This window comes from Solanum verrucosum, unplaced genomic scaffold (assembly GCF_900185275.1).
Source record: "Solanum verrucosum unplaced genomic scaffold, falcon-dt-bn FXZP01000284.1, whole genome shotgun sequence".
Taxonomy (NCBI): Eukaryota; Viridiplantae; Streptophyta; class Magnoliopsida; order Solanales; family Solanaceae; genus Solanum; species Solanum verrucosum.
In genome coordinates this window covers 1,485,175-1,603,139 of record NW_026019936.1, presented here as the reverse complement: position 1 = coordinate 1,603,139, position 117,965 = coordinate 1,485,175, and the positions used below count along the sequence as shown (strand labels likewise).

The following is a 117,965-nucleotide window of genomic DNA, read 5'->3' as shown; positions in this document are numbered from 1 at the left end:
AAAAGAAAATTACGACAACTAAAAAAGAACGGAAGGAGTTGAATTTAGTGTAATCACTTGGTGAAACCAAGTATATTTAAATATTTGATTTTTTTTAATGTTTCGACTAATCTAAATTCATGTTGCACCGTAAAAAGAGTATTGTGAGGATTGATGAAGATTAATTGAAGGGTGAGAAGAAAGTGAATATACCAAAAAGGTTATAAGAATGTTTCTTTTTTAAAAAAAAATACTATAAATAAAAAAATTATTTTCAAAATTTGAACTCGAATAGTGTAATTTTTTTCACCTAAGACACTTCCTAACTAAAGCGACATTGTAACAGGGCTCGAATATGAGATCGATATTTAAGAATGAAATAATATTTATCACTTCATTGCCATCGCTTTTTGATAGTTTAAAATTATATTGGACTTGCATATTTAGGTGAGATGTCATTTCCCCTTACCCCACCCCACCCTCCACCCCAAAAAAAAATTGTCGAGAAAAATAAAAAAGGAAAGACAAAATAAAGAGAGCAAAAGTAAAACTTAATAAAAGGAATAATGAACTAAAAAACATCTTTTTCTCAAACTAATGAAACTATAATGATGACAATAATGGAGAATGATTATTGAAGTTGACCCATTAAACTTTGATAGAAAGTACATAAAATATGGGAAATTATTGAAATTTAATTCAACTTATGAAAATTAAAATCGAAAAGTAATTAAAGGGAAATAGAAAGGTACTTTTGTTAAATCTTAAAGATACAATATAATAATTGTTTTTTGTTTGATAAATACATTAAATCATACATATATAATAAAGTTAAGCAGCAAATTAAAATAAAATTATGTCATTAATTACGTACAATTAAGAAATAAATATTATATAGAAAACACACATAGTGAATTTATCACTTACGTTATACATCGTGTAGATAAATAATTATTATTTCCACATTAGAATATAAATCTTTTCTTTATATTCGATTAACATATTTGCGGTGAGAAAATCGCTAATTTGTTATGAATGTTCCGTTGGAATTTGACTTGTTCATAAATTTATTTTTATGAATTTCATAGAGAAAACAACGATCCTCGGCTATAATTGAATGTGAAATATTATCTATATAAAACTTTTTATGATAATATTTTATAATATAGATAATATTTGTCAATAGTCACGCGATCATTAACCACCATATCTGGAACCTTCATAGGGTTCGGTGATATGGACTTAATTTTTGGATCTTCAACCAAACATCTGAGTTTGAGTCATGAAAATGAAGAAGCGTTTATGTTAAATTAAGTCGCAAGTGGTGCAATGAAATAATAAAGTATATAAAAATGTATATTTAATTGATTAAACTTAAAGGGTCAATGATACTTTAATTTAAATTTTATTTAAATATAATATAAACCAAATGGAATTCCAGGTAGGAAATTTTGGAATATTTTATATTCAAGTCCTTTAGTATCCCATAACTACTTTTTTTGGATAGAATATTTGTACTTTATTGAAATAAAACTTTTTAAATCAACCACTCCACCCCCCTAAAAGTTGTGAGTTTGTCAACCTCCACATGCTATAAAGTTTGGATCTTACTCTTTTATCTCAATATTTTTTATCAACAAATTGACTATGTTAATGAGGATTGTGGTGAACTAATAAATACTTTTTCATCGTTAACAAGGACTATAAACTTTGCCTTAGTATCTAAATGGACACTTATATTTACATGACTATCTATTTTGGACCTCCAACTCTACAAAATTACAAATTTTCAACCATAAATTTGAATTTATATAAATTAATTCCTTGTTTTAAATGCCTTTAATCATTGATCGAGCTGATGTGATGTATATAAGACTGATTAATGTTGTGTGAAGGAAATACAACATAATATTAAAAAGGTTAATTAACTTTTAGGTATGGAGTATTTTTCGCATGTACACAATGTACGAGAATTAGCAAATCGATTGCACCATTTAAATTCGTGACTTATAAATTATACAAAAAATAATAATTTTATCCTTGCTCCAAAAGTAATAATCATGACATAATAGTACACTATGGAATAAGGTTCAATTAATGTGCATGTGTATATTTGTTACTACTTATTATTTTGCATGTTTGACAATGACTTAAGCAAAAAAGGATTATCACTTTGCAGTAAACTTTTTCTATATGAAAAGAAAATACACTTTTTTACTTCTAAAGATTCAAAATGGAAAAAAAAGCAAACTTTTTTTTTTTTACTTCTAGAGATTCAAAATAAAGCAAACACTTTTGCTTTTAGAAAGAAAAAAATAAATCATACTTTTGACCCTAATTTTATGATAGAACTTGTCAATCTAAATCCTAAAAGCAAATTTTGAGTCTTAGGATCCTAGACTTTTTTAGAAAGGAGAAAATTAAAGGATCAATAAATACAAGATAAATTGAAAATATAATAATAATAATAATAATAAATATATAAATAAATAAATATTTGAACATGTGATGAGATAAACACAATCTTTTTACGAGATTGCAAATTCGAGTTAAGAATAGAAAAATGATAGAATTATGCACCCCTTATGAATGAAACTTATACAATATGAAGTTGAATTATATATAGTCGAGCTCGTAGATTTCAGATACTAGATGATTTTTATAAAAGACAAAAAGTCTTGAACTTCCTAAAAGCAAAGAGAATATAGAATTAGCCAAAAAAAAAAGTTCATGAAAACCTATAAAATTATAGCTAATGATCATGATCTGCCTACTAATTTTGGTCTGCAGAGTGCATTATTTGCCTATGGTTTTTTTTATTTAAACATGATTTTCTAATCATTCATTCATGTGAAAACATTAATAATCATTAAAACATATATTTAATCTCCTTCCAATTTTCAGAATTCAAAACATACCTAAAACCATTTCTTTTGAAGAACTTTTATATGTCACTTTTATAATTCAGAAATATTAAGGGTTCAAAATTCCGCCTATCTCAGCTCGATCTACTCGTTGGCTCTGATTATGATCATTAGAAAATGAAAAATAACGAGTCTTACCCATTTTTCGGACCGACTTCGTGATTTTATGCTGAGATTCGCGCTCAAAAAGTGTAAATCTATCCCTTTCAATGGTCACTTTATTTCCAAAGCTAAAATCCGAAAACTCTAATCATACTCAAAATAAATATCTCTGATTAAGAATGAAAGAACATATCAATAATAAATACTCTACTACTTTCACTATCAAGACATATAAAAATAAAAAAAGCATTAACTCTAAAAAAATAAAAAAAATTATTATTGTATACCACAAATAACTGCCACGTGGACTCACCAGAAGGTTTGTCTAATCATCAAGGCATTTTTTGTGTTCTGCTTTCTGGCAGAAAATGATACACGACCTTCAATGCTTTGGGTCTCTAACATGTGTGCACGTGACATGCTTTCATTAGTCACGTGCACTTCACTACTATTTTTTCCGCTTTCGACTCGATGTTCAGTGTCGGTATTGAAAGTTTGATTAATATGGATTTGTGATACGTAAGGCTCATTTAAGGAGAAAAGTGCTCCCGAACAACATTTTTCCCCATATCTAGCGCTTCAACTTCCCCTCTAATTAAGAATGAAGAGAAGACGGATATAGAAGAGTGTTCACCCAAACTCTGTTGATAAAATATTACATTGTGTATACAATTATTTTTTAAAAACTTTAATGTATATATCTAAATTTTGATTCCCCTAAATATAAGATTAAAAATTGATTCAGTAGAGACACTATATTTTATTTTTCGAACCCTCTTAGTTCCGTCATTGATAAAACAGATGAAAGGAAAGAAATGATCACCAAGTGTTATGGTAAAAATTTGAGTCGTGTAAGAGCTCTTATTCTTAATACAGGACTTTCTGATATATTTTTGAATTCAATCAGATTATAATATAAGTATCGAATATCGAATAAAAAATAACTGAGTCATGAACTACTCCACCAGAAGTTGCAAAGATTCTTCATTGATTATTCCTTATTTTTATAGTAATTATTCTCAATAAAGCTTAGTTCAAAATATTTGGCTCGACTTTCCTAGTTATATTGCTTTTAACAAATTTGTCTTGTTTTACTTGTTTCATCTAATAATAATTTGGATTCCTATGACTTTGTTTCCATCACCAATTTAGCCTTTTTGTTTTGTTTTCTTTTTACTAAACAAAGATTAATTTAATTAAGTTCATTAACCGGCTTGGTGATTATATTTATGTTCCATTATTTTGCTACATTCTTATTAACTTTAGCTTATAAGAAATTTAAAAGAGACAATCACAAAGGTCAAAGGGTGAGCTTCTCTCCTCTTTTTTTTTCCACCCGAAGTTACGTATCTATTCTTGGACTTGACTAAATCTAAATTCACCCTTGACCTTACAACAACATATCTACTGAAATCCCACTAAATGGATTTGAAGAAAATAGGGTATACGCAAACATTACGAGTACCTCATGGGAATAGAAAGACTGTTTTAGAAGAACCCTAAAGTATTCCATACCAAAGGGATACATGCAAAACTAGTAAATTCTATGATTAATGATGAAACACTTTACTTTTGTACTCATTTATCCCTCAATCAACTAGATGAGCAAAACAATTAAAAAAAAAAAAAATTTAAAGGTTGTTGAGCTTCTTAGGCATTATTTAGTCTTATCTTGAAATTTTGATCTTGTGATTTATAATCTCACATCCAATATGGGGTAGACAATGTCATGATTTTGATATATAACCAAACTCAGAATAAATGTAATCTCAAATTATAAATCCAACCCCTAAGGGCTCATTTGGTATGTAGGATGGGATAGACAAGAATATTTCATGAGATTAGTTATCCCATTATTTTAGTACATTCCCTGTGATTGTTATCCCTTATCCCACCAACCAAACGTAGGACAGAATGATCACACATTTTATATCATGTATTGCTATCTCATCCCACATACCAAACGAGAGTTAGAGGTCAATGAAATGAAAATGAGAAAGGAAGAGATGAACTTAAAGCAAAATCTGCAAGATATGACAGCATAATAAGCTCCATCAAGTGCAATGTATTTCAGTAGAGCAAAACCCCATTCACCAGAATCAAAAGTATTGATCATCAACATTTTGCAAATTATGCACAGTATTAGCTATTGAAGCAGCTATAATGCTCGTACGATTACTGAACAATTTTACAACAGGAATTTGACATAAGGTTCGTTGAAACACGAACAATGAACAATTTTACAACGGTAAAGATGTATTGCAGCAAAAACAGATGCCAGTTTATAATTTACCCAGAATATGTTGCACACGGGGTGTCAAACAGGTGAAAGAAAAGCAGTATAAGAACCACCATTGTACTTCAACCCCTTTAAGAAACCTGAATTTATCTGGGAACAAAATTTGGTATTCTGGATACCGAAACAAAGGTTATCCTTGTCCAAGGCTTCAGTTGCTGAAACTTCAGGATCAGAATATTTCCCAGTAATGCCGAGACTAGCATTCAAGTTAACTGAGGCTGGCTCACTGATGAAACTGCAAAGACATAAAATTTAGAGGTAAAAAAGGGAAATCCATAAGTAAACAAATAGAATAGAATATAAATACTAAAATGAAACCACATTAGTATGATAGATTAAAACTTCTGAACAGAATATAGATACAAAAAGTAGATGGCTTAATCATTTGGACACTACAGTAAACTCATTTCCAAACTAGTTTTTTTCATAATACTGCAGGATTTCTCCCGATTGGATTTTGACATTGAAAATTTAAAGCTTTAATGTTCTGTGAGAGGATTTTTTGTAACCAAAATATCACTTCCTGAATGTCCATCAGCAACACCAAGGGACATCCCCTTCCAACCACTAAAAGATGCTTTAATACACTACATGCAAAACTATGTTCTTGTGAAAATGAAAGATAATTCAGGTAAATAATGTTTTTAGACAGTATACCTAGCCTCAAAACTTGTGCTGTTAGAGCTGAAAGCATCACATATAGCAGAGGTTACCCATGGGGCAAGGTATCGACCCTTAATTTCAACACTATAGCACATCCCAGAAGATGGTTGTTGATTAGGCACACAAGTCACATTTGACTCCATTCCTTGAAAAGCTGCCTGATCAATTCTCCTGACCTCCTTGCATCTGACCTGCAAAAATTTGCATTCCGGTTAACACACTTGTAAAACTAAACCAGCTTAAGACATAATATTTTGAGAGATTATACAAGATAAGACATTTATAATGCAATAACGAGATCAAGACTAACATATTGAGAAATATCTTTTTAATGTAATAAGTAATAATCATTTCCATTGAAGGGCAAACAAGAAACAGTGTTATATTGAGTCTACACATAAGGACTTTATCACAATAAGGCAAAAGGACAATTGCAAATGTATACCCAATTAAATCCACATACATATTGTCTTACTAATCATACTGTAACCATCTTAAAATCATGTATGATCTTATCTCCATATAAACGACCCTAAAGTATGGCCCAAGCCAACCTATCAGACAAGATAAATGAAGATACAAGATTATGCAAAAGTCTTAAACAAACCTCAGGAGCAGTGAGTGCAGCATTCTCAAATGGGATAGGTGAATACAACTCAGGGACATCCACACCAGTTAGAGAAGTTAAGAAATATCTGAAAATTTTGAAAAATGCTATTTAGTGTAGTGAAAGATCATAAGCAACTATCAAAACTGTGGCATCATATGATAGAATGAAGTCGACTAAACATCCGTCATCAATTACGAGTTTACCGATAGTTCAACAGAAAGTCATATAAAGAATGAACATTCTTATTTCCAGTGAATGCCAGCAAGGAATCTGGCCTATTATCCACATCGGACATAGCACTCCGACGCCTAGTCTGCATAAAACATTATATTCGCCAGTTAGAAAATATAATATTATAAACCAATATACAAATGAAGGTCCTTATTACAGCTTAAGTTTTTAAATCAGGTTATTCACGCACTTCAACATATTAAGCAAGCAAAGGTCCTTAGTTTGGCCTCACCATCACCTACTAGTGAAATATTTCCATGTGCTAGGCCCAAGAAAAAAAATCACAAAATTATGTGGGGTGGGTAATACTGTGAACAAAATAAGTAAATAAAAGTATCTCGTCTATGATAGTTAAGCTTTTAAAGGAAGCAGTTAACATACTTCAACAATATCAGAAAATCAAGGTAAAAGGGGAGACTAAATAATCAACCACTGGATACACCATGAGAGTTATTCTAGCAAGCAGTAGAGTTATCTTGAAGCACAATTCATCACTATAATTATTCCAAGATTTCCACATCGAGAAAGTTAAGTTCATCAAGGCAAAGGAAAATAAGACATTACAAGAGATACTCAAAGCATTGGACAATTCTCCCTTTCCTAAAACTTGGAATGAACGAGTCAGTCCAAGAATCTGACATCAATAATACCAAAGCTTTGCAGGCAAATTTCATTGCTGGATTTATTTATCCAGGTGAGTATCAACAACCTAACATTTTACCTGGCCCAGATTTTGTTTCTCAATCTCTGAAAGCTCAACCAGTTCTTCTGTATTAAGCTCCTCCAACTTCGAGTGGCAAAGCGGCATAGAATAAGAAACATCCTACCATCCACAAAAGATTTCATTACATAATTAGCTTAACAAATTATGTATCAAATAAAAACACATTCAGAGTCAGAAGATAGGAAATGTGTTTTTCCCTTTATTTTATTGTGAAAGCATGACGATGATGTTCCAGCACAGACCACAGTATATCAGTACAGTATTACAACAACATACCCACTGTAATCCCACACCGTGGGGTCTGGGGAGGGTAGGGTGCACACAAACCTTACCCCTATCTTGGGGTAGATAGGCTGTTTCCAATAGTCTAGTATTACAAGTGCCTAAAATTGGTGCTGAATCTTAATGAGCTAGAAAGAACTGATGAGTGGAGTGAATACAAGAAACAGATGGACTGTTTGGCTTTCCACAACCATTGAGTTGAACAAATAAAGTTGGGGAAAATTGTTTGAAATTGAAGTTGGAAAAATGATTATTCGAAATTAAAGTTAGAAAATAGTTTGTAGAAGTCAAACTTGTGTTTGGATAGTTGAATGTTTTTTTCCTTTTAAGCTTCACAACTAGTGAGGAATAGTCTCAAACTGAGAAGCCAGTTGCTTGCTGCATAGGAAGGATAATGACCAAATTCATCATCACAACAGAATAACAGATAGAGGTTACATGATGCACTTTCTAGTCTCACTCAATTAGTGATGCTAAAGTGCTGAATATACATACATATTTGACACACTTTCAACATATAGAGGTAACATGATGCAAACTTATACACCATGCATTTGCTTCTCACTTAAAGCCCTGAGACTCTATTGTCCTTTATTACATTTCCTTTGGGCTCCTATTCTTTATAGACATATATAGAACTTCTCACTGGAGCACGTACAAAATTTCTAAATCGGTGTGATGTTATTCCTCTGGAAATTTAAGATGTTATTCAAATGCAAACTAGCATTGCTTGCATATCACTGCATCATTATAAAATTCTAGTTATCGGGAACTTAAATTGCAGAGGTTAAGACCTAATGAATAAATGACACTTTAATGACATTAGAACATGCCCAAGCTGCTCCAAGAGCAACTTTTATAATCATAAATAAAAGAATTGTATAAGATTGCATCAAGTTTGCAGATCACCATTCCCATTGTTGAAAGGTGTGAGTGTGACCATCTCATCTAAAAGCTCAAGTGGTTGGAGACAAAAGCTTAAGTGGTTGGAGAGAACAAACTTTTTATTTACTTAATTATATTCTCAACACACCCCTCATGTACAAATGTGATTCTTTTTTGTGGTCCAAACATGTGGAAATTCTTTTCAGCAATTGAAAGACAGTGAGACTCGGTCCAAAGACTTCTTCCTGCTCCAGTACCATGTTAAAGTGTGTAACCATCTCATCTAAAAGCTTAAGTTGTTAGAGAGCAATTTTTTTATTCACTACATTATTTTCTCAATACCCATATTCAATACAACAACACTGTAAAAATTGACACCAAATAGGCCACAAACGAGCAGGATGATACATGATAATGCTTGAAGAATTCCTTGAAGAAATAAGCAAAATAAGAAGTGTCATATATTCAGCATCTTACATGTTCTTTGAGTAATGACCTCAAACCCCGGGTTGACTGAGATATATATGCATTACAAACATGTTTGTTCTCCTCTGAATAAGAACTGGTGAACATGATCACAAACTGAGCAGTGCAAACTGCAAAGTTTAGAACAGAGAGAACATGAATACATAAAATTCAGATCAATGTAATGTGACAGAAAAAAGGTACTCCCCACATTTCAGCTTATATCGGTGTTAAACTATGCAAATAATTTAGTAAAGAAAAAAATACGAAAAGTACCCTTAGAACTTGTTGCCTTAAACATACCATGACATTTCAATGGCTACGAGAACATGCTATTCAGAGCAAAATGAGAAGTTTAAAGTTTTCCAAATATATAAATGAGTCATTCTTTGTCAAACAAACTAATAAGGAAAAAGTATCATATAAAATGGAACAAGGTGAAAAACCCTTGAGCTATCATGAAGTTGTATCCACAAACAAATGCATCTTTGTTCAGTTTTACAAAGTAATTACAGTAGAGGATTAAAATAGGATGGTTTACTCATTTATGCTAGATTATGCATCACCTCATCAAAGGAAATCCAATCTAATTCAAGAGTTGCCTTCGTGGGATTTTTGGGAACAAAGTAGGGTAGTCGGGGAAAATAAATAGAATCATTGGAGTGGACTGTCATTAATGCCACCATTCAGGAGTTCTTCAAAGGACATAGCCAATACAAACTTTAGTATGTGTTCTAAAATTGACTAAGAATAGAGCTCTTAAAGGCAAGTTATGTACAAGCCAAGAAAGTTAACTAACATCACAAGTACCAACAACAACAACAACATACCCAGTGTAATCCCACTATGTGGGGTCTGGGGAGGGTAGAGTGTACGCAGACCTTGCCACTACCTCGTGGAGGTAGAGAGGCTGTTTCCGAAAGACCCTCAGCTCAAGTACACCAAAACCAAGTTAAAGGCGAGGAAAACAGTGCATAAAACATACCATCCAATAAGAAAGATAGTAAATAATCAACAGAGGAGACGGTAGCCTCAAAAGAACAATAAGAGAAGTGAAACGCCGTAAACAACAAAAGGCTATAGGTACCACAGACAAGAACTGCAAGTGAAAGGCTACGACCACTACACACGCTAGCAACCCATACCCTCGCGAGAAAGGACAGCACGCTAGCCCTACTAACCTTCAACCTTAATACGCGACCTCCACTCCTTCCTATCTAGAGTCATGTCTTCGGTAATGTGAAGCTGAGCCAAGTCCTGTCTAATCACCTCTCCCCAATACTTCTTAGGCCTACCTCTACCCCTCCGCGTACCCTCTACGACCAGCCCCTCACACCTCCTCACTGGGGCGTCTTCGCACCGTCTCTTCACATGTCCAAACCATCTCAGTCTCGCTTCCCTCAGCTTGTCCACCACAGATGCCACTCCCACCTTCTCCCGGAAAACCAATAAAGTTAAATAACAGTTATTAACACGTAAAATGGAAAATGCACATGAAGAAAAAGGACAGAAGAGTAGGTAGTAGAAACATTGCTTCCCTCTGAAGTAAAATCTGCTGGAATCACTTTGAATAGTTTCTCTGTCTTTACAAGCAACAGGGGCGGCTCTATTAAGGCCTGTGGGGGTGCCACTTACAAAGCTATATTTATGGTTTTACAAAGGACAATAGTGGAAAGTATGGTTTAAATTATGACCTTGAATGTTTTTCTTAATAATTGTGCATTGCCTCACAAATCAGTTAATATGGAATAGAGGGAGTATTTCATAAGTGTGAAGTCACATGAAATGTGAAGAAAATAAGAACTGCATGTCAGTTATAATGAAACATTGAAGGTGGTTATTAAAATGATTATTACCATAGAAGATGCTGCAAACATTCTTCCGAAGCATGTAATATAAACTTCGAAATGAATCCTGCCATGCTAGCTGCCTTTCACTTAAAAAGTCCAGTTGCCCTAGAATTAAAAGACAGATTACACGGTCAGGAGCGAAGACATTAAACAAAGGTAGGACAACAGAAGAATCCAGTAATACCTCCCGCTGAAACAGACAAGGTTAAAGCTGATATAACTGAAGGCGGTAGAGGAGACTGAGGATACATCCAGGAATGCAATGACATTGGATTAGTCGCTTGGGAAACAGAAGTCACTTCAGATAAACAGGTCATCTTTAGTTTCGTGAAACAATTAACTGAGGACCTCGCCACCACATTGTTGGCGCCACAATTGATCAACCTATGAAACCTAAAGGATCATACAAGACTTAATTAACCTTCACAAAACAACATCGAGGCACACAATCCAAAGTAAGAAGAGAAGAAAAGTACTGCATAACAATTAACAAGTATAGATAATACGCAGAAGAAAAAATAAAGGTAACTCAGATGTTAGTCTTTGATACTGTTACATAAGAAACATACAAAAATGTGTCAATATTGCATATGAGTCTAACAAAAAACACACCTTGGACAAGGGCCCAAAACATGTCAGCCACATTCAGAATTCTTTTCAGTACTTTTATAAATGGACACATTTAGACAAGCAGCAACACTAGCCTTTTTATGTTGGAGCACATTTCATGGCATGGTCAAACGATATGTACATCTCTCACTTCTTATTTGGTTATTCCAGACATGGTTTAGTTTAATTACATGCCATCAAATTTTACTGAAGTGTGTGATACGAGTCAACTACAAACTCTCGTGAAAAAAGTTGTATATATCAGACACTTCATTATAAACTAAGACCAACATCATAAACAAGCTCTGTCACTCCAGGTCCAGATAGTGTGAGTATTTAACTATCTTGTGTTATTTGGTGGTAAATAAACTTCCTGGGATGCACAGTTTCTTTTTACGAGTTAACACAAAGAAATGCACATGAACAGTTTTTCCAACAATTAAATGAAGGCATGAATCGATATCAAAATGGCTCATTAAATAACAAAATAAATTAACTCATTACTCACCAATTGATGGAAGATGAGGATACAACCCGTATGTTAGTTTTCATCGTCAAATCCAATGGGGTCATCTTGCATGGGACATGGAATTCTGAGCAGAAATTTTTTGACCTAATACCACCATCAGTTTCAGAGGATTCAACAATTTTAGCAGCAGCACCTAGATGCTCATGAGTTGCCAGTCCTCTTAAGGCTTTATCCTACCAATAAAAGATAAAAGGTTAATTCTTAGCTTTATCAAAATTCAAAGTATACAGAAAGATCGAAGAGGATAAATGCAGGCAATAGTAATTACCATATCAACAGTAGACAAGCCATGTACATCTACACTACCCAGTGACAGCTCAGTGACACTGCGGAAAGTATTCTCACTGCACCTTTCGCTTGTGCTACAAGTTTCGGTAGCATGATCTTTTCCAGTTACAGTTGAAGCAAGAGAGAATTTTGGGCTTTTGATGACAATATACAAAAAAAATCATTAAATCAGCAGCAAGAAGATAGAATAGCCATTACATTCTACAAAGATTGAATACAATTCTGTGTATTTACCATTTTGATCGCTGTTGATTCTTAGCAGGGAAAGCTGAAGGAACAGAACAATTTTTAGTATTACCACTATTCTCTGCTTGAACATTTTCCTGCCAGCAAGAAAAATAAAAATACGTGAAACTTATGTAGATATATAATGAGTTCTTAGTGGAGGAAACACGCAAAAGAACTACTCCCTTTATTCAAGTTTATGTGACGCTTTTTCTTTATTAGTCAATTCCGAAAAAAATGACATATTTCTATATTTGGAAACAACTAACTTTATACTTCCCAATTACTGTTAACGAGAAGTTTTTACAGTAATGCAAATGTATGTCATGTTTAAGATCACAAGTTTCAAAAGTTTTGCTGCACAAATGTTATGGAATGTTTAAGACCATGGGTTTCAAAAGTCTTTATTTCTTTTTTGAACTTTGTACCAAAACCAACTATGTCATATAAATTGGAACGGAATGAGTATCAGCTATAGCATTTGGTGAATTACATAGATTCCCCAAAAATATACACTTTGACAAAGAGTGAAGTAAACCGACCTTGCCATTTTCTTTTCTTGAAACCAACTTAAGCCTGATGCTACTTTTTCTGGCAGGAAATAGCTCGTCCACACGAGTATCAACATATCTTGGGTTTTTTGATACATCACATCTCTTGGGCCCTGGGAAAAGACCACTGCTTTCAAACAAGTGGATGAACTTCATGAGTTGCACTCAAACAAATAATAAGACATCTGGGAACAAAAATTACCTCATTGGGCCACCATTTGAGACTATTGATTCATCCACAAGCTCCACAATATTCTTTTTCTTCAATTGTTCTCCCTATCATATTCATTATTGTCAAAGACAAAGATGTTCATAGTGAGAGATTAGGTCTAATTAAAAAAATTTGACAAAGATATTTTTATTGCCAAATTTTATCTTGAAAATTAACAAACATATTTAATTTCAATTGCTTTGTAAAGTTCTCTTCCAAACTAAAAAGTAAAAAAGAAATTTATGTGTCTTAGGTAGTTACATAGTCTTTATCATTCTTTCAATTGCTTAAACAGACTTCCCCAGGGAATTCTACTCATACAAATAAACCACTAAAGCAAAATGTACAATAGATGGACAATTTAACTTCCTACAATCATTCATATTCACTTCCAAGAATCCAAGTCAAGTCACTAAAACACTTCTCTTACCACATTATTATGCTAGTATGAGCATATGATAAGGGCACCCTTAGAGCAACAATAGAGTTGTCTCCATGAGACCTATATAGATCACAGGTTCGAACCGTGGGAAGACGTCACTACTACTTGCATTAGGCTAGATTGTCTACCTCACACCTATTGGGTTGCAGCCTTTCGACATACCCTGCGTGAAAACATGTGATGCTTTGTGCACAAGGCTACCTTTTTTTAGTTATGTTATTATGCAAAAAGACCTGATTACAAATGCTCTCTCCACCCAGAAAGCAATGACATTATACCTCACACCCATAAAAAAAGATCTACTTTCATTTAAAAAACTGAAAATTTAAAGTTAAATCACGGAAAAAAAGATACTCACCCGCAACTCCGATGGAGTTTTTCGTTTCAATGTGGTGGTAGTGACCTTAGAACTACCACCACCACCAAAATTTAGTGCATTTGATTGATGTACCATACCCGCAGCAGCAACCTTCGCAGCCATCTTCTTCCACTTCAACTTTGCAAATACAACCAAAAAAAATTGTTCAAAAACCTAGAAACCTAAATGTTCGAATCATCTATTGCCCTCGATAGTATTAAGGGTGAATCGACGGCACCAGTAGAGGCTGAGACACGGCGGAGTGATATCTCCGGTGGGGGTTTTGGGGGGAGAGGAATGGTGAAGAGGGAAAATGAAAATGGAAAGAAGGGATTTGGGGGATTTGAAGATTTTCAATTTCCCTCGCAACTGTTACGGGCTGACGGGTAGCGGGTCGGGTATGAACCAATAACTTCAGGATTATATTTTTAATTATTTTTTTAATGGGTTAATAACTTGAGTGGATCCCTTTTAAAAAATAATTACTTATTTTAAATCTACTCTTTAATTATTACCATTTATAGCAATATATAACAATACAATGTATTTTATTAAATTGTGTTTCTCTCGCTCTTTTTTTCTCTTTCTCGCACTCTTTCTTCCTTTCTTTCTCTCTACAAACTTTTTTATGAGCTCTTTTTCGATCTCTCCAATCCTTGGCTGATCAAAGTATTATACAATTAAATTTGCATTAAAAATGTATTATACAAAATTAAAATTGAATTAGAAGAGAGAATTAAGAATGAATGAAAAGTGTAAGTAACGAAAGACAAGACAATAATCTATAGATTGAATTAAACTTGTATTATTCATGAATAAAACAAGTATTTTATGTGTCTTGTAAATTATTTTTGGTTTGTGTCACTAAGAACATGAGTGATGTTTGCAATATGTATTATAAATGTATTATAAGTGTGTCACCTAAATTATTTTAGTTGATATCATTAAAAGGGGAGTGAAATTCGCAATATGTATTTTAAATGTATTGTTCATGATTTTAATACAATTTTAATACAATTATGAAACATATCTAATACAAACGAAAGAGCAGTCAATGATTCGTAGACTAAATAAAACTTGTATCAATAATTAATTAGACAAGTAATTTAATCGTAAGAAATGAAGAAACATAATAAACTGCCAAATGAATTAAACTTGAATTAAAAAGTATTACACACATATTAAAGTTGAATTAAATATGAATGGAAACTAATCACAAATTCATAAAATTCAAATAATGAATTCAAAATTTGAAGCTTTATAATAACCATCAATGGTGAACTTTTGCTGTTTTAATTTTAGATATTTGAAATTTCTGCTTGAAAACTTAATTCTGTACAAATTTTCGGTTTTTTTGTTCCTTTTATCTCATATTTTTTGGTGAAAATTGCAAATTATGGGTAAAAACTGATTAGAGGAGTTTTTTAGATGAAAATTTGAAAAAAGAAGAAGAATAAAAATAAGAAAAAGAGGAGGAAGATATAGAATGACACAAAAAGAGACGAAGAAGAAAAATAAAAAGAAGCAGAGGAAGAAGAGAAAAAAAAGGGCAGAGAAAGAGGCAAAGCGAATATAGATTGTACAATTTTTTAATTTCAAAAAATTATTATATTTAGTTAGAAAAATTATATTGCTATAGATGGTAAATATTTTTTTAATATAGCATATTTATGTGATTTACCCTTTTTTAATAGTGATAATGGAACCCAAATGGGTTGTAAATTTGTAATGCACGGATGAAATTATTTCATTCTTAATCCAAAGTTTTAGGTTCGATATTTGACTTGAACGACCCTGTAATTCATTCTTTGAATATAGTTGAAGCTTCCAATGTGAACTCCAGACTTCGAATAACAAATCAAATAAATTTAAAATTCTTATAACTTTTCTTTTTTAAAAAGGCTTGTCTCTAAACATTTTACTTGAATTAAAATTATATTACAATTTTATCAAAACTTGTAAAAATAAGGGAAAAAAGACAAATATATCCCAAACTATATGCAGATACCCTCTGCTATATTTTTGGGACATTGGTGTCCCTGCCATAAAAAAACTAGAGCATATATACCCTTTATAATAACAGACATACACGTGTCACAATCCTATCCATCGATTAGATATTTATTAAATATTAGATGGACGGACAAGATTATGTCACGTGTCCCTATATAGTCTTCCATTAGAGTGAAGGGCATATGTGCTATAGTTTTGGACGGTAAGGGCACTAATGTCCCACAAGTATGACGGAGGGTATTTGTATATCATTTACGATAGTTCGGGATATATTTGTCCTTTTTCCCTAAAAATAAATATTTTTTATACATTGTATTATATTACATATTAACATATTGTATGCATTACTTCGTATAAGTAAAATATAATAAAAAGTCTTAATTTGTATATTTAGGGCCCGTTTGGCCATGCGATATGGTATCATAATATGGTATCATGATATGGAATCATGAGATGAAATTGAAGGTTTGTTTGGACATACGATATGAAATTTTTGTGTTGTATATTTTCTCATATACATAAAAATTCCATAAGTTGTAAAACTATTAAAATAGCCCAAATTGTTTATTCAATCTTATCAAATAAATAAAAAATTATAAAATCGCATAATAAATTGCAAAGTTATTTGTTCTCCACTTAAGTAATTGTTTCATCTAACTTTAATTTAATAAAAAAAAATTGAATATAAGTTGTAGTATACTAGTCTTTAATATAATCCTCCCACATAGTACGGACAATTTCCTCACGTTGAACTTGCATTTCTCGATATGTGACCGAGAAGACGAACCAACATTGTTACTTTGAGCCATTTGTTGGTCAATATCCTCCACAACTATATCTTTATGTTCATAAACCATGAATATTTCATCACTAATTTGGTACTTTCGCAAATAATTATGTAACACTACACAAGCTATGACAACTTTCACTTGTGTATCAATATCATAATGGTTCATGCCTTGCTTCAGTATTCTAAATCTATTTTTTCAAGCTCAAAAAAATCCGTTCAATCACATTGCGCAGAGATGAATGCCTATAATTAAATAGTTATTTGGTATTCTGAGGCTCTCTTTCACTTCCTCGGTAATCTTGCAAATGATAGCGTAGTCCTTTGTATGGAACTAAAAATCTTTTTGTATTTCGGAAACCAACATCAACAACATAATATTTATCTAGCAAAAAACATTTTATAAAGAATTACTAAAAGCATATGTGACATAAATGAGACAGCTTTGTGTAAATAAATAATATTTATTCTAAGGATGTAATTTAAAGTTACCATGTGGCGGAAATGGAAATTGTGACGTTGGTTCAACAAGTGCATTCTCAAGTACTTTACTATCATGTGCAGTACCTTCCCAACAAACAACAACAAACGTAAATCGCATATCAAAATCACAAGCACATAAGACATTTTGTGATGTTCTTAATTTGCGATTACGATATGTTTGTTGCACCGCTTTGGGAACCTCTCCTTCTATATATGTTCCATCAATCGCACCAACACAATCCTACCAAATAAAAAATACATCAATATTAGTTTAGTGAACGTGAAATAAATTGGAAGCATTAGATAATGCACTTCATAAAAACAATTTTTGTAAGAGTAATAAAAACAGTGCTTCCAAGACAATGCAAAGTCATAAAATAAATATTATCTCTTTAAACAAAGTTGATAGGAAATATGTAACTAAATACTAATAACTTACACATAAAATATAAATGTTCACTTATTAAGGCAATAAAATAAATTTATTAATGTGATTGAAATTTTACCTTAAACCAAGGCCAAAATCGAGTATTATGTCGAATTTTGGAATGTACACTAGTCATATTTTTTGGTTATATAAATGTTGGTGCCATCTTGCTAATTGCCTCGGCAACTATTTTAACATGCCGGTTAATTGTTTCAAGTGAATGTTGAAAAATTTCACAATCGTGAGGTGTGAGTTAAAGTGACTATATGTTGGTGAGAATAATAAATTTTATGTCGGTGAGAATAATAAATTTTAAAAAGTAATGATGTAATTCTAAATTTTATTTACATATGAAACAAATGTTAAGTAGATATAAATGTGGGGTTGTTTTAACAAAATATAAACTCATGGATCAATTATTGTATTAAAATATTTCAAATCATGATATGAAATTACCATATAATTCCATATCATGGTTTTTAGAGAATATGGTATCACCTCTCATGATATGGAATCATGCGATAGAATCAGCGTAAAATCACATGTCCAAACGCTGATTCCATCTCATAATATCATATCATGATATGATATCGCATTGCCAAACGCCTACTTAGTGTGATTGGGTCATTATTTTTGATATTTTTGCTTTATAAGTATTATCTCTTTTATTTCGTTTTATTATTATCAGTTCGATTTATTTGTTTTGGCTAAAATATAATACAATACATTCTATACACTTTGCCCTCTTCTTTACGTACTTTAACGCCCGTCCGCTGCTCCACTAGAGTTAACTCACCGGCGCCGCTGCAGCTCCACCGTCCTATTCCGCCGTCTCCGCTGTCACAGAACTACCATTTTTTCCGGTGAAAACTACCACCTTCCTTTATCAAAATAAGGTTAAAGAAGAAAAAAATTGAAGCACAGCTATGATCATAGTACTCATTTTATCAAACACATAGAATGCATTCGAGAATAGGGTTTCTCTTAGCATGCACAAAAAGGAGGTCTTCTTCATCTACGCTTCTTCTATCTACTCTGCTCTCTTCTCATCAAAATCGGAAGATATTCGCTGCTTGTCACCGCCGGATTTTGATCGGTAGTGATGTAAGTAAGGCTTATTTCTTCGAAGAATCGAATCTTCGTGGATTGGGACAGCTGCGTGGGTTTTGTAGATACCCTGGTATAGCAGCTTTAGAGCAATTCTCCGACGATGAATATGAATGCGACTACGAAAATCATCCGGTAAGGTTACAGCTAGCTTTAAACATTTAAAGTTGTTTTCTTTCATGCTTCCAAATTATGAAGATTCACTGTTTCGTTTATGTTTAGTGGTGCCTGTCGAGCAGTAGCAGCAGCTTTAGTCTTGTAGTGTCTTGCTTTTGCTTTCTACCACCATAAATTTTGTGATGTTTCCATTATTGCATAATTTATTTTGTTGTTGTTACTGTTTTCGGTAGTAGTTGCTATATTTTGTCCTCTGTCGTTTTCCCTTTTCATACTCACTCTGATTGCTCTACTCGAGTCTAGGCTCTTCCAGAAACAGCCTCTCTACCTCCATGAGGTAGTGGTAAGGTCTGCGTACACTCTATGTTTGGTTATGTTATTATATTTATTTGAGTTTCATTTTGACTTAACTTTGGAAATTAAATGTGATACATGGATTGAGATGTTTAATGTTTTAAAATGCTTTTTGTAATTTGGAAAATTGAAACGGGAATTAACATTGTTTTAATACTATTTCTTCACAAGAAATCTTTTTTTCAACATTGGGCTGAAGCAGCTTAGGGGTGGGTAGTATACAGGAAAGGGGATTAGAAAAAATAGTTTTTGCTTCATTTCTTACTTAAAGCTAGTAACTGTGAGCAATTTTCCGTTTTGAAACATTTAGTTAGTGTGGAATGAAGGGATAACTTTAATGGTCACATCACCTTTAGGGCGGAGGACCGAAGGAGTATTAGTTTTTGGAATCACAAATTGTGTGGGGAGAACTCGTTGAGGATGTCTTTCCCAAACATGTATATCATTTCAAACCAGAGGGGGTCAACAGTCCACCAGACTGGGAGATGGAGGAGTTCCAAAGGCTATTGGATAGTTAAATAATGAAACTCAGAAAAAATGATAATTTAGTTGTGTTTTCCACCATTAACTCAAAAATTTGATCTTTTAAAATGCTATTTGTAATTTGGATAATTGAATGAATCAACATTGTTTTAATACTATTTCTTCCCTAAAAGTCCTTTTTTTCTGGGTCTGGCCGAAGCAGCTTAGGAGTACTGGAAAGGAGATCAGAAAAAATAGTTTTAGCTTCAGTTCTTACTCAAAGCTAGCAGCTTTGAGTTATTTTCAGTTTTGAATCCTTTAGTTAGTATGGATGGAACATTTACAGTGTAGTTGTCTTGAAAATTCTGAATTTTCATTTTCTGTTCGAGATGTGATTGGGGAAGGGGGGGGGGGTTAGTGTCAACGTTTACAGGAGATTACATGGTGGGTAAATAACATGCTCTCTCTTTTTAAGTTGTCCTTTACTTTAGAGAAACCACTTGACTGGTCAGCATGTACAAGGATCGTTTCAGTTGGCATTTTTTCACCTCTTAGAATAATGTTGACAGTTTTTTGGTTTTTGTTAGCTCTCTGATCTTAGCAGACACTCTTGTACTCAAGCTAACCTTTTTAACCTCTTTTGTAACTATACATTTTCTTGATATCTTATTAATGATGTTAACTTCATAAAAGAAAAGTTTTTGGCTAATTTCTGGTTACTCTTTAACTTTTTGATGCATCTTTCGTTACATTTTTTTTTTTTTGAGAAATGGTAAGTGTATTATTAACATAGCACCAAAGAAGTGTTTTCAAAGGTATTAACATATCAGAAATCAAAAGTATTCCTTCTATTCTTAAAGAGATTCTATCAGATCTAACACTGCTTTAGCATCACCAACAATGTTCTGTTTACACCTTGTATACAGCCAGATTTTTGGCCATGCTTATGATGGAAATTTGTTTACTTGATAAAAAACAACAACAATGTTCTGTTTACACCAAAAATAGAACAAAAGTTAACTGTTCATTTGATTTTTTAGATGGAAGTTTTTTCTTCATAGCATCTAGCCTTTCCCCCCTCCAAACAATCCACCATAGATATGCAGGAATAGTGTGCCACCATTTCATTTGCTGCTATCCCTTTCCTTAATAAAAAGCTCTTCAATAGATCTCTCCGGTGTTTTAATGCATGATGAGCCGACCCATGAGGAACAGTTGCCTAATGATTTGATTTGACAATACAGAAAAGATTGTTCGCACTCTCTGGCTTGACACCACATAAGAAACATCTAGAACACAACAAGAATCCTTTTTTTTTCAAGTTATCCTATATTAAATATGCCTTTCGAGCCATCGTCCATGAGAAGCACATCACCTTAATGTATGCATTATTAACTTTTTTTTGGGTACATTGGAAAGACTAAATACAACAACAACAACAACATACCCAGTGTAATCCCACAAGTGAGGTCTAGGGAGGGTGGGGAGGTGGTGTGTACGCAACCTTACCCCTACTGAATAGAACTCTTAAATCTTTCATAAGCCACAAGGCTGAAATTTGCTAGGAGAAGAAACTCTATTTCTTTAGTGCATTTCCCCTGATTATCAGATCTGTTTCGTGCTTGTGGCCTTCATCTGCCAGAAAGTCTGCATAATAGTTTGCCTCCCACCAAATAGATTGGTAGTGGTCTTAATTGCTTCCAACAAATACTTACAATTTTCAATTATAGCCCTATGAGCTTTATCAAAAAAAATTATAGCCCTATGAGAGTGACACTGCATGTCTTCTTTGATAAGCTCCACTTTTGTTGATCATATGGCGAGTCAGTGAGAGGAATGAAAGAGCTCTTGAGGGAGTACAGATAGACTTTGTATACTTGAGGAATAGCCTATTTTCCCTTATTTCTTTTTGGTGTACCCTTAGGATTTTTACATGTATAGATGAGTGGGTGTTATTTGTAGAAAACCATGTCCTCTTTTAAGGTTTTCTACTTTTGGTATACTTCTTGTATACGGGCAAGCTTTTTCCCTTCCCTAATGAAATTTATTACTTTATCAAAAAAAAAAAAAAGAAGAAGGTTGACAACAACTAGGCAATTTGTTTCTATTTCCAGCTCTTTATATCCTAGTTGTTCTGCTAATTTTAGTCCTTGTTTGATGCTCCATGCTTTAAAGTTAGGCTTGTGGTAGGCTTTATCTAACCTGAGTACCCGCATTTACTTTCTCTGATCATCTCTAAAAATTCCTCCAAAAGCAGCTTCTCCAACTTGAGTCTTGACACTGCCATCAATATTCAATTTAATCATGTGGTATTTAATACCACCAACCAAACTCTGCTTTGCTTACTAGATATTGTTTCTTTTGCAGCCAATCAAACATTGTATTGTTTTACTTTTGAAGTTTAGTCTCTGGGTGTTTCTTTTACTTGCATGGAGATAGTATATCCTTTTATTTTATGTTCTTCTAAAAACAATATGCATGACAGTTGGCAATTGGTATGCATATTTGCCTATTTAATGCTACAAAAGATCATGGAAAAGAGTAGGGTGAGTTGACTTGAAATGCGTACATGGACTTCAATTTAAGAAATCATGTGGCTGTTGAAGGGCTTGATGGTGGGTCTTGTTGTCAGTGGTCAACGGCCATTTGGTTTTTTTGTTTATTGTAACTCAATTGAAAAGCCAAGAAAATGTAAGGAAAGAAGAATGTTGATCTATTTGTCTTTATCGTGTGTGTGTTTCGTTTTTTTTTCTTTAATAAATTCATATGCATAATTCCTTCATAAAAAATAAATAAAATTTCTGCGCAAATTATATCTGGTATGAAAGATTTATCAGTTAGAGCTTACTTGGGGACTTTGAGAGTTCAATGACAGGCTTCGTCATCAGTGGCCAATGTAGATGAGTGGAAATGGAAACTTAGCCTGCTGTTGCGCAATGAGAAGGATCAGGAAATTGTATCCAGAGATAAACGGGATAGAAGAGACCATGAACAGATATCCAACCTTGCTAAAAGGATGGGTCTTTATAGGTATGGAAGAATGTTGTTGATGATTTCTCGTCACGCTTTTTGTTATCTTGTTTTCGTGCTTTATTTACTCTTTCTTTTTGCATCTTGCAGTGAAATTTATGGGAAAGTTGTAGTGGTGAGCAAGGTTCCTCTTCCAAATTACAGACCTGATCTTGATGATAAGCGGCCTCAAAGAGAGGTAAGAGTTATCTCCTAAATTGTACAATTATTTCCTTCTATTGTTACATGTCAATGAGGGCTTAATATCTATATGTAGAGTAACAATTGGAGAAACAAACTTTTAAGTTGACATTTGGATTTGGTTTTAAATTTGTGTTAATCAAAAGAGTAAATTAAAGATAAAACAACGTAGAAATGACATTGAGATGTAGTTATCTGAGTATGTCCTTGCAAAATTTCGTGCTGTTCAACATTCTTGATTTGCTCTTGAGTTTAGAAAGCAGAAGTTGAATTTTTTATTGCATTGACGCAGGTAGTAATCCCACTAAGTCTGCAAAGGAGAGTAGAAGGTTTGCTTCAGGAACATATTGATAGAACACAACTCAGTAGTGGAAAAGATGAAAACATTTTAGATGTTACTAAGTCCTCTGATAGAGTTACAGATGCTAATATGGATGAAAATCCAGATTCATTCTTAGATGGCTCTGTCATGGAAAAGGTTCTTCAGAGGCGGAGCTTACGCATGCGTAATATGCAGAGGGGTTGGCAGGTATCTTTCCGTGTGTCTATTTTTATTGTATTTTCCTTTTATTATGTGGAAAACATTACTCGTTTCAAATGCATTTCGCATTCTATGTTCCGAACCTCAAATTTAAAGATAAAGGATGTTGGCTCACACTAGCAGCCTCTTGAAAACATCTTAAGGAGTTAGAAGAGTATGTAATCTTAACATTAAGAAGTCTTATGATCATGTTAATTGGAAGTTCTCAATCAACTTGCTCAAGAATATGGGATCTGGTAGGAAATGGGTCAGTTTGATACTCTTTTTGCAGAGGCACTGTTAAATATTCTGTCCTAGTTAATGGGTCACCAGTGGGCTTCTTTGCTGCTCAAAGGGGTCTATGACAACAAGACCCTATTTCTCCTTTCCTATTTTTACTGGTGATGGAGTGCTCCAGTTGTATGTTGTCTGTAGCGTAGAGGAATGACTGGATTGATGGTTTCAGTGTTCATAACATCACCCGTAATATTCTATAGATCTTTCATCTGTTGTAAGCAAATGCTACTTTGGTGATGTGTGATGCTGAGGTTGATCAACCAAAACATGTGAGGGTGATTCTAGAAGTTTCTGAAGCTGTCTCTTGGCTTGAAAAGTTACTTATATCCAGTTAATAAAGTTCCTAATTGCTGCTTTCTGACTGCTACCTAGGATGTCAAGTGTTTTACCAACTAATTATCTTGGATGGTCATTGGGACCCAAGCACAAAACTTTATAACATCTGGGAAGTAGTGTTGGAGAAATATGAAAAAGTTTAGCCAGGTGAAAGAAACAATATCTACCAATATTTTCTCGGGAAGGAAGATCGGTTCTAATTATTAGTGTGTTGGATTCATTTTCCACATATTTAATATCTCTGTTAAGAACTCTCCTGTTCAGAAGATGAGAGTTGCATGAAAGTTCTGGAAATGAGGATGTTGTTGTGGATGTGTAGGTATGCTAGGAGAGATTAGATTAGGAATGAAGATATCCGGGACAAGGTAGGAGGGGCCTTGTAGTGGACAAGATGTGGAAGGTGAGATGGTTTGGGCATGTGAAGAGGAGATGCAGATGCCGATGCCCCAGGATCGGTACAGACCACACTATAGGAAGTTACTGTGGTGAAATACTATAGCTGCATGCATTTGGTGGATTGTCTGGATGGAAAGAAATGGGTGATGTTTTGAAAATTCTGCGAGCTCCAACAAGATAAGAGTCTAATTGTATGTTTTTGTTTTGCTTATGATGTAGGATGGAACATGTAAATGAAGTTAAAATAGTTCTACAAACATTACAATCCCTACTAGATTAGACGGGGCAGTACTGGTTTTAGTCAATACAAACGAATGTTACCTTTCTCAAAAAGAAACAAGATTAGACGGGGCACACTTTGTTGTTTGTTCTTTTACTACATTGTACAAATATGGGCTGTTCTATTTTATAAAGTTACTTTACCTTTCACAAAAATATTCATGCTCAATATGGTTTTAACAAATCTCCATATGGCCTGCAATAATTAGCATTCTATTGTCCTGAGGTGAATTATTTTTTCCCTTCTTCAATATCAGCATCAACAAACTTTTGTTGGATACATATTCAATGTATGTAAATGCTCGTTGGATTTATTTCTCGCAGGAATCTCCTGATGGCAACAAAATGCTAGAATTCCGGAAATCTCTTCCTGCATTTAAGGAAAAAGAAAGGCTGCTCCAAGCAATTGCACGTAATCAGGTCTTACTTTGATAAACTTATTATTCTTTCTCTGTGCAATCGAAGCATGTATGGTGATTGCATATGACTGATGTAGCCCAAGTCAATGCCCTTTATTCTTTTAATTTGACACTGAACCTTTATCATGAAAGATGTGGTTGTGCTGGAAGGTTTTCTTGCAAATTGCTAGTCATTTTTGGTATTCCTGAACTACTGATCTTTTAAAATGCATCTAAGTTTTTGCTCTCCTATTTGCACAGTCAAGAAACTCAAGTCCCTTAATAATCTAGTGATTGTGCTTATAGACTGGTAACGTTTTAATGGTCACATTAACTGGTTTGAATTCTCTTTTATTTGGAGGATGTCCAGGGAACAGACTAGGACATATTCGTAGTGCATAAACCTATTTTAGCATTGGGATAAACAGAGAAGAAAACACAGTTTTATAACTATTGGACATGTGATGATTCTTGATGTTTGTGAATTGTAGAGTAGAAACGCAAGGAACTGAAAATTGGTTGTAATGTGTTAACTTGTTTTATGTCAACTTAAAGTCTTTTTGATTATTTCAACAGGTGGTAGTAATTTCTGGCGAGACAGGATGTGGTAAGACCACTCAACTGCCACAGTACATTCTAGAGTCAGAGATAGAATCTGGCCGTGGAGCATTTTGTAGCATAATTTGTACGCAACCTCGAAGAATATCTGCTTTGGCTGTTGCAGAAAGAGTGGCTACAGAAAGGGGAGAACCTCTTGGTGACTCAGTATGCTACTATTCTTCTCTGCTCTGAATCCTTTTTTGTACGGGCTTTTGGTCAAGCTTTCACTGGATTGGATGAGACTCAGTGTTATCAAAGGTGAAAAGCGCAAAAAAGCTCTAAGGTCTGTTGGAGCTTTAAGTGCAAAGCGCAACTAAAGTGTGGGCTTTAATGAAAAAAGGCTCAAAGGGAGAAAAAATACAAATATATATGTTTAGTACAAGACTAATAATTATAAGCATGAATGACAAATATATGAATAAAGAAATTGAAAAATGATTAAGATAAAATGAAATATCAACTGTTTAGTATCACCTCTTCAGAAGAGGCTCATTGACACAAAAAAATATTTCTTAGAACCTTAATTACAACACTGAAGTGCACATAAAGCGAGGCGAACCGCTCGACACGTTTTGAGCCTCGCTTTAGGGCTTAAGCACGCCTTTGACAACACTGACGAGACAGTCATAAAAGTTGAAATTTTATTTGTTACAGTTAAATTTGGAAGCTTCTTTATGTTAGTTGCTGTTCTTCACAGAGTATTTTTGGTAGGTTGGTTATAAAGTACGATTAGAAGGGGTGAAAGGAAAAAATACACATTTGCTATTTTGTACAAGTGGTATTTTGCTTCGTCGTCTTCTCAGTGACCGCAATCTTGATGGTATAACCCATGTTTTTGTTGATGAAATTCATGAGCGAGGCATGAATGAAGGTAGCTGAATTGGCAACTTAGGTCTCTGGTTTTGGTTTTCTTATGAAAGCTGCATTGATAATTTGCTTCTCATTCTTTGTCAGATTTCCTGTTGATTGTGTTGAAGGATCTTCTTCCACGACGCCCAGATTTGAGATTGATTTTGATGAGTGCTACTCTTAATGCTGAATTATTTTCCAGTTACTTTGGAGGAGCGCCTATGATTCACATCCCAGTAAGCTGCAACTTGGATCACCACTTAGTTAGAGTTTATACATGTTGTTGGTGTTTGTGTACTAGTTTCGATGATAATAGTTCTTTTTACTCTGCCCAGTACTCTATGATTCCCCTATATATTTGATGTTTGGAATTTCTTGATGTAGATTTGAAAAGAATGAGCTTTCCAGTTTTCTGCCTTTAGATAGGAGCATATATGCAAAATGTTCGTCTATTTATATAATTCTTACTTCACTTGAGATTTCTTATTCATTTTTGTTTTGTTATGTAAAATTTACTAGCATCAATTAAGTTCATAACATGTCGACTTTTCATTCCAGAATAATTTTTATCTTTCTGTATTGTTTTTGTTAAACCGGGTTTTAGGCTGTTGAGCTTTGCTGGCTTATTTGACATATTATGTTAACTTTTCGGCATTTTGTATGATGTAGGGCTTCACATATCCTGTAAGAGAAAATTTTCTGGAAGATGTGCTGGAAATTACGGGATATAAGTTGACTTCATTCAACCAAATTGATGATTATGGCCAGGAGAAGATGTGGAAAACACAAAAACAGTTAGCACCCCGCAAAAAGAAAAATCAGATAACTGCTCTTGTTGAGGTTGTTATTCTGTCTGCTATTGTGTTCTGTATACATGAACTGAGGAACTTTCGTATTTGCTAGTTATGTATTGTCTTCTTTAGTCCTTTTCTGTTAGATTTTCTGCTTCCTTCATAATACTTTTTACAACTTCGCTCTATGCTTTTTTTCTGGTGCTTGTTTTCTGATTGTCTTTTCATTTTCTTTTGATGTCCCTCTCTAGCTATGAACATCTAATAGGGAGACAAAAAATAGGCTTTTCTTTATCTCGAAATTTGGAAATGAAGACAGTGATTCAACTGAAGTTTGAGCTTGTTTATTGTATTGAATCAGGTGTTCCTCATAGATCATCAAACAATATGATAGAATAAGAGATGTAAGTTACATGTTCTTCATATGCTAACATGCGAAGGCCATGAGGGAAGCTAATGCCCCTTTCCTAGACCGTTAAAAACATAACTGTAAAACGTAATTTCACAAAATTGACTTTGCTCCCTGTTCTGCATGATTTCTGTACCCATTCAATCTGCAATGCTTTCAGCTAAGAGGCAATATAGAGTGGACGAGCTCTCCCTTATTAATATGGATAGAGAATCCATCTTCTGGATTCTGCTGAGAAGAGAATCTTTTGGATTTTACCAAACAAAATTTGTAATAGTCTCCTGGTTTTCTTGGTGCCTGCATATACGGAGAGGCAGTTGTTTGCTTCATCTGCTGGAAAAAGCCCCTATTTCACGTCCGTTTTCCCCCCAAATGATTAATTTAAGTTGAGATCTTCGAAGTTTGAACAGAACAAGCATCTGAGGGTGTATTTTTTCCTTTTCCCTAGAAGGTAATGAGAAGAGGGAGAAGCAAATAGTGCAGTTTGACTAGTAACTAGATGCATAATGTTTTTTCATTTTCAAGAAATTTCTGTCAGTCATGTGTGCTAGTAGTGATTTAAATGTCAAGGCATTAGGTATTCCTGATATCATAATGTCAAGGCATTATTAATTCAGTCCTATACTGCATTATAGGGTTGCCTATTCATAACCTGTTGGGAAAGATGGGTTCAAGTTATTGGAGATCCAAAAAACAATTTGTATTTGAGATCTAAGCAACTTAATTTTCATGCATAGAATCTTGATTTAAAAGGAGTGAGTACTCCTTTTTGTGTAAGTATGTGCCACTTTAACATACTTTTCTTTTATATCACCTTTCAAAAAAGACTTGCCATTCCATCTGCATAAACTATTTGGTATTGTTCTCACAGATATTTGCTATCTCAAAAGACTTATCCCCGAAAGAAAAATTTTCTGTTTGTATAATTTTTGTATTTCTAGGTATACTTCTTCTATACAGGCGAATATTTTGCCTGGTTAATATAATTTATTACTTTATATATAGAAGAAGGAAATAAAGTTTTCCTCTCCATAAATCATCGAGAAATGCGTAAACTTTCACTGGGAAAAGGGGTTGTCGGAGTTAGTTCCTGTGAGAACAAATTACTGAGTGTTAGACACATTTCCCAAGAGAGAGAACTACTCATTGTTGGTATTATCTCAAATTTTCCTCCCATCTTGTTCTTTCTTTATTAAGTAGTTTTATTCTTGTTGGTTAGATGCTGTAGAAAGAAATTGTCAGATTGCCAGTACTGCAAGAGAAGATACAGTACTAATCTTGTATGAATGATGTACTTCTATATGGCAGGATGCTGTAGAAAAATCAAACTTCGAGAATTATAGTCCAAGGGCACGTGATTCACTAGCATGCTGGGCTCCTGATTGTATTGGATTCAATCTTATTGAGGCAGTTTTGTGCCATATATGTCGGAAAGAACGTCCAGGCGCTGTACTAGTATTTATGACTGGTTGGGAAGATATTAGTTGTTTAAGAGATCAACTTAAAGCACATCCTCTCTTGGGTGACCCAAATAGAGTGTTGGTGCTCACTTGTCATGGTTCTATGGCTACCTCTGAGCAGGTAATAATGCTCTCTCCTTATTTTGATGCCTCTTCAGGTTTTGCAGTTGTTTTCACTTTTCTTTGATTGTTATGTTGCTTAGACTCTTCAAAAATGTCACCGGTGCATGTCGGATCCTCCAAAAGTAGTGCATTTTTGGAGGATCCGACACAGGTGCGGCAACATTTTTTCAGAGTCCGAGTAAAACATTTATACTATCAGTTCAGATGTATTATTTCTAGAAGTGTACTTCCCTTTCCTTGTCAGTTTAATGTTTTGACAAACTTAAATTGTAATCTGCAGAAACTCATATTTGAAAAGCCACCTCAGAATGTACGTAAAATAGTACTTGCAACAAATATGGCCGAGGCAAGTATTACTATAAATGATGTGGTCTTTGTGGTGGACTGTGGAAAAGCGAAGGAGACGACTTATGATGCTCTAAATAATACTCCGTGCTTATTACCTTCATGGATTTCACAAGCTTCTGCACGACAAGTAAGTTCCTTGAATAAACAGCACCTTTTTTATTCAGCCTAAACTTTCCGTTTGTAATTCAATTTTCCTTTCCCGTCTTTTCACACAAAATTCTACAGAGAATGAACAATTTCTCCCCCTCATAAGTAATATGAAAAAGTTCTGTGCTTAGATGTTACTTAAAAAACATGATAACATTACCCGATCAAACAAAAAAAAAAACAATAACATTTTGTTTTTGGATTGCTTTAGATGATTGTAGCTGATAAAACATGTGAAATGCGAATCTGTTCAAAATACTAGGTTGTGCATTGCCTTGCAGTAACATCTGTTCAATACTTCAATTTATTTTGAATATCTGAATTCTGATGATAAAAATGTGAATTCTTTTCACTGTTATCTTTGAGTCAGATTTTGATGTTATGTTGGATGTTCTTGTCCTTGTTTGTTTATGATCTGTCATATCTCTCATGTTGCAGAGAAGGGGTAGGGCTGGCCGTGTCCAACCAGGCGAGTGCTACCACTTGTATCCACGATGTGTGTATGAAGCTTTTGCTGAATACCAACTACCTGAACTCCTGAGAACTCCTTTGAATTCTCTTTGCTTGCAAATAAAGAGTTTACAGGTTGGAAGTATTGCTGAATTCCTTTCGTCTGCGCTTCAGCCTCCAGAATCATTGGCTGTAAGTGCTTCCTCTCTTGATGCTTATTCTATGTTTCTTATGCTCTTTTCTGGATCAAGTTCTTATGATGCTATACACATGCCATTTAGATTAGAGGGTTGCTTCTTAGTTTCCAAGTATGATTGAAATTGTAATGTCCATATACTGCAGGTGCAAAATGCTATTCAGTTTTTGAAGATGATTGGTGCATTAGATGAAAATGAGAATCTTACACATCTAGGTATGTATTCTATTGAGGAGAAAAATAATCTGTTTCATGAAAATTTGTATTGCTTGTATGATGTTTTTTTTACTAGTTATATTTATGACCTTTATTCTGAGGTTTATAAGTTATATCTTCGTCATTTCTTTACAACCAGGCAAATTTTTAGCAATCCTCCCTGTGGATCCCAAGCTTGGGAAAATGCTCATTATGGGTACTATTTTCCGTTGCTTTGATCCTGTTTTGACTATTGTGGCTGGTCTTAGTGTACGGGATCCATTTCTGTTGCCTCAAGATAAAAAAGATGTAAGTAGAAAGCAAATTGCGCCACTAGCCTCACCTCTTAATTTCATATACTACTAGTTGGTATTATTTCTACTTTCGCTTTGTTATACATTCTTTTCTTTTTTTTAGTTTCATGTCCTTTATGTTCCATCACTTCAAAATTGTGCATCCCTACTTCTTTCCATGTTTGCTCAATGGATAGTTGTATCACTTTGCCAATTTAAACAACCCACAGTTTTAAGAGGAAGTTATCCTGAAAGAAGAGTGTCATAAATAATTAACTTTTGCCACTTGAAGTGCATTTTTTGAGAAGTTGAAAGAGTTTTAGGTTGAAGGAGTTCTATATGATATATTCCAGGGTGTATTTCTTATTTAGCAGTTAGACATTGATGTGGCTTTTCCCAGATGAACATAAAATATTTAAAGGAAGAAGGAATAAGAAGACAGATAGAAAATGCATGTATTATGCCTGATCAAGCTGGGAATTTTTTAGAATAAAAGGTTACTCTCCCCTATTCATAGAGGAAAACAAAGGAAACTAGGGTCGATCAAAAGCCTTTTTGGTTTTCTGTTCTTTTGCTAAATACGTAAAAAGTTAATTAACATCCAAATCTCGCATTAACATAACACTGGGTTATGGACAAAAAAGTTTTTGTAGAAAGAAATTTGATATCTTCTCTATTCTTGTACTGAATAGAGAAATTTTGCAGTGCATGTATCTCTTAAATACCTGCCAGTATACACCACATAATTAATTCGGTAGACCTGTCAACTTCATTTCCCCTGTGATGGATGACCTTATGCAAGGTTCAGGACATTTTAAGATCATACTAACTTGGCATATTCCCATCTGATTCATCTCCTCATTTTTAAGTCTAGCTAGCAGCCAGCACAATGTAACACTGCACTAGATAATATTGTTTTGTCTACTAAATCTTATTCACCAATATTGATCAACTCCCATTTTGCAGTTAGCGGGGACAGCAAAGTCCAGATTCTCTGCCAAGGACTATAGTGACCATATGGCACTTGTCCGTGCATACGAAGGATGGAAAGATGCTGAAAGGGAAGGTTCTGCCTACGAATATTGCTGGAGGAATTTCCTCTCTGCCCAGACTCTTCAAGCTATCCATTCTCTTAGAAAGCAATTTATCTTCATCTTGAAAGATGCTGGGTTGCTTGATGCTGATACTGCAATTAACAATAAGCTAAGTTACAATCAGTCTTTGGTTCGTGCTGTCATATGTTCTGGATTGTATCCTGGAATTTCATCAGTGGTGGTATGCAATGGTTCTACAGTTCTGATCTAGTTTCATGAATTTATTTCAGTCCAATTGTATATATATTCATATGAGTTATCATGTCCATGTGCAGAACAGAGAGACATCAATGTCCTTCAAGACTATGGATGATGGACAAGTCTTTCTTTATGCAGTAAGTTCAATGAACAGTTTTTTGGAAGTTATTAGATTATGAAGTTAGTGACAGTGTTTGTTTCTGCTCTTTTCCTTTTTGTTGGAGCCATTTAATCTATGTGGGGTGGAAGCTCCTTGCACAAATAAAAAAAAATTCCAAATTTTTATTTGATTGGACATCAATCCAACAATTTTTTTCTCATCTTGGTGTCACTGTCACCTTCAATACAAGATAATCACATAAAATGGAGAAAGAAAATAAAACGGTAGGGGAAATAATATCCTGGGGAAAATGTTTTAAATTCTGAAGAGGAAGGCATATATCCCTTGCAATGATGCATCTGGACCTGTTTGGAAATTCGAAGTTTTGGTTTTCGCTTTTCTTTTTTAGGTTGCCGAATTTGTTTACATATCTGCTGTCTCATTTCATGAATTCTCCCCAGAATTAAAAGAGATCTGCATATCCTCAATTTTCGACTCTCACAAAAGCTCTTATTCTCCCATTTTCCTTTGCCCAAGCATTTGATCTGTTGCTGTTCTACAATGGTAGCCATGGTTGCAGTCTAGTGTCTATGTTGCCCGGCTGTGTTGCTTGGACTCTCCGAAATGTTGGTGTACCCGTGTCGGATCCTAAAAAAAGACTACTTTTGGAGGATCCGACAAGCATCCGTCAGCATTTTTGAAGAGTCCGAGCAACATAGTTGAGCAGGATCTGTTTTATAGGCTCGTACCAATGTATTCTTGAGTTCTAAGGAGACAGGAAATCTAGTCTAGTGGATGAACCGTGGCCATGAGATCAGAGTATGATGAATTGCCTCCATGCCCTTCCGGGTCATGGTGCCATAGATGATCGTTCTCAGTTTGTTGTCATCAAAAAAAAAAAAAAACTACACAAGTTCATTGCCGTAACATGATATTTACGCAATACAAATTTCTTTGGACAATCTCTTTCCAGTAGGAGGGTGGACTTGCACCTCAGCAGTTGAATTGTTGTGTTACTTGCACATGTATATTTCAATTGTTATGGTTTTCATATTGCTGAAGATGTGTAACATTTCAATTGTGTCTTCAGAATTCAGTCAATGCTCGCTATCAAACGATTCCATACCCTTGGCTGGTGTTCAGTGAAAAAGTTAAGGTCAATACAGTCTTCATACGGGATTCTACTGGAGTATCTGATTCGATTGTGATCCTATTTGGTAGTGCTCTAGACTGTGGAGATATGGTAACTTTTCTCTCCCTAGATGCTTACCGATTCACATCCTTGAAGTTGTTAACAGCTGTGAGTTCCTAAATCTTGTGATTATTTTTTCTTCAGGCTGGGCATTTAAAGATGTTGGGTGGATACATAGAGTTCTTCATGGATCCTACTCTGGCGGATTGCTACATAAAGCTCAAAGAGGAGCTCGATATACTTTTGCAAAAGAAGGTGAATTTTCCAGGATCTTGTTTCCTTCTCAATGCATGCTACTCCTAGTTATGAACCATTTTATTTCTGCTAACTAAAAAGCAAACGGACAAGTGCACTTAACTACTTTAAGCATGGTATTTAGGTAAATTCTCTTCTTTACCTTTAAGATAGTGGAACTCTAATGAGCAAAAAGATAAGAAAACTAAGTTGATACATTAAGTTTCATCTTTAAATAACTGTTCAATGTTTCAGAGAAGCTAACATGATCTTAATCAAAAGAAACTAGCTCTACATAACCTCAAGGGAAGTTTATATCTCACCAATTGAAAGTACATCTTTGCCTACTACAAACAAATGCCAGAAGAACTCTCAATTCGAGGTCTTACTGTAACTACTGCTTTCTGGAGATTGGCCCAATAATTTGTTTGATATTTAGACCGATTTGTATAAAGGAATTTTAAGTTTTAGGTTTTGTTATTAGTTAGTTATCTGTTTATTCATTTTTGAAGGTTGTCTTAGTTTTTTTTTTGTTTCTTTTGTTTTGTGGTGGTGGTGGAGGTGGGGTGGGGGGAGTTGGATAGCATGAAGGAAAGCGGTCAACCCAGATAATTTGTGAAGAAAGTGAACAGAACTGATGTAAGAATGAGAAAAAGTGCAAGTGCTTATCCATTTGAATTATTGGGCCTATCTCCCGAAAATTGGCCCTTGACTAAATAATACCACGACTAAACATGTATTATTTTCTCCAAGACATCCTACCAAACAACCCCTTAAGGTTCAGTATGATAATCCCATGTTTTTCTTTAAATAACAGTCCTGGAGTTTTGAATTTTTGCCTTGAAGACAGAACATCTTATCATATTAAGTTATGTTTTGTCCTTCTTTGGTTGTTAATTTATTTTGAATAATTTCCTATTTATTTGTTAATTTACTGGTTTTTGGATGATTTATCAAAAAATTAAAAGAGTTGCACTGGTTTTTGGATGATGCAGCTTCAAGATCCTGAGGTAGACATCCACAAGGAAGGCAAATACCTTATGCTTGCTGTTCAGGAACTGGTTTCAGGAGATCAGTCTGAGGGCAGGTTTGTGTTTGGTCGTGAAAACAAGAAGCCTAAAGATTCTGACACTGATAGATTTACAAGGGACGGGACAAACCCAAAGAGTTTGTTGCAAACCCTACTTATGAGGGCCGGTCACTCCCCTCCCAAGTACAAAACAAAGCATCTAAAAACAAATGAATTTAGGGCACTTGCAGAGTTCAAGGGAATGCAATTTGTAGGTAAACCAAAGAGAAACAAAGCTCTTGCAGAAAAGGATGCTGCAATAGAGGCACTAGCATGGTTAACTCAAACATCTGAAAAGAATCATGATGAAGATGATAAATCTCCTCCTGATGTCACCGATAACATGCTGAAACTTCTTGGTAAACGCAGGAGATCAAAGCGTCGCTGAGGTTGTGGACACCAGACATTTTTAATAGTTGGTAGTATGGACCACTAGAAGGCAAGGTTGAAGCTTCCAGTTGATCAACCTCCAGACTCTTATCACTTCTTGAAGACCAAATACTCAGTGTGACTGCTGCTTGCTAAGATCTAATAATGCTGGTGCCAGTTTTGGCCCTGGTTTTACAGGTATCAGATTCAGCTTAGGCTCATAAAAGAAGTAAGTGTACATAAGCGCAAAGTAGGGCCATGAATTATCACCAGATGGCTGCATTAATAAACTAAAACGGTTGACCGGATTGTAAAAATAGGGAGCTGTGAGGTTCTGTTCTTTGAAGTGGCATAACTGCTAGGTCATCTAAGTTGCAACTAGCAGGGATCCTGCTACCATTTTTGTTCAATCACCATGGCTTGTTCTTTGGTGTATATAATAAAGTGTCATGCTTCTGCATGACCCCAGAGAGCTATCCACAAGAAAGTGACTTTAGCTGAACAGACGTTTTCTGCAGTTTTATAAGGAGAGGGTTTCAACAGCTTATCTTGAAAATGAATTGAGCAGTCTCTTAAAGATGCTAGACTCCATAGCAGATCATAAATGGCTCAAGCTCATTACTTCTCTCCCTCAATAGAGTTTCTTGCTGTAAGTATTCGGAGGAAGAAAAAGATGGATGAGTAAAATATTTGCTCATATTGACTTGAGCAGAGACCTGAAGAAGCCTATAACTTGTGTGGTTTCTATTTAGATTTTAAAGGTTTTATAGTACATTAGCTTGTTCGATTGTTGTAACTTTATGCATTAGTTTATTTTATTGTTGTAACTTAACTATAGATTTTCAGCAGCATATGAATTAGTCATTATATGAGCAGCACACTAATGCAAGATGAACCAGTTGTACTCAAAACTTATTCTGTTACTTGGGTTTAATCTGTTTTTGGTTGTATTATATTTATGTCACAGGATTTTGGCTTCAAGGTCTGAGAGTTAACTTGTGTATTCTGCCTTTGCATATATTATGTTCATTATGGATAAAAGAACTACTTATAATTACATAGTAGATGTTATGGAGCTACACTTTTTTGGTGAAATTTGGGTTGCTTACTTGCTCGTAAAAAAATCGTGTGGCACATCTATTCACTCTGGTCTACTTTAACTGCAACTAATTCAGGTTCGTGATTGTGAAGATATGATACTTGGGTCTAACTCATTCTCAGAAACTAGCTTGTGACGGGGGGAATTCCCGAGTCCATATAAACAAATCACCAATCCATTCCTCAACTACTCTAATCCACTCTATTGGTCCACTGTAATGTTGAGTATAAATTCTAGTATCATTCAGTCTCTCTGATGCATTAATGTGCAACTAATTTATTCTGTAACAGTAAAGATATGGCACTCGGATCTACTTTAACTGCAACTAATTCAGGTCCGTAACCGTAAAGAAATGACACTTGAGTCTAACTCAGTCTCAGAAACTAGCTTGTGACGGGAGGATTTCCCGAGTCCATATAAATAAAGGGCATCACCAATCCATTCTTCAACCGATGTGAGACTCTAATCCACTCTAACAGTAGCCTCATGGATCTCAGTTTGTACTTGAGAAACTTGTTACAAACATGAAAAGCTACAATTGAAACCAAAAATTCTCAAGCTACATTTTACATACACTTCATTTCTACTTCTAAGTTTCTAATACATTGAAAAATTACAATCAACTCTTCTTTCCTTGTGCTAGCTGCAACTTATATCAGCTGTTACAGAGTCTCTTATCTTTATAACAACAATCAGTATTCAGTAGTGTAAGCTGCAAATAGTACTAGTTCTTTATTCCTTTGGAAATTGAACCTTCGTTTTCATCATCGTTCATCTAAGCCCCTGAGTGAAGCTTCATTCTCCGTAAAGATATGTATGCCAGAAGCCGGTAGCCAAACACCATAGCTAGTAATGTACTTACTTCCCTTACACCATTGCCTACTTTGATCCCATCCACCCAGTCATTTTTCTCCTTGTATTGAACTTTTAGTAGGAGTTTGTACGTTTGATAGTTATACGATAAGTATCTTAGCCATGATATGAATACTGGTACTTCCTGCAGATCATTTCAAAATCAAGTATCAGAAATTGAACTGATATGAAGGCAGGGAAAAAGAGGAGAATGCTTTTGTCGCGTCTTGATTCTGAGATAAGACTTGACCAACACTCGATGCCTTAACTTCTATCGAGCAAACCAGGTAAACATATCTAACCATGAATGTGCATATAATACTTTTATGAAAACATTCATGTATACAATAACAATATACTCAGTGTAATCCCAGGTCTGTGGAGAGTAGGATGTAAGCGGACCTTAATCCTTATCCCTTCCTCGTGGAGGTATAGAGGTTGTTTCCAAAAGACCTTCAGCTCCAGTTGCGGAGCCAGGATTTTTATTGTTTCAAAATATGAAGAAGTAAACACACAAAAGAGTTGACGGGGGTTCAACATCTACTATATATACATCAAATATAATTTTAACCATGTATAAACAGTGTAATTTTCCGTCAAAAGGGGTTCAGATACCTGGCTCCGCCCCTACTCTATTCAAGTGCAGCAATCAAAGTAGTTGTTAAAGAAGGGAATATGACAGTTGAAAAAAAAAGACAACGGATAAGGAAAGCAGTACATAACATCCAGACAAGGAACAACAACAACAACAAAATAACGCGATATCTGAAAACAGATACGAAAAGCAAGAATAAAGCTAATACTACGAATAACTTTGAATACTGCATTGTTACCTTTACGAAATATCCACCAGCTAACATGAATGTCATTACTGTTACTGATGCCAAAGTTGTTGCCTTCTTTAAATCCATTAGTGTAGCCCCTATTGCTAGTCCTAATCCCTGGAAACAATGAATTAAGCAACGATTATTAGACGATTATCATTGAAGTTACCAATGCAAGTGAGTTAAACATTCCGTGAGAATTGAAAAAAATGGAATACCTGAGCTGCTACGATGCAGAGGAAAGTCGTGAGGACGGTTAGGAAAAAGGCACAAACATCATGTTTCAAGCCTGCCATGAAATATACTACTAAGATAAAGAGTACTGGCAGTATAAGATCCAAGGGGATGTCACTGGTGGTTCGCGCCAAAAAATACGCGCTTAATCTGTACATATCAGCAGATCTTTCCTTGTTCAGCATTGCCCTTTCTTGTGGAAATGTGAAGATTGCTGTGAATACTGGAAAAAAGCCCCAGAACACCGCGATAAAGAACAGCAGCCCCGCCTGCAATGAAGTTCCACTGATATGAGAATTGGTTGCAAATGTGCTACTAGTACATTATTATAAAGGTTCCGTAAACGTTTCAGTTAGCTTCTTTAGAACCATACACTGAAGGATGGTCAGTTGAACACCATTTGTCGGAAAATTATACTGTGTATATATGTCAAATACCTGTTCTTGCATATGTTTAGGACTATCACCACCAGATTGCCACCAGAGCATGCCTAAGATAACTGCAGTTGCAACAACTTGAGTGATTCTCAACCAGCTAAAATAATCGTGGCGTCGTTCTTTAAGTCCTCTCCAGAACAATATGGAGTATTGTGTCCACCAGCTTGCTCCCCATTCTCTCTTTGAGGTAACTACTTTAGACTTCAATTCCTCATCAATCATCATGGGAGCCATAAGTTTCTTTTTTTCGCTCTCAGCAACTCGCGTTTCGTATGCTTCCACCAGATACTGTTAAAAATCAAAAAGAAAATATAGTGAGGATTCATATAGTCGACCCGAACTTGTTGTAGATTGAAGCAGATTTGTTGTTGATATATTGTTTTGGAAAATAGTTGAGCTCTTTCTATGACTAGTTGTGTAAGTGTTCCAAGACATAGAGGTGATCTATCTGCTTGTCTGCATTTTTATATGTAAACGACTCTCCAAAAATGTTGTTGCACTTGTGTCGGATCCTCCAACAATACACTATTTTTCAAGGATACAACATGCATCCATCCAACATTTTTGAAGAGTTCAAGCAAATAAGGCCGAAAAACTCAGAAAGTTGAAAAGGAGCAGAATTTTTTTTTAAATTTATGCTAAGTGATAGGTTGAGTTTTTTTTCTCAGAAATGATTAAAGAACTTATGTCCTTGAGGATGAAAAACGTATGTTGCTCGGATTCTTCAAAAATGATGCTGCCCCCGTATCAGATCATCCAAAATGCACTACTTTTGGAGGATCCGACATGCACTTGTCGAATGTACCAAAATGTCCTTTCATGTTGCAGTCTTAAACATGACGTGTGGAAAGTTAGAATGAAAGAGTTGCCAAAAAAATGGAAATAGACATACATTCTTTTTGAAACGGAAAGTAAGATAAACAAATTAAAACGCCGAGAGTAGTAGAATTTATTCACCTCATGCACAATTGCTGGTGATGGCTTTCCATTCCTTGTTTCAGTATCTGAATTCCCAATCTGTACTTTGTCCTCCAACTCTGATGGAACGGAAACATCGTTTAAGTTTCCGTTCGCGAGATCCAGCAAGAATTCTGCTGGATTCATTGATATCAAAGGTGTACATCCTATAGTTGAAAAATAGTCCATTGCCTCAGATGCCTTCCCAAAATAAAGCAAACTCCCTTTGCCAAGAAGAATCAACTTATCAAACTTGTGGAATAGTCTACTAGACGGTTGATGGATCGTCGTGATCACTGTCTTTCCAGCCTATAACCACAGAATTGTAAGGACATATGACTCGTGCTATGACGAAATCTTAGATAAAACAGAGAGAAAGTCTTACCTCAGCGATATCGTGTAATATCTCAACTGTCCTTAAAGCTGTCGTTGAATCCAAACCGGATGTAGGTTCATCGAGGAACAATAAGGAGGGGTTGATTATGATCTCATTTCCAATACAGACGCGTTTTCTTTCTCCTCCTGATACTCCACGAACGAAGGAGCCACCAATCATTGTATCTTGGCATCTGTAAAAACATCACATTTCGCATTCAGCTTTCACAAAATGAAATGCATGTTCGGAAATTTACTTAATATGTATAAATAATTTATCCTGAATCCAGTAATCTACCTTTTTCTTAGAATTCAGAACTCATAAACTCAAAATTTATCGTTCTGCCTCTGGTCACACGAAGATTATTTCACAAATTTGTCAAGTATAGAAACAATAACTTACCTCTCTAGTCCTAGCTCGTATATCACATCGATGGCTCGTTTTTGTTTCTCCTCCTTCGTCAGTTTCTTTGGTAGTCGTAGGCGTGCTGCATACGTTAATGTTTCTCTCACTGTCAAGTGAGGAAATAGTATGTCATCTTGAGTCACAAATCCAATCCTGCCAAAAATTTCACATCCATATGTTAGATTCGAGTGAAAGAAAATCAATCGAATCCTTCAAAAATGCACTATGTCCCGGAGGATCCAACAGGCTTGGTGAATGTTTGCTATGTTGCTCAAAACTCTCCAAAAATGTTGGCGCACCTATGTAAGATTCTCCAAAAAAAAAAAGCACTAATTCTAGAGGATCCGATAGGCACCAGTCAACATTTTTTCTAGAGTCCGAGCAACATAGTCACTTGATGAATATTAGCCATATATGTTGTTCAGACTCTCCAAAAATGTTGTCTCACCTATGTCAAATCCTCCAAAAATGCTCTACTTCCGGAGGATCCAACATCATACCAGTCAACATTTTTGAAGAGTCCGAGCAGCATAGTCACTTGGTGAATGCTGGCTATATATGTTGTTCAGACTCTCCAAAAATGTTGTCGCACCTATATCAGATCCTCCAAAAATGCACTTATTCTGGAGGATCCAACCTCACACCAGTTGACATTTTTGAAGAGTCTGAACAACATAAAAACCGTCTAATGAACTCTGGAGTGTAATCAATCACCTGCTCTTTAAATGCTTTGAATATGGTTGTTCATTGTAAGTGATTGAACCTCCTGTTGGCTCTTTCACCCTCCCTCCAAGCAGGCTGAGCAATGTCGTTTTTCCGCTACCGGAAGGTCCCATCATGGCTAAAACTTCCCCTGGATCAACAGAACCACTTATTCCTGTCAAAATTTCCTTCTCTCTAGTTGATGTTACACTTTTGATAACCACCTTGTAACATACCTCAGTAAACTGCACAATTTTTGTCAAAATAAGTAACTTGACAATAAGGTCATACAATTAACTAGAATTTCAAAAATAACACCTATATCGAAATTTACGCCCTCGCGTATGTAGCCTGTGAGCAGTGGCGGATCCAAAATTTTAAAATAACTGCATACTATATACTAAACTATGTGGTACATTTTTGTGCAACACTTTTTCTAAGGTTGTTGTTTGTTAAAAGAGTTAACTATCAAAAACATACTTGAACTATCGTTTTTTCACGAGTTTCACACCTCCAACTATCAGTTCTTTCCTTTTCCTATCTGAACTACCACCATCTATGTATTAAAACATACACAACTATCGATTGTTCCCTTTTCCTACCTGAACTATCACCATCGTTCAGGTAAGAAAAAGGAAACATCTGATAGTTGAAGTGTGTTTGGATACATAGATAGTGCTAGTTCAGGAAGTAAAAGGGAAGAACTGATAGTTAAAGTGTGAAACTCGTGAAAAAGTATACTTCAGATGTGTTTTCGACCTTTAAGGCGGGAAGGGAAGTCTTGTACAAAAATACCACATGCAATGAGATTCTGTACAAGACTGAACCTGATGTTTAAAGGATCGCTTCGTAACATTAACCTCCCTCCTCTTGCCTGTCCAAATACATAGTAGTACCCAATCAATTCGTATTTCCAACAGGCGATGCCAGAAATTTCACGATAATATACACTACTAAGAAAAAATTGATATTAGCGACCACGGACAAATATTGTAGCTAAACAACAAAACTACTCACTAAATAGGATTAGCGATAAATTATATAACAAAAAATTATGTTAGCTACGAGCAATTTAGCGACAAGTTAGCAACAAAGTTCATGACTTATTCCATTTTTTTGGTTAGTGACTATTTGACCTATATATATATACATTACTATAATTTTTCAGTAAAGAGCGTTCAACTGATCACCCTTCCGTCTATATATACCTAAACCAAAAAATTGAAGAAAGTTTTATTTATGAATTTTAATAACTTAGGTTCACACCTTGAGGTATATTGGTAAGGTAGGTTCTGCTTGAATCTTCATTTTTCTTGTGCCAGCTTCAATATCTTCAGCTGCAATAAGTACATAAATATATATATAAATATAGCCAGAGGCGAATTCGGAATTTGAAGTTTATTGTTCCTGCAACGATAATAAGTAATTAATGTAACAATAACTCGTCTCATTTTCACGTGAACTCACATATTACGTTGTAGATTTGTCCCGGTATATAATTTATTATGAGCATGAATCTAGGACTATGATGATTAATTTATCGCACGTTACTTCCTATTAGCATACTCCCTCCGTCTCATAACGTTACGTAGTTTTATTCAATATGAAATTTTAGAAAAGAAAAATGACTATTGAAATTTATGATCTTTAATATGTCATAATATTTGGTCGCTATAGTAATTTATCAATAACAAAATATAAAACATGATCAAGGTAACAAGGCTTTATACTATAATATGTTTTTAATTAGTTGATTAAATTACTATTTTCCTAATCATTATACATTAACCAAATAGATGTCGAAAAATGAAGCATTGTGATAATCCTTGTGAGTACTTAATATTAACATTAATGATAAATACTTTTTCATCGATGTCTTAACTTCGAGCTCGGGATATAGAATCTCTTTTCTTTATCAGCGTTTTATACAGCCCAATATAAAACTTTTCAGCATGAATTTATATTTAATCAAACTCTAATATAAATATATCGAAAACATAATGAAACACCTCACACAAAGTTATTAGTATGATCATAAATCAACATCAACAATAATATACCCAGTGAAATTCTACGGTGTGATGATAAAACATAAAGTAAAAACACTTTTTTTGAGGGATTTTGCTTTAATAATTGCTATATATGATATATCCCACTAAACTCTATCAAAAGTATTTGTATGTGCACAAAGTGGGCACCATGATAAGACATAAAACTAACCTACTTTAGTGTAATTTTCCTATTTAAACCAACAAAATTGGCAACACACATTATTTGAACAAGTGTCTATTGATAATTGTGGAGGGTGACAACTTTTGTAGGCCAAACTTATCCCCTTAATAATAAGTGGTCAATATTTCAAATATATATATTTGAAATTAAGTTGAAAAAAAATTGTTCGGATGTTATATCAATTATTGATTTCAAATAAAATTATTAAAATTTATTCCTAAAGTTTTTTTTTTAAATTTATAAAAGAAAGTATAATGAAAGAAACTTTTCACTATGGACCTTCATATGACTACCATAAAAAAAAAGGGGGGGTCCACTTTTCACCAGTTTCTTACTTTAGGGACCTCTAGAAGAAAAAAAAAGTCAGTGTGGTAGTGTTTAATATTGACCCATGCACATGAAATAGGCTAGGTCATGGCTTTTTGGCTTTTCCAAAAACTAGTTTTCGATATTCGTTTTTGAGCTCGACTAATTCAAATTTTGTATTATTCAATCTTATTTTGAGGATAAAGCGCTCATAAGTCATAACCAAGATGATTTTATATCTAAGGCTCGAATCAGAAAGTATATGCAAAAAGTCTCATTTTGATGAGGCTAATAATACACTCATATCAGAAGAAGACAGACAATTTAATACCTAGGGCTCAAAATTCGAATCTGAGATTGTTCGGTACCTTCTTTTGGGTCAGACTAATTAATTTGAGCTGAAAAGTCCTATTAAGCGTTTCAATCATAAGCACAACTCTATACTTAGAATTCGAATATGAAAAAGTCTAACTAAGAACGAAAAATTATTATCACTTCACCGCAACCTTTCTTATAAAAGGTTGAACTTCTTTCTTCCTTTTTTCTATATATAAAAACTTTCCCTTTCTTAAATCAATCATTTGTCTTATTTTAAGCCTTGAACATTATTAATTTTTTTATTTGTTTCCTAATAAATGCTATATAACTACTTATAGTAAGTCTTTTTTTTGTTGTTGTTGTATAGTGATGGCTTTAATTATCATACATGCCCTCAAGAGGAAGGAAAACTAAAAGAAAGTAATGTGGCAGCCTGTTGAGAGGATATATGTGAGTTGACACAAATACCCTTACACATGTAGGGTTATGAATATTTATAACCAAGAAATCTCTTTGTTAACAAGGGTATTTATGTCTTTTGAAATGATTGAACTTTTTGTGGTGCACAAATTAAAGAAATGTTGGCAAAAATTTGAACTTTGCTTTTTTTCTTGGAAAAAAGAATTAAAGAATCATTATTTAATTAAGCTAAAAATAAAAATGTACTTACGAATATCATCATCATCATCACTAAAGGGTTTCATATCCGCGATCTCATCTGAGGGCACTGTAAAGCCTGTGAAAGAGAATGATAAGCCCAAACTGGCACTAGAGGCGCGGCTCAGGGCCGCGCCACTAGTGACTTCATCTAAGTCAAACTTCAATTGAGCACTCCTTGACTTTCTAATGTGTGTATTATTTTTCGATCCTACGCCACTCCGCCCTGGTGATGCACCTGTTAACCGTCTGCTTGACTTTCTCGATAACGTCTCCGACCCTCCTCCTCCTCCCGCCACGTCACCGTTCATCGGAGACGACTTTGTTCCTCCTCCCATTGCTGCTGAAATTGCTTCCACCAATTGATCTGACTTTGTACGCAGTAAACTTGTGGTACTTGGCCTATCCATCATTATATATTTTTTTCCCTTTAATTAAAAGGTAATTGTGTTAATTATACATGCATGCAATAATAATAATAATAATTATAATTCAACTTATAACAATATGTTATTGAAAACATAAAAGAAAAAAAAAGGTCAATTTTATTCAGTAAAAAACCATGCATATCTACATGTATGTATATAAGTTCTCATATAATTAACTAGCATTTTCCTATATTATATATATATATATATAATTTTTTCTTTTTTAGATTTACTAAGTTATCAAAAACAACAAGAAAAGGAGAAGGAAAAGAAACAATACTAGAAAGGAAGAAGCACTGAATTAGAATGAGAGGTTTACTCAATTCCTTTTTAAACTTTCGCAAAGCTCTCGAACTCCCATCATTGAAAAATTTATATGTATATATAATTGATCATTATGAAAATTTTGGCTGGAAAAAAGATGAACAAATGAAAGTTGCAATATAATATCATACCTTTGCACAAATAATAATAACAATAAGAAAGAAGAGTTGTGGAGAGAATACTCAAATATTATTTCATTAGTTCTATGAACTCTTTATAGAACTCTTTTACTTGTCCAAAGTGCAATTCATTTTTCTTTTATAGCTAGAAAAATAAAGACATGAAAAGTTAAAATGACATAAGTACCCTTGTTTATTACCCCCCCACCCACCCACCCCACCCCCAAAAAAACAATATATTTTTGCATAGTTACACCAACGGTGGAAAAACACTTGGCATAAATGCAAAAAATATTATTCATAAACATGAACAACAACATCAAGTTTTAATTTGTCTAGTCCAAATCATCCTTGTCATACACGTGTATGTATTGCTTTTCTTTTGTGAAATCATCACTTTAGAGTCTTTTCATTATCCTATATTTATTGAGTTTACACTCTTATATATCGTCAGTGTAAATAATATATTGATATCATTTGAATGATCTAATAATATAGTATATAAACGTTTTTTTATAACAATAATAATGTATACTGATTAAATTTTTACTACACGATACTTTGTTTTGTTTTATTTTTCATTGATTTGAGTTCGAATAATTCGAAAAGTTTCATTCTTGAGGGAAAATATTCATATTGACTCGAATCTAAGATTTTAGAATAATTAAAGATTGAAGTGTTACCATTCAAAATCTTTGGTGATAATTAGGTACTTGTTTGTCATAGCACTTTCACTATTTAATGGTCTTGTTCTTTTCTTTTCTCTTATAATAATATTATCAAAAAAAAAAAATTGAGCGGAGAATTTTTTGAAGATAATTTTTCAGACTCTATTATAAAATTGCGCTGAATGAATATATTGTTGTTGTTATTTATATATCATCAACACTACTTTAATTTTTAATAGATATAATGTTTCCTATACCAACTAATGTATTTTTTTTTCCGATTATTAGTACATATTGAGTACAAATTTATGTACAATATGATGCACCTATATATTGCCTAGCTATTTATGTGTATTCGTATTAGATATGTTTCATCCTATTTTCATTTCTAATAATATAGGAAGAATGTCCTTGTCCAAGGTGTTAAGTCTCCCTCTATCAATTTTATGTGTCTATATTTGTCTTCTAGTTAATCGGTTAAAAAAAGAATGTTACATTCTTACCACAAATAATACTTCATCCGTTTCAAGTTATATGAATATGTAATTGATTAGACACGATTTTGAAGAGAAAAAGAAAAAAAAATTGAAATTGGTGAAACTAAAATAAACTATAAAAAAAATTGTGGTAGTAACTCATCTAGAAAATAATATAGAAAAATATCACTCTTAGAAAAATATGTCATATAAATTAGCAATACAATTATACAAATATCACTAACTCATTTTAGACTATATAAATTTAAATTTTGTTTCTTAAAATTTGTATATAAAATTAAGCATCATCATATAAATTGAAACAAAAATTGTATATAGTTAAAGTTTGCAGATTTGATTTATGAGAGAAAGAATCGAAGTACATAGTTGGTCCCATTGGATTTATTCTTGATAAATTTTGAATATGAAAAATAAATAAATATTTTACAAAATTGGTTATGGTGGTAAATATTTTTCTTGAATTTTATTATTGTGTCAATTTTATGAATTTTTTTTTCCTTTTTTGCATTAATGAAATTTAACCTTATTAGGGTAGGCACAATGCCGCCATTTTAATCAAACGGTAGAAGATGACAAAGAGAAAAATGAATAGAAATTGAAAGAAATTTGGCAATACATAACCCATAGGCCGCCAATTGTCCCATTCTCATATTACCTTGCTTCAAGGGCAAAAGAGTTTTTGGAGTTTTTTTGAGGGGTAGGGGGTGAGGGGTTGGGGGTGGGTGGACTATTGTATTTGAATTCGTGTCGTGTAGGGTCTCATTCATGAGGAAGCGCCTTCTTACTAAAGATTATTTCATATTTAAGATTTGAACTCAAAATGAGGAGCAATTTTGTCCACTGCACAATATTCGTGTCTTCTTATGAATATTGTCACTTAGACTTGGAAATTTTTGTTATTATATAGAGTTGTAGTCGGATGAATATGATTTCTCCGCTCTTAATTAGAGGTAATTAAATTCGAATCTTGAAAATAAAAAAGATTATATAAAAATGATTTTACCTTTAAATGGTCTTAAGCACGGATGTGGATGCAACGTTCAAGCACTGAATTCATTTGAATATGATATTTTTTATACGAAGCATAAAATTGTGTATATACATTTATCAAAGTTATAATAAATAATATGTCTGAACTCATTAAGAACTTTAAAAATTAAATTGGTAGAGTTTAAATTTTAAATTTGCCTTTAATATTAAATGATATGAATTTCTATTAATTGATTGAACCTCCGATTCAAAGCAAATATCAAATATCAGTTGAAAAACCAAAAAGTTCATTTTTGTTTATATGTCATGCATGATGCATGCCTATCCAATATTATGATTCTTCTTAAAAAGAATATATTGAAGTGCAAGTTTCTCATTTTTCTTTTCTTGTTTTATCATGATCATGGTCATTATTGTTGTCATTATTAATCTCCTAATAAATACCTTTGTGAAAAAAGATGTTCTTGTCACGATCCAAAAATGGACGTGATGGCACTCGTCTTAACCCACCAAGACAAGTCAGCCTAAAACTCAACCATTACAATAAAATGCAAAAAATTTATAATAAACTCAAATATACCCCCAAAATCTGGTTGTCACGTGTACAAGCCTCTAAAGTATTACAATTGAATCAAAAGAAAAATACAAGTCTCATATGACATTGTTTCTAGAGTAGAACAAGATCATAAACATGAGTAAGAAGGATCGCTGAGAAGACAAACAACCACCTCACAAATCTCCCAGAAGCCTTGGAAAAGAAGAGAATGACAAGTACCACAAAAATCCAGGCTCGTAACCTACAAAAATTTGTAGAAGCAAGGGGTGAGTACCAAACCACACGGTACTCAACAAGCAAACCTCTAAACACAAGCTAAGGGTACAGAATACGGGTACTCCTTACACCCCATCCTAACCTCCATAGCTACAACCTGCATAAAACCAGCCCAGCCTAACAATTCACAGTTTACAAATCATACAGCTCAACAACAACACTCTAACAGATTATATATTCTCAATAACTACTCAATATTCATCAATAACAAGTTTCACAGAAAGGCACTCACAAGATCAGCAACACACAAGATCAAGTTCATCAATAATAAAAAGGTGCAATGCAATGAAATGCAATGTCAAGTATAGTGATGCATGTCTGACCTAATGATACACACCCGCTGTCTCTCAGTCCGGGACCCATGGGGGACATATCTGTCCATGCATCCATCGCGGCGCGCGATACGACCCTCGATAATAGTAACCATCGCGGCGCGCGATACGTCCCTCGAAATATAGTATCCATCGCGGCGCGCGATACGACCCTCGATAATGGTACATCCTCTTATCACATAACACTTATCACAACCATGTCTCAGAACAATGCAAATGACATGTTCACACAAATAATGAGAAGATGACCAATTTAATATCAATGTATAATTCACAACAATACAATCGTGACACAACATCAACAATTAAACAACAAGCCTTTTTATTACCCTTTTTCCATCACTAGAATTATTCAACATGGACAAGTCAACCCATCACCAATTCCCATTACTCCCAAACATATACCACAAGGAAATACACGAATTCCATACGCTTAGCAAGGGTTTAGAAATCCACTTGCCTCGAATAATCGAACAATCACTCCGAGACTTGAGCCTTCCCTTTTCGTTGAGCTTCCAAATCAATGCAATCTATTCAAGTACATAGTCACAATAAGATTCTGAAACTAACAACACTCATGTCACTATAGGTTTAGCCTAGACCCAAAAGCTTACCCAAATTTATAATTAAGTTCCTAACTCTTGGTGCCCATTAACTTATCAATTCTTCCAATTCCTTCAAATATCGTAAATCTACTAACATTCACAAAAATATGAACAACAATGACATTATTATTTTTCCAAGAAATCAATTAGGCCTTAACTTATATAGAATAACAATCTAACTCCTTTAGTGAGCATTCAACTTACTACTTGAAACTGTAGGTAGCATTTATGGAAAATAATTATACATATACTCCTAACAATTCAATTCCCTTAATCCCCAAAAATTGACAGCAAACAAAAAGGAATATAATAATAATAACAATACTATTAGCACCCACTGTTATCATTAATTTCCAAAACAACTCACAACCCATTTTAACTAACATACATCAATTTCACCTTAATTTCCCCAAACTCTTAATGAATTAAAATATTAACTAACATCAAAGAAAAGTCTCATATCCTAGTAGAGTTTCATCCGCCAACCACAGCAATTTAACCAATACGCTCTAGTCCATCAATAATTATATATAATATGCAACAATCTGTTAAAAGAATAGAAAAATTAGCTTCACATATACATATTTATTTATTTACCTAAAATACTCCTTGTTCCCGCCGCACAAGTTCTCCACGAACTTTTCTTTCGCTTTCGTCCGCTGAGTTCTTGCCTTCTCTTTTTTTTTTTTTTTTTAAATTATGACCCAATAATTCTCAACCCTAATAATTATTTTCTTATATGGGTCAAGTTGTATTAAACTAATTATAAACTTAACCCATTAAGCATTAACTAAAATTAGTTATTTAATAATTAACCATCAATTAGTTCACTCTAGTTAAATGAATATTCAAAATTTCCAAAAATGACCTTCTGGGTCATCACAGTTCTATTATTATTTATCAAGAAATTGATAGATATAGTTGTTCATCAAAATAATAATTATTAAATAAAATATTTTTAATGAATATAATTATTTTTAGTCGACCAATTAAATATAAAATTTTCTCTTATAATATGTCTCTCGATAAGCTTTCTTTAATATATAATATTTGATCAAACGAGTCTTATCATTGAAATTTCATATTAGAATATGTAAAGAAAAACATTCGATCATTAACATATTCTCTTGTGTTTGATACGATAAAAGTCAAATTTTATAGAATTTTTTTAATGAAAAGTAATATTCTATTGTTTAACTAGCAAAACATATTTTCATTATCAGAATATGTAACAAAATATTTTCCTCACTTATAAATGGAAGTTATTTTCGTTTCACTAAATCCAACTAATATCGAAATATTACTATTAATCATTAATATTAATAATGAAAAAAATCATTACTATTTTAAAACTTTATTATATAAAAGGGTAAAAATGCCATTTTCGAAAAGCAACAAGAAAAAGTTATGGTTTGAGGTATGAGTGGCTATAAGCATTTTCCCTTCCTTATAATAGGGTGGGGTTTATCGACATGAGTTGTCGTGCAGTAGTGAAACTGATTCATCCCTAATCAGAAATATCGTGTTTGAGTTTTGAGTATGGAGAAAATTTTGTTGAAAGTGTTACTCTGAATGAGCTCTGCAGTGAGCAATTCAAATTTAATCGGATCAATGTGGACTTCAAACACCATATAGGAAATTGGGGTTGGGGTAGGGGGTGGGGTGGGGTAGGGGAGGTGTGGGGTGGGGTGGGGTGGATTTAGACAAAGTGACCCCCAAAAGGACTATTTTGGTGATTTTGTTGATAAGAGATTTGTCTACTTGTCTTTGCTTGGGTGGTATGGTTGGTAACCACATAGTCTGCCCTAGGCGACACGTGTCATCCCAAATAATCTCATCCACTTGGTTTTAGTTCTCTAAAATTAAAAAATGTTTTAAGATAAGATCATCTTATTATTATTATAGTAATAATTACAATAAACATAAGGTATTGTAAATTCATTGACTCGATTAATTTAAATTATCGCAACCTGATAAAAAAAATTTAACACAACATAGAATTCATATAAGGGAAACACATTCTTTGCTGAAAATCTATCATTCTTATAGCTCGAACTTCAGATATCTAACTAAGAATAAAAATGAAATACTATACATCTATCTAACATATAACTTTCGACATGAGAACTATATATATGTAAAATTTTCCTTAAATTTCATAAATATTAGATTTGAACTTATTGAATTTAAATTTTAAATTCGTCTCTAATTAAAAATTGAGGGATCCCCTTGACGTAATAATATGTATCTATCACATAATTGTGGAAACGTATATTCTAGTATTTTATGTATATATGTATTTATAGTAATCCATTTAAGTTTAAAGAATATTTATATTATATTATATATTAGAGAAACAAGTAATAATATCTAGAAGTGAGAGGGAATTAGACTATCAAAATAAAATAATAATGTGTTGCAATATCAGTAGGATAAGGTAAACTAAGACGTGAGGATTCATATAATTGATTTTAATTTATTTACGATCGAAGATTAATATTGTTGTTATATTATAATTAAATAAGTAATTTGTTTAGTCAAACTCTAAAATTTATTTATTTTGAAAAATATATTTTTTTTTAATCAAAAGTGACCAGTATTCCAAAAATACTTATGAGCAAAACTATTTTTTTTTCAAACTTAATGTACTAAATTACCTTATAATATTATTGATTTTATACCATTTAATAGATTATTATGTTTTCTTTTCTATTTTGTTTTTATATATCTTTCTTTCTTTCTTTTTTCTTTTCTTTTGATTGTCCACCTGATGTCTGGTGTCTATATTTGAGTTCCGATTAAATTTGGATTGCACATTGTAGTCTGCAGGGCCCATTCGGGAGTGACGCTCCCAACAAGATTTTCTTCATGCTCAGAGTTCAAACCAAAACTTTTAATTAAGGGTAAATCAGTCCCATCACTGTACCATATCTTTTAAGCACACAAGAGTACTCTCATAATATTTTTCCTATTCAATATTATAATAATTTCATTCTACTTGTTCCATCTTTATCTAGTATTAAATATCATTCTATTGAAACACTAAATTTAGATATATAAAATGACACATTTAAAAAGTAGGGAAAATAACAACTAAAACAATTATTATAAATCAATTTCAAACATCCTCTGGTAATAAAATCGCATTATTTGACAGGAATAAGAAGTGTTCTATTCCCAAATAAAATCTCATGTCACCAATTCAAATTAATCGAACTTCAAACTAAATATTTTACGAAAAAACTTGAACATCTTCTGAAAATAAAGTTGCATGATACGATAGAAATCGCTCTACAATATTCACAAATTCAAAAAATTCAGGTCGAATTCAAGTTAGGCAAGCTCTAAATTAGACGTCAGACGAAAAAACTTGAACGCCCTCTAAAAATGAAGTCGTGTTTTGTAGAAAACACTCTATTCCCAAATCAAATATTCTCAATGTAAGTTTAAATTAATCAAACTCAAAAATAGATATATGACGAAAAACTCGAACATCCTCTAAAAATAAAGTCCACATTTGACAAAAAAAAAAACACATTATTCACTTATTAAACTTATTCAGCGCGAATATAAATCATTCGAGCTACAAAATAAATGTCGGTAGAAAACCCTCATATGTCTAATAAAAAATGTTTTATTTTAAATTAATTTTTTTAAAAATAAATTTAAATTAATCAAATTTCAAAACGAACTATTCACCGTTAAATCCTAAAAGGCGGTGCCGGCCTAAAGAGGGAAAAACAGGTGAGTCGTGACAAAGACCGCACTGCGTGGCAGACAATGGAAACCCAGTATGGCTAGTGACATTATTGTATATTTATTTGGTCACATACATATTTTTTTAAAAATATATATATATTTTCGATATTCGATATTTATATTAAATATTGAAATTTGATTAATTTTTTTTTTTAAAATGGTGATTTTGTATCTATATCTTAAACTCAAAATCCCTAACTGAAACGATATGTATTACTCTATCATAATCTTTAACGGCAGATGCAAGGCAAGATAGGACTAAGAAAAGGGCGAGGTCAGAAATTTCAGTAAGAATATTCAAGATTTAATATATTTTATACAGTAAAATCCCACTATTGAAGTATATTTGTATGAAAAATAATTGACCTATACTTCATTTTTTTTTTTTTTTACATATATCGTATAATCTTTCGATAAATCGTGTTTGACTCTCCAACTTTCGCTACATGTTGCTACACTACTAGGTAAGGGGTTCATCCAAAATTTATTCAAGCGGAAAATTACATTATTTATATATGGTTAAAACTATTTTTTACATATATATAATAGATTAATGTTGAAACCTTTCGACTTTTTCATATATTTACTTCTTTATATATTAAATTATTTTAGTGAAAATTTTGACTCTGCCGCTGTTCGACAGTGCCTTTTATTTATTTTTTCAAATGAAAAATTTTCAATTTTTCAGTGATATTATATTGCCACGTGTTAGAGTGGCCACAGCACATGTTAGGCTGTCAAAATGGCTATATTTGCAACATTTGGCATGTGGAGTCATTTTGAGACCTAATTAATGAATTATATCACGTATCTTTTATGATTTGCTTCTTATTTATTAATTAAAAAAAAATAGGTTTTTGTTTCTTACTTTACAATTGTCAATTTTTTACATGGATAATGACACTTAGCTTTTAGCATTTACTATTTTAAACTTTTATTAATGGTTCATTTCGTTTCAATTTATCTGACGATATTTGATTCGATATGAAATTTGAGAGGAAAAAAAGAACTTGTCGCTACAAAAATAGGAAATGAATTTTTTATGGTTTTAAATTGTTTCACAAGTAAATAAAAAAGTTTAAAATTAAAATTGTTATCAAATATAAAAATATATAAAAAAATTACTTAAAAGAAAATAATGTCATATAAATTTAAATAGAGGGTAAGTTTTTTTTGGAGGACACTTGACCTTCTCTTTTTTTTTTAAAAAATCATCCAAAATTATTTTAATTTTCCTCCGTTTCAATTTATTAATTTAATTTTTTTCTAGCTAAGTCAAAAATTAGATTTTTTTTTAATATAAGACAATTAATATTTGGTTGACGTCAGCCAGAACTAGTAAAATTTGTTAAAGTAAAATCTATATTAATATTATCATGCGATCAACATTGTTGATCTATGTCAGAGTTATCGTGGAATTGTTGAGATCTCTTTACTTTTAATTAGAAATTTTAAGTTCACATTCTATTGAAAATGCCACTCTTCATGAATGACCTTGTAATATGTGAATTCAATTTGATTGGACGTCAATATAAATATCGAATAAAAAAACCATTATTGATACTATATAGTAATATCTTTGAACTAAAGTTGGTGGCATATTCAATATTATCTGTTATTTATTTATTATTATAAAAATTCAAGTGGCAAATCATTTGGGATATTCTTAGTGTGCTACTTTCTGTACTAGTGTGTTATCATAATTGTATACTTGCCATACGGAGTTAGGATTTTCAAAAAAAAAGTTTAAAATCTGAAGAAATAGACACATGAAGTAATCGAAGAAGGTTCGATATTTATTATAAATGTCTAAAAAATTATTTTAATCATGTATAATAATAGAGTAAATTTTAGGTTTAACAAACATAAAAATCATATTTATATGCTATAACTATAGTTTGTATAATTGCGCTACATAGCAAACTTTTGTTTGCTATTGCTATTAATATGTATATTTTGGTATACATACAAAAGATCAATTGTATAATCTGTTTCGGTATACATATACAAAAGAATCAATTGTATAATTTGTGTTTGTATAAAGCGAGAAAGAGAGAAAAATAAAAGAAAATTGGGCAGCAGAAGATTTGTATTTGTATAATTATAAATGTATAGTGTCATATAAATTAAAATAGAGGGAGTAAATGACCCATAATATGTAAATCAAATTGATTTGATTGGATGCCAATATAAATATCGAATAGAAAAACCATTATTGATACTATATAATATCTTTGAACTAAAGTTAGTGGCATATTCAATATTATATGTTATTTATTTATTATTATAAAAATTCAAGTGGCAAATCAGTTGGGTTATTCTTAGTGCTACTTTCTGTACTATGTGTTATCATAATTGTATATTTGCCAAACGCCATATGAAAGGAGGCGTTGAGTCGGATTCAGAATTTAAAAATTATAAATAAAGATATTAAAGGGTGTTGAGTTGGATTCAGAATTTAAAAGTTATAAATAAATATATTAATGAGATGAATTGAGTTAAATTTAAATTGAATGAATTAAAATTAGTTAAATAAATAAATAGGTTATTAAGTCTCAGGATTATTTGAAATGAAATAAAATTATGTCAAAATAAGTTAAACAATAAGCTATAACCCGACTCAATAATTCTTAATAATAAGTTTTGATTTTGTTGTTATTGTTGCTTTCTCATAGTAAGTGTCAATTTGAGTAATATATCACATTAATCTTTAAAATTATAAAACAATTTAGATTATATTCTAAACTGAAAGTATATTAATTTAAATGAATATTGTGAATTAGTATAAAATAATTATTTAAATTTAATAAATTGGACATGAATTTAAATAAAAATTTTAATTTTCTTGAGTTAATTCATTGATTTGAGCTTTAAATTACGATCAGCTCTATAATATATCATTATCTCCTAGAGAGTTAGATTGGGGCTACACATAAAATAACGCAACATCAAATCAAATAAAAAAAAGTCAAAAAAATTTATGATTTCTAGTTAAATAAAAAAACTAATGAAATTGCGTCACATATACTGATAACATGTTCCGTCCAATCAAATACAATTTTGTTATTACTTCAATTTTATTGGTTGGTGATTCAAATCAACCAATTAAATTAAAGAAATTTTTCTTTTAATCATCACAACTTTTCTCTTCCAAACATAACTCAGAAAAATATCAAAATTCATAACAAGAAATAAGAGATCGCTCGTAGATCCAAATTTATAAATTTCTTTACGAAGCGCAAGCCTTTTTCTACGTACAAGTTTTAAATACTTGAAGATTAAGAATGAAACATATATTAATAACAAGGTTGTTCATGATTATAATTGCTCGTGGGATAATTATTGTTCTTGATGAATATTCATTTACTAAGAAAGTAGAATTATTTACCACTTTACCATAATTTTTCAATAATTTTGACAGATGCCTAATATCGTACTAAAACTGTTGAAAATTATATTTAATTATTACAATTGAGTTCAAATTTGGTGTCCTAGAATTTAATGCCTATCATTTTCTTTGATAGTATAATGTTTGACTAAAATCATATTTATATTCAATATAGTTCCAACAAATTGGGAATTCTCAAGAGAATAAATATTCAATAACTAAAAAATAGTTTACTCACATCGAGGAATATCCTTGAATAAATATATTCAATTTTAATTAAAGCTATTATTTACCAAAGAGAAAATCATATATGAATTTTTCTATGCATATCAAGTAATTGAAAATGTATTTCAATTACAAATAGCATAAGACAATTGAACCAAGTATGTCAATGGCATGAAATCACTTATAATCAAAATTATGTGGACATATCTTCTTTCTCTACTAGCATGCGTTCCGAAGTTTACTGGTCCGATTAATACAAATGTATATCGTATATTATGGATATATTTTGTCTATTTCTATCATAAAAGGCTTTATTTTCAATGTTTAAACTCAAAAACTTTGATTAAAAGAGAAAGAATTTTTATCATTTTATCATACCCTGTGATAATTATATAGATAAATATATCTTTTAATCAAGATTCGACTTGAATTAAAAGAAACATTATATCAATTATTGTTATTGTGTAGGTATAGTAAAACTTATTTCTTCCCACAACACTCTTTGCCTCCCAAGTTGTTCACTTAAAAAAATTAAAAATTATATAAATAATAGTAAATAATTACTGCTAATTTTATTTAATGATAGATTAGCAACAGATTATTCAATGATCCTTAGTCACGAGCAATTTAACGATATATTAGCAATGAATTTCGTAGCTATTTTTATTCTTCACCTTATATGCTAAGGGCGCCCTTGTCAAAAAATTACATTAATATTTAGCTAAGTTAAATTTTATTGTATATATATGTTAACTTTTTTTTTATGTGTCTACTTTTTTTATATATATTTTTAATATTCCTCGATAAAATTCCTGACTCCGCTACTATGAGGCAAGCTTATTTGAAACATCTCCACCAAAATGATAATAATGAAAAAAGGTAGGTAATCAAGACAGAAGAGAATACTATTTTTTTCAAATGCTTTTTTCAAACTATGATAACTATCACGTAAAATAGTGGCTTAATTGGCTGCAATGAAATGGACATTACACATGAATTACTAAAATGACCAAACAAAAAAAAAAGGAGTTGCCTTAAATACCAATTATTTTTTTTTTAAAAACAAATAAATATTAATTACTTCTTGAGCTTTTGATGTGCTATATCAAGAAAAAGGTAATACAATATAGAGCTAATTATTGCCTTTTTCTTTCTTTTGTGTATATAAATACTAACAAGGTATGAGCACAGAGAAAATATTGGAGCTTAGATAGTTGAAAGTGAGAGGTGAGTTGTTTTTTTTTTTGTGTTTTTCATTTAGTGTCTGGTACTCCTTTATGAGGTTCTATCTAATTTGGATTTGCATCGTATTATAACGTCTATTAAAGAGGGAAGCCACTACTAGAAATACGAAAAATTCTAACAAAATCAATCGAAAATCTATTGATTTTTTTTTTTTCAACGAGCCAAATTTTGATAGGTATATATCAATCAGACGTCCGTTGAACATTCTCCTTTTTTTAACAATGAGCGTTCCAGTAACATATTTTTACTATTCTCAAGGCTAGAACATGAAATCTTTAATTAAAAATGATTTTTTTTTTATTCATTCTGTCATAATCTATGGTGAATTGTTAGTTTTGGAAAGTTAAGGGGGTAGTTGTGCTTGGAAAAAACAAAGGTGGTGAGTTAGGTTAGGTTTCATGTGCATAGGGCCCTTTATTAGGGGGAAAAAGGTATACTACATTATAAATGCATTGAAAAGGCATGGGAAAGGGCAAAATAATTATTTGCACTTCGTGTTTATACTAAATTATATTAATTTATCGAGAATAATAATAAACTTTATGAGAATATATATTAATTAACTATATTTAATTGATTACAATTTGTTTATGTAAAAATGTTTGTCATGTGTTTATAGAGTTGACGTAAGGTGAGTAAGTTTTGTTATGTAATTTAAGTAATAAAATTAAAATACTTTGGTACATGCTTTTTGGAATTTAATTTAAAAGGTTATTCATTGTTTTAATGATAAAAGAAGTGGACTTTAATTTACGAAATATTGCCTTCATAGTTTGAAATATTTCCAACTAAATGAAAGTTCAAGTAGCACACATCGAGAATAAAATGAAAAAAGGTCTCTTGAGATGATTTGATCATTTACTGTGTCAACCTTTAGATGCATCGGTTCATAGGTCTGAAATCGTGGTGAGTAGAAGTGTTAGAACGAGGACGAGGTACACCTAAAATCATATACACAAAAGTTTTCTCAAAAGGACCTATATTTTCTTGGTTATATACATTGGTATAGGTAGTTCCATTTTTTACAACTTTAGACCAGTTAGTCTAAACTCTAAAGTTTCCAGTAAAATTGTGTGAAACCTTACCGATAAGCATAATACATAAACAAACACTCAAATATGACCTTGACAGGCAAGTAAATACTCAAACTTTGAGAGTGTACATCTAAACCCCTCAACTTGATCACTGACAACTAAACACTCAAACTCATTCCCACTATGTCTCGTGGACACTCGACGTTGACGTGGCAGATAATTTTTGAAGGTGTTTAGATGATCATAAGTTGCAGTGTTCAACTAACACAATGGAGACGGGTTGAGAAGTCTAGATGTGCATACTCAAAGTCGAAATATTTAACAAAACAAAATAAGTGAAGTTATGAAAATTAATTTCCAAAGTGTCCTTACAAAGAAGTGGAAAAAAAGAGGAGAAATATACCCATAAAAAGATACAAAATGGGAATGCCTATAAGCAGGAAAAACTAGCCTTCCCCTCTCCAATTGCCTGACTAATTTTTACATGTATGTATGATGATATATACAGTGAAAAATTCTCATGTTCATGTACTTATGGGGATTATGAACACGAATACGTCGCGATGTACGCGCGTAGTATGATTTTATCGAGGCTTTCCGGGCTTTAAACGTCTCTAAAATACCAAACACTTACCTCCTTCTGCTCCCCATTTCGCCAAAACCAGTGTCTTGCATCATTGCTACAAATTCATTGTAATCTATGCGTCCATCCTGAAATATCGATAAGGGTACATTAACATTTGAGTTTGAGCAACGATATCTAAAGAACTACCACGTTCCTAGGCATAACGTTGCACGATTCTGCAAAGATATCAGAAGAAATTCAAAGAAAGGGGACAGAGGGAGGGACATACATTATCTTGATCAACTTCACACATAAGTTCTTCGATGGGGATGTTGCTCATCCCGAACTTCTCACAAGCTTGTTGGAGCTCGTCCTTTGTGATGTATCCGCTACCATCTTGATCGAAATAAGAAAAAGCTGCATACATGTGATCTTCCTTCTGAATTTTATTTAGATGGAGCATAGCTGCTATAAACTCACCGTAGTCAATGGTACCACTATTATCAGTATCTGCCTGCAATTGCACAAAGAAGTTTGTTTGACAATGTATCAAACCACGACCATCTCATCAAAAAGATTAAATTGTTAGAGAGAACACATTTTAAATCAATTAGATTATGTCTCAACGATATGTGTATATATCTTGAAGGACGAATATATACTTGATTAGGCACCCTGATACACAAAGGTTTGTTGGGGCGTTGGTCGAGTCTACAGCTTAAGTTCTACTCGTGTTATGACCTAGATTCGATTCCTAACTCTAGCAATACCTCAAGTTCTCTAATACTGATGACTGATAGCAACAACTTTTCTTTCCGATAAGAAAGAGTGGTGTAAATACTATTTCAAGGCATCTAAGATATATCGTAAACATCATCTTTTTCATGTAAGGAATACAAGTTCATAGACAAAATAACGAAATTATTTACTTACCGCTTGCATTAAACTAGTTATTTCTGAATCCTTCAGATCGGCACCTACTCGTTCCAAACCTTTCTTCAGTTCCTCCAACGTAATATTTCCACTATTATCAGTATCTATCATTTTGAACATTTCCTTGAGTCCTGCAATTTCCTCTGCAGATAGGCTTTCAGCAATAACCTATAAATAACGGAGGGATTGGTCAGCGATAAAAATGATTGTAAACTAGTATTAGTTAGAGGATCACAGTGTTCAAAGGCTATGTTGTTCGGACTCTTCAAAGCTGCCACGAGGTGCATGTCAGATACTCCGAAAGTAGTACATTTTTGGAGGATCTGACACGGGTGAGGCAACATCTTTGGAGATTAGTCCGAGCAACGTAGTGCAAAGGTCCTAAGAATTAGAATAACTTACTCTAACTGCTATCTTTTTTAATTTGTTCATTGCAGAAAATTGATTGAGACGAGTCAGAACAGCAGAATCAAGAGGCTTATCTGGAGCTACACCGCCAACACGGACCCATGGGTGACCTGAAATAACACGAACATCCATTATTCAGATAATCGTTTCATAAGTACGTACATGGACAGACACGGTAGGTAACATAATTTAGGAAAGGTGTTAAAGAGTATCAGTTCATAACTATATTTTCTGTTATTTCTCCCCTATCTTATCACCAGTTTGAGTCTTCCGCACAAAAGAGCTCATGTACAAGGTCGACATCATTTCCTCATAATTTAAAAACTCTGAGCAAGAAAAGTAGAAAAGAAAACGTGGAATCAGGACGCTTCATTGCTCAATATTCATAAATGTGAGCAATTGTGTATATTCTCTGTTCTTTTCCTCGAAACAACTAAATTTTACTTATAGTTTTCTACTATAAGCTGAGAATCACTGATTCTACAGCGTTCCGTATGTTTGACATAACAGTTATTGCAATGAATTGAGCCATTTGTCCGCTTGCTTCAAAATCCTATCAGCATACATTAAAGCAAGACTTCTGCTACAAAAAAATGCAGATATTTGGCACATTACGAATTAGTTTTACCACTGTTCTATCCAAGAATGACATTGAACGGAGTAGAGAACACAGACGATAAGTATCATAGTCAAAGATTAAGGAAACATGACGATGTCACGAGCATAAAGGATCAGAGAATTGTATCTTACAAAGGACTTCATGAGCTGTTAGCCGCTTTTTCGGATCTCTCACAAGCATCTTTCTGACAAGATCTTTTGCACTTTCTGATATAGATGGCCAAGGTTCTGATACAAAGTCAAGTTCCCCTTTTAGAACCTGTTCAAATATTCCTTGCTCCGTCTCTGATTCATAACAACACGATACATGCAAGATGGACATAATCATGTTAGCTCCGAGAATGATTTATAATCAAATAAATAAGGATGAGATTCACGAGATTTGACCTTCCCAGAAGGGGGGAACTCCACTTAGTAAAATATAAATGATCACTCCAGCACTCCATATATCGCATTCTAAACCATAATGCTTCCGCAACACTTCCGGGGCAACATAATAAGGGCTTCCGACAACATCAGTGAAGATTTCACCTGGGGGCACAGAACTTTTTTTCTTGATCAGGTGTTAGAAAGTCAGCTAATGAAACAGATAGAAGAAATAGCAGACAACAACGGAGAATTACTTTAAAAGAAGAACAACCCACGGCCTACAACAAGGATTCAACAAACATCCATTATAAAATAAGCTTAATGTGAAACAAACAAAGAAAAGAATAGATGTTCCTTATCTAAGTTGGTCGGACTTGGGTGCAGGTGTCTAATACGGGTGTAAATCTAGAGGTCGGATCCTTCATTATCTAAATTTTAAGATTTAGGGGTACAGATACGGGTGCGCAGATCTAAATTTCTTGGCATCTAAAGCATATCTACACAATATTGCTTTCGCTTTGTTGACATAAGTGAAATCATAACATTTCTGGGAAGTACCGAATAGATGAAAAAAACAATAAGCTAGATCGACACCATTTTAAGAAAAAAATGTTTGCAAGTGGACTACCTGGCTTGAAGAACACTGATAACCCAAAGTCGATTGTCTTCAAGGGCGAATCTTCATCCTGGTTGATAAAAAGAAAGTTCTCGGGTTTGAGGTCCCTATGCATGACACCCATGGAATGACATGCTTCCACGACACCTACAATTACCCTAGCGAGTTCAGCTGCCTTCTTCTCACTGTAATGTCCTCTCTGTAAAATCCTGTCGAAAAGCTCCCCACCCGCACAAAGCTCCATCACGACATGCACTTCAACAGCATCCTCATAAGCCCCTACTATTTGTACCACACTAGGGTGCCCTGCCAAATGGTGCATAATCTGAATCTCCCTTCTTACATCCTCGACATCCTCCTCGGTATTCAACTTCCTCTTAGCAATGGACTTACACGCCAACTCCTTTCCATGTACCTGTTATGATTTTTTGGACGAGAGATGCAAACAATAAAGTTGAAAACATGGATGAAAATCAGTCTCTTTTATATCATCAACTATAAGGCTTTATATAATTCCACATAAACAAAATAGTTAACTCCTCCTACAACTAAAGCATTAGACTCTTATAACGACTAAAAGCTTATATGGATGGCTGTTACATATTGTTTCATAACGTATAGTATTATAGTAATCGATGAATACAATGTTTGGATAGATTGTATCGTTTCTCATCGTTATATAATGCCACACATCAACAATTTGAATGAACATGATACAATAGGTAACAGCCATCCAAACAAGCGGTAAGAAACTGAATACTTTAGTGTATCAAATATTAGATTCCTCTTACAACTAAACAACTACTTACAACAACATATACCGAGTATAGTCCCACAAGTGAAGTCTGGGGATGGTAGTGTGTACGCAGACCTTACCCCTACCTTGGGAGGTAGTGAAGTCTGGGGATGGTAGTGTGTACGCAGACCTTACCCCTACTGTGGGAGGTAGAGAGGTTGTTTCTGATAGACCCTCGACTCAAGAAAATAACAAGAGTGAAAAAACCAAGACAAAATACTACACAAGACATGACAAAGCATACTAAATGAACAGTAACTACAACAAAATATGTATTAGAAATCAAAGGAACAAGAACCTACAACAGTAATACTACGACTACTAGTACAGAAGGATAAACGAGACTACAGTTAGTATCAGTAAAAGATGCAGCATTCAACAATACCTTGTCCACACATAAATACGTCGTCCCAAATTGACCTTGTCCAAGCTTCTTCCCTAAACTACAAATCTCCTTCAAATTACCAGTTTTTCTTCCCAAAACAGAGTCGATTTTAAGCCCAATGCTCGATACTCGCTTAACATGACTAGGTTTATTCTGTTTCACTCCTTCCACTGGTTTATTATTAACATTTGATGATGAATTCTTCTCATTAGTATCATCTCCACTAATCTTAAGGTGTGGGGGTGGAGTACTCTGAGTACCACCAAATCTATTAGTATCATTTCCATCTACTTTCTTCGACGATCCGAAGGATGAATGCTCTTGGGTTTTGTGGGAATTTGAGTCCCCTTTATTTGCAAGAGGTAAATGTTCTTGTTGTCTTGTTTTCCAAACAACTGCTGTTACTGATTGCAAGAACCCATTGTTACCCAATTTGGGTCCTATACATGTATTCCCCATTTTCTTACAATCAAATCCTTTCTACCTCCTCGAGGTAGTGTAACGTCTACGACTCTGCATACACTCTACTCTCTCCAAACCCCGATTCTTGTTCTTGTTCTTTCAATCAAATCATTACATTTTCTCTTTAATTCCCAAAAAAACCTTTCAAGAAACCTATAATCTTTTGCCCCCAAAAAGTTAAATACTAAATTCAAAAAAATAAAAAATCTCTTTCAATAAAATAAAACTTTCAAGAACCTATAATCTTTTACCCCCAAAAATTTAATACTACCCCTACATTCAAGAAAGGAAAAAAAAAACTTTCAAAGAATATTCAAGAACCCTAAATTCAAGATTTTATTTTTTTTCTTTCAATCAAAATCCTAACATTTTCTCTTTAATTCCCAAAAAATCCTTTCAAGAATCTATATTGTTTTGCCCCAAAAAGTTAAATTCCTCTAAATTGAAGAACCCTAAATTTCAGATTCCTTTTGGAATCTGAAATTCAAGAATTCATCAATAAAGATGAGTTTTTTTTTTTTTTTTCTTTTTGAAGAGAACAAACACAGAATTGACCTTAGTCTAAAATCAGCCTCAAAATTCGAAAAAAATTAAAAATAAATCAGGGATTAAGAGAAATTAGGGGAAATATTATGGAAAAATATTTGGGGGAAAAGAAAATTAGGAAATGTAAGGTGGTATAATGGTTTGTTTAATTTTTACAAAGATCACTTTCATGCATGCATGCGTACGTACATTTTTTCTTCAAAATGTGCATCTTTTCGCGTTTTATATCTTAATTATCCATAATACATAAATAAGCTCAAACTTATTTTAAGATGATTTGAAAGTGCGCATCTAGACACTTAAATTACTTGGTCTCAAATTACAACTGAAAACATTCCAATTTGTCACCAATGTGTCTCGTGGTCACCCAAGACTGACGTGGCATAAATTTTGGAGGTCAAAAGTTATGATCATTTTAGTTTTGTCTGATATTATGTCTTGTATGTGTGTTTCGTCGATGTTGAACAATTCTGAACCAGTGAAATGCCGATCTAGCGCTAGGCGAGAAAAAATTAAGAGGTTTTTTGTTTTGAACATGTGTTTCACTGGCGTTAAACAATGTTGGATAGGCGTTTCAATAATTGAAACGCCAGTTGGAAGATGGAAAATCACGTAAGTCTATTTTAGTCCAATGTTTGTCACTTTTGACCATTCTTTCAATCCCTAAAAGTGGTTTCTCTCCTCCTCTCATTCTCATTCATCAAGGTATGCTCTTCTCCATGGATTTCAAGCTCTCCAATCCAAATTTTGGGAGTATCATATGAATATATGTAATTTTGGGAGGACTATTTAGCACCGAGAGGTCACGGGTTTTTAAAAACTCAAATCTCATAACTATATATGTACCTGTAAGATTATGTTTCACCATTTTATCGATTGATCATTTAGCCCGGAGAGACTCAGATTAGTGGATCCACATAGATATGATAGGGTTCTATACTTTGACAAGGTATAGGACAAACCTCCGAACTGGGTTAGTTATTGGACATCATGAGCTCACATGGTGTATGTCGATTATAAGAAACTTCTCAGTTTGTACCCTTTTATGATATGTTCTTAACTTTATTTAATTCACTTTAAGTATGCTATTTACAACTATGATAATGCAAGACAGCTGAAATAGACTCATCTCTATATATGATTATGCAAGACGACTGAAATAGACTCATCTTTGTATATGATTATGCAAGACGACTGAAATAGACTCATCTCTATATATGCTTTTGAAAGAAGATTGTGAATGGTATTTAGACATGAACTCCAACTGTTTTCTCTTTAGTTTTTTCACTATGTATATGATTTTGGAAACCTTATTTCACTGTCCTCATTATGTCATTTTGCGATTATGCTAGTGCCCCTTACTCACTCAGTACATGAAACACATACTTTTCTCTGGGATGCATCCTTTTATACTGTAAATTTCAGTGCCTATTTTCAGACTCGTGGCTAGTAAGGTGCAACATCTCTAGTTAGCAATTGGTGAGTCATCCTGATCACTTAGGGACTCCATGGACTTTAGTGGTTAGACCTTATTTTACGTTGTCTTTAGACTTTTGAAGGCGTCATGTCCTGGCTACGTATTTCTTTATTTTAAATGGTAGAGGCTATATTTCAGACATTAGTATTTCAATTCATGGACTTTATTCAGTTACGCATTTAGCTTCCACTTTAGTTTCCTTACTATATGCTTTGATATGCTATACCAAGGATTAATTTGGAACCACTCGTGATTCCAAACATCGTGTCTCAGTTGGATATAGGTTCGGATCGTGACAATAAACTAAATAAATATATGCTAAATAAAGGTTACAAATTTAACTAATTACTATATACATTTAAGAAATATCCATTTAATAACTCTCTATTTTAACTCGCCCATATTTCAATTCATCCATTTGACACCCCAACATGCACCAAGAAAACTCATCTATTATATATAGTCTATAACAATAAAATAGAAAGCAATGTGCTGAATTCCCACTAAAATATATATTTAACAAATATATCCATTTATTAACTCCCTATTTCAACCCGTCCATTTGTCACCCCGACATACCCAAAAAAACAACCATCTTCTAACAATAAACTAAAAAAGAGAGGTGCTAATTTCACAAAGTAATCACCATATATACTTAATAACAATCTATTTTTAAGCATAGCCATACAAGACAAAACTAATTTTTTTTTTTGTATAAATACCACCCTTACTTTCTTTATAATCATATAATATTGATTATCTCCATTGTTTTTTCTCCTTTCCAATAAAACAACAAAAAAAAGGGATAAAAAACAATGGCTCCTCTAACAAAAATAACTTTTCTTGTTATTGCAATTTCCTTCTTCCTCACAATTCCATCAAATGCATTTGATTATACATTAAAAACATCTCTTTCAGCTCCATCTTCTCTTCCTACTCCAAAAACTCCTACTACTCCAAAACCTCAAATCTTGGATGGTCCAGTACAAAAAGTCGTTGTTGCAAGTCAAAATGTACCATCATTTGTTAAAGCAACAATGGTTGGCACAATGTCCAAGACACAAGAATTTATCAAAAATGTAATTGAGAAAAGATTGACTTTAAGTGCAAAAATGGATCATTATAGAAAAGATTGTCTTGAAACATGCAAAGAGGTGTATGGAGATGCAATTGATGCAATGAAAAAGGCATCACAAGATGTTAAAGCACAAAATTTTTACAAAGCAAATATGGATCTTAGTGCAATGTATTCATACATTGAAACTTGCCATGATTGTGTTGTTGAGACAAAAGAAAATGATCTTGCCTTCCAAAATTTTGAAAAGTGGGCAAAAGGTGTTGCTAGTGATTGTCTTGATAAAGTTTCTAAAGAATACTATAAAAATTAATAAATATTATGGTATTCAATTTTAGTGTTTTTAATTAAAGCTATATACATCAATCAATCAGTGTGTCATCAAAAGATATTTACAAGATGAGATTTTTAATCTTAGCTTGAGAATAAGGTAGGTTGTCATGATCTGTTATAACAAAGATAGGTGACATTAAGAATTTCTTACACTTGCGATGTATTTTGTATTGTCTTGGTGGACAACATGACGAAGAAAAAAAAAGTGATATATTAATTTACGTTTTAATTTATGTGTTGTATTTTATTTTTTTTATTTTGTTCAAAAATATCATTTTTGTATATTTAATAAATTCTTCAATTACAACATCTCATGTGTCTCATATTTAAGACTATAAGATTTAAATTTTTAAATAAGATATATAAAATAAATAGAATGGAAAAACGATAGTGCAATCAGATCTCTCTATAACAATCCTGAATTAATGAACAATTTTTCTTTGAGATAGAACTTTTTTTATGTTATATTTACTCTTTATATGATAAACTTTTTATGTTACCTCTTAATAATACTTAAATATTTACCTATTTATTATTTTATATATATAATAATAACCAAAAAGTAGTCTATTCACTTTTTATTGGTGATACAAAGTTAATAAATTATGTAAGTTCTAACAAAGGAATTTGAAATGTCAAAAACTCTTTATGAATGTCAAATGATATTACAGATATATAACATGTAATAACTATAACAAGGACCTAACTTCATCATTTTAAACTGTCTAAATTCGACTCAAGTCGTTCATTTGTCACCTCTCGATATTAGGCAATTGAATTAAGTTATCTCGAAAGACCTCGAAGATTCCACTCAAGTTTAAAGAGACTCTTCCCTTGAATTAAATCTAAAAAAAAAAAAAAAAGAGAATGTAGAGATGATTATATGCAATTTTCACTATGAACAAGAATTCCTTTTGGTGTGACACCAAATCATAGAGCATAGTTACAAAGAGGAACTCGAATTCCTTCTCTCGAGACCACGTGTCCCAAAAATGCCACTAAATCAAACCAGAACTCACACTTCGAAAATTTAGCATACAACTGACATTCTCTAACACAAAATTTTACAACTACAACTGTCGAAAAGAAGAGCAATACTTATTATTACCTAAACGATTGCCCTTCTTTTCGGGTTTGGGTTTGTAATACATTCATCATCAAGGAAGAATGAGAACAAACAGTGTTAAGAGGGACAATGTGCATATGTGTAAAAGGAGGCCGGCTTTCCAGAGTCAAACCTAGAAGAACCAGGTCGTGGAGTCACTTGCTGACTCCACGCCCTGCAACCAAGTCTGATGCACGTGTGTCCAAGTGAGCCCGTCTGCAACAGTCACATTCTGGAAGCGAAAAACCAAATTATAACAGGCTTTGGATTGTAGGACAACAAAAATTGCAATGATCCTTCAATAAACTTCACCTTTGAGCTTAATAAGACGGTAGTTATGCAACATTGTCGATCTTCACCTGTCGGAAACAGCATCTTTTAAGATATTACAGTAAAACATAACAAGAGTTGAAGAGAAAGGAGATGTAAATCGTCTTAGTATTGGATCATTCTCGCAGAAAATAAGTCATTTCCGTAATCACTTGGTTAAATATGACTATAGCTTCATAAGTCTTAACTAATTTGGGGCACAGAATCTGTCATAGATGTAAAATTTGCTAAATTTCATTCTCAACTTTCTCATCACATGAATGAGACATGACTTTTTATCATAAGAATACTAAGCTTTCGACTTGAACTAGAAAAAGTTTTGTTTTCTTTGGACAGGCTAACCCGGAAAGAGAGATCGGGATGAATAGTCATAGTATTGCCCCTTGTAGTTTTTATTGTCCTTCGATTTTTGTTACTATGTGTTGTTCCTTGTAGCTCGATTATCGTCTTGTTCTGTTGTAGTTTCTGTTATGTTACTTGCTATCTGTTATTTTTGTTATTATCTGTTGTTTCTTGTTCTACCGTTACTTCTTGTTCTACCGTTTCTTCTTGTTCAGGATTACTTTGGATTGTTTTTCCTTTAGGTCGAGGGTTTATCGGAAACAGTCTCTCTACCTCTGAGGTAGGAGTAAGGTATGCGTACAAGTCAAAAGAAACTAGAAAAGAAGAAGTAAATATAAAAGACCATCTACGAGGCAAAAGACACTTACCGCAAAGCTCCCATTTCTTGAAACTTACTAACCATGAATCTGAACCAACCTGCGTAGGTAAGACTTGATCAACCCAAATGCGATATTGTTTACCCTTTTTGTCGCCATGACACTTTTTGAATGTATTAACGCATTCCTCGAGAGATTTCTCAACTCCAGATGGGTGCACAAAAGTACCAGATGGTCTCTGCAGCAACAAAAAGAGTTGGCAAATTCGGATTTTCAAGCGAAAAAGAAGCCATTAGGGAACAACCAAAACTCAAGCATAAAATACACATAATTCGACAAAAGATAAAAGATAAAAACACAACAGTAGGTATAGGGTACATACACAAACTGCTTTCAGGTTCGACAAGTAAAGGTCAGAATTCTCAATCTCTCCACGCCTCCATTTCTCGAAAAACAGGTAAAATTTGACGATTTCATAAGCAGGAACAAAGTTCTCCATCTTGCAGTCTGACATATTGGTAACGTCTCTAGGAGAGGTACTTGGTCCCAGGTTGAAACGTCCAATGGCTTGTATTATACCCGCAGCACATCTCTCTGTCGCATGAATTACTTTAGGATTATCTTTCACATTTGCAGCATGCCATTGTAATAATTCCTCCTGTGCATTCGATACCTGCAAAGTGAATATAGAATTTTAGAGCAGTTCTGAACTCAAAACAACAACACACTCACGCAGTCCCACAAAATGGAGTCTGGGGAAGGTAGAGAGCGTACTGCACCTTACCCCTACCTCAGAGGTAGGGAGATTTGTTTCCGATAGACCCTTGGCTCAAGGAAAATCAGTCCAAAGCAGGCTAGAAAAAGAAGTAACGGGAATACAAGAATCAACAGATCATAACAAAACAATAGATAGTAGCAAAACAGAACAACAAAACAATACAATAATCGAAGTACAAGGAATCAACAGATAGTAACCACTAACCATTACACCATAAACATCTGGGATGCTGAAAAGCTCAGCATCATTTCCAGAGTCACCACAGGCAAGCGTGTTGTTTGGTAATTTACCCTCACTCTTTAATTTCTTCAGCAAATACGCAAGTGCTTGTCCTTTGCCAGCACCTTGAGGCAAAATATCTAAAGCCATCCCTCCACTGTAAATTATTTTGACATCCAACTGATCACAAAAATAGAAATATTAAAAATCAGAGCAAAAAGATATTGAAACCTTATCAAAAGTTTTTCTCACTGCAGCATGAAAAGAAAGACATGCTATCATTTTGCTATTGTGGAGTTTCATATTGACCCATAATCTACTAGTGTAAAAGTAGCATTGTACCCCACGTTCTTCCAAGCGTTTGGAAAGAGTTTTCATTATATCTTGAGCCTTGTCTTTCTGAACGTTGAAACTGACCTTGTGAGGTCGTTGCTCCGTTTCTGACTGAAGTGTGAAAAGAAGTTTATTTATGAGACATCAATTACGATAACAATATTCAACATACAAACTAGTTTTACACGGAAATTAGTTTAAATGTATCAAAATGAGTTATTGGTCAAAAACACATCTGAACTATCACTTTTCGCGAGTTTCACACCCCAAATAACGGTTGTTCCTTTTTCCTACCTAAACTATCATCATCTATGTATTAAAACACACCTCGGAGCTGATTAGACTAACTATCAGTTGTTTGTTGTTGTTTCATTTTCCTACCTGAACTATCACCATCTACTCAACTAGGTGTGTTTTTTAATACATAGATGGTGATTATTCAGGTGTGAAACTCCGCGAAAAAAGCGATAGTTCAAGGTGTGTTTTTTACCATTATCTCTATATAAAATGATGCAAACATCTGTACCTGAAGTGTTAGTTCAGGAAATTTTTTTGTCTCCTCCGTCACTATTTTCCGATCCCATTTGTCATTTAAAAATGCTTCCCAACCATCATCTGGCAACATAGAGTTCCCATATGTTATTTCAGTCCCCACAGACATAATGGTAATATCTGGGGTTAGCATGGGCTTCTCTTTTCTCAACTCCTTGTAAAGAGTTGGTGATCTCCCAGTTGAGAACACTAACAAGGAGTTTTTGCGATAATTGGCTTCCCATAAAGCATTGAACCTAAGCAGAGAGAGGTTCTCGGGATCATGATGATCGACCTGTAAAGAGAGTCTCATGTAAGTTACATCAGCATAACGAAGAAAAGGTTCAAAAACACCACCAGGAGCATGTCGGATTCTCCAAAAGTAGTGCATTTTTGGAGGATCAGACATGGGTGTGGTAACATTTTTGGAGAATCCGAGTAACCTAGACTACAACAACCCACCATTGTATAGTCAAGATCTGAGACTATCATGAGACGTGCTGCACTGGTTAGCCGATCCATGGTTGATTTAATATTAGCTTCACTCTGAAACAAGACAAAGAAATCTCAGTCAATTAGTTTGTTTGCCTTTTAGGTTTGAATTTTAGTCGTTCAGATGTCAACCATTAAATGTGCTCGTTTTTGTTATGTGACATCCACCTAATTGGCCTGAATATATCTAAATGATTAAGATTGTAACTAAGTCTTAATATCATTAAGACATATCTCCTCTCTGCCCCCACGAAGACCTCTTTACGTACAAAGGCATCTCTACCTCATAAAGGCAGAAGTAAAGTCTACGTACATTTTTTACCATTTTCAAATCCTACTTGTGGAATTATATTGGGTATGTTGTTGTTGTTGTCTATCTACAAAGATGATAGGTCACAAATTCCATCCGTTCAAAGCTACCGACATCACCTATCATTATCAACTACTACCACCGCGGTCCACGATCATTAACTATATCACCATCATTGTCAATCACTACAATTAGTCATTGCTACCACTAGCCACCATTTACAATCATCATCATTACCACAACAACCACTCAACACTACCGACAATCACCACCATCAGTCACCACTACACCGTCATCATTCACAACCATTAGGGCTCTACTATCAACCACCATCTCCACTAATTACCACCCACAACACCACCATTAACTGAAAAAAAGTGTTTATTAACACATTTTTAGCAAACACACTTAGTGTTCATTTCAACACTTCTATCCAAATTCATAACTATTTACTGCACTTCACACTTATCAACTACTCATTCAACTTCAATTTGTTTGTATTCTTTTCCTTTTCAATTCGTTTCAACAAACAATGCATCTTTCTTTTTCTAGTAACTCTTAAATTATAACATTTCAACCGACATATTTAAAATCACAAGATATATCTTTTTTACTTTCTTAAATTTCATGCATCAAGTTAAAACTAGACAAACAAATTAAAACAGAAAGAGTAGTACTTCTAATCAAAACTAAATCATCACAAAAATCACAGTACACCCATTAAAATTTCATCCCTAAAATCTTAGTAGCTCACTGAACCCTCATCCATTTTCCCTTCCCCTACCCCCAATTCACAAAAAAAAAACTTACTCAGAAAAATAAACAAAATGGGTTACCTGAAATGAAGTGAAAGAAGGGATTTTGGGAGTGGAGCAGCAGTAGCAGCAATGAGGGAAACCTGAAAAATTGAATCTTAGCTTAAGAGAAGGCATAGATTAGAAAAAGAGAGTTAATTTGTCTACTTCTTTGGGAAAAAAAATTCAATTCCTTTGGGCTTCTTTTGTAAAGGCCAAAGAGAAAGCATCTCAATTATACTAAGATGAGATCAACATGAGTTGTGGTGCATTGGTGAGAATGTTTCACCTTAACTAGAGGTATCAGATTTGAGTTATGAGTATGGAGAAAATCTTGTTGGGAGTACTACTCCCAAATGGCCCCTGCAGAGCGCGATCCAAATTTAATCGGAGCTTCAATGTGGGCTCCAAATACCGGGTGGGAAACCCCAAAAAAAAAAAAAAAAACTAAGATGAGATTCTTAATTATATATATACTGGACATAACTATTCGTGATAGTACGGGCCCAATATTTGTTATTTTTTTGTCTGATTCTACGTGATATAGATAAAATTTAGAGAGTCAATTAAATTTTAATATGATTTTAAAATATTTTAAATTGTTAATTATTGTAATTTATAGTACTTTTTACGTAATTTAAAAAATATATATGTTACTTTCCTTGTCCCAATATATGTAGCACAAATAGAATTTCAAGAGTCAATATGTTGTTAATAATTGAGATTTACAATACTTTTTACGTAATTTTCAAATTAAATAATACATGTTACTTCTTATGTCCCGTTTTATGTATCATAGATAGATTAACTTTATGAATCAATCGAATTTTTTATAAGCAATCGATTTTTTATATGTTTTTATAAAAATATTTTAAGTTGTCAATTATCATGATTTGTAGTATTTTTTACGCAATTTTTAAATATATAAAAAAAATTTAAAAAAAAAAACAAATTAAAACGGACGAAAAAAAGTAGGAAATGTATATGTAAGTGTGGAACCACACAGGTGAAGCAGGCATGTTGACTGTCACTTGTGTGGTTATCCACAGTTATATATAAGTAGTGGATATGTGGATATATATATATATATATATAACGATGAAAGTTAATGATCGAAAACACAAGTGAAGTATTGTTTTTGTTAGTTTAATTTGGATAGAAAAGGGAATTAACTTAAAATTTAAATGTGTTTTGATAAATAGTTGTTGATGGTTTAAGTAAGGAAAAAAGGAAGGAAAAATTACGTAAATGGGCCATAAAACTCAAAATAATTACATGTTTATAACTTAATCTAAAGTAATTCAAGAAATACGCATTCTCTCAAAATAAAAAATTACAGCACATGCCCTCCATTCATTAGGTTGATTTTCACTTAACTGATACTAATCATTAAAGCTGATAATTTCGCTTAACTAATACTAAATCACTATAGGTATACTATATTGGATCATTAAGGTTTGTTGTTCAAAAATTATACTATAAACGTACTATATACCAATACAATTTATATATACTGATTTAGTATCAATTAAGCAAAATTATCAGCCTTAATAATATCAATACAGTATATGATACTGATTTAGTATTAGTTAAGTGAAATTAGATGGGGATATATAGTGTAATTATTTAGTGGTGTATGAATGTAAATGGGTATATATTTGTAATTATTTTATTTTTATGGGGTGTTTGCTTAGTTTCCCCAAAAATGAATAACTAATACTAGTTTAAGTAGAAAGCTCGCAAATACACTATAAATCAGTTGTGGTTTTGAATTATTATTATTAATTTTATAGAAATGACATAATCAAATCCATTTTGAACTTGTCCGCTAAATCTACTTTAGCACTTTAATTTTATAGATAATTCTTTAACCTTCTAATCTCATTTTAAGTGAATTTAATATTCCTCTTGTCCCTAGTTATTTGTCAACTTTTGAATTGGCATACGTATTAAGAAAACAATGATTGACATGGTGAGTTTAGCATTTTTACTCCTATTAATTATGAAATGGATGAATTAAAAATTTAAGATTTTCAAGAAGTTCTACCTTTTTCAAAATTAATTAATTGAAGATATAATAGGTAAAAAAAATAATTTGTTCTTTCTTGATTTTTCAAAATGGGCAAGTAAAAAAAAATTGGACAAGTAATTAGGGGACATAAGGAGTATCACCTTAAAATTATAATATCAGTCTCACAATAACAAATGCAATAGTAAAATTATAATAATGTAAATTTTATATACAATAATTTATATCATATTATATATATATATATAATATTATATTATTTTTATATTTAATAAGTTTATCAATACCCATTGTTAAATTAATGTAAATACACCCGACAATAATACTCCTTAATCGCAAATATGTAATTTTAGGCCTATTTTCTTCAAGAAATTTTAGATATTTGTAAACTTTATTCTTATATTCCATTTAATTTTAGGTCTATTTTGTCAATTTCATACCAGTAGACCAATGTATTTGTATATTAATGTGTGACATGACAAATCAATAACTTAATTACTTTTAAAAAAAATAATAAATAAGAACATATATAGAAACGTGTCATTGATAGATTGATCTAATAATCAACCATTAAAGCATGAACATTACTCATCGAGAAATGATATATTGTGTATATATTAATAGGTATATTGCAAATATACATATATTAAATTTTGAATATTTTTAACGAAATTTTTTGATTTTTTTTAATTGATGACACTAGTGATTCTATATGAAGCATCAACAATAACACCATGTGACCAATTATCAAATTTTGTAAATTCAGGATCATCTCCATATATCTCATTAATACAATCTTTACAAGTTTCCATATTTGATCCCACAGCACTAACATCCACATTTGCTTCATAATAATTTCCTTCATTTACCTCTTTTAATGTACTTTTCATGGCATCAACTGCGTTTTCGTACACTTCTTTGCAGGTTTCGAGACAACTCTTTTTAGGAGCTTCTATCGCGATAGCTAAACGTGTCAAAATAGTTGTTTTTAAAAATTCCTCCGTTTTCGCAATGGATGAAACCATGAGGGAAGTAACAACATTTTTCATATTAGCTTTGTCTACATTTAGGTCATTTGCAATTGTTTGATATGAAAGGGAAATGGAAATTAGGGATATAATGAGCAAAATGGAAATTTTGCTAATGTGGATAGCCATTGTTTTTTTTTCTTGTTTTTTTATAAATATTTTTTCAAAAAGAAGAAAAAAATAGGGGGAAAAAATATGGGATATAGGCAAGATACTAAGCAATAGGAGGTGTTAATTTATGAATTTATATGAAAAAACAATTTAAATTTGGTTGGTGATACATGAAGTTTGATTTTGTTTAGTGGTTTAGGTTTCATTTGATTTATAGATCTCTCACTTGTTTATTTAATTTACTTTTTTTTAATTATGAGTTTGTTGAAATATTGTTTTCGCTCGACAATAAGTCTGTGTATAGGTCAATTCAGCATTGAGGTGTATTATAAAAAAAAAAAAAAAGATGAGGCACAAGTATACCCCTAGACTATGACCAAAATTCCAGAGATACACCTTAACTAAACTAAGGTCCTACTATTTTCCGAACTCATTTTTTTTTTTGTAATTTTGTATCCCTTTTGGCCTACGTGGCACACTCATGGCTCAATTTAGTTGAAGCACGTGGGAAATGTTTGGAGGCCATGTAAACACCAAAAAGGTGTACAAAATTACCAAAAAAAGGGTTCGGAGAGTAATAGGACCTTGGTTTAGTTAAGGTGTATCTCTGAAATTTCGATCATAGTCTAGGGGGTACTTGTGCCTTATCCCTAAAATAGAAAGGAGTGATAGTTTAGATAAGTAAAATGGAACAATAAATAATTGAGATATCAAACACTTGAAAAAATAATTATTTAGATGAGTGATTTTACCATTAACTCTTTAATAATTAGTTGATTATTACAAAGCATTGGTTATGCATGTCAACCAAACAAACACATAATCAAATTCTTTTCCTTTATCGCGTGTCGCATCAGATCTTTAAAATTTATATTCAGGTCAGACTAATTCATATTTACGTCAGATATCTTATTTTAACGATAACATGCTAGATTTCACCAAAATCAACTAATTCATTCCTAAAATTTGAATTCAAAATCTTTAATCAACGTTTGTAATTAGCACAATAAACTTCAACCACTCCTATAATAAAAATAGATTCTTCTTAATAACTAAATTTTCTTGTTGAGTGATTCCTTTTCATTTATTTGAACAATGTCGACATCGCTTATAAATTTTTTTGTATACGCTAGCTATTGCACACACTACTCGCCACTTAAACGTTTTTCTCTCAAAACAGTTTTTGATAAACTCTCGACTCAAAATTTAAAAAACATGCAAAAATAATCATTCAAAGCTACTATTGACAGTTTTATATCCCAGTTAATTGAAAATATAAAAAAAAATTACAGATTAAAAAGGGGAAAAAAAGGGCCCAACCGGGTTCGAACCGGTGACCTCTTGATCTGCAGTCAAATGCTCTACCACTGAGCTATGGACCCAATTTGTTTTTGTTTTTCGACTTAAGATATTAAAACTATAGAATATAAATTTATTTATTTTAATTTTAAGACTTTATTGTCTTACCTTTTTTTATAACCCTGCATTGGGTACATGTGTTTTGAATCGAAAATCTATCAATAAGTCTATCTCACAATAATTAATTGGGATAAAATCTGCGTATATTATACCCTCTTCGGACTCCACACTTCTGTAATTACACTGGAAACATATATTGTTATTTTTTGTGTTAATGACTTTGCGGATATTTCAAACATTTTAACAAGAAAAGTGTTTATTTTACCAAACAAATGAGATATTTATTTTCAATTTCAACATATCCATCCAAACACCTTATTATTTGTACATTCCTCAATTCACTCTAACACTTAAATTCAGTTGATCCTAACAGACTCTTAGACAATTTAAAAAAGATTATTTAACAATTATTCATATTTGAAAAGTCAACAAAATCATCAAAGTTTTGGAGTGAAAATCTGATGATCTACATTTTAGAGGTTTTTTGTTTCTTCAATTATTTCATTATATAATAATAATATGCTATTTATTGTATTTATGAATTAATTGATGTAGTACGCAATCGAGACCTCTATATTTTATAATTTAATTCGTCTTGTATAAAATTTCAAAACATTTTTTTACTCCAAATAAAATATAAAATCTGCATATACCCATACCATCTCCAAAGTCCCCTTATATAATCACAATGGGACAATTGGTATGTTATTATTGTCGATGATGATTAATTAGCTAAGTAATAGATTCCTAACTATAATTATCGATCGCTTGTGTAAAAGAGAAATCATGAAATTGATAATACTTCACCGTCGAAGAATGAAAAAAGTCTTTCATCTTCTAGTTTATTTATTCAGACATAGCTCCCTTCTTCTTCTTCTAGAAGAACGAGAGGGACTAAAGCAGTATCGAATTAAAAAAAAAAAAACTTCAACTAATTACTTGTCTTTATTTAACTCAAAACTTTACACGAATAAATTCTAAAATTTTATGAGAATCACATAAAACACACTTTAAAAATAATAATAATAATAATAATAATAATATTACAAAATTGAAAATTGAATTTAGTTGTAGTGTTTGAGGGACTTGTGTTGGAGGATCCCTTTGTAAAGAGCTTGCCAATTCAAAGGCATAGATTCAAAGTTCTTTGGATTATTCCTTCTCTTTGGATTATGATCATCAATTTCTTCAACTTTCTCTAATAATTGAGGGCCCAATTTTATAACTTCATTGGAAAACCTCACCTTCTTCTTTTGTTGGTCTTTTTCTAGTCCTAACATCCAAAAATATTCATCAAAATTATCGATCAGTGTCAGAATCAAAATTTTCACAAAAAAAAATTAAAAAATAATTTGGGGGCAATATATAAGAAATGCAATTATAAATAATCTCATGATTGATTGACCAAGATATATAGAAAAACAGGTTATTTATAAAATGGGAAAATAAATTCTTAGGAATTAGTAGGAAAAACAAGTTTTATAATTAATGATATTTTACGTTGACTGTCTCCTCCTTGACCCCTATCCTGACCCCCTCCCCCACCTTAAGTACCACCCGACCACCTCTACTCCCTATTCCATCATAGTAGTATTTATCTAGATTGTATATAAATATTCTTGAAATAATGTTTTCCGCTTAGTTACTAAACATCAAGAAAAAAAGTTTTAAAAACCCTACTTACATTCCAAGAAAACATCTTCATTTGTACCAAACACATCCTACGCATAAAATAAAAGGTTTAAGTTAAACTATTTCTATACTAAAATGTGTTTTTTTTTTTAAAAACATATCTAAAAGATAAATATATCACATAAATTAGGATAACAGAAATACATTTTAGAGAAAATTAAATCGGTGCGATATTTTAACAGTAAATAAATAAATAAAAATTAAAAGGGGCAAAATATTTACTAATTTCAATTTCAATCTTCTTCATGAAATCAGAAAGGAGGTGTTTATGAACTTTAGATGCAAGAAGGACAACACCTCCAGAAACTGCAAAAACAGCACAAATTGCAGCTCCCAATGATGAATTCTCCATTTATTTCTCTATTTCAAAAAAAAAAAAAAAAACTAAATATATACAATATATTTTCCAAAATTTAGTTTTTTGAATTCTATTTATAAAGGGTAAAAGAACTCAAAGAATATTCTCTTTGAAAACTACAAAAGAACACATTTTCTTGTCTTATATATCTCCTTCAAAATTTATTTTTCTGGATTATTTTTTAGGGAAAAAAACTCAAAGAAAATTTTCTTTGAAAACTACAAATAAAACATTTTATTAACTTATATATACATCTCTTGCAAAATTTTATTTTTCTGGATTTTTTTTGGGGAAAAAAATATTAAAGAAAATTTTCCTTGAAAACTACAAAAGAAAACATTTTCTTGGCAAAGCTCATGGGAAGGAAAAATTTCATTTCAATAGGAAAAATATTGGAGCAAAAAGGAAGAAGGAAATGTCCTTTTTTCCCCTTTATTTTAAATAATATAATAATAAAATACAATTTTCAATGCCTTGAACACTTTTTTAAATTTATTTATAAGGCATTGACTCTTAATTTATGTGATGACCTCAAAAAAAAATTACTACCCTTTATATTCTTTTGTGGATTCTGAATTTGTTAATAACTAAAATTTAGCTATGTCCTAGAAATTGATTGGTCCATTTTCAAAAAATAAATAAATTAGAGACGGACAACTTATGTTGCTAAACAATAAAAATTTATCTCTAATTTAGTTTAATGATGGATAATTAGCAATAAATTATTTAAAAAATTCTATTATTTATGAGCTATTTAGTGACGATGGTTTTTGTAGATACTTCCTTTAATTATTATTTTTTGCGGTGTGATGATGATCACGAACTTGTGTAAAGATACTTATGATCCCAAAAAAAAACTTAAAACAATAACAATAATATACTCAATGTAATTTTACAGATGTAGTGTAGATAGGATGGGATATACGCAGACATCACCCTCTACCTTTGTGAGGCAAATAGGTTGTTTACGACCTTGAGACAAACCTTAATTTTTTTATTTCTTTATAAGACAATTTTTGAGATAATGACAAGTTAGTCATTTTGGTAAAAATGATCAAATTTACTCTTGAAGTATGTGAAATAATTTAACTTTAGTTACCCCCTAAACTTTGGTGTGACCCTTGTATAATTTTTTGTGTGACCCTTGTGTAATTTGGTGTGACTATTCATCATTAAATTTTGTTTCCACACAAAAGTTGCTGCATATATGTTCATGCTTTTTGTGTTATCATTTAATCATCAATTATCTCCCAAACAAAGCAAGAAACTTAAGTTAAGTTATTACTTAATCAATGATCACATTAATTTGCCTTTCAATTACATGACATATTATATATGCACCACAAGGGCCGGGGTCCTAACATGTGAAAAAAGAAAATCTTGTATATCGATGTATCATACTTTTTAGATCATATCATTATAAAAAGTAACTGAAAAATCTTTTCAAATTGAGAGAAGGAGTGAAAGCGTGTAACGATTATTATAACAACGTAACCAACTGAAATTTACATATATTTTATATATATCATAGTTGTGTTCTTTCATTTTCAACAAAAACTCAAAATTTTCCTAGCTAGGAAAAATGTCATTAGAAAAAAGTACTACTACTAATGCCATTATCCTAAATATTAAACCCAAAACTTTGTCCAAAAACTTGTTCTTGAATGGAATTTTATGCAAAACCCTAGTCTTCTTAACCCTAATTCTATATCTAGTATACTTTTTCTTATCATCATCATCAACAACAACAACAACCCTATTACAATTTCCCCCCACAAAAAACATCATCAAATCATCAAAACAATATTATTTTAATTCCAATAATATTAAAACCAATATTAGCCATTTAGTTTTTGGAATTGCAGCCTCATCAAACACATGGGGTAAAAAAAAATGTTACATAAATTCTTGGTGGAAACCAAATATAACTAAGGGTTATCTTTTCTTAGATAGAACCCCAAATGATGAACACTTACCATGGCCTAATTCATCTCCTCCTTATAGAATTTCTAGTGACAATTCGCGATACATGCCTTACAACAAACATGGAATGCCATTCGCGATTAGAATGGTGAGAGTGATTCAAGAGACGTTCATGGAAGAACATGACTCTAGTACTGTTAGATGGTACGTTATGGCTGACGATGACACTGTATTGATGATTGAAAATTTGGTCAATGTGTTATCAAAGTATGATCATATGAAATACTATTATGTTGGGATGAATTCAGAGTGTATTGTGAGTAATTTTGGAATGTCATTTCAAATGGCATTTGGTGGTGGTGGTTATGCATTGAGTTACCCTTTAGCACAAACTTTGGCTAAGAATATGGATACTTGTATTAAGAGGTATCCATATTTGTATGGAAGTGATCACATTTTACAAGCTTGTATTGCTGATTTAGGAGTCACCATTACACTAGAAAAAGGGTTTCATCAAGTAAGTAATCAAACTCTTTTTTTTTTTCGTGACTGGTCAGAGGCGCATTCATAATTTAAAGTTGTAATAACGACTTTGAGTAAATATACAATAATAACTGGAATTATAATCAAATATATAGAGAGAGATATTTAATTTGGTGTCGCGATGGCCGTGATGACTTATGAGTAAGGAGAGCTAAGGTCTTATCTTACTAATCCTATATCAGGTTAGTTATGTTAAAGTGTCTCTGATATTTTTCAAGAATAATATTGGCCAGTGAAATTATAATTTTTCATAAATATTTTTCTTTTTTTTTGTTTGTCTCCAAAAATGATATATTTTACGTTTAGGATCAATTTAACTTCTTGTTTTATTCATAGTGAGATAATTAGTCACACAAAATATCTTTGGCTTGTTCTAGCTAGACTACAAATTTTAAAAGTTTGTATTTTTTAAAATTTTGTGTTCAATTAAATATAATTAAAAACTAAAGGAATAGTAAATTGGGAAGTGTATTCTGATGAAATCTCTAATTAGTACTAATAAATATTAAATAATAATTAATAATGTCTCAATTGTAAGTTAGAGTAATAAGTAATATGAAGTAAATGTTATGATAATTATATTCACTATATCAAAAATAATCTTTAGCGGCAATTAATTAACGATAATATATAGCTCAATTGCTGCTAAATATTGTATTGTTAGCGGCAATTAGCCCTCTTTGTATATGTCCCTAAGCCTTTAGTAACATTGGATATATATAATAACACTTAACTAATGCCGGTAAAGACTTTAGCACTCTTTATTAATGTGTCTATTTATTGCCGCTAAAAGTTATTTTTACTATAGTGATTGCATATTTCACACTCCCTTAATTTTTTACTTCATTCCCCCTCCCTCGATAATCGAACATCAGAAAATGACTTTCTCATATTATTTCAGATCGACTTGCGTCGCGATATATCAGGATTTTTATCAGCTCATCCACAATCACCATTCATATCACTCCATCATCTTGACTTAGTATCACCAATTTTTCCTTCAATGAACCATTATGATGCCTTAAATCATCTAATGAAAGCTGCAAGTGTTGATCAATCTAGACTACTACAACAAAGTACATGTTACAATAAGAGACACAATTGGACGTTTTCAGTATCATGGGGATATTCAGTACAAATTTATGACAAAATTATATCACAAAGTTATCTTCAAACTCCAATTGAGACATTTGGTGAATGGAGAAAAGGTGCATGGCCACCTTACATGTTTAATGTTAGAAAATTCAACAATAATAATAATTTTTCATGTGATGAAGTTCCAAATATTTTGTTTTTTGATTCTTTGGAGGGTACTAGGTTGAATCATATTGTGACAACATATGTCAAGAAAAATCATAGGATTTGTGCCAATAATGATGATGATCATTCTTCTAATGGTGTCATGAAAGTTCATGTGTTCTCACCTATGGATAAGCTTCATGTGGGGGTAAGTTAACTTTGCACGCACTTCGTTTCGATTTGTTTGTCTTAATCTGTTTCAAGAAAAATATTTCTTATTTTCTTTAGTATATTATACATATGTATTTGTGTGTGTTTATTGACCAATCAACATTACATCAAAAGAGATATTTAGTGGCAATAGATTTTTTTCCTTTTAACGACAATATTTTTTGCTGCTAAAATCTTTAACGACATGTACATGGAGTGTTGGTTATAAATGTTTGTATTAATATTATTGTTGTTAAAAATATAATATAGTGATAATTATATTATTATTGCAAAATTCTTTATTTGTTACATTGTAGTGGAAGGACAACTTTGGAGTAATAGTGAAGTTGTCTATAGGTGATGTACATACCGCATATAGATTGTCTTCGTGAATTCGAGCTGTGGAATTAGCCATTAATAATGCTTGTGTAAGAATAGGTTGTCATTATAGGTTCGAAGTATACTTGAATTGATGTGACCCTTTTTCGAACTCTAAAATAAAAGGAATTTTATAGTCTATAGGATAGAAATAGAAGAAGAATTATTTTAGACCCCAAAATTATAAGCACTTTAATATGAGACTTTATATTACATTATTATTATTATTTGCAGAGTTAAAATAGTATTTTCTTTGATGATTCTTTTTCAATATTTATATTGAGGTTTTTATTATAAAAGTTTGCCACCAAGAGTACTTTTTGTGACTTTAAAAAAAATAAAAATTAAAAAAAATAAAAATATATATATATATATAATCCTTCTCTTCTTTTTTTTTTTTTGTACAGGATGGTAACAGAAGAGAATGTTGTGACATTATTCAACCAATTGGAATGGACTCAATGGCCATCAAACTTAGGACTTGTATGAAACATGAAATTATTGCATGAGGAAAAGAAAAAAAGAGAAAATGTTCCATACTTGTATTGAGACTTAATTAAATTTTAATTCGTATCGAAAAATCTCATATTGAAGTAAATTGTTTTTTAACAAAGATAACTTCATACATATAGCTTTAATTCAAGATTTTTTATTAAAAATAATAATATATTCAGTGTAATGTAATAGGTGTGATTCGAGAAGGATAAAATATACATAAACTTTATCTCTACCTTATATATAGAATAAAGAAATTATTTTTCCGATAGACTCTCGACTCAGAAGAAAAAAAGAAAGTTATCCTATAAACCTAGGAATTATTTTTAGTACTACATGTCTCTTTTGTCTTTATTATAACTTTATATTTTCTTAACCTTGAATAATAAGTTGATGACTAAAGACAGTGAGAAGATTATTAAAGAGATAATGGCCTACACAAAAAGGAAAAAGAAAGAAAAAAAGTAGGATAACACATATATAACCAATAAAATTAAGAAGCTTGTCCACTAAGATTGTAATTTTTATAATTTTTCACTCGATGTTTTGTATTCGCTTTTGGATTTAACTAATTCAACTTCACATCATGTAAAATAAAAGAACTTTTTTTTTTTAATAATTTCTTAGGAGGTTGTGTACAACAATCTTAAAATCAGTCCCTCCATTGGAGATGAAACACTCTCTATCAAGGTGAGACGACTCTATATTCAGGCTCGAATCTAAAATCGTGTCTTTTCAATGAAATGACAAAACTACCTCTCAAGTCACACACTAAATTAAGCATCCAATGTACACTACTTCAAGACTGCCTTTTTGAAAAGAAAAAAAAAAGGCAAAGTCATTTATTTTATTTAAAAATATAAAATCTAAATTATATTTTAATACATTATATATTATAAAATATTACATTTAATATCACAAAATTTTATTTTATTTTTATTTTTTAAAATTACATGTTAGACTAATTAAAAACATAAAATAAACCTGATAGAATATCTTCTTCTTTTTTTAACTAAAATGTAAAGAATATTGTGTTCACATTTAAAAGTTCAATAATTCAGACACATAGCTCTACATACATGCATCTATATAAACACTTAAAAAGAGTGATATATCTCTAACAACAAAAAAAAAAATTACATTTTTAGTGTGTCTAAAATTTGTGAAAGTTCAGCTCAACTCAGCTTGACTCGACTACACAACTCAACTCAACTCAACTCAGCTTAACTCGACTACATTAATGGAGATGATCATAGATAGAGAGCACGACCCGATTGTGTTCTTTGATTTGGAGATGAGGTATTCAAATCCGGGTCAAAATTGGGTCCTATTGGAATTCGGATCGATACTCGTATGCCCGAGGAGGTTAATTGAGCTTGATAGCTATTCGACCCTGATCCGACCCGATGATCCGTTATTCTTGGATACTTTTTCGGATCTTTCTAATGGTATCACAAGAGAAGCTTTAGCTTGTGCCCCTCACTTCTCTGAAGTTGCTAAAAAAATCTACAAAATCCTTCATGGTAATTAACATTAAACATTTTTTTTTTTTAACTATAGAATGAGAGTGTTCATGTGTCGAAGTAACGGTAAAATTATATTCATATAATCTAGGTTATGATATTGATGCTTGAAATCAATCACTGAAACTTGGAGTTTAGAGCATAAAAGGCAACTTTTTTTTTTTAATAAAAAATTCCTAAGGGTAACAAAATATGGAAACAAACCAAAAGGTAAAGTTAACAGGTCCCTTTTTGGTTTGTTTGCATTCTTGTTACCCTTCTGAAATTTTTGATAAATAAAAGTTGTCTTTTAGACTCCAGACTCCTGAAACTTGAGTCAAGGTGGCTCTACCTACATTGTACTCCGTGGTGCAGCCACCTATGTCAAGGTAGCCGAAAAATTACACTATTTAGCTTAATCAAAATTTTAATTATTTTAATATATGTGGTGATTTGATCTCCTTATTTTTTTGGTATGTTAAATACTTTTTAATATTTTAATGTCTCTTAATAAAATTCCTGGCTCTGCCGTTTAATTTGTATCTCTGGGATGCGATCCTTCCCAAATATATACTAGGGATGTTTCTTGCAATAATTTGCTCTTTTTTACACTAGTAATGTAGAAAATATAATTTTTTTAAGATTCTCATTCAGTGTTTGTCACCCTACGAGACTTGATTAATCTAAATTTATATTTTAAAAAATTCACTTTAAGAATAATAGATCTCAGCCCTATCAGCATCGGAGATGTACTAATCAACAAATTCACAAAACCAACTATGTAAATGTACCAATAGAAATGACTCTATACCTAAAGTTCAATTCAAGCGCTCTTTTAAAAGTATTTTACTATCTTATTAAAATCTTCGATGGTATGTAAAAATTAAATATTATGAGATTTTTTTATTTTATTTTTTTGTGATGACACAGGGAAAATATGGGCTGGACACAATATTCAGAGATTTGATTGTGTTAAAATTAAAGAGGCATTTGATGGAATTAATAGGCCATCACCAGAATATAGACACTTGATTGATTCACTTCCATTGCTAAAAAAATGGTTTGGAAAGAGGGCTGGAAACATGAAGGTATATATCTCTTTATAACTTTGGTGAATGTTGTTACATGATTTTGCAAACTCGAGAGTGTAGCCTAGTAGTAAATGAAGTTAGAATAGATCATGGAAGGAGGGTCGTCAGACCTAGTGCCATAGTTACGGATTCATTTGAATTTAGTAATTTTGATTCATACCGTTGAATCAATCATGTTTTTTTCTATTTTGATTTATGTCATCTTTTTTTTTAGTGTGTTTCAAAAATAATGTCACTTCTATATTTAGTGATTCTAGGTGTGTCAAATAGTAGGCAAGTTGGACTGAAAATGTGGGAGTCAAAATATGTTAGAGATAATATAAAATGAACGGGTTATTGCTTAGATTGAAATGAGCTAAGTATTTAAAAAAATGGTCAATTTGCGCTATATATCACCCAACTTTTAGATAGACTTAATTAGGCGGGTGGAAATAATTTGACTTAATAAATGAGCGTGTCAATTAGGTTGAGCATGTCATGTTTTCATGGGCTAATATTGTCACCCTTAAGTAATTCCTGAATTCCAATATCTCATTTGACATTAAGACCACAAAATTCAAAAGTTTTTTTATTTTTTAAATTCCATACATATTTAAATTACGACACATAAAATGAAATTAAAATATATATATATATATATATATATATATATAGAAAAAAAAGTAGATTCAGAATTATATGAAATGTGATAGAATTCTGCATTTCGCCTCATAAAGTTCAAATCTTGTATCTGTCTCTGCTAATAGAAAACCAAAATCAACCAATTCACAACAACAACAAAATAAACTTGATGGACAAAAATATTTTATAGTTGCTCGAACTTGTGAGAGGTTGTAAGTATCCCGTGGATTAATATTTTATTTATATAAACAATAAATATTAATTATCTAAAATCATATAGTATTCATATTACCCTTCCTTTTATCCAAAAATGTTTATCCTAAAATTTGAGTGATAATGTTTTTGGCAGTTGGATAGTCTAGCAGCATATTTTGAATTTGAAGACCAAGTACATAGGTAAGTATGAATATTCATTTGCATTGAGGAAAGAAGATAATGGTCAAAAATATATCTAAAGTATTATTATTTTTTGAGTTTTATATCGAATCTATTACATGTTTGTGTTTTCTATCTTAACTATCATCAACTATATATCAAAACATACTTCGAAAGTGACCAGATCAAGTGTTTGTATACAAGTGCTAAAAGGCTCGTGACAACTTAATTTGCTCATAAAATATCGTCCACATGGTAACTGATCAACTTTGATAAATAGTTGGTGGTAGTCGAATAGGAAACGCAAACACTTAATAATTCAGATAAAAAATTCGTAAAAAAAAATTATCACGTGTGTTTTTGACCGTTATCTCTATAAAGAAATATAAAAGTTTGCTAGTTTTGTTTGATAATTAAACAAAGAATTAAAAGTTGATAATAGTTTGATGGTTGAGTTATATATGACTAATTCTTTAGTTTTTCTTGATTCAATTTATCTTTAATTCAAATAACCTTTGAACGAGTTATATATTACTCCCCCCAACTTTGACCTGCTCAATCTGTTCATTTGACACCCGTAACTTCAGGAGTTTGGATGATGTCAGAATGAATCTTGAAGTTGTCAAGCACTGTGGAAGTGTTTTATTCTTGGTAAGTTTAAATAATTAGTTTAAGAATAATACATAATATAAAATCATACGTATATACATATGTACGTAGTATGTATATATGTCATACTATGATGTAGTGGCAGAGGCAGAATTTTTAACATCTAGTATATATATGTACATAAAGAAAATAATTAGTGTACATGCAGTGTGATTTTTCCATCATGAAGGGATACAGATGAACCCCTTTCCGCCCCTCTAGCTCAACCCTTGACTAGAGGGACGAGAGAAGGGGAGAACCGAAGCCTGAGTTGGTTGAATTGGAATTCGATAATCATTTCTATTTTGATTCTATAAAGTTTTAAGTTTCATTTTTGAATGAAGTTAGACGAGGTTCATTTGCAGGAGTCTATTTTTCCGGGCATATTTCCTCAAGCTTCATGGATTTCACCTAATGAAGTTTCTATACCTTCTATTTACACGATCCCAGCCTCTTTCTACGATGGAAACAACCCTAAAATACGTGTTATGCACAATGATAGAGATTTGAAGCTACATTGTATACGCCTCAATGTTCGATTTGGAATCAAGATATTCAATGATGTTAACCCTCGACTCACTTTCGTGGTAGATTCCTCTTTTCGTTTATGTGAAGTTCTAGATAAATGTGATGTTCATGTGAAGAAGAGGTACGCGGAATGTGGTGGTGATTCAGAATGGAAGCCTGTTGTTAACAGAGATTATCAGAACATTTGTTTGCAGTAAGTTGTTTAATTTCCATAATCTCCCTTCTAATTTAATTATATGTTCAGACCCTTCAAAAATATTGTTGAACTCATGTTGGAGCTTTTGAGGGATCCTACACAAGTATATGTCAGTATTTTTGACGAATCTGAGCAAAACAGTTTCCAGTAGTACAAGTGCTCAAAAATATAAATTGGGACGCAAATACTCAAAATGAAGAATTTTCCTTTCTAGAGGTCTAGCTTCAAAATTTGACTTTAAGCTACTAATTTTATTGAGTCGCCCCTGATGCTTTGGCACACTTTTTTATATGCCCTAGCGGAACATTATATGTTTTATTGATCATGTCACTATTTGCTTAATCTATAGCTTGAAAGCTAGAACTTCAATCTATTCATATCAAAATTTGGCTTTAAGCTACTAATTTTATTGAGTCGACCATGATACTCTAGGCATCCATTTGAAATGCTCCTAGTGGAACATTATAGGCTTTTATTGATGACCATATTTAAGTACTTCTATCTGCTTAATGTGCAATTTGAAAGCTAGAAATTCAATCGTATCAAAGTTTGACTTTAGGCTACAAATTTTATTGAGTCGCCCATTTCAGTACTTTCGATTTGTTTAATGTGCAGGTTGAAAGCTAGAGTACTGGATGATGACATTGTTGAATGGGAAACAAAAATAGAGATAGATCATAATGGAATTTACACCAACCAAAGAGTTGAATATAGTAATTTTGACTCTGAAGAATTAGAGAGATTGTTCATTCCTGGGATGTATGTGGATGCATTTTTCTCTTTTGACACCTTTGATACTAAGAAAGCAGGAATCAACTTAGTTGTCGATAAGTTGATTATATATCACTAGTACTTTTTAACGAGTTAATCTGAGCTTAAACGGGGAAATATGATCAATCAGAATACATATAGCCGATCGACCCCAGTTTGTTTGGGATTGAGACAATGTTATCAATATTGTTGTTGTTGTTGTTTACTATTTTGGCTTGATTAATATCTATTGTGAATTGATATATATGATGTTATGTTATGAATGTACCAAGTATGTTAACAAAGGATTTGATGAGTTTAGTTTTATCTAGTTTTTAAAATCAATTTTTTTTCTTGTTATATTTTTTCTGTTCGAGTTTATGTGACATGTTTCTTTTAGTTCATTCAAAAAATGATGAGATAAAATTTCAAATTTGGGAATATTTTACTTCATATTTTCCATGTTATCTCTAGTGAGAAGTTTCTATAATCACACAAACATTATAACGTGTTTCATTATATGAAAAAAGCAGAACGGGGATAATAATTAATCGAGGTTCATAGAGTCGTCTCCAACTTGTTTAAGATTGAGGCATAAGAGATTAGTGCACTAAAAAAAAAGAGGTTCGGAAATGCTTATATCAACGACTCCATAGGTGCTATAAAAAGAAATCGATCATTATCACACCAATTTAAGTTATATATATCGATAATTTAATGAAATTGCTACATTATCAATGTAATTTATTTTGATAATACACATTAATTATCATTTATATTGTATACTCCATCGATATTATTAAATAGGATTACATGTCATTACCTTCTAAATGACCTAATTGTGTATATATATTTTTCCATAGAATTTAAACTCTTTTGTATCATGTACATTTGGCACTAAAACTTGAGGGACAAATGTTGAATTTTCAATAAAATATTTGGCATCCATATTGACATTAATAATATATTGGTGCTCTTTAATTAATTAATTAGATAACACTTCTAATTCAAATTCAATTAAATAAATATAATAAGTGAAAATGCTTTGCTTACTCACTCCTCCTTTTCTTTAATTAAAAAATAAATATGATCCCCCTTTCGATACGCTACAAAATTACTATTTTTTTCATCTCAATTTAGTGGTTGTTAAAGATCGAGAAATTTGCGAGTTAAAAGTTTGCGAGGTTGAATCAGGTACGAGAAATAAATCTATATTTATGCACACAAATTGCATGTCGAAGGCTCCTCAACTGTTTAAGCACAATATAATGATGTTGGTTCTGATTCGATAAAGGTAGATTATAGTATAATTTTTCGACCAAAAAAAATTATTGCGTCCTATTGAACAAATTGTGGTCATTGAATACTGATATTTTATGTGTCAAATCAATTATTTTTGCTAAAAACAAACATATATACGTGTCAAATCATCAGCTAATATAAGATAATAAATCAGTACACATCATCAGTATACACATACTATTTTAAAAATACATTTTTAAAAAAAATAAAAAAATTAGAAGGTTTGAAAAGCTACGTTTTCCTTTGTTAATTAGTATTTTTATTATAAAATAAAAGTTCCCTAAAGTCTTATGTCACGTAACAAATAGAATAAAGTTTGTAATGGGACGGTTGAGATTTTTTTAGTATTCTTAATCAAAATTTTTGAGTTTGAATCTTGAAAATGAAAAAAAAGTAAAAATATTAAAAGTGTCATCCATAGAAATAAGCCCTATAGTACATGAATTGATGAAATTTAATCGAATTTCTTTATAGATGTCGGATATTAATTTCGAAATGAAACCACCAAAAGAATAATGAAATACAACCATTGCCATAAACGATAAGCCAAAGTTGTGAAATAATTTAATAATAATAATAATAATAATAATAATAATAATAATAATAATAATAATAATAATAATAATAATGATTCAACATAAGCAGTAGGTGAATATAATGGACTTTTAGTTAGAATCACAGTTAATATTTTTTATTTTTTATATATAAAAAAAATTATCGTGTTTTGCCAAATTTGATAAGTTTAATATATATATATATCTTTTTTTCTAGTAATTTGAAGAAATAATCTAGAAGAATTATACCTACATAGTCAGGATAGATTGTTAATATTAAAATAATAAGTGAAGTAATCATCGTCGTCTGACTAATTGGCTTGGACATCAGACTATTCGTGTCCGTCCATTTTGTCCTGATATTTGACTCTCCTAACTATGCTACGCACCGATACGAATTTTCACAGCTATTTTCCTTTATCTGGACTCAAGTTTCCACATATATTTTTCTTTGTCCGCAATTCAATAAGTAGACAAAGCCAATAAAAGTTTAAGATCGCCCTCCACATTCTATGTTAATAGCTTAGTTAAATTGTGTTTCTAATAAATGCAAAATTTCAAGAAGATGGTTATATTATTAACTTCAAATAGACTATTTGTTTGACTATTGCTTTAATAAATTTTAAGTATAAAACTTTAAATTCTAAACTTGATATGATCAAATGGGATTTATTGTGTAGGTTAAACTTTTCTAGTGAAAAATATCAATGTCAATTCTCCTAAACTTAGAAAACTAAAAAAAAAAAAAGTCAATAGACGTAAGAAAAAAAATTGAGATTTAAATAAAAAATTTCAATGGTCTTATGAGTGGTTGATAAATTGAATTACAAATTTCTCTTCTTCAGCATAACGTATAATTAACTCGTGTAAAATTCTGAACTTTTAATATATTTAATCCTTTTCTCACCATATTAGTTTCTTTGACATTTGAAATTTAATTCCACTTCATAATTAGGAAAGATTATGTTATTATGTGTTAGGTTAAGCTATAATTATTTTAATAAAATGTCAAAAATGTTGTTAAGATGTATTTTTCATATGAATAAACTAGCATTATCATTAACACATGGATTACGGAATATTCTTATTTTTTTTCATTTTCTAATGGGAAAACAATTTGCACTTTGCAGTACTACGGCCCTTTACTTATAATAATCTCTTTCAATCTTCAAAGGTCAAACAAAAAAAAATGTTTTAATAAAAAAAAATATGAGAAGGTTTTCTTATACTATAATTATTTATCTGCATCGTATATTTACATTAAACCAACAAAACTCACTATCATTGACCTACTTAATATAGTAAAATATATATTATTTAGTTATGATTAAATAACAAAACATATATATATAAACACACATGTCACATACATATTTGATTAATTATATATAAATATTCGATACGAATAAATTTTTAGCCACTCGCTTTTGACCTCTCATTGTCCATGTAAACCACAAATATATATCATTATATACTCAATGATTTTATATATCACCAAGAAAGAAGTCGGTTTTTTTTTTGAATTAATCATTCAAATATCTTTAACAATTAGCTATAACTTATAACAAACTATCTTAGTATCCTACCTATGGAAATAAAACAAGTCAAATTTGAGGAGGGGATATTTAATACGTCAAATCTCTTTATAATGGTGTTGTTTGTCTGAATATTAATTTTCCAACTGTTATATATAGAGATCACATATTATGACATAATGAAAGGTCGATTTCACAAAAGATATAATTATAATGAAATATTTTTATAACGGATAATTGTTATAGAAAAATCTGACTGTATTAATTTATAATTTATTTATTTTGGTTCAATGTATATATAACCCTAAAACAACTTGGAGGGACCAGAAATTTTAGTTTATTATCTTCCTCTAAAAACACCTTAGAATTTTCACACGTGATTTTGTCCCCTAATCCAACATACCCTCGACCCTCTTGACCCCCGGGGTGGATGTATATCGATAATAATTTACTTGTATTTTATGTTTATGTCAAATTAATAATGTATTTTATGTGTTTATATACAGAGTCCTTCTACTTAATTATGGTAAGTTGATGTATATTTTTCACTTTATTAAATCACTCAATTATAATAGATTGATATGATTTAATGTAAATATGTTATGCGAATAAATTCACTTTTTCTTTCTTTGAATTTACCTTTAAAGTATCTTGAATAACTCATAGCTAGAGACGACAAAATTTGATTCATGTTAGCTAGAATCTATATCGAGAATAAAGTTTTTTCTTTCAAGAAGTTAATCATTCTCGAGATTCAAATTGAAAAATCTTCGATAAATGATGGAGAAATTTCAATTATCTCATCACATTTTAATATACATCCCAATAAGTTTATTAAATTTATGATTTTAGAAATGTCATGACATTTATGTGGCTATTATGAAACTAAAATTTTAAAGTTAAATTATTTTCTAATTTATAAATGTACCAAATGTCAATCTTTTTTTAACAAACCAAGAAAAGACTTTGTCAATAACGTAATAAGAGAATGTGGCCTAATGATTAATGAATTGTTTGCGAATCACAAAGTTTTATATTCAAATTTCAGTCTGAGGCGAAAAAAATATTAGATTAATACTTCTAATCATCTCTCCAACTATATTAATGAATAAAGTTACTCAATATATATATACTGCCCATGAAAACAATAAATTTCCTTGAAATTAATCAAAATATGCTCAGACTAACATACACTACAATTATAAAAAAAAAAAAAAAATTTATCAATAATGCCACATAAAATAAAATTGATAGTGATTATACAAAAACAAAACTCTTAAAATAAAATTGTGATAATAATACTTCCTCCATCCATTGTCCTTACTCCTAGGACCGAAATAGTTATCCTTACCTGATAAATCTATAATTCTATATCCATTCTTAAATATTATCGAGTACTGTTAATTTCCCCGCTATTTTTATACACCTCATACCTTTAACACAGGGGCGGAGCCACCTTGTCCCCAAGGGTGTCCAATTATACGATTTATACACGTAAAGTTTTGACTTATATTGGTATATATTGTACACTCTTCGTCGAAAAATTATACGATTTATACACGTAAAGTTTTAACTTATATTGGTATATATTGTATTTTGGACACCCTAAAATAACAAAGTAACCCGTAGTGGAGATGGCTAGAGCTGTCGCAAACCCACTTGCTCACCTCCTATAAGTATTTTTTTCAATTAAAATTGAATTATTTCCTTAAATTTTAATAACTTTTCCTTGTCAAATCCACTTGCTCACCTCCTATAAATATTTTTTTTCAATTAAAATTGAATTATTTCCTTAAATTTTAATAACTTTTCCTTGTGGAATAAGATTTCCTTATATTTTAATGCTTTTTTTTCTTTGTGGAATAAGATTTTCTTAAATTTTAATACATTTTCCTTTTGTAATAAGATTTCCTTGTATTTTAATACCTTTTTCCTTTGTGGAATAAGGTTTTCTTAAATTTTAATACATTTTCCTTTTAGAACAAGGTTTTCTTTCTCTATAAATAGGAGACCAATGTACCCAAATTATATCACAATATTATTAAAAATAGAATCTCTATAAATCATCGCTTTTTAAAAAAAAAAATATTATTCAAAGTTTAAACCCCCTTGATAAAATTTCTCGCTACGCCACTACTTTAACATATCCTTATAAATTTAAGACCAAGTCCCCTTCTTCCCACCTTTCAAATCTCCTCATTTTTCTCTCCTCCACAAATTCCAATCAATTATTTTCAACATTTTTATTTAATATTATTTTCATTATTATTATTAGAAGAAGAAAAATAGCAAAAGAGTAGGAGAAGGATAAGCTTAAGCTCACAATATATTTAATAAAAAAAAAAATCAATTTAAAAATCAATTTTTTTTTTTGAAATATTTATATTTTGCCTACTTATTTGATTTTTAATTTTTTTGCCTACAAATGCCTCTCCGTTCACCACCGCCGGTGACTTCCATTTCCTTCTCCTTCCTCCACCACCCACCCACCCACCCAATCTAATTTGGTTGGGTGAGGTTCTTCAAAATTTTCCGGCGAGGTGTCACTTGCTTTATTTTCCGACAAGGGATTACTTGCTTAATTTTCCGGCGAGGAGCTGCTTAATTATCCAGAGAAGGGTCGTTTGCTTAATTTTCCGGCCAGGGGCTGCTTATTAATCTGGAGAAGGGTTGCTTGCTTAATTTTCCGGCGAGGTGCTGCTTTGCTTAATTTTCCGGCGAGGTGCTCCTTTGCTTAATTTTCCGGCGAGGAGCTGCTTGCTTAATTTTCCGTCAAGGGGCTGTTTAATTATCAGGCGAGGTGCTGCTTTACTTAATTTTCCGGCAAGGAGCTGCTTAATTATCCGGCGAGGAGCTGCTTCCTTAATTTACCGGCAAGGGGCTGCTTTATTTATCCAGATTGGGGCTGCTTGATTAATTTACCGGCGAGAGGCTGCTTGTTTGATTTTTCCGGCGAGGGGGTGTTTATTTATCCATATTGGGGCTTCTTGCTGAATTTGCCGGCGAGGGGAGAAATCATAACTTCCGATCGAATTAATGACAAAGCAAATAGTGCTGCGTGCACCTTCATCACTTTCAATCGACCGGCGCCGGCAACCTCTTTTATCGAACCAAGACACATCATCACGAGGTGGTGTTCGAAAAGCGCGATTAGCAGAGGTTGCCGGCGGAACAGCGGCGGAATGCGCCGCTGTTTGCTGTTGTTGCCCATGTGGACTCGTTAACCTCCTCGTAATGGCAGTTTACAAACTTCCGGCGGGACTTTGCCGGAAAGCACTACGGAGAAAACGCCGACGCCGGCAAATGAAGAAGAAGATTCTACAATCACAATGCAGTAGCTGTGACGATTCGGAACTTTCGATTCACCCCATCGACGGAGCCACCACACTTGCGGTGGTCGACGGCGGAAATAGCTTGAAAGCTGATAAAGATGTGGTGGCGCTGGAGAAGGAAATGTGGAGTAAATTTTATGGGGCTGGATTTTGGAGAAGTCCCTCTCAAAAGAGTGACATGTAATAATAATAAAAATATGGTAAATAATTTGTAAAAAAAGAAAAAAAAAGAACAAAAATAAAATATTATTCATAATTCAATGTATATTTTCACATTAAGCCAAAAATGAAAATGTTCTTCTTCTTTATTATTACTCTTGATTTCTTTTTAAGTCGTTCAATTCGATGTTTGGTATATGCTTTTAGAATCTGATTAATTTAGATTCTTCTTTTCGTATCATTACAGATACTTCATGTCACTTTGCTAACTTGAATTACTTATACTTTCGTGTTTCTTAGTATGATCAGATATTTTCGAACAAAAAGCTTTTAATATTGGATCTTTTTTATTTTATTTGTTGTTTAATAAGTATCTATTATAAGACATTAGAGGGGCGTTGAGTAGATTATAGCATCATATCGAGTCTTGCGTAGTCATATTCCTTTATAGTAATTATTCGTGTTAAGAAGTTTTATTTTGAAGGCAAAACATTTTCTATCAAAGGCAATAATATCCATTCTCATTATTCAAATTCGACACATTTATGATAGATGTTTAACATATATCTAAATTAAAAATTTAAATCTCTTTATGATACATGTTTTCTCAGAGTTGGAGCAAATTCAAACTTCTTTGTGATATACGTTTTCCTTAAAGTTGGAGTACATTCAAACCCCTTTATGATAGATGTTTAATAATTAATATATGTTATAAAAATTTGTAGGGACGTAGATTATAGCATCATAATCTCTTTTCGTACAGCTAGAGATGCTTAACATCATTTCACTAACTTATGTTATTATGTGTCTTTTAGTTTGATCAGTACTCAGTATTTTCAAGTAACGAACGAGGCTTGCATGGTTATACGCATTTGTATTAATTATTCGCGTTAGAAAATTTTATTTCGGCGACAAAATGCTTCCTTCCGGAGGTGAATGAGGATTGAGGAGCATATTTTTAGCCTAATAGGTGAATGAGAATTGAAGAGCATATTTAAATCTTTTCATATAGACCAAGAGTATTTTTGGTCCATTTCTGTTCTTGAAACAATAATTATATTAAGATATACTATTTTGTTGTAGTTACAACGATATTTATTTTGAGACCGATAGAAGTAATAACTTTTTAAATCTTTTATGACACGTTTTTAAGTTGATTGTAATTATATGAAGTGAAGTAGTGTTATGGTTTAGTAGTACTTTGTATTGGCTTGTCACTATCTAAACTTGCACATGTTGTCAGTCCAGGTGGTTTCAGAAACAAAAACATCTTACTCAAATTTGTCCAACACTATTATCTATGGTCCCAATTTTTTCTAATTTTTTTTAAATTTTCTGACATGAATGTAGATTTAATCGAGTTTTGATATAAAAATTGAACACCAAATACAGAACATCGATATCAAATGCAAAAATTTTGGTGCTTATTTGAAATCATCCCTTTAATAAAATTATATGCCCTTCATTCTAAATTATTATCTAATGACATATAATTATGATAAGTAGAATGTAATTTAAGATGTTATAAGAACTACTAATATCTTTCTATAGTCATTTTATCATGTAATCTTTTCCAACTTCTTTTTTTCATGTTTAAATAGATATATAGTTAATCTAGCATTGAAAGTTTTAAAAAAAAATTATTTTTCAAAAAGACTAAAGTAAATTTTTGAAACTTTATTCACTTTAGGGTAGTGAATTTAGTGGTGTTATGTTATAGTAGTACTTTATAGTGGCTTGTCACCATCCAGGCTAGCACATGTTGTCAGTCCAAGTGATTTCAGAATCAAAAAAACATTTTACTCAAATTTGTCTAACATTATTATCTAGCAAATCTTCAACTTTTTTTTTTTGTCTTTGTCAAGAAACGCTTTATTTATCCCCATCAAATGAGAAATCTTCAACTTAGAAACTTAGTCGATACAAGGTTTTATGATAACATCAATTTTTTCCATATTCGGTGATTCGATTTTTAATTTTGTTAGTTATAAATGTTGATAAGATCCATCTATTTAGTAACATCCCGGGATAACATGAAGTGATAGGCAAGGTTCAAACATCGATATCAAGTGCAAAAAATTATTGTTAAAAGGGCGGGAGAGTCGATTTGTGTTCAACGTTTACTTGCTTAGTTCAGTCTTGATTTTTTGAATTTTAGAAAATACAATGGAGAACCTGACATCAAAGATTTTTGGGTTTTAGTTGGTATCGGGTGCGAAAGTTCGTATTTACAGAATTTTGAGTGCAATTACGAAAGTCGTATTTAAGGTAAGGGGTGCATTTGCAAGGGGGCTGGAAATATGATGGAGAACCTGACATCCGATGTAAACAATCAATTGAAGGAAAAAAAAATCTATATTTACCATCAGAGGTAATAATGGAATGATAAGCACATATTTACTTTTAACCACAATTTTTAGATTCAAGCTCTGAAAATATATAAAGTCATTTTTTATATAAAAATAATAGTATTTTATCTCTTAAAATATATTTTTTCGATTAAAAATTCAAATTAATCAAAATCTGAAGTAGATACTGACCTATCTATATTTGTGTTCAAACAAATGCCAATAATCCACATGTATTTTGTCCAATTCACAAGTCACATGGAAAAGGAATTTGAGATGATTATATATTGGACAAAGGAAAAAAACTTGGGGAAGCCAATTTTTCACTCCTTCTGTCTGAGTAGAAGTATATACGTAGGATCGTTTGGTATATCGGATAAGGATATTAATTTTAAGATAAAAATTTTTATTTTATGCCTGTTTGATTTGAAGTATTACTTATTAACTAATTTCGAAAATTTTATTTTATTTATTGTACTAAAATGATAAAATTAGTTATTTCATATAAAAGAGGATAACTAATCCCATAAAATATTCTTATTTTTCTCATTCCGCATCTTGATGACCTATAAGTGTATGTTGTGTAGGAATGAACAAACCAAAACATAGAACATTAAGAAGAATTACTAGGAGGAGTGCATGGATATCTGATTTTAATTTGAGTCGTCATTTAATTTGTATCTGTTTCTTAATATTTTTGTATCTATACCTACTTCGGGAATCGTATTTGTTTGAACTTCATGCAAAAATGCATGATTTTAGTCATATGTAACTTCAGTCATTTAGTCATAAGTAGCTATATGTACAAAAAACAATTACATATTAAATGACGATATCAAAATAGATTGACCCATAAAATTTCAAAGTCCAAAATTGGATTGTATTATGTAGAAATAACTACAATGCAAAACATGTAACATAACACAAGATAGTCCAAAATGATTTTTTTCTGTAATCACCAATATATCATTGGTCCTAAAAAGCCCATTCTAGTTTCCCATTGGGCCCAAAAAGCCCATTCCAGAATATCATTTGGACCAAAAGAAACAAAAGCAGCCCACAACCCACCAAAATTTTATTTATGTTTTCCTCTAAGAAGACATTATATTAGCATAATACATAAACATGTTTTTTTTTTTAAAATTGATATCAACTAATATTTATGTTATTTAATTTTGAATGTGCATAAATAAACACTTAAATTTGTATAAAATTGAACAAATAGATACATGTGTCCTACGTGACATAGTACATGTAGGACTTCATGTAAGATGACGTGTAGGATGTAAATTGTCATCCTTTATTTTAACTAGGTAATAAATCCACGCTTCGCGCGGGCATAAATAATCTTTCTAAGCTTTTGAACAACCTTTCCAATAATTTATTGTTATAAGAACAAAAAAGTAAATTTTAGTAGGTTTTAATAACATTTCAATAGAAATTAAATTATTTGGCATTATCACATATCTCAAGAATTGTAAATATATAACGAATGATAAAAAATATCTTGATATCTAATCATTTTTATCTTTTACATAATTGATCATAATATATATTTGATGATATAATTGTCTTGTTAAAACTGAGTGATGTTTTTTTTGCAGCGATTAAACATAACTTTTTATAATTTATTATACATGAAAAATATAGAATCTGATAATTTTATGGTTAGAATAACTCCTTGTGAAAAAAAAATATGTGTAAGTTTTCGATAATCAATATTAGTTATAAATAAGTTAAGACCGTTAAAAATGTACACCCCCAACAATATAAATAATTTTTTTTAGAGACATTCTATTTGTCTGAGGTCAAACGTTCACCAAATTTCGTTATTCTTACTTTGTTACTCTAACAAAATTTATAGAAGGAGAAAAATAAATTGGAAACGATAGCAAAATAATATTGTTGACCTTTTTAGAAATTCATTCTTCATTAAATTGCTGCTCTGAAGACCCTTCTAGATGTTTCATCAATGCAATTTTATGACTTTTTTCAGAAATATGTATGTATAATTTTTTCATTATGAAAGTACAAGTAGATCAAAATGTTGGATTCTAAACTCGTGTTAAAGAAATATTTTCGAACATTAAAAATTAAAAATGAGTCTAACCTAGATAACTCAAACTCTTAGCAATGACTTGAGAATGAAAGACAACAAATCTATGTTAATAGACATATCTTTTCTAGCTTAAGATATTACTTTTATTTAGAGCATGTTTTGTTTCATATGCTTCAAATTAAGCTTGTCGAAAATATTTATAACTCACACCAAAAAAATTTAGAAGAGTTAAATGAGAAGGAAAAAAAGAAAAACATTAAAATGATGAAAGCTTCGTCCAAGTGAGATCATATACATACGAAAAGAAAAATAATCAATACAATTTTAAGGAGATAACAAAACAGTGAGAAAAAAGATACATTAAAAGGAGTAAACTATGAGATATCCAATGATGATAACAAATCATTCTAACCAGATTAGCTCCGATGTTTTGAAATAACATACCTTAAAAAATTGACTAACACTTCAATCAACTTTCAATCCTTAAAGTACTCATAATATCCACTGATTAAATTTAGTAAAAATAAATAACAACATAAAAAAAAAAAATAGGCAGACAAATTTATTAACTCTCAGAGGATTTTCTAAAGAATACAAAATCTCGTATGTGAAGGAATGACGTTGTTGATGAAGAATTAGAGATTTGTAAGGGTTTGTTTTATTGTACCTTCAACAATTCCAATAGAGAAAACTTGCGTGAATACTCAATTAACGCTTGTTATTTAATTTGTACTAACAAATACTTATAACAATAATTTTGTTGAAACATAAACAACAAAGTTTAAAGCATGTACTCAAAAATAACAATTTATAATATAAGCATAAATTAATGACTGTAAGAAACATATCAGAATCAGTAACAATAGAATGAAACAAAATGGAAAAAATCGAGCTCGTTGAATGCACAGTGTCCCCTTAAGGAAATTATTCCCCTCTAGTATCCGAGGTCTAAAGGAATATGTCATCTCAGGATAGAACGATTATATTCACCAGTGTATGTATACAAAAACAATTGTGTCAGTGAGTCATTCAACAGGAGTAAAATACACAAATATTTAATTATCCAGAAAAAGAAGAAGAAGAAGTGCAAAATTTTTCGTTGTTTTAAAATGAGAGGGAATTCCTCTATTTATAGACAACAAAGGGTAGCATGAACAAATGTTTATTGTGTCTTTTCGGAGAGGTCACAACTCTTTGGAAAAGTTACAACCATTCGGAAAGGTCACAACCTATCATAAAAGTCACAACTTTTCAAAAAAGTCGCAACTCTTCATAAAAGTCGCAACTTTTTATAAAAGTCACAACTTTTCATGAAAGGGGAATGCTAGTTTTGGAAATAAAATAAATTAAAATAAAATTTTGATTTGTGGTGGCGCCACGTAGGCGGATCTAGAATTTTATTTTATATATATATATGATTAGGGGTTTTGGGTTTGTACCTTATTGAGTACGAAATCACCTTATTCAAGGATTATTTTACTATTAATATGAATTTTCCTGTACGAATTTAGATTTATCTGAATTTTAATACATATATCAAACAACAAATGAAAGACAAAATAAAAAAACAAAGTAAGATAAAGATTTTTTTTTGTTCATATTTTAAACTTACAAACACTATATAGGATTATAAAGAATTCTAACCTTGGCGATCACGTGTATAAAATTTCTCACGTTATTTAATGCAATCTCAAACACAAACTTAGATTGATAAAATATTTGAGAAAATATATTTCTAGATTAATTATGTGTTTTATTACTATTGTGAAATTTTTCAGTACAAATTTGAATTTATCTGAATTTTAATGCAGTTATTGAACACCAAGTAAAAAACAAAAATCAAAAGTATGATAAGAATTTTTTTTTTTGGGTCATATTTGAAACTTACAAGTGATCGATTGCACAAAGTATGCCACGTTATTTATGCAATTCCAAACTCAAATTTTGAGAAAAAATATTTTTAGATTAGTGATTTATTACTATAGTTTAATTTAATTATTCTAGTTCTTTGACTAGCAAAGCAAAATTACCAAATCTTTCTAATTTCCCTTTTCTCTTTCTTTGGTGAGTGAAATAAAAGCTAGGGCAAAAAGATTGCTAAATACAGCGCCTGTAACTCTTTCTCCTTCTTCAGTTACACAGGTATTCTCCTTCATCTTCATCTTTTTTTGTATTTTAATCTTTATTTCAGTGTTTTTCATATCTTAATTCAAGAAAGTTTGCTTTTTTATATGTTTTGAGTATTGTTATCTCTATCATTGGTTTAGGTTTTCTTGAAAAGATTGGTGCTTTTTGTTGAATTCAGTTTGGTTATTGATTCTTGAAAATTGGATTTTTTTTTGCCTTTTTAGTATGAATTTGTGTTGTGGCCTAATGGTGAATGAAGGGGTTGAGAGGTATTTGTGGAATTAGTTGAGGTGCGCGAAAGCTGGCCTGGACACTTAAAAATATGAATTTTGTGCTGTTAAGTGTTAACTGTTAGTGTTACCATATGCTATTGCTTTTTGTAATATGCTTTATTGCTGGAAAAAATTTCCCTTCTTTTTTTGTGCTGGTTCTGCAATGGGGTTTTTGAGTTTTGCTGTTTTTGAGTTAAATTGCTATTAGTTGAGCTAAATCACCTTCATGTTTTTGTTTGTGTTAATGTTTTTCTTGAAAATTGGATTTTTTTTTGCTTTTACAATATGAGTTGTGCTGTTAATTGTTAGTGTTACCATATGCTGTTGCTTTTGCAATATGCTTTATTGAGCTGAGGGTCTATCGGAAATAGCCTCTCTACACACAAAGGAAGGGGTAAGGTTTGCATACATTCTACCCTCTCCAAACCCCACTTGTAGTTATGTTGTTGTTGTTGTCTTTGTTCGTGTTAATATTCTTCTTGATAATTGGAATTCTTACCCATTATGTTCTTTCTTTGAGTGTTTTTAATCTCTCGTTTCACGAAAGTTTGCTCTTTTATACCTTTGAATTTTGTTATCTTTATCATTGGCTTAAGTTTTCTTGAAAAGATTGATTCTTTTTGTTGAATCTAGTTTGGTTATTGATTCTTGAAAATTGGGATTTTTTTTGCTTTTACAATACAAATTTTGTGCTGTTAACTGTTAGTGTTACCATATGCTATTGCTTTTGTAATATACTTTATTCTTGTTCCTTGAAAAAATTTCCCTTAATTTTTGTGCTGGTTCTGCAAAGGGGTTTCTGAGTTTTGCTGTTTTTGAGTTAAATTGCTACTATCGGTTGAGCTAAATCACCTTCACGTTTTTGTTTGTTTTAACGTTTTTCTTGGAAATTGAATTTTTTTGCTTTTACAATATGAGTTGTGCTGTTAATTGTTAGAGTTACCACATGCTGTTACTTTTTCAATATGCTTCATTCTTGTCCCTTGGAAAATTTCCCTTCTTTTTAGTGCTGGTTCTGCAAAAGGGTGTCTGGGTTTTTGCCCTTTTTGAGTTCAATTGCTACTATGGTTGAGGCAAATCACCTTCGTGTCTTTGTTCGTGTTAATGTTTTTTCTTGAAAATTGGGATTGTTACCCATTTACGTTCTTTCTTTGAGTTTGTTGATCTCTTATTTTAGTAAAGTTTGTGTCTTTTGTAGCTTTGAATTTGTTATCCCCATCATTGGTTTCAGTTTTCTTGTAAATGTTGGGTCTTTTGATTAATGATTCTTGAAAATTGGGATTTTTGCTTTTACAATATGAATTCGTGTTACTAACTGTTAATATTACCATATGCTATTGCTTTTACAATATGCCCCTTGATAAAAGATTCCCTTTTTTTGTGCTGGTTCAGCAAAGGGCTTTCTGTGTTGTCATTTTTGAGTTCAACTGTTACTGTATGCCATCTTATTGTTAAGTGTTAAGTGGTACAATCGTTCTACATGCTATGATTTTTACAGTTTGCATTCTTGTTGCCCCTTGAATATTTTTTTAAATTCTCGTCCTGGTTCCTACGAATAGATATCCTGATTTGTTTCTGTTTTTTGGTCCTTGCCTTGCCTTTTTGTTGCCTCCTGAAATTGTTGCGTTCTTCTCGGTTGTGTGCCTTTAGGTTCTTCACTATTCTTTGAGTTTGTTGCTGTGCAATTGTTAACACCTTCTCCCAACACCCCGCACTTGATTCTCCACTGCAGTGTAGACATTGATAATGGCAAAAGAAGAGCCAAACTCTGCTTCCGTTGTTGTAGAAGGAACATCTGAGGTTCGCGATGATAATGAAACGGCCAACGGGTCTGCTTCCTCACTGCAAAAAGAGGTTGAGGAGAAAGTTGATGGTTTGACAGTGGATGAGCCGACGACAGGTACTCCTTCAAGTCAAAGAAATGCTAAAAATTTAGTACCAGCTTAATTGCTTGTGAATGAACGAAGGAAGGAACTTATTTTCCTTTATTTTTTAATTTTATCTATTTCTTTTCCGCTTGAAAGCCCGAATAAGATTTTCTTACAGTCTTGCATAGATTAATGCAGTTGCACATTCACTTCATCTGGAGTGGCGGAACTTGGAAGACTTGAAATGGGAAGAATTTTGTCTTCTGGGATTTATTGTAAACATGGTTCGATGTTAAACTGGAAGAATTATCAGATGTCTTTCACCGAACAGCTGAGAATGTTTAGATGCCATAACCTATTAAAACAATAAAAAGTAAAAACCAAAGAATGTTTAGATGCAATTGAAGGTAGAAGTGGCAAAATTAGAAAGCGAAAAGAAAATCCTTGCACAGACTTGTAAAATGCTGAACTACTTGGACTCTTGATAATTCAGAAGATCATCAAAAAGTTACTTTAGATAATGTGCTGAACGTTTTCATGCATATACTAATAGACAAGAGCTGTTCAATTACAAGTCTAGAATTCATGAAACAAGATGTTGGTCTTTCACTACCCATTCTTTTCATTTTCATTTGGGATGAAAACCAACCCTCATGGATTAGCGCTGTTTAACGATGTAAAAGTTTAATTGGATAGTAGGGTCCAGTCTGATGGAAAATGTCTGAAAATCGATATTCAAGCTAATGCTTTTCCACTCAAATGTAAACTTGCATTAGATAGAAGGTGCAGTTCTGATGGAACTAACTTCTGCTAAATGGAGATTTGATATTCAAGCTAATGTGTTATCCACACAAATTTAAATAAGAAAATGTGTTGAACTTGTCATACTTTGGTTCTAGGGAAAGGACATGTATTTTGTTTTGCTAGTCCTCTGCTTGAAGTCAGTTGTAAGATTCTGTGATCTTTTTTCATAACCTGGCCCCTGCCCTCATTTCCCTTTAGTACTAGATCCATTTGGTTGCCTCTAATACCTGTGCCTTTTATTTGCGATTTTACAGAAGCTGCAAAGAAGAAAAAGAAGAAAAATAAGAGCAAGTGAGAACTGTTCCAACCTAAGAATCTCTCTTGTGCTTTTCCTTAGAGTCATGTTGCATTTCTTTCTTTGCAAATGCAGGAAAAAAAAGGAGCCACCTCAGCAAACTGATCCACCTTCTATTCCCGTAGCTGAGCTTTATCCTTCTGGTGAATTTCCAGAGGGTGAAATTCAACAATACAAAGATGAGTACGTACACTTGAATTTATTATCCATTGTTATTTGGAGCCATTCCATTGGGCTTTAAGTTTAGAGCTTTGACTAATATTGAAATCTATTGAGCACTTCAAAGAAAAAGTCTGATGTTCCTTTATCCTTCACTCTTAAAACTTCAACTACATATTGTCTATTTAAATTTGAGTATTGGGGTGATTTCTGTTTGGTTGTTGATGCAGTAACTTGTGGAGGACTACATCTGAGGAAAAGAGGGAATTGGAGCGCCTGGAAAAGCCAACTTATAATTCTGTCCGTCAAGCAGCAGAAGTTCATCGTCAGGTCAGTACCTATATCCATACATGCTGTCTGTTTTCTTACCAACATAGTTGTAAGACAGTCAATATTTAAGTTTCTTGTGGATTAAAACTTCAATTGTCAATTACATTACGTATCCATTTTCTTTTTCTTTAATTCCAACCATCAGGTTCGGAAATACATCAGGCAAATTGCTAAGCCTGGCATGTTAATGATTGACCTGTGTGAGACTTTGGAGAATATGGTTCGCAAATTGATATCAGAGAATGGTCTTCAAGCTGGCATTGCATTCCCAACAGGGTGCTCATTGAACTGGTAATGCAACTTTTTTCTTGTCCTTTTGGCCGTTAAATGTGAGAGTTGAGACTCATTTTGATCTACTAAAAAAATGTGATACTAATGGTAGCATGATTTAGAGTGTTGTCAGTGGACGGTATCTTAAAACAGAATCTAGCAGTGACCTATTTCATGTTCACATTCTCTTTCCTGTGCTTTTTTTTTTTTTTTTTGTCAATCTTTTTCTCTTTCTCATTGCAGGGTCGCAGCTCATTGGACCCCCAATTCAGGAGATAAAACTGTGCTTCAGTATGATGATGTGATGAAGTTGGACTTTGGAACCCATATTGATGGTAATATTATAAAATTCCTCATCTGTGTAACTGTGTTAGACATTAAGGTGCTTTTGGTATGTGATTTTATGGTTTATGGTATTAGTCTCATTATCTCCTTATGTCTCAAATTGTTTGTTTTTTGGTTTGGAAATTGGTACAGTAGCTCCTGTCATGTTATATCCAGTGCCTCGTAGTGGAGTACGAAAAGAACCACATTTTCATAGAAGTGATTGACATCTACATTAATAACAACATAACCGGTGTAATCCCACATGTTAGGTCTCGGGATTGTAGTGTGTACGCAGACCTTACCCCTACCTTGGGAGGTGGAGAGGCTGTTTCCAATAGACCTCCGGCCCAAGAAGATTGACATCTGTATGGAGCTTTCATATTGTTTTAACAATCCATCTGGAGGGATTATCTTCCTCCTTTCACTTGCTCTATCTGTCAGTGTTCAATGTAATCCCACAAGTGGGGTCTGGGGAGGGTGGAAGGTAGAGATGTTGTTTCCGATAGACCCTTGGCTTGTCGTGAGCTGCTGGTTCTTATTCAAAAAACATGGGAAAGAGGATGTTATCACCTTCTATGACCTAGTTTTTGTTGCGAGTCACAGGTGTTGATATATAATTTTGTCTACTTTTGGTGAGTTGTCCATAGTACAGTGACAAATGATAACAGGCCGGCGCATGTGCAGATTGTATTTCACCATTGTCCTATTACCTCGTCATTGTACAATCCTCCTTATCTAGCCATATTAATTCATCCCTCACGACCAAGACCATGCTATGGTCCTTTGTGCAGTGAAACAGTTTGTTCTAAGCTTTATTAACTCACACACTCTCATTGTTAGCAATTTTAGTAACGAGGTGATGGTTTAACCTGTTGTTTCTTGCAGGACGTATTGTGGATTGTGCATTTACTGTGGCTTTCAATCCTATGTTTGATCCACTGCTTGAGGCTTCACGAGAAGCCACTAATACTGGCATAAAGGTGAATATTGTTTAAATAGGAAATAAAATTATGGAAAATTGGGAGTTTTCACCCAAAAGGGCTTCTAGTTTATTGGAAGTGTTGACAAGTTTTCGGGAGCATTCATGGCTTGATTTTTTTATATAGGAAGCGGGAATTGATGTACGCCTTTGTGATGTCGGTGCTGCAATTCAAGAGGTTATGGAATCCTATGAGGTTGAAATCAACGGGAAGGTATTCCAAGGTACGATATCTGAGAAGTATGATAGCTAGAAAAAACATTTACTTCCTACTTTGTTTTGTTAAGACCAACGTCATGGCATCGGAGCATGGAGAAAAGGACCTTATATGTCGATAAGCGAAGTAATTTAATTAGCAGGAGTCTCTATTGGATTGATAATTCTGACCAATGTTGTCATTGGCAGTTAAGAGCATCCGAAATCTGAATGGGCACAGTATTGGCCAGTATCAAATCCACGCAGGAAAATCTGTTCCTATTGTTAAAGGAGGAGAACAAACTAAAATGGAAGAGGGTGAATTTTATGCAATTGAGACGTTCGGATCAACAGGTAATTTCTGTTTTGTTTGCGCGAAAGAGTAATATAACTGGCATATCCAGGATACATGGGAGTGACAAAACTGATTCTTGTCTCGTATCTCCATATATTAGGGAAGGGATACGTGAGGGAAGATCTAGAATGCAGCCATTATATGAAAAACTTTGATATTGGACACATTCCACTGCGGCTGCCTAGAGCCAAGCAACTACTGGCAACAATAAATAAGAACTTCTCCACATTGGCGTTCTGTAGACGTTATCTAGACCGCCTTGGTGAGACCAAATATCTGATGGCATTGAAGAACTTATGTGATGCTGGAATAGTTCAGGTACGTGACATCAATCTAACGTTCATGCGTTTGGCTCAATTGTGGCATTCATACAACCTCTACTTATGAACACTTGTAGCATCGTTCCAAGGTTCCTATTTTATCGTGTCACAATTTCTTATGTTATTTTTGTTCCAATCCTACCTTGATTACACTTCTTTTGAGCTCTGAGGGTCTATCGGAATCAACCTCTCTACTCCACAAAGGTAGGGGTAAGGTCTGCGTACATCCTACTCTCCCCAGACATCACTTATGGAAACTACACTGGGTATGTTGTATGATCTAAAATTGAAGTTTTGCTGTGTTTTTCGTTTCTTTTGGCAGCCATATCCCCCACTTTGCGATAACAAAGGTAGCTACGTATCTCAGTTTGAGCACACCATTTTACTTCGTCCGACTTGCAAAGAGGTTGTATCAAGAGGCGATGACTACTAACGATAGAAATCTCTTGTATGGTTTGTATTCCGAAATTCAGTGAAGAAAAAAAGACTCTTGTTTCTGTATGTTTCTCATCGCGTAGCGTCGTACTTCTGTGAGAAAGTTATCTTTGCAACAGGAAAGAATGTTACAAAACTATTAGATCAAATTCCATATTGCATAAATTTTTTGAAGATTGGAAGAAAAATATATCTTTTTTTTTCAAGCAATAGTGACTTCATTATTCATATTACTTACACTTGAAATGTTGTGTGACTCCTTACTAAAACAGCAGCTCGGTGCACGAAGCATCTCGTATTTACATAGTGTTCGATAAGGGGTGTGATGTAGACAGTGTATCCTAATAGTGTCACTCGTTACGAGTATAATCTAATCCTTTTTGTTCAATGTCTATAAAGTTTTATGTGAAATTTGTGCCTTTTTCCAGAAAATTTTGTTCTCACTAATGTAGTGTTTTGCTATCAAAATTTACATTAGGAATTATATGATTAAGACGATAAACTTAAAAAACTTCGATCAAATAAATAATCTATATTTTTTTTTGGGGGGATTTTTTTATCCCTTGCGTTTTGTTCGAAGGAAAATATTTTCTAGAAAGATGTAAAATGGAATTATATGAAGACGAATGACCCCAAGTAAAAAGGAAAAAAACCCTACGAACTCTAAACCCTACGAACGCGAATACCTCAAATACCGTCTATGGCCACGCCGGCCGGCGGTCAGCCCCCCACTGGGGTTGGTCTGCCCACCATAAACAACCCTACCACCACCACTAACAATCTTGATTATGCTGCTGCAGTTCATAATTCAATTGGCCCACAGGTGGCGAAGCCTATAGATATTAAACCTATTATTTTTTTGCATGGGGAGCCAACGATTACATGGACAAAAAAGGAATTTGAGAAGTTAACAGTGAGACAAAATCTCCAATATGCTGTGGTAGCTAAATTTTCCTATGGACGTCCTGATCTATATGAATTGAGGAAGGCAATTCCGATCCAATTGGAAATTAAAGGACCATGTAATATTGGTTTCTTAGAGGAGAGGCACATACTGATTAGATTATCATTACTAGAGGATTATGCAACTTTGATGTCTAAAGCTTGGGAACTCAGAGTAAGGAATAGGTATTTCCCCTTAAGATTCTTAAAGTGGGATCCGTGGTTCAACCCAGAGGAGGAAACAACCATTGCCATTGCATGGATTTCGTTCCCCGGATTGCCAACTAATTTGTTCGATAAAGAATCCCTTTTTTCTTTGGCAACAGCTGTGGGGAAACCTCTAGTGATTGACAAAGCCACTAATAACCAAACCAGACCTAGTTGTGCGAGGGTTAAGGTGGAAGTTGATTTGCTAAAAGAACTACCAAAAAGAATTCAAATCAATTGTATAGAAGAGGAGACGGGAACAGTCAAATCAAAATGGCAAAAAATCCACTATGATTATCTTCCGAGATACTGCACACACTGTAAACTTCAAGGACATGATTTACAGGGATGCTGGATATTACACCCTGAGCATAGGCCAAAGAGAGAAGAAAAGCAGGAAGATAAGAAGCTAAATGACAAAGGAAAATAAAAAGAGGAGGAGGACAAAGGGAAACAGATACCAAACGTGAATGGAGTGTTTAAGAATGGGAAGTTGATTCATGAAAATTGGAACGTGGTTCAGAATAAAAATAACAAGAATAAGTTGCAGCATGACCTAAACCAGAAAGAATATGATACCCAGCAAAATCACAACAACAAGAATAAGGATCACAAAGATAATAAAGGTGACAAAGGAACGGCTATCACTAATAAATTTGAGACTTTAGTGCATCTCACAGATGATGAGCAAGATGGAGCAGAGAAAAATGCGGAAAGATCAACAAGTGATAGCAACCTTAAAGGTGAAGATAAGACTAAACAATGGGTAGAAGCAACTTTTGGCAAAAGTCATACTGCAGCAAAGATAGCCAACAGTCAAAGTGAAGATAACAATAACCAGAACAGCAAAAATATAGAAGATGAAGTAACCCAGAATACCGACAATATGGGGAAACAAAAGATACAGGAAGAAGACATAATACAAGAAAAGCAACAGAATACAGAGGAAACAATAGTTAGTGAGGCTACAAAAGACGATTTGCATATAATTGAAAAGGTGCCTGCAGATTCAGGCAGCCCACAAGTTGTGCTCACCCCCCAAAAATCACCAAATAATAGCTATCCAGCAACACAAGGAAATCAGGACCCTGCAAATTCAACAGAAACAGCTACATCAGTAGTGGCAGACACACATCAGGGTAATCAAGACAATAGCATAGAAACTCAAAGCAAAGACAGAGAGATAGATAGAATAGAGGAGAACAGTAGTCAGATAGGGGCAGAGAATCAGAATATAATAACAAATAAGACAGAAAGTCAACCACAAGGAGAGCATAAAAATGAAGTTCACATTGGAGATGATGATGAATTGGAGAACAGTGCAGTAGCAAATCAAGACAACAACAAAGGAGATCTATCTCCTAGACAAATAGCAAAAACAAAGAAAGAAAAGAAAAATGCTAAAGGAAGAGATAAAAGTGTACCTCCAAAGGCAACGGGAGGTATACTAACAAGGAAAGCTCATGCCAACACTATCTCTCAATGAATTGCTCACTTATATGGAATATAAGGTCGGTTAATTCACAACAGGCCTTTGAAAGGGTAGTAATGATGAATAGGCAAAAACATTTTAACTTCATAGCCTTGATGGAACCTTTTCAACATTATAGACACATTGACATGTATAAATTATGGTTAAATATGGAAACAACTTGTCATAACTTAAATGGCAAAATTTGGTTATTTGTGGAGGATAGATTTCAGATGGAAGTACAGATGGACACAGAACAGTTACTATCATTCAAACTCACAGATATTGATGATGGACAGGAAATACATGTGACACTAGTATATGCTAGCACAGATGGACGTACTAGAATAGCTCTATGGGATGATCTATATACCATTGCAGCAACTATGACTAACCCATGGTTAGTAGGTGGAGATTTCAATGTGATAATTGATGATATGGAAAAGTATGGGGGATTGCCAGTACAATTTAATGAAACTGAAGACTTTATTCACTGTATCAATATTTGCCAGTTAACAGACTTGGGTTTCAAAGGAAGTATGTACACATGGTGGAATGGTAGATCAGATGCAGCCTGCATATTTAAAAGACTTGACAGATGCTTGGGTAATCAAGCTTTGCAGAATTTATTTCCTAATTTAGAAGTGGAGCATCTTATCAAACAGGGTTCAGATCACTCTCCTCTAGTTATAACAAGTGGAGCAGATAGAAATCCAATCAAGAAAGCATTTAGATTTCTAAACTTTTGGGTGGAACATGAAGCTTTTCAGAAAGTTGTAGCAGAGAACTGGCAAGAAGATCATAGTACTGACCCTTTCTTTAACTTTCACAGTAAACAGAAAAGGGTGAGTAAGGCACTATCTAAATAGAGTAAGGACTCATATGGAGACATATTCAGACAGATAGATACTTTGACAGAAGTGGTACAGATCCATGAGCAAGAATTTGAGAATCATCCTACAAACACTAATAGAGAAAGACTACAGAAGGTGCAGGCTGATTTAATCAATTTATATGCAGTAGAGGAAAAGTTTTGGAAACAAAAAGCGGGAATGCAATGGTTTGTGGATGGGGATAGAAACACAAAATTTTTCCATGCACATGTTAATGGAAAAAGAAGAAAATTGCAAATAAAAAGAATCCAAGATGATAGAGGAGAATGGTTAGATAGAGAAGAAGACATAGCGCAGGAGGCAATCAGATTCTACACAAAACAATTTACAGAGGAAAGACTTCCAAGTGACTTTGACATGCTGCAGTATATACCTAAGATGGTATCAGAAGAACAAAATATTGTAATTAATGAACTACCAGAGGAGGAGGAAGTTAAGAATGCTGTATTTGGACTAAATGCAGAGAGTGCTGGAGGACCAGATGGATACACTGGTAAATTCTATCAGACTTGCTGGGGTATAATTGCAAAGGACATGACGAAGATGGTGAAATCTTTCTTTTGTGGGCATGAGTTGCCTAGGTACATCACATGTACGAATCTGACACTAATTCCAAAGAAAAAAGAAATCACCACTTTCTCAGATATGAGGCCTATCAGTCTAAGCAACTTCACCAGCAAAGTGTTTTCTAGAATCATCCATGATAGGTTGACTAAGCTACTGCCAACATTAATATCACCACAACAATCAGGCTTTGTTAAAGGCAGAAGTATTGTAGAAAACATCTTACTAGTTCAAGAGATAGTTCATGATATTAGAGTAAGGGGTAAGCCTGCTAATGTTGTTATCAAATTAGACATGGCAAAAGCTTATGACAGAGTATCTTGGATATTTTTGACTAAAGTGCTCAGAAAAATAGGTTTTGGGGAGATCCTAATAGATATGATTTATAGAATTGTATTCAATAACTGGTACTCAATACTAGTTAATGGACAACCTCAAGGGTTCTTAATTTAAGTCCACAAGGGGAGTAAAACAGGGTGATCCCTTATCACCAACTTTATTTATCCTGGCTGCAGAATGTTTATCCAGAGCTCTTAATGCACTTCATTGTAGGGATGGGTACAAGGAGTATGGAATGCCAAAGTGGAGTCCCTATGTGAACCATTTAGCTTATGCAGATGATACTATCATATTTGCATCAGCAGATAAATATTCTTTAGAGCTGATAATGAACACCTTGCAAGAGTATGAGAAGGTAAGTGGACAACTGATTAACAAAGCAAAAAGTGCGGTCTTCATGCATCATCACACCCCCCAAGTTCTAGTGGATCAGGTATATTCTGTGACAAAAATTCCAAGGAAAGATTTTCCTTTCACCTATTTGGGCGTACCAATGTATTATAGCAGGAGGCAGAATATTTTCTACAAAGAACTTTTGGATAAAGTCCAAAACAGATTAAGTTCTTGGACTGGAAAACTCTTATCTATAGGAGGAAGGACAACTTTGATAAAATGTGTCCTACAGAGTATGCCTATTCATTTATTATCAGCATGTGACCCTCCAGCTGGAGTCATAGCCCAACTACACAGAATGTTTGCTAAATTCTTCTGGAGCAACTCAGTTGGAAACTCTAGTAAACACTGGGCCACTTGGACAACATTATGTCATCCATATGAAGAAGGAGGAGTGGGTTTCAGGAGTCTTCAAGATATATCTAAAGCATTGTTTGCAAAGCTATGGTGGAACATGAGAACTAGAGAATCATTGTGGAAAAGTTATATGAGCAATAAATATTTGAAGAAACACCATGCAGTGGTAGTACAAGCTAAGACAAGCACATATATCTGGAAGAAAATGATCAAAGGCAGAGAAGAAGTAGAACCTGAAATCTGGTGGTCAATTAAGCAAGGTAATTCTTATTTTTGGCTAGATAACTGGACAGGTTTGGGTGCTCTGTATAAAATTATTCCCCCAGAATTTGAGTACGATCAAACAGTCATTCTAGTCAAAGAAGTTGCAGAAGAAGGACATTGGGATGAACAAACTTTAAAAGAATTACTTCCTCAAGATTTGGCTGATCACATTTTACAAAGAATCAGTCCACCCAAGGACACTGAAGAGTTTGATAGACCTTACTGGAAATTGGAATCTAGGGGAAAGTTCACAGTAAGTACTGCATTCCAGAAAGTAAGACAAAAGCAGGAAATTAACAAGGTGTACAACCTCATGTGGATCAAAGGTATGCCTATCAAAATCTGTTTTTTCATGTGGAAATTGTGGAAATCCAAACTACCCCTAGATGATACATTGAAGAAGTGGGGAATTCAATTCCCTTCAAGATGCTATTGTTGTGAAAATTCTAAAATAGAAGACACTGCTCATGTATTCCTACACTCCCCCATAGCTCAAATGGTATGGGAGCACTTCTGTGGGCCAGTGGGAATTAACATGAAGAACATGCAGCTATCCCAAATTATTAATCGATGGTGGGAGATCGATGCACATCACCAGATTAAGTATATATTTCAGGCTGTCCCTTCTATCATAGTGTGGGAATTGTGGAAAAGGAGAAACACACTAAAAAATGGGAAGAAAATCTCCAGTAACAAGGTGATCTATCAAATTATGCATACATTGATTCTATTCATGAAAACTAGGAGGAGAAATTGCACGTACATCCCATACAAATGGACAATGGTGGTAGAGGCTATTCACAACTAGAATCCAACAGTAAAGGTAACTAAAGTTATTTGGGGACCACCAAATACTGGTTAGGTTAAAGTCAACACTGATGGAGCATCAAAAGGAAATCCAGGAAGAAGTTCCTGGGGTTTTTGTGTGAGAAATAATAAAGGGGATGTCATACAAGCTCAGGCTAAGGAGATTGATGAACCTTTAATTACTAATACACAGGCAGAAACAATGGCACTCTTACATGCTTTGAAGTACATAGATACAGCACAACTAGACAAGGTGATTATAGAAACTGATTCTCTATTACTTAAAAACATTGTGGAAAGAGTGTGGAAAGTACCATGGAAGGTAGTGAATATTCTGGAGGAAATATGGAGGCTAATGCAAGGAAAAACAGTGGTTATATCACACATTTTCAGAGAAGGGAAAAAACTAGCCGATTACCTAGCTAACCTAGCTCTAGAGAAAGGGACTGTTCAGGTGAATTGTTTTCAAGAATTAGAATCTCAAGGCAAGAGAATAGTGAACAGTGATAAACTAGTGGTACCATATCTAAGAATCCGACAATGCAGAAAATAAACACATATCAGAAGCAGGAGGAGGTGCATCAAAGGAAATTTGTTCCTCAGTTTCAAATCCTCAGAGAGGCGAATTATGAGGAACTGATTTTTTCTAATAATTGGCTCAATTTTGCAGTACCAAGGAAAAATAATAATATGAAAATGGGCAAAAGCACAACAATAAGATAGGGGCATACACACAAGTACAAACAGTGAGCCACAGTGGTAAACACAAAAAGCAAGCAACTCAAATAGAAATGGTGGTTCATGCTACTACTGAAAAATCAATGAAACACAGGAAAACCCCAACAGACAGAGCTCATCCAATAGTCACAGGATCTCGACATAAAGTATCCAATGAATATGGATCACTGATCGTACCAAACGATGGATCCCAACATCAATCTTGCAATTAACACACAAAAATGGAAAATGAGAATCACAACAAAAAGAAGAAGAGAAAGAAGGGGACTGAACAAAGAGGCAAACATTCACTCAAAAGAGAAATGGTCCTTACCAGGACA

At 32.5% G+C, this 117,965-nt stretch overlaps 12 protein-coding genes and 1 non-coding gene across 15 annotated transcripts; 6 read left to right on the top strand and 7 right to left on the bottom strand.

The window, feature by feature from the left end:
- Nucleotides 1–5,147: 5,147 nt before the first annotated feature.
- On the bottom strand, nt 5,148–14,502 carry LOC125837812 (uncharacterized). The gene is made up of 14 exons (XM_049516885.1): nt 14,228–14,502; nt 13,419–13,492; nt 13,208–13,343; nt 12,675–12,763; nt 12,421–12,574; nt 12,132–12,325; nt 11,199–11,407; nt 11,021–11,119; nt 9,177–9,295; nt 7,530–7,631; nt 6,781–6,890; nt 6,575–6,662; nt 5,962–6,158; nt 5,148–5,539 (listed from the first exon to the last, which is right to left on the bottom strand). The coding sequence occupies exons 1-14, from the start codon at nt 14,348–14,350 to the stop codon at nt 5,323–5,325; spliced, it is 1,911 nt and encodes a 636-aa protein (XP_049372842.1). The 5' UTR covers nt 14,351–14,502; the 3' UTR covers nt 5,148–5,322.
- A 4,334-nt stretch (nt 14,503–18,836) lies between these two features.
- LOC125837791 (DExH-box ATP-dependent RNA helicase DExH3) lies at nt 18,837–35,599 on the top strand. Its single transcript, XM_049516866.1, has 19 exons — nt 18,837–19,179; nt 22,853–23,007; nt 23,098–23,185; nt 23,480–23,716; nt 25,340–25,435; nt 25,990–26,178; nt 26,725–26,884; nt 26,968–27,098; nt 27,532–27,702; nt 29,371–29,643; nt 29,926–30,120; nt 30,579–30,782; nt 30,933–31,002; nt 31,142–31,290; nt 32,241–32,549; nt 32,644–32,703; nt 33,757–33,909; nt 34,003–34,113; nt 35,088–35,599. The coding sequence occupies exons 1-19, from the start codon at nt 18,898–18,900 to the stop codon at nt 35,547–35,549; spliced, it is 3,495 nt and encodes a 1,164-aa protein (XP_049372823.1). The 5' UTR covers nt 18,837–18,897; the 3' UTR covers nt 35,550–35,599.
- Nucleotides 35,600–37,190: 1,591 nt separating this feature from the next.
- LOC125837184 (ABC transporter G family member 22-like) lies at nt 37,191–45,342 on the bottom strand. Of its 2 annotated transcripts, none has more exons than XM_049516334.1 (10): nt 44,943–45,342; nt 42,683–42,753; nt 41,429–41,661; nt 40,712–40,867; nt 40,319–40,502; nt 39,934–40,242; nt 38,977–39,264; nt 38,524–38,808; nt 38,315–38,422; nt 37,191–37,626 (listed from the first exon to the last, which is right to left on the bottom strand). In XM_049516334.1, exons 1-10 carry the CDS (start codon nt 45,340–45,342, stop codon nt 37,405–37,407), a joined length of 2,256 nt encoding a protein of 751 aa, XP_049372291.1. In that variant the 3' UTR covers nt 37,191–37,404. The 2 variants fall into 2 exon arrangements, with proteins under 2 accessions (XP_049372291.1, XP_049372299.1); XM_049516342.1 differs by lacking the exon at nt 44,943–45,342 and adding an exon at nt 42,244–42,290 and having other exon boundaries at nt 42,683–42,759.
- Nucleotides 45,343–59,987: 14,645 nt separating this feature from the next.
- LOC125836748 (calcium-dependent protein kinase 20-like) lies at nt 59,988–64,539 on the bottom strand. The gene is made up of 8 exons (XM_049515957.1): nt 64,066–64,539; nt 62,897–63,299; nt 62,287–62,430; nt 62,032–62,184; nt 61,276–61,391; nt 60,874–61,041; nt 60,230–60,454; nt 59,988–60,086 (listed from the first exon to the last, which is right to left on the bottom strand). Exons 1-8 carry the CDS (start codon nt 64,522–64,524, stop codon nt 60,006–60,008), a joined length of 1,749 nt encoding a protein of 582 aa, XP_049371914.1. The 5' UTR covers nt 64,525–64,539; the 3' UTR covers nt 59,988–60,005.
- Nucleotides 64,540–67,307: 2,768 nt separating this feature from the next.
- Nucleotides 67,308–67,962, top strand: LOC125836769 (uncharacterized). The gene has a single exon (XM_049515974.1). It carries the CDS (start codon nt 67,366–67,368, stop codon nt 67,936–67,938), a length of 573 nt encoding a protein of 190 aa, XP_049371931.1. The 5' UTR covers nt 67,308–67,365; the 3' UTR covers nt 67,939–67,962.
- A 1,132-nt stretch (nt 67,963–69,094) lies between these two features.
- LOC125836758 (sucrose-phosphatase 1) lies at nt 69,095–73,730 on the bottom strand. The gene is made up of 9 exons (XM_049515964.1): nt 73,552–73,730; nt 72,376–72,459; nt 71,909–72,208; nt 71,392–71,493; nt 71,035–71,229; nt 70,435–70,725; nt 70,104–70,290; nt 69,376–69,422; nt 69,095–69,295 (listed from the first exon to the last, which is right to left on the bottom strand). The coding sequence occupies exons 1-9, from the start codon at nt 73,645–73,647 to the stop codon at nt 69,197–69,199; spliced, it is 1,401 nt and encodes a 466-aa protein (XP_049371921.1). The 5' UTR covers nt 73,648–73,730; the 3' UTR covers nt 69,095–69,196.
- Nucleotides 73,731–76,224: 2,494 nt separating this feature from the next.
- Nucleotides 76,225–76,701, bottom strand: LOC125837644 (uncharacterized). Its single transcript, XM_049516732.1, has one exon. It carries the CDS (start codon nt 76,693–76,695, stop codon nt 76,225–76,227), a length of 471 nt encoding a protein of 156 aa, XP_049372689.1. The 5' UTR covers nt 76,696–76,701.
- A 1,286-nt stretch (nt 76,702–77,987) lies between these two features.
- TRNAC-GCA (transfer RNA cysteine (anticodon GCA)) lies at nt 77,988–78,059 on the bottom strand. Its single transcript has one exon. It is a non-coding gene; the product is annotated as a tRNA-Cys (tRNA).
- Nucleotides 78,060–79,123: 1,064 nt separating this feature from the next.
- On the bottom strand, nt 79,124–80,163 carry LOC125837538 (uncharacterized). Its single transcript, XM_049516640.1, has 2 exons — nt 80,011–80,163; nt 79,124–79,369 (listed from the first exon to the last, which is right to left on the bottom strand). The coding sequence occupies exons 1-2, from the start codon at nt 80,138–80,140 to the stop codon at nt 79,161–79,163; spliced, it is 339 nt and encodes a 112-aa protein (XP_049372597.1). The 5' UTR covers nt 80,141–80,163; the 3' UTR covers nt 79,124–79,160.
- A 1,565-nt stretch (nt 80,164–81,728) lies between these two features.
- LOC125835719 (uncharacterized) lies at nt 81,729–84,948 on the top strand. The gene is made up of 3 exons (XM_049514825.1): nt 81,729–82,586; nt 83,514–84,059; nt 84,847–84,948. Exons 1-3 carry the CDS (start codon nt 81,729–81,731, stop codon nt 84,946–84,948), a joined length of 1,506 nt encoding a protein of 501 aa, XP_049370782.1.
- Nucleotides 84,949–87,367: 2,419 nt separating this feature from the next.
- On the top strand, nt 87,368–90,621 carry LOC125837155 (protein NEN1-like). Its single transcript, XM_049516299.1, has 4 exons — nt 87,368–87,524; nt 88,498–88,544; nt 89,111–89,174; nt 89,537–90,621. Exons 1-4 carry the CDS (start codon nt 87,519–87,521, stop codon nt 89,894–89,896), a joined length of 477 nt encoding a protein of 158 aa, XP_049372256.1. The 5' UTR covers nt 87,368–87,518; the 3' UTR covers nt 89,897–90,621.
- A 6,427-nt stretch (nt 90,622–97,048) lies between these two features.
- On the top strand, nt 97,049–97,676 carry LOC125837142 (uncharacterized). The gene has a single exon (XM_049516289.1). The coding sequence runs from the start codon at nt 97,073–97,075 to the stop codon at nt 97,550–97,552; it is 480 nt and encodes a 159-aa protein (XP_049372246.1). The 5' UTR covers nt 97,049–97,072; the 3' UTR covers nt 97,553–97,676.
- A 6,185-nt stretch (nt 97,677–103,861) lies between these two features.
- On the top strand, nt 103,862–110,697 carry LOC125837210 (methionine aminopeptidase 2B-like). 2 transcript variants are annotated; one of them, XM_049516364.1, is made up of 12 exons: nt 103,862–104,076; nt 106,066–106,233; nt 107,260–107,296; nt 107,376–107,483; nt 107,690–107,789; nt 107,935–108,080; nt 108,303–108,394; nt 109,272–109,366; nt 109,493–109,589; nt 109,771–109,914; nt 110,016–110,233; nt 110,558–110,697. In XM_049516364.1, exons 2-12 carry the CDS (start codon nt 106,080–106,082, stop codon nt 110,666–110,668), a joined length of 1,302 nt encoding a protein of 433 aa, XP_049372321.1. In that variant the 5' UTR covers nt 103,862–104,076; nt 106,066–106,079; the 3' UTR covers nt 110,669–110,697. The 2 variants fall into 2 exon arrangements, with proteins under 2 accessions (XP_049372321.1, XP_049372329.1); XM_049516372.1 differs by lacking the exon at nt 103,862–104,076 and adding an exon at nt 105,964–105,983.
- Nucleotides 110,698–117,965: the final 7,268 nt, after the last annotated feature.

What these genes read in the sequence shown, in the direction of transcription:
- LOC125837812 (XM_049516885.1), bottom strand. Translation starts at nt 14,350, where the DNA reads ATGGCTGCGAAGGTTGCTGCTGCGGGTATGGTACATCAATCAAATGCA. An exon ending in AAACTCCATCGGAGTTGCGG is followed by an intron (nt 13,493 to 14,227) that starts GTGAGTATCTTT and finishes TGAATATGATAG; the next exon opens with GGAGAACAATTGAAGAAAAA. An exon ending in AATCAACAGCGATCAAAATG is followed by an intron (nt 12,575 to 12,674) that starts GTAAATACACAG and finishes TGTCATCAAAAG; the next exon opens with CCCAAAATTCTCTCTTGCTT.
- LOC125837791 (XM_049516866.1), top strand. Translation starts at nt 18,898, where the DNA reads ATGCATTCGAGAATAGGGTTTCTCTTAGCATGCACAAAAAGGAGGTCT. An exon ending in GAGAACCTCTTGGTGACTCA is followed by an intron (nt 26,179 to 26,724) that starts GTATGCTACTAT and finishes TATTTTTGGTAG; the next exon opens with GTTGGTTATAAAGTACGATT. An exon ending in AGATAACTGCTCTTGTTGAG is followed by an intron (nt 27,703 to 29,370) that starts GTTGTTATTCTG and finishes TCTATATGGCAG; the next exon opens with GATGCTGTAGAAAAATCAAA.
- LOC125837184 (XM_049516334.1), bottom strand. Translation starts at nt 45,342, where the DNA reads ATGATGGATAGGCCAAGTACCACAAGTTTACTGCGTACAAAGTCAGAT. An exon ending in TATTACACGATATCGCTGAG is followed by an intron (nt 40,243 to 40,318) that starts GTAAGACTTTCT and finishes CTGTGGTTATAG; the next exon opens with GCTGGAAAGACAGTGATCAC. An exon ending in CACCAGCAATTGTGCATGAG is followed by an intron (nt 39,265 to 39,933) that starts GTGAATAAATTC and finishes GATTTTTAACAG; the next exon opens with TATCTGGTGGAAGCATACGA.
- LOC125836748 (XM_049515957.1), bottom strand. Translation starts at nt 64,524, where the DNA reads ATGGGGAATACATGTATAGGACCCAAATTGGGTAACAATGGGTTCTTG. An exon ending in CGTATTTATGTGTGGACAAG is followed by an intron (nt 63,300 to 64,065) that starts GTATTGTTGAAT and finishes AAATCATAACAG; the next exon opens with GTACATGGAAAGGAGTTGGC. An exon ending in ATCAGTGTTCTTCAAGCCAG is followed by an intron (nt 62,431 to 62,896) that starts GTAGTCCACTTG and finishes CTGTGCCCCCAG; the next exon opens with GTGAAATCTTCACTGATGTT.
- LOC125836769 (XM_049515974.1), top strand. Translation starts at nt 67,366, where the DNA reads ATGGCTCCTCTAACAAAAATAACTTTTCTTGTTATTGCAATTTCCTTC.
- LOC125836758 (XM_049515964.1), bottom strand. Translation starts at nt 73,647, where the DNA reads ATGCCTTCTCTTAAGCTAAGATTCAATTTTTCAGGTTTCCCTCATTGC. An exon ending in AACGCTTGGAAGAACGTGGG is followed by an intron (nt 71,230 to 71,391) that starts GTACAATGCTAC and finishes TTTTGTGATCAG; the next exon opens with TTGGATGTCAAAATAATTTA. An exon ending in CCGTCTTATTAAGCTCAAAG is followed by an intron (nt 69,296 to 69,375) that starts GTGAAGTTTATT and finishes TTTCGCTTCCAG; the next exon opens with AATGTGACTGTTGCAGACGG.
- LOC125837644 (XM_049516732.1), bottom strand. Translation starts at nt 76,695, where the DNA reads ATGGCTATCCACATTAGCAAAATTTCCATTTTGCTCATTATATCCCTA.
- LOC125837538 (XM_049516640.1), bottom strand. Translation starts at nt 80,140, where the DNA reads ATGGAGAATTCATCATTGGGAGCTGCAATTTGTGCTGTTTTTGCAGTT. An exon ending in GAAGATTGAAATTGAAATTA is followed by an intron (nt 79,370 to 80,010) that starts GTAAATATTTTG and finishes TTTGGATGTTAG; the next exon opens with GACTAGAAAAAGACCAACAA.
- LOC125835719 (XM_049514825.1), top strand. Translation starts at nt 81,729, where the DNA reads ATGTCATTAGAAAAAAGTACTACTACTAATGCCATTATCCTAAATATT. An exon ending in TAGAAAAAGGGTTTCATCAA is followed by an intron (nt 82,587 to 83,513) that starts GTAAGTAATCAA and finishes ATATTATTTCAG; the next exon opens with ATCGACTTGCGTCGCGATAT. An exon ending in TGGATAAGCTTCATGTGGGG is followed by an intron (nt 84,060 to 84,846) that starts GTAAGTTAACTT and finishes TTTTTTGTACAG; the next exon opens with GATGGTAACAGAAGAGAATG.
- LOC125837155 (XM_049516299.1), top strand. An exon ending in TTTGAAGACCAAGTACATAG is followed by an intron (nt 88,545 to 89,110) that starts GTAAGTATGAAT and finishes CCGTAACTTCAG; the next exon opens with GAGTTTGGATGATGTCAGAA. An exon ending in GTGGAAGTGTTTTATTCTTG is followed by an intron (nt 89,175 to 89,536) that starts GTAAGTTTAAAT and finishes GTTCATTTGCAG; the next exon opens with GAGTCTATTTTTCCGGGCAT.
- LOC125837142 (XM_049516289.1), top strand. Translation starts at nt 97,073, where the DNA reads ATGACAAAGCAAATAGTGCTGCGTGCACCTTCATCACTTTCAATCGAC.
- LOC125837210 (XM_049516364.1), top strand. Translation starts at nt 106,080, where the DNA reads ATGGCAAAAGAAGAGCCAAACTCTGCTTCCGTTGTTGTAGAAGGAACA. An exon ending in CAGCAGAAGTTCATCGTCAG is followed by an intron (nt 107,790 to 107,934) that starts GTCAGTACCTAT and finishes TCCAACCATCAG; the next exon opens with GTTCGGAAATACATCAGGCA. An exon ending in GTGATGCTGGAATAGTTCAG is followed by an intron (nt 110,234 to 110,557) that starts GTACGTGACATC and finishes TTCTTTTGGCAG; the next exon opens with CCATATCCCCCACTTTGCGA.